A 140801-nucleotide genomic window follows, 5' to 3' on the forward strand; every position below is an offset into this window, starting at 1 on the left:
CAGTGTCCAACTTCCCTTCACCATTGCTCAGAAGTAGCTCTGGAGCAAAAATTCAGTAGAATCTTCTCACAAAATCTATAAGATTTCCTTCAATTCCCTGGAGCTTCTTAATAAGATCATCTACAGGTTCCTTTCTGGAGTTTTTGGAATACTGACTGTCTTGCCTAGAGACAGGAGAATGGCCCCAGTGACATTTTTTTTAATAGTATTTGCTAAACGCTTATTCACTAGGGTAGTTACAAGAGAATCAGGCTGGACAGTCCCTGTCCCACATGGTGCTCACTGTCTTAATCCCTATTTTACAGATGAGGAAATTAAGGCACAGAGAAGTGAAATGATTTGCCCTAGGTCACCCCGCAGACGAGTGGCGGAGCCGGGATTAGAACCCCGGTCTTTTGACTCCCAGGCCTGTGTTCTTTCCACTAGGCCATGTTGTTTCTCATCGTCATCACCACCACCACCACCATCATCCTCACCATAATCACCCAATCAGTGTGCTCTCGGTCTACCGTGAACCACTCAAGACATTTTGGAATTTACAAGATTGAGTTTGGGATAGAAGATTCAGTTTGAGGAGAGAGATACGGGCCTGGCCATCTTGCATTTCTGATTGTTTTAGTAGAACAGTTTCTCAGCGCTTAGAACACTGCCTGGCACATAGTAAGCGCTTAACAAATACGATTATTATTATGGTCAGTGGGAAACTTCAGGATTTCCCCTCTTCCGGGCTGGGAAGTGGAATGCAAATCAGAAATAGAAAATGGCTTCTAAGACCTTGCCTCCGTCTAATGCAGAGCCTTTGTCTAGCTTGACTCTCCTCCTCAGCCCAGCCTCGGGTCTGTGGGAAATGAGTTCTTGAACCTTTTATGGATAGGCCATAATACCTGTGGTATTCATGAAGAGCTTATTCTGGGTCTAGCACTGTAATAAGCACCTGGTCTGGCCTGAGTTACTGGAGAGAGTCAGGGATGGAAAGGGGAGAATCGAGGTGTTGGATGGTCCATGTTGGGTCACTGAGGGAGAGTCAGGGGTATTGGGTGGTCCTTGCTGGGTCACTGAGGGAGAGTCAGGGATGGAGAAGGAGAATAATCAAGGGTGTTGGGTGGTCCATGCTGGGTCACGGGAGAATCGGGAGGGCCGGTCCATCCCTAACTGTGAGGGATGTTAGAGGGCAAATATCACACGATTCCTTTGAGAAGCCCTTTACCATGGAGACCGAGTCCTAAGGTGGATGGACTAAAGGTCCAACCCAGAGTTGACGTTCATCATAGTTTGAGGTTCTCAAACACCTTGGCCTCCAGCCCCCTGTTTCCCAGCAGCCTCGGGGTGGTGCCTCCGCTCACCTCTCCACAAGGCTTTCCTACGGGGAAAATGCGAACCAAGCAGTGCCGGTGTGTGAAGTAGGATTAAAAAAGATGAAAAGATGAATCACTTCATCAAAAGAATAGATGAAAGTCAATATTTACATCCAGATAATAAGTTTCAGAGGCTAATGTGGTGCACCTTCTAAGCAGAATCCTGGTGAGAAATTGGCGTGGCCTAATAATAATAATAATGTTGGTATTTGTTAAGCGCTATGTGCAGAGCACTGTTCGAAGCGCTGGGGTAGATACAGGGCAATCAGGTTGTCCCTCGCGAGGCTCAAAGTCTTAATCCCCATTTTACAGATGAGGTAAATGAGGCACGGAGAAGTTAAGTGACTTGCCCACAGCCACACAGCTAATGGATAGAGCACAGGGCTGGGAGTCAGAGGACCTGAGTTCTCCCCCATTTGCCTGCTGGGTGATCTTGGGTAAGTCACTTCACTTCTCTGGGGATTCGTTATGCATTCTCCCTCTTAGAGACGCTTCTGCACTGCTCCCTCCCTCCCTGCCTCAAGATGCCTTGACTACAGACATTCAATCCATCATTAAATCCTGTGGGTTCGATCTTCAAAACATAACTAAAATCGGCCCTTTCCTCTCCATCCAAACGGCTACCACGTTAGTCCAAGCATTTACCCTATCCCGCCTTGAATACTGTATCAGTTTCCTTGCTGATCTCTGCCTCCCGTCTCTCTTCAATCCAATCCATACTTCACTTTGCTGCCAGGATTATTTTTCTACAAAAATGTTCAAACCGAGTTTCCCCACTCCTGAAGAACCTCCACTGATTGCCCCTCCACCTCCTCATCAAACTGAAACTCTTTACCATCAGTTCCAAAGCTTTCGATCACCTTGTCCCCTCCTACCTCACCTCGCTATTCTCCTACCTCAACCCAGCCCACACACTTCACTCCTCCAGTGCCAACCTACACAATGTACCTCTATAAATACCATTATTAATATTATTATCTCTCCTATCTCACCGCCGACCTCTCATCCAAGTCCTGCCTCTGGTCGGGATCTCCCTCCCTCCTCATATCTGACAGAAAATCACTCTCCCCACCTTCAAAGCGTTATGAAAACACATCTCCTCCAAGAGGCCTTCCCTGACTAAACCCTCATTTCCTCTTTTCTCACTCCCTTCTACGACACCCCAACTCGCTATCTCTATTAACCACGCACCGTCGCCTTTCAGCCCCACAGCACTTATGTACATATATATTACCCTATTATATTTTTATTACCCTATTCATTTTGTTAATGAGGTGTACATCCCCTTGCTTCTATTTATCATTATGAAGCTGTCTTGTTTTCGTCTGTCTGTCTCCCCTGATTATACTGTAAGCCCATCGGTGGGCAGGGATTGTCTCTATCTGTTGCCGAATTGTACATTCCAAGCGCTTAGTACAGTGCTCCGCACACAGCAACTGCTCAATAAATACTATCGAAGGAATGAGTGAATATCCATAATTCATTTATTTATATTGACATCCGTCTGCCCCTCTAGACTTTAAGCTCATTATGGGCAGGGAATATATCTGCTACACTGTTTTCTTCTCTCCCAAGCACTTAATACAGTGCCCTGCATACAATTGCTCAATAAATACAATTGATTGCTTGATCGAATACCACAACTATTACTATTCGTATGCTCTCCTCCAGCCCCAGATAATCAATCATCAATAGGTGAATACCAATAGAGGCTGTGTTTAAAAACCAATGCAGTATGGAGCATGGGTTCTAGTGGGTATGCATCTAAACCAACTTGGAGCTTGATTTAGTGGTCTGTTAGCAAGAAGAAAGGACAGCTGAGACCTGCCTAGTATTAAATAACCCCCTGAGGTTCCCTGGAGGTTTTGACGAAAGAATCACTGTGAAAAAGGAAGTGTCCCACAAGCTGCTTCAGGCTGGCAATAGCAGCACTTATGTCCATGTCCCTAATTAATTTACCTTAATGTCTGTCTCCCCCTCTAGACTGTCAGCTTGTCATGGACAGGGAATGTTTCTACCGATTGTTATACTGTACTCTCCCAAGCGCTTAGTACGGGAAGAGCTCAATAGATTCCATCGTTGGGTTGATTTGTTGACCCTTGACGTGAAAGGAAAAAAGCGGCTACGATGCGGTTGTTTTACTGCTTCTATTGCCTAGAAAAAAAGGAACAAAGACACGCAAAGCTTGGACTCTCTTTTCAGGGGGAGGCGTGTGACTGGAGGTGTGGGGGAACGGTGAGGGGAATGCAGATTAAAAGAGCGGGGAGCTTTACTGGAATTACAAAGTGACACTCTGAGAGGAGAGGGAGACAACAGAGGCAAAGATATTACACTTTATCCCCTCTAGAAGTCCCCCTTTCTAGCGGGCTCAGCGTAGCGGGAAGCGTAAATCACTCTTCCCGGAACGTTGCTGAGGAACTTGGGTTATTAGAAGAGGCTGGATTCAGTCCCAGTTTTTACCCCCCACCTGACCTTGCGTGACCCCCTGGGAGGTTGGAGATCCCAAACTAAGCCCCCCTTTTCCTCTGCTCCCCCTCCCCATCGCCCCGACTCACTCCCTTTGCTCTATCCTCCCACCCCTATAGCACTTGTGTATATATGTACGTATTTATTATTCTATTTACTTATATCAATGATGTGTATATATCTATAATTCTATTTATTTAAATCAAAGCTACTGATGCCTGTTTACTTGTTTTTGAGGTCTGTCTCCCTCTTCTAGACTGTGAGGCCATTGTGGGCAGGGATGGTCTCTACTTGTTGCTGAACTGTACTTGCCAAGCGCTTAGTTCAGTGCTCTGCACACGGTAAGCGCTCAATAAATACATCTGAGTGAATGAATCCTAGGAGAAAAGAAGTATAAGCTAGCAGAAATAGCATGGGCCTGGAAGACAGAGGAATCTCAGCTATGCCACTGGCTGCTGCGAGACCCTGGTCATTTCGCTTCTCTGTGCCTCTGTTTAGTCATCTGTAAAATGGGGATTAAGACTGTGAGCCCCACATGGGATAGGGATTGTGTCCAACCCGATTAGCTTTTATCTCCTCCAGCTCTTGGCTCATAATAAGGGCTAAACAAATAACATTGAAAAAGAAATATCAATCAATTGATCAAAAACAGGAATTCCCGGACACCCACTGGGAGCTGAGGAAAAAGGAACTGGGAGAGAAAATCCCTGCCCTCTCAGGAGCTCACAATCTAGCAGGGGAGATTGGCACTAAAATATTACAGAGCCCGGGCCAGAGAGTCAGAAGGTCATGGGTTCTAATCCCAGCTCTGTCAGTTGTCTGCTGGGTTTCCTTGGGCAAAGACACTTTACTTGTCTGTGCCTCAGTTCCCTCATCTGTAAAATAGGGATAGAGACTATGAGCCCCACGTGGGACAGGGACTGTTTCCAACCCCATTTGCTTGTATCTATCCCAGCGCTTAGTACAGCGCCTGGCATAAGTAAGCGCTTAATGAATGCCATAATAATAATGATTACTATTATTATTATTAAGGCACCTGTGAAATAGGGATTCATTCTTTCATTCACTTATTCAATGGTATTCATTGAGTGTTTACTGTGTTCTGAGCACTGTACTAAGCACTTGGGAAGTACAATACCTGTTCTCCCTCCCACTTAGACCACGAGCTACCTGTGGACAAGGAATGTCCACAAATCCACTCAGTATATCGCTTGGAACAGAGTAAGCACTCAATAAATGCTATAAACTCCTTGGGATGAAAGTGCAATAATAATAAGAAAAGCAATAATAACAGTGGTATTTGTTAAGCGCTTACTATAGGCCAGGTACTGTACTAAGTGCCGGGCTAGATACAAACCCCTTACCCACTCTCACCAGCCGTATCACTTGGACTTGAGGCTTTAGGGGAATCACTTATCAATAGATCCAGCTTTATGGCTGGTTATAGTTCTTGATTCCTTCAGCGTGTTTGATGGTACTTTCTAAACACTTACTATGCATCATACACTGTTCTAAGCACTGGGGTAGATATACAAGTCAGTTAGGTAGGACACAGTCCCCATCCCGCATGGAGCTCACAATCTTAAGTGGGAGGGAGAACAGGCTTTGAATCCCCATTTTACAGTTGAGGAAACTAAGATGCAGAGAAGTTAAGTGACTTACCCAAAGTCACACAGCTCCCATTTGGCCGAGGTGGGATTAGAAACCAGGTCCTTTGACTCCCAGCCCCGTGCTCTTTCCTTTGGGCAATGCTGCTTCCCTTCAGTACCCATTTTTCCCTTCTTTATGAGCTCCCTGATCTGGTCATCCAAGGGAAAATCTGTAATAGTAAATATAAAATCTTTATTAGTTCTGTTCTTCCTGCCACTTTCAAGGTGAACTTGGGATTTGTGCATCTTCTTTTTTGTCACCACCCCAACTCTCTCTCCCTTTCTCTCCCTTTCTCTCTCTCTCTCTCACTTTGGCTCTCACACACTCACTCATTCTCACTCTTCTTTTTTTTAATGGTATCTGTTAAGCACTCTTACTATGTGCCAGACATTGAACTAAGCGCTGGGGTAGTTACAGAATAATCAGGTTGGACACAGTCTATGTCCCACAGGGGGCTCCCAGGCCAGCCCAGGCCAGACTGAGCCAGATCCAGTCAAACCAGTGGCCTAGTGGGAGCCAGAAGTACTTGCGTTCTAATCCCGGTTCCACCACGAGTCTGCTGTGAGACCTTGGGCAAGTCACTTTGCTTCTCTGTACCTCACTTCCCTCCTCTGTAAAGCGGGGATCAAGACTGTGACCCCCCCATGTGGGACATGGACTGTGTCCAACTTTATTAGCCTGTATCTATCCCATTGCTTAGTACAGTATAATAATAGGAATAAAAATGATGGTATCTGTTAAGGGCTTACTATGTGCAAAGCACTGTTCTAACCGCCGGGGGGGGATACAAGGCGATCAGGTTGCCCCATGTGGGGCTCACAGTCTGAATCCCCATTCTACAGATGAGGTAACTGAGGCCCAGAGAAGTGAAGTGACTTGCGCCCAAAGTCACACAGCTGACAAGCGGCAGACCCGGGATTAGAACGCATGACCTCTGACTCCCAAGCCCGGGCTCTTTCCACTGAGCCACGCTGGCACAGAGTCGGTGTTTAACAAATACTGTAAAAAAATCAAATAAAACCAGGACAGATGGAGACAACCCAAGGCAGGCTAAGCTTGACCAGGCCAGGCCCGGCCGAACCAGACCGCCCGTGGATGGGACATCCTGAGTTGGACCGAGCCAGACCGAACCAGGCCTGCCCCGCAGCCTCAAGGGGGACGGGACGGCGGCTAAGGGAGTAGGGGGTGCCTCAGGGACCCCGGGAAGCAGCCCCCCACCAGGGAAAGAGGCCCCCCAGGACCACCCTGCCCTTCAGAGTAGCCCATGATGGAGTGGTGGGTCACTGCATCGCCAGGATGCAGACGCCATCCTGTGGCCTCACGTGGAAACCGTGCCCAGTGGGAAGTCCAGGTCATCGACACTGAGTTTTTTCCCCCCTTACAGATGATCATTCACTCATTCAATAGTATTTATTGAGCGCTTACTATGTGCAGAGCACTGGACTAAGCGTTTGGCATGTACCAGTCGGCAACAGAGACAATCCCTGCCCAAGAACGGGCTCACACACACACATACAAGCACACACAAATACACCCTAAAGATGCGGGAACAAACAGACCCTTGGAAGAGGAATTAAATCCAAACTTAAGTCTGGAATTTCTCCCTCGATTCCTTCCAACCCGTGAGACGAGGAGGGCGTTCAGATAGCCGGGATGCACGAAATGCCACCATGCTTACATAATCGATCGATCATATTTATTGTGTGCAGAGCACTTGTACTAAGCGCTTGGGAGAATACTATGTAACAGAGTCGATAGATACGTTCATTCATTCAGTCATATTTGCTGAGCGCTTACTGCGGGCAGAGCGCTGTACTAAGTGCTTTGGAGAATACATTTCCTTTCCACAGTGAACTTACATACAGATACGAACAGAAAAGTTTGGGGAGCTGAAGGTGGGGTGAATATCAAGTTTTTAAGCGGGGCATAGACAAGTTTCTGGACGCTACCGAAGGGAGGGTCAGTAGGGGAGATGGAGGACCTAGTAACACCAATATTCTGCCACTGGGCAACTGAGTGACCTAACAGTAATCATTTTAATATTTGTTAAGTGTTTACTATGTCCCAAGCACTTTTTTTAATGGTATTTGTGTGTATTATTGTATTACAATGTATTACTATACATTGTATAGTACAATACAATGTATACAATTGTATAGTACAATACAATAATACAATGTATTATTATAATACAATGTATTACTATGTGCCAGGCACTATTCTCAGTGCTGGGGTAATAATAATAATAAAGTTGGTATTTGTTAAGCACTTACTATATGCAGAGCAGTGTTCTAAGCGCTGGGGTAGATACAGGGTCATCAGGTCGTCCCACGTGAGGCTCACAGTTAATCCCCATTTTACAGATCAGGTAACCGAGGCACAGAGAAGTTAAGTGACTCGCCCACAGTCACACAGCTGACAAGCGGCAGAGCAGGGATTCAAACCCGTGACCTCTGACTCCCAAGCCCGGGCTTTTTCCACCGAGCCACGCTGCTTCTCCAGGTAGACACAGGGTAATCAGGTTGTCCCACGAGGGGCTCACAGTCTTAATCCCCATTTTGTAGACGAGGTCCCTGAGGCCCAGAGAAGTGAAGTGACTTCCCCAAGGCCACCCAGCAGACAAGTGGCAGAGTCAGGATCAGAACTCATGACCTTCTGACTCCCAAGCCTGTGCTCTACCCACTACGCCAGGCTGCTTCTCTTATAGACCGTAAGCTTGCCGTGAGCAAGGAATGTGCCTCTCAACTCATTTATATTGTACTCTCCCAAGCGCTTAGCACAGTGCTCTGCATATTCATTCATTCATTCAATCGTATGAAGAGCTTACAAGGTGCGGAGCACTGTACCAAGTGCTTGGGAGAGTACGATGCAACAATAAATAGTAAGCGCTCAATAAATAGCATTGATTGATCGATCGATTAGTATCCCATAATGGGTAACTGTGGAGCAGACAGGAGGAAGAGAAGACGTTATCCAATCAATGAATAGTTCATTTATTGAGCTCCTACTGTGTGCAGAGCACTGTACTAGGTGCTTGGGGGAGTACAGCAGAAATGAAGACATCTGTAACTTTCGAGAGTTTACAGAGTCTAATGGGGGACGCAGGCAGACATAAATTGTTTACCAACAGGGAAAGCAGCAGGAAGTACAAGGATCCAGCAACTAGCAACAAGACTTTGGAGAGAGAAATAGTTTAATAAATAATAAAAATACTGGGATTTGTGAAGTGCATCCTATGTGTCAAAACACTGAGCTAAACCCTGGGGCAGACACAAAATAACCTGTCCCACATGGGGCTCGCAATCCAAGAAGGAAGGGGAGCAGAGCTCTTACTCCTTATTTTGTAGATGAGGACAATCAGTGCGTGGCCCAGTAGAAAGGGCATGGGCTTTGGAATCAGAGGTCATGGGTTCGAATCCCAGCTCCGCCGCTCGTCAGCTGTGTGACTGTGGGCAAGTCACTTCACTTCTCGGTGCCTCAGTTACCTCGTCTGTAAAATGGGGATTAAGACTGTGAGCCCCACGTGGGACAACCTGATTCCCTGTGTCTACCCCAGCGCTTAGAACAGTGCTCTGCACATAGTAAGCGCTTAACAAATACCAACATTATTATTTATTGAGCCTTCACTATGCGCAGAGCACTGTACTAAGCACTTGGGAGAGGACAATTCAGCAGAATTAGCAGACACTTCGCTGCCCGTAATGAGTTTACTGTCTGGAGGCAACGCAGAGGCTCAGCGAGGTTAAGCGACCTGCTCAAAGTCACAGAGCAGGCCAGGGGTGAACCTGGGACTAGAATCCAGGTCTTCTGACTTGAACTAATAATTATGGTGTTTGTTAAGTACTGAAGCAGCATGGCTCAGTGGAAAGAGCCCGGGCTTGGGAGTCAGAGGTCGTGGGTTCGAATCCCAGCTCTGCCACTTGTCAGCTGTGTGACTGTGGGCAAGTCGCTTCACTTCTCTGTGCCTCAGTTGAGGGCATCTGTAAAATGGGGATTAAGACTGTGAGCCTCACATGGGGCAATCTGATGACCCTGTATCTCCCCCAGCGCTTAGAACAGTGCTCTGCACATAATAAGTGCTTAACAAATACCAACATTATTATTATTCTATGTCAAGCACTGTTCTACGTGCTGGGGTAGCTACAAGTTAATCGGGTCAGAGACAGTCCCCGTCCCACATAACCGTCTCAGCAGCAAGAAGAACAGGTACTGGATCCCCATTTTACAGATGAGGAAACCGAGGCCCAGAGAAGCTGTGACTTGTCCAAGGTCACACAGCAGGCAGGTGGCGGAGTCACGATTAGAACTCAGGTCCTCTGACTCCCAGGTCCGGGCTCTGTCCACTAGACCACCCTATCTGGAGTCTCGCTTAATGGGAAAAACTTACGTTTTGATGGATTCCGACAACATCTCTGAAACCTAGCCCTTAGAGTGGGTATAATTTCCTTTATAGTAGCAGTTTCCCTAAGAAAAACGAGAATGATATACCGCGGTGAGGATTAACTAGTATTTCGAGCATTTTTTCAGCTGGGAGATGACTAAATCCATCTCCCCGAACTGAGACACTTTAGAACTGCCTCGCAGGTTAATGAGAAAATCCATTCAAAGCTGGATATTTTGCTAACCGTTAACTTTCAAACGCCAATTTGAAACTCCAATAGAAAAGAGTGCTTCATGATGAGATTGAATATAGCGCAATAGTGGCCCATTACTGCTTCTGGCCAAAAGCAGAAACTCCTAACAAACCCATCTATCCCCAAACACGCTCTTGCTATCTTGCTAATGGTCATCACACTGGCTCCCCTTCTAGACGACATCCTCTGATTTTTTCGGTTGTTGTGTTTTCGTGGTTTTTGTTAAGCCCGGACTAGGGACCAGCACTGTTCTAAGCACTGGGGTAGACACAAGCTAATGAGGTTGGACCGATCCATGTCCCACGTGGGGCTCCCTGTCACGCACCGGGCATGATCCCGTCCGTTCTTGGGCAAACACTGGGCACGATCCTGCCCGCTACTGGAAAAACACCAGACACAATCCTGCCCATCACTGGACGAGCGCCGAGCACAATCCTGCCCACTATTAGATAAGCACCGGGCACGATCCTGCCTGCGATTATTGGTCAAACACAGGGCACAGTTCTGCGTGCTAATATCTGGATGAACACCAGGCATGATCTTGAGCTCTACTGGATAAGCAGCGGGCACCAAGATGGAACAGTGGAGCCGGGGATCTCTCCGCAGATCGGCCTTCTCCGCAAACCCGCCAGGAGAGGGTAACCGCCTCGTGTCCCAGAATGTTTTGCGGCGCATGTTGAACACGGATTGAGCCCGCTCCGGCCTGGAATTGCTTCCAGGACCGGGGGCCAGGGACCAGGTCAACCAGGATCGGGTCCAAAAATTCTAGAATTCCCCAGGAGGCTTCATGGAAAAGCAGCCGTGTCCTTCCGCCCCGGCTAAAATAGATCGCTCCGTGATTATTTCAATCTATCGATCATTCATCCCCTGTCTGGATTGGATAGGGCACTGGACGCTTTTATAGCCCAGATCTTTTTAAACCTGGCGCCCCACCTTGGCTTCTGCTGCCGACTTCCATGGTTTGGAAGCGTGGTTTGAGAAGCAGAGTGGCCTAGTTGATAGACCCTAGTTGGGAGTCAGAAGGAGCTGGGTTAATAATAATAATAACTATGGCATTAGTTAAGGACTTTCTATGTGCCAAGCACTGTACTAAGAGCTGGGGTGGATACAAGCAAATCAGTTTGGACACAGTCCCTGTTCCCCATGGGGCTCACAGTCTCAATCTCCATTTTAAAGATGAGGTAACTGAGGCCCAGAGAAGTGAAGCGACTTCCCCAACGTCACACAGCATTCGAGTGGCAGAGCCGGGATTAGTGATGGAATTTGTTAAGTGCTTACTATGTGCCGGGGACTGTACAGACCACCTGACCGCCAGGTCCGTGTTCTCTCCGCTATGCCTCCGCCACTTGTCCGCTGTGCGACCCTGGGCGAGTCACTTCACTTCTCTGGGCCTCAGTTTCCTCATCTGAAAAATGGGGAATAAGACTTTGAGCCCCGCATGGGAGATGGACTGCGTCTAACCTCGTTAGCTTGTATCTACTCCAGCACTTAGAACGGAGCCTGGCACTTAAGCGTTTAACAAATGCCATACAGAAAAGGGGTGTCCGTGTTCATGGGACCCCCAGAGGGAGATGCGTGGGTTTTGGAGCGGGGCAAGACATCAGGGGTACCCCCAAGGGGCACGTGCTATGCCCCTACGATGCCGTGACCTTACAGCCCTCTAACGTGTGTGATTAGCAGCCACCATGCTGCTCCAGCTAGCCTCGGACAAGTGGAGACTGGCAAAATCTCGCCGTGGGCAGGGAATTAATCTGTTTATTGTTCTACCGTAGTCTCCCAAGCGCTTAGGTCAGTGCTCTCCACACAGTGAGCGCTCAATACATACGGCTGAACGAATGATTGAATGAAAACTGGGCCCGCGGTGAACTGAGAGGCTAGCTGGAATGGCAGGGTGGCTAATCACGCACGTTAAAGCACCGGAAGGTCTGGGCTAAGTTTTATCAGAGACCCCGCTGCCGCGTACTAACACCCCACTACGTACACACACCCAAGACACCCCCCAGATACCAGTAGGCCCGCCAAAGTGGTCCTGTGGCAAACTGAGGGGCTAGCTGGAGTGGCAGAGTGGCTGCTTGTCACGTTCGTTGAAGCGCCGTAAGGTCTCGGCTAAATTTTATCAGAGATAAACTGGACGCCGCTGCCATATACTAACAACACCCCCAAACGCACACACCCCCCCCCAACGACCACGTCCAGACACCAGTTGCCTCACCAAACTGGTCCCTCGGCGAACAGAGGCTGTCGGCTGTCGTTGGGGGTGGGCGGGATTTAGCATGTGGCAACTCGGCCCGGTTTCGTCTCTGATCAGACTTAGCCCGAGAGGTATTTGCTGATGATTGTCAACAATCGGATGAATTATAGATGATGTTGGTAAACAAAACACTGCCTTGATGAATGACGACTCGGCTCCGCTATGACATGACTGCTAAGTCATTCAAAGCGCTGATTAAACCCATTACAGGAAAATAATCACCATCCATTACTTTTAATGTCGCGAACTGACAACCTAGTTAAGGCGGCTGATGGTGTCAGCAGAGTGATTTGTCGGCCCGCCTGTCCATTGACAATAAATCACTCCGATAAATCAATGAACAGTGGCAATAAAACAATATATTTTCATTTTTCTTGACATTCAATTACAGAGTGTGTGTATACCGACTTATTCTTAAACACTAACGTGCTATGGCAAGGTACCGTTTTCGCTGGAGACTAACTGTGCTGTTTTAGCCCCCCGGTTGGGAGGGGAGAGGGATGGTGGGAGAGAGGAAGAGGAAAGAGGAGGAAGAGAGGGGAGAGGGGAGGAGGGAGGAAAGAAGCAGTGCGGCTTAATGGCAAGAGCCCGGGCTCGGGAGTCAGAGGACGTGGGTTCTAATCCCGGCTCCGCCACTTGTCTGCCGTGTGACCTTGGGCCTCAAATTCTCTGGCCTCAGTGACCGCACCTGTGAAATGGGGATAAAGACCGTGAGCCCCATGTGGGACAACCTGATTACCTTGTATCTACCCCGGCGCTTAGAACGGTGCTTGGTACACTGTGAGTGCTTAACAAATACCACAATTATTATTATGAAGGAGGGAGGGAGGAGAGAGGGGAGGAGGGGGGTGGGAGGAAGGAAGGGAGAAGAGAAAGATGGAGGAAGGAGAGAAATAGAGGTAAAGGGGGGATGGAGAGGGTGATGGTGGGAAGGAAGGAGTGGGAGTGTGTGCCTGGATTTGGGGGGGGGGGTGTTTGCAAGCTCACACACACACACACACACACGCTTTTCTCCCCTTTAATTGCAGCAGCAGCTTTCATTCCCAAAGCTGTTGATCACTCAATCAATTATATTTATTGAGCATTTACTGTGTGCAGATCTCATGGATCTGCACTCAATAAGCGTTCAATAAATAGTATCGAATGAATGAATGAATGGATCGTGGGATTCTTGTCACTTTCCCGGATCGAACTCGGTCATCACTGAAGGAAGGTGGTATTTTGGCTTTTTCGGATTGAAAACATCCCTCCCGGGATTGGATATCTGAGTACCTGTGGGCAAACCCACTCTCAACGCCAGGATTCATCCACTCGTTCAATAATCCATCTTGGGGGCGGAGCACTATACTGAGTAGCTACTGTGTGCAGAGCACTGCACTGCTCACCTAGCAGAAGCGGCGTGGCTCAGTGGAAAGAGCCCAGACTTGGGAGTCAGAGGTCATGGGTTCCAATCCCGGCTCCGCTGCTTGTCAGCTGTGTGATCCCGGGCAAGTCACTTAACTTCTCTGGGCTTCAGTTACCTCGACTGTAAAATGGGGATGAAGACTGTGAGCCCTACGTGGGACAACCTGATTACCCTGTATCTACCCCAGAGCTTAGAACAGTGCTTGGCACATAGTAAGCGCTTAACAAATACCAACATTATTATTATTATTAATAATATTAACAATAATTACAGTATTTGTTAAGTGCTTACTGTGTGCCAGGCATTGTACGCATTAAGCGCTGGGGTGGACACAAGCAAATTGGGTTGGACACGGTCCATGTCCCACACGGGGCTTACAGTCTTAATCCCTATTTTACAGGTGAGGTAACTGAGGCACAGGGAAGTTAAGTGACTTGCCCAAGGCAACACAAGAGACAAGAGGTGGAGCTGGGATTAGAACCCATGACCTCCTGATCTCCAGGCCTGTGCTTTATCTACTAAGCCATGCCGCTAGAGTACTGAAAGCATACTCTAGAGAGGAAGTTTGCTGTGGACAGAGAACATATCTACCAATTCTGAAGCACTTAGTACAGCGGTCTGCACACAGAAAGAGCTAAATCAATCGATTAAATGTATTTTTGAGCATCCACTGTGCAGGGCACTGTACTAAAGTGTTTGAAAGACTACAATTCAACAACATAACAGACATACTTTCTGCCACAATGAGCTTACAGGCTAGAGGAGGAGAGAGGTATGAATAGAAATAAATAAATTATGGTTATGGGCATAAATGCTGTGGGGCTGGGGACGAGGTGGTGAAGAAAGGGAGCCAGTCAGGGGGACACAGAAGGGAGTGGAAGAAAAGGAAAAAAGGACTTAGGGAAGGCCTCTTGGAGGAGATGGGCCTTCAATAAGGCTCTGAAGGAGGGGAGAGTCATTGTCTGTGGGATATGAGGAGGGAGGGCGTTCCGGGCCAGAGGCAGGATGTGGGCGAGAGGTCGGCGGGGAGATAGGCGAGATGGAGGCACAGTGAGAGGGTTGGCATTAGAGAAGCGAAGGGTGCGGGCTGAGTTCTAGGAGGAAAGCAGCTAGGTGAGGTAGGAGGGGACAAGGGGGTTGAGGGCTTTAAAGCCAATGGTGTTAAGTGTGTGTGTGAGAGACTGTGAGCCCGTTGTTGGGCAGGGGATTGTCTCTATCTGTTACCGAATTGCATATTACAAGCGTTCAGTACAGTGCTCTGCACACAGTAAGCGCTCAATAAATACATCGATTCATTCAATTGTATATGTATGTATGTGTGTGTGTGCTTGAGAAGCAGTGTTGCCTATTGGAGAGAGAGAGCCCAGGGCCCAGGCATCAAAAACTGCCTGCTGATACTAGCTCTTTTACTCGCCTTCGGTGTAACAGTAATAATAATTACAATAAGAATTATAATAAGAACAAAACGAGAACAATAAGAGCGATAATATTTGTGAAGCATTGACTATTTGCCCAAGCACTGTATGAAGCTCACTATTTGCCCAAGCACTGTATGAAGCTCTAGGATAGCTATAATACAATCAGTTGAACACAGGGACCTTCATGGGACTCACTATCTAAGTAGGAAGGATTGAAGCCCCATTTGACAGATGAGGAAAGCAAGTCAAGGCTCGGACAAGCGAAACGACTTGTCCAAGGTCACACAGCAGGCTGGGGCTCACGGTCTAAAAAATGAGAGCAAATAGGTAGGGATTTTATCCTCATTTTTTAGGTGAGGAAACTGAGGCCCAGAGAGGTCTACCGTCTTGCCCGAGGTCACACAGAAGGCTGGGGCTCACGGTCTAAAACGTGACAGTGAAGAGGTAGGCATTTTATCCTCATTTTTCCGATGAGGAAACTGAGGCTCAGAGAGGTCTAGTGACTTGCTCATGGTCACCCAGCGGGCCGGGAGCCGAGCTAGGACTAGAACCCAGACCCCCCGGTTCACCGGCCGTGGATGACTTCCCCGCAAGAGGAAGACGGAGGAATCTTCAGGCCTCCTTAAAGTCCTGGGCCCGTCGGTCATTCCTGATGGGAAGCTCCATCACTGTGCTCAGCCCTCTGCTAAATGCTGGAGTACGATTCCACAACCTCAGGGCGGGTAGAGCATCTCAGCCGAGGTTCTGAGTCCTGTGTACGTGTGTATGTGCGCGCACGTGTCCGTCCGCACATGCGAGTGGGTGGCGAATTGGGGGCACACGCGTCTGCCTGTGATTCAGCCTTGACCAAGGAGGCGGCCCAGGGTCATCCTTGGAGAAAACCACCATCGCCCCCGCCTCTCCTGGAATCGCAACGTTGGCTCCCCAAGGCTAGTTTGTGTTTCAGAGTCACAGCCCCGAGGGGGAGGACCACGTCGCCTCCAGAGCCCGGCCCTCGTCCGGGCTGCCGGCGATCCATCAGTGGCATTTGCTGAGCGCTTACTGGGTGCGGGACACTGTACCGAGCGCTGCGAAGCAGCTTGACTGAAGCAGCGCGGCTCAGTGGATCGAGTCCGGGTCTGGGAGCCAGAAAGACCCGGATTCTAATCTCCTCTCTGTCACTTGGCTGCTGTATGTGACCTTGGGCTAATCTGGAAAAAGGGCGTTAAGACTGGAAGCCCCACGTGGGACCGGTACTGTATCCAACCCGAATAACTTGTATCTACCTCAGTGCTTAGAACAGTGCCTGGCACATAGCAAGCGCTTAACGAGTACCACAGTTATTATAACACTATAGAAGTGTGTCAGCGTTGGTGGACTCGTTATAATTTATGATTGCATATTTTATTATAATGATATAATAATAATCGAATGTTATTCATTTATTGAGCTCTTACTGTGTGCAAAGCACTGTACTAAGTTCCTGGAAGAGTTCAATATAACATCAGACACATTCCCTGCCCACAAGGAGCTGACGGCCTAGACAAGGAGACAGACGGGAATAGAAATAAATAGATTACGGATGTGGACATAGGTGCCGTGGAGCGGAATAAAGGGGACAAATCCACGGGCAAGGGCGACGCAGAAGGGAGTGGGAGAGGAGGAAATGAGAGCCTAATCGGGGCACTGGACCTGAGAGACCAGGCCGGGAGTCCCCAGACCGGACCTGGAATAATAGTAAATAATAATAATTATGGTACTTTTTAAGCGCTTACTGTGTGCCAAGCACTGTTGCAAGCACTGAGGTAGGTACAAGTTAATCAGGTTGGACACTGTCCCTGTCCCACACGGGGCTCACCTTCTTAATCCCCATTTTACAGATGGAGTAACCAAGGCATGGAGAAGGGAAATGACTTTCCCAAGGTCACACAGCCATCAAGTGGCAGAGCCGGGGGTAGAACCCTACGACTGAATGAATGAATGAAGCCTGAGAAGCAACGAGGCCTAGTGGCGAGCGCACGGGCTTGGGAGTCAGAGGACGGGGGTTCTAATCCCGGCTCTGCCACTTGTCTGCTGCGTGACCTCGGGCAAGACTGTGAGCGCCACGTGGGACAACTTGATGACCTCGTATCTACCGCAGCACTTAGAACAGTGCTTGGCACATAGTAAGGTTTAAGAAATACTATAATGATAATAACTCAGGTCCTTCTGACTCCCAGGCCCGGGCTCTATCCCCAAAGCCAAGCAGGTCAGAGGTTGGTTGGTCAGAGGCCTGGCGGGAAGCAGATCTGAGGGTGTCCCCCCTCCCCTCCCGTACTGGTGGGAGCTGCCCTGAGGGAGTTGTTGTGGCGGCGATGATGCGCCCTGTCCCGGGGAGGGGCCGTCTCGGGGAAACACGCCAACTATGCCAGGCATTCCCGCATCTCCCCCGGGCCGCGGCCTCGGGCTCTCGGGGTCCCCCGCCTTTCCCCCCGGGGCACGTGACCCACCCCGACCGACCTGCTCTTAAGGGCGCCGGGAGCCATCGAGGATCTGTGCCCAGAGGGACAGGGCAGGGCCGGGGGGCGGGCATGGGCATGGCTCTGCTTCTGGTCTCCTGGCTGGCGGTCCTGGGCACCGGGGCCAGCTACCACCACCGGCTCTGCCGCTGCTCCGGTGGCGTCTTCGTGTGCCAGGAGAGCCCGGTGACCGAGGTGCCCGCCGACATCCCCAGAGATGCCAACGAGCTGTGAGTCCGCAAGGGGCCTGGAAGCCAGGGTCCCTTGGCCCCGGGGGCAGAGAGACGGGGAGGAGGGAGGCTTCAGATACCACCCGTTCACTAGAGAAGCAGAGCGGCCTCACGGGTAGGGCACGGGCCTGGGAGTCAGAAGGACCTGAGTGCTTGGCACATGGTAAGCGCTTAAAAACTACAATCTTTATTATTATTATTATCCTAATCCCGTCGACCTGCTGTGTGACCTTGGGTAAGTCACTTCTGTGCCTTGATACCCTCATCTGTAAAATGTTCATCTGCTCTACACACAGTAAGCGCTTAATAAATACGATTGAACGAAAGAATGAAAATGGAGATTGAGAACGTGAGCCCTATGTGGGACGGGGACTGTGTCCAACCCGATTAGCTTGTATCTGCCCCAGCGATGGTGCCTGGCACATAGTAAGCGCTTAAAGAATACCATTAAAAAAAAGAAAGTCATCCAACAGGTGGGGTGGGGCCTCACTGGGGGATGGGGACCCTCTCAAGGCCCAAGCGAGAAAAAACAACGCAACTCTATTTCGGGACCAAACCAAAGTCTACGTTTTGAACGTTGCTACCATTCTCCCCTCCCCGTCAGCCCGTCCCCTTCCGCCTTCCAACCTCCCCTCGGTCCCCAAAGCACTAATTTCACTTCCACACCGTGGGACCACAAAGGGTTAAGCATCCAGGGGTGTCCCCAGGCCACGATAACAAGAATCGAACAATTAAAAAGTCAGTCCGTCCGTCGCCTTTACTGAGCGCTCACTGGGTGCTAGGAGCTGGGGAGAAGACAACACGGTAGTGTATCAGACACAGTCCCTGTCCACGAAGAGCTTCCAAGGTACCGTTTAAGCACTACCGTGCGTCAAGCACTGTGTCGAGGGCTGGGGTTGAGACAGGATGAGATCGGACACCGTCCCCGTCCCCCACGGGGCTCACAGTCTAAACAGGAGGAGGAGGAGGGAGCATCTCGCCATTTTATAGATGAGGAGACCGAGGCCCAGAAAGCCTAAGTGGCACCCCCGAAGTCACAGAACAGGCCAGGGGTAGAGCCGGGACTAGAACCCAGGTCTCCTGGCTTCCAGCACCATGTTCTTCCCACAAGGCCACACTGCCTCTTACCTGAAATTCGCCAACGTTGCCAACTTGGCTTCCTCTAGTCTGCCCTGAATCACTTTAGGGCACGGCCAGCCGGGGCTGTGGGTGCTGGTCCGGCCTGGCCAGTGAACGTCCTCGGGCCTGGGAGTCAACCCCACTCCTATCCGGGCCTCGGTTGCCCTCGTCCATAAAATGGAGAGGCTGAATCTTGTCTCTCCCTACCTCACAGGGATGATGTGGCGAAGGTGAAGTGAATTCACCGATGGTAAAGCGCTGTGGGAAAATGGTCGCCAGATGGGTTCAAGGTGGCGTCATGATAATGCGGCTCAGCTGCCCTGGTGACTGTTAGGACGCCCCTCCCCCTTTACAGACACTCTTAGTGCCTGCGTTTAATTAATTAACTGGGGTATTTGTTGAGCACATACTATGTGCCGGGCACCGTACTAAGCGCTGAGGTGGATACAAGTAAATGGGGCTGGGCGCGGTTCCTGTCCCGCGTGGGGCTCCCCGTCCTAATCCCCATTTTACTTAACTTCTCTGTGCCTCAGTTTCCTCAAGTGTAAAATGGGGGTACCTGTTCTCTCCCTCATCCTTGACCCATTCCTACATTTTGCTGCCGTTGGTGGGGGGTGCCACTAAAGGGGTGGTGGGCTGGGCAGGACTGTGGGGGGACGAGGGACAAAGGGGCTCTCATCTCAGCCCCTCCCAAACCCAGCTTGCTTAGAGGCTGGAGGAGGCCGAGGAGCTCACTGGGGAAGCAAAGGGAGAGAGAAAGCAGCCCCCACTTGGGGAAGCAACGTGGCCTAGTGGGTAGAGCCCGGGTCTGGGAGTCAGAAGAACCTGGGTTCTAGTTCCGGCTCCACCACTCGTCTGCTGATTGACCTCGGGCCAGTCACTTCACATCTCTGTGCCTCAGTTCCCTCATCCGTAAAATGGGGATTAAGACTGTGAGCCCCACGAGGGACATAGACGGTGTCCAACGTGATTGCCTTATATCTGCCCCGGTGCTTAGGTCAGTGCCTGGCCCTTATGTACATATCTGTACATATTTGTTTGTATTGATGTCTGTCTCCCACCTGCAAGACTGGAAACTCATTATGGGTGGTAAAAATCACTGTTTATTGTTATACTGTACTTTCCCAAGCACTTAATACAGTGCCCTGCACACAGTAAGCACTCAGTAAATATGACTGACTAACTGACCGACTGACTGAATGAATGACACATAATATAATAATAATGTTGGTATCTGTTAAGGGCTTACTATGTGCAAAGCACTGTTCTAAGCGCCGGGGGATACAAGGTGATCAGGTTGTCCTACATGGGGCTCACGGTTTTAATCCCCATTTTACAGGTAATTGAGGCACAGAGAAGGTAATAATAATAATAATGTTGGTATTAGTTAAGCGCTTACTATGTGCCGAGCACTGTTCTAAGCGCTGGGGTAGACATAGGGGAATCAGGTTGTCCCACGTGGGGCTCACAGTCTTAATCCCCATTTTACAGATGAGGGAACTGAGGCACAGAGAAGTTAAGTGACTTGCCCACAGTCACACAGCCGACAAGCGGCAGAGTGGGATTCGAACTCATGAGCCCTGACTCCAAAGCTCGTGCTCTTTCCACTGAGCCACGCTGCTTCTCATAGTATATGCAGCATGGCATAGTAGATAGAGCCCAGGCCTGGGAGTCAGAAGATCATGGGTTCTAATCCCGGCCCCGCCGCTTGTCTGCTGTGACCCTGGGCAAGCCACTTCCCTTCTCCGGCCCTCAGTTACTTTATCTGGAACATGAGGTTGAAGACTGTGAGGCCCGTGTGGGACAGGGACTACGTCCAACCCGATTTGCTTGTATCCACTCCAGCGCTTAGTTCAGTGGCTGGCACATAGTAAGCACTTAACAGATACCATAATTATCATTAATAATTATCATTTACTGTTATTAAGTGCTTAGAAATACCATAAAAAGCCTTGAATGTCCAGAAAAAGGCTGAGAAAAGTGTGTGTGTGTGAGTGCGTATATGCTCAAGCCTTCCTCTCCCCAAGCAGCGTGGCTCAGTGGAAATAGCCCGGGCTTCGGAGTCAGAGGTCATGGGTGGGAATCCCGTCTCTGCCACTTGTCAGCTGGGTGACTGTGGGCGAGTCACTTCACTTCTCTGGGCCTCAGTTACCTCATCTGTAAAATGGGGATTAAGTGTGAGCCTCAAGTGGGACAACCTGATTACCCTGTATCTACCCCAGCGCTTAGAACAGTGCTCGGCACGTAGTAAGCGCTTAACAAATACCAACATTATTATTATTATTATTATTATTATTATTCCCCCCCCTCCCCCGCCATCACTCCATCCGTGCCAAGCCGGGTGGGGAAAGCAGCAAGGGGCAGAGCCTGTAACATCTCAAGGTCGCCGGGGATATTTCGTGGGAGGGTTGACGCTCCGGCAGATTCCCACGGCTCCCCGAACCCCCGCCCGGCCCCCTCCCCGCCGGGCCTCCATGACCCCCCTCAACCCACCCAGGGGCAGTGACTTACCCACCCAAGGTCACACAGCAGGCCGAGGGCAGACCCGGGATTAGAACCCGGCCCAAAGCCCGGTGAGTCCCCAGAAGCCACTGTGCCCTCAGGGGGGTCCGTCACGAGCCAGAGACGGCCCGATGAAGCATTAGACGTAAGCCCCTCGAGGGCAGGGGATAATGGTATTTCTTAAGCTCTTACTATGTGCCAAGCACTGTTCTAAGCTCTAAGGGAGATACAAGGTGATCAGGTTGTCCCACGTGGGGCTCACAGTCTTAATCCCCATTTTACAGATGAGGTCACTGAGGCCCAGAGAAGTGAAGTGACTTGCCCACAGTCACCCAGCTGACAAGTGGCAGAGCCGGGATTCGAACCCATGACCTCTGACTCCCAAGCCCGGGTTCTTTCCACTGAGCCACGCTGCTTCCCACCGGGGATGAGTGTTTAAGTGCTAAACGCTTAGTACAGTGTTAAGCGCTTAGTCCAGTGCTCTGCACAAAGTAAGTGCTCAATAAATACGATCGAATGAATGAATGCCTTCCTACTGTCAACCAATCACTCACTCAGCGACGTTCACTGAGCTCTAACTGTGTGCAGAGCACTGAGTTAAGCGCTTGGGAGAGCACCTTAAAGTAAGTAGACAGGATCCCTGCCCTCGTGGAGCTGACAATCTCTCTCTCTCCCCAGCGCTTAGCACAGTGTGTTGCATACAGTGGACACTCAGTCAGTCCCACTGATGGTCAGATTGAAGCACGATGCCCAGCTCGGTCAGCCCTTCCACGGGGTGGCCCGGTTTCCACTCTGGACCGTGAGCTCGCTGTGGGCAGGGAATTTGTCTAGCAACTCTGTTGTAGTGTCCTCTCTCAAGCGCTTAGCACAGTTCTCCGCACACAATAAGCGCTCAGTAAATACCACTGATTGATTTCCTGGGTCTTTTTGCACTTACTATGTGCCAGGCACTGTACTAAGCACTGGGGTAGATTCAAGCTGGCCCGTGGGCCCCTGCAGATGACGGAATCGGTCATGGCCTCTCCTCCAAGAAGCCTTCCCTGACTGCGCCCTCCTTTCCTCTTCTCCCACTCCCCTCTGCGTCGCCCTGACTTGCTCCCTTTATTCATCCCCCTCTCCCAACCCCCCAGAATTCATGTCCATATCCCTAATTTATTGATTTCTATTAATGTCAATCTCCCCTCCAGACTACAGTGAGCTCACTGTGGGCAGGGAATGTGTCTATTATATTGTTCTAGCGTACTCTCCCAAGTTCTTAGTACAGTGCTCCGCACACAGTAGTGCTCAATAGATATGATTCAATGAATGCACCCGCTCGGCTTTTGGGGTCATTTAATGTTCTCATTTCCTTTAACTTCTGGAAAGGAAGGTTCTTTCCATGCAACCGTCTTCCCCAGGAGATGCCCGCCCAAAATAGAGGCCGGTGGGGTGTGGGTTGGGAGGGGGGTTGGGAGGGGGTACCTCTGCCCAATTTTCCATCCCCCTGCCTCCGTCTTCCCCCGCGGCCGCCTGACGGCGTCTCCTCTGTGATTTCAGGAGATTTGTGCTCACCAAGCTGAGGGTCATTCAGAGAGGAGCGTTCTCGGGACTGAACTCCCTGGTGAAAATGTATGTATTCCTTCCCACCCTGAGGGACATTTTGTGACTGACCCCTGCTCAGGACACAGCCCTGACCTGGTCACTTGGCCGTCTCTTGACCGCCAACAGGAAATGGCTCGTGTATTCATCGATGCTATTTTTTGTGAGAGGCACTTGTTTAAACGCTTATTACGTGCCAGGCACTGGGCTTTTTTAATGGTCTTTGTTAAGCCCTTACCATGTGACAGGCACTGAAAATAATCATAATGACAATAGTGATTAGGATAATAATTATGGCAATAATAATAAAAATAATCATTGTGGTATTTGTTAATCGCTTACCATGTGCCAGGCACTGTTCTAAGAGCTCGGGTGGAGACGAGCAAAGCGGGTTGGATACGATCCCTTGTCCCACCCGGGGCTCGCAGTCTTCAACCCCATTTTACAGATGAGGAAAATGAGGCACGGAGGAAGTGAAGTGTCGTGCCCAAGGTCACACAGCAGACAGGTGGCGGAGCCGGGATTAGAGCGTAGGCCCTTCTAACTCTCCCAGGCCCGTGCTCTGTACTGAGCGCCCCTGGGTGCAGTTGTGGGCAGGAAATGTCCCTTATTCTATTTCGTACTCTCCCAAGTGCTTAGTACGGCGGTCTGCACACATTAAGTGCTCATTAAATACCCTTGACTGTATCGAGCATCCCTGGCTGCCGTGCCCTGTACTGAGCACCCCTGGTTACGGTGCACTGTACTGGGCACCCCCCGGGTGCAGTGCGATGTACTGGGCATCTGAGGAAGGACCAAAGAAGCTCAAGACCCAGTCCCTGCCCACAGGGAGCTACCACTTGGGCGGGGAGCTGCCCCTGGTCCAGATCTGCCCTTTCCCCAGCTTGAGTTCTTGGGGTGGCTCGAGTGTGCGGGCTGGGGGCGGGTGGGGAGGGGCAGGGGCAGAGAGGGGCCTGGCCCGGCCTTCTCCCGTGGGCACTGCCGGCTCCAGCCTCTTGGCTCCTTTCTCCTCAGAGAGATCTCTCAGAACGACGCCCTGGAGACCATCGAAGCCAACGTCTTCTCCAACCTGCCCAGGCTGATGGAGATGTGAGTGACCGGATCCTGCCCCCTCTCCCCCTGCGAGGAGCTGGGCCAGGGTCTTAACACCGTCCCCCAGGCACGGAGGGGGTAAACACATTGCCCCAGTCCTCCAGGCACTGGGATGGGGGGTCTAGACACATTCCTCTGGTTCTCCAGGCCGGGGAGGAGAGGACAGTATAGACGCATTCCCCCGTCCTAATACGGGGAGGCGTAGATACATTTCCCCAGTTCTCCCAGTATGGGGTGGACGGGTAGGTACATTCCCCCATTCTCCCGGCGTGGGGGTGGGAGGGTTCATTCATTCAATAGCATTTATTGAGCGCTTACTATGTGCAGAGCACTGTACTAAGCGCTTGGAATGTACAATTGGGCAACAGATAGAGACAGTCCCCGCCCATGGACGGGTTTACAGTCTACTTGCGAGCCGGGCAGGAGTCGAACCTACAAGCTTCTGATCCTTGCTTCTATTTATTGCTATTGTTCTTGTCTGTCCGTCTCCCGGGATTAGACCGTAAGCCCGTCAAAGGGCAGGGACCGCCTCTATCTGTTACCCATTTGTCCATTCCAAGCGCTTAGTACAGTGCTCTGCACATAGTAAGCGCTCAATAAATACTATTGAATGAATGATTGCGATTGAGACCGTGAGCCCCACGTGGGACAGGGATTGCATCCAACCCAATTTGCTCGTATCCACCCCAGCGCTTAACACAGGGCCTGGCACATAGTAAGAGCTTAACAAATACCACATTTATTATTATTATTAGAAATGTTCTCCCAGTTCTCCCAGCCTGGAAGTTGGGCGGAAGATACAGTCCCCTGGTTCTCCCAGCACAGGGGGCGTCTAGACATGTTCCCCCAGTTCTCCCAGCATGAGGGGGGTGTAGATACGTTCCCCTGGCTCTCCTGGCATGGAAAGGGCTGTAAGCTCGTTGTGGGCAGGGAATGTCACTGTTTATTCTTTCATTCATTCAATCATATTTATTATTAATAATAATAATAACGTTGGTATTTGTTAAGTGCTTACTATGTGCAGAGCACTGTTCTAAGCGCTGGGGTAAACACAGGGGAATCAGGTCGTCCCACGTGGGGCTCACAGTATTAATCCCCATTTTCCAGATGAGGTAACTGAGGCACAGAGAAGTGAAGTGACTTGCCCACAGTCACACAGCTGACAAGTGGCAGAGCAGGGATTCGAACCCATGACCTCTGACTCCAAAGCCCGAGCTCTTTCCACTGAGCCACGCTGCTTCCCCGTGGAAGCATATTAAGTGCTTACCATGTACAGAGCACCATAATAAGTGCTTGGGAAAGTACAATACAGCACTAAACAGTGACTTTCCCTGCCCACAGTGAGTTCACAGTCTAGAAGGGAGAAAAAAAAATAATAGTACTTGTTAAGCACCTACTATGTGCCAAGCACTGTGCCAATCATGAGAAGCAGCGTGGCTCAGTGGAAAGAGCACGGGCTTTGGAGTCAGAGGTCATGGGTTCGAATCCCGGCTCTGCCCCTTGTCAGCTGTGTGACTGTGGGCAAGTCACTTCACTTCTCTGGGCCTCAGTGACCTCATCTGTAAAATGGGGATGAAGACTGTGAGCCCCACGTGGGACGACCTGATTCCCCTGTGTCTACCCCAGTGCTTAGAACAGTGCTCTGCACACAGTAAGCGCTTAACAAATACAACATTATTAAGCACTGTTCTATTCAATGCTGAGCAGTGTTCATTGTTGTGTTGTTCTTTCTTAAGGTGCTTAGTAAGTGCTCAGTAAATATGACCAAATGAATGATGGAATGAAAGGAGGGGTAGACATGTCCCCCCAGTTCTCCCAGTATGGGGGGTGTAATAATGATAGTAATAATAATAATAGCATTTAATAATTTATCTATTTTGCTGCTATTGATGCCCGTCTACTGGTTTCGTTTTGTTGTCTGTCTCCCCGCTTCTAGACTGTGAGCCCGTTGTTGTTGGGTAGGGATTGTCTCTATCTGTTGCCGAATTGGACTTTCCAAGCGCTTAGTACAGTGGTCTGCACACAGTAAGCGCTTAATAAATAGGATTGAATGAATGAATGAATGATGGTATTTATTAAGCGCTTACTAGGTGCCAAGCACTGTTCTAAGCACTGGGGTAGATACAAGCTAATGAGATTGTCCCCTGTGGGGCTCACAATCTTAATCCCCATTTTACAGAATGTGAGGTAACTGAGGCACAAAGAGGCTAAGTGCCCAAGGTCACACAGCAGACAAGTGACAGAGCCGGGATTAGAACCCACGTCCTCTGACTCCCAAGACCGTGCTCTTTCCACTAAGCCACGCTGCTTCTCACGCATTTGTTAAGTGTTTGCTATGCAATAATAATAATAATGTTGGTATTTGTTAAGCGCTTACTATGTGCCGAGCACCGTTCTAAGCGCTGGGGTAGACACAGGGGAATCAGGTTGTCCCACGTGGGGCTCACAGTCTTAATCCCCATTTTACAGATGAGGGAACTGAGGCACCGAGAAGTGAAGTGACTTGCCCAAAGTCACACAGCTGGCAAGTGGCAGAGCCGGGGTTTGAACCCATGACCTCTGACTCCAAAGCCCGTGCTCTTTCCAGTGAGCCACGCTGCTTCTCGTGAGCCACGCTGCTTCTCTATGCTTCTTCTATGTGCCAGCCACTGTACTAAGCGCTGGGGTGGACGCCAGCAAATCGGGTTGGACACAGTCCCTGTCCCACATGGGGCTCACAGTCTCAATCCCCTCTGACAGATGAGGTCCAGAGAAGTGAAGTGACTTACCCCAGGTCACACAGCAGACAAGCGGCGGAGCTGGGAGTAAAACCTATGACCTTCTGGGCTCCCAGGCCCGGGCTCATCACACCGTGCTGCTTCTCCCATTTCTCCCAGTTCTCCCAGTACGGGAGGTCTGTCGGCCTCTCCTCCCCCTTCCACCCCCTTCCAGCCCACAGTGAGGCAGCTGGTCCTTCCATCCCAGATCCGAGACCCTCCCCTCCTCTGCCCCTTCCCCACCTCCCTCCCCAAATTTGCCCCCTGAAACGTTGCCCCCTGGGAGGGAGTGGGTCGGAGGCCGGGTTGGAGACAGGGAACAAGAAATAATAATAATAATAATTGTGGTATTTGTTAAGCGCTCACTATGAGTCAAGCACTGTTCTAAGCCCTGATGTCGCTACAAGATAATCAGGTTGTCCCATGTGGGGCTCACCGTCTTAATCCCCATTTCACAGATGAGGTCACTGAGGCCCAGAGAAGTGAAATGACTTGCCCAAGGTCACCCAGCTGACACGTGGCGGAGCTGGGATGAGAACTCACGTCCTCTGACTCCCAAGCCCGGGCTCTTTCCGCCAGGCCACGCTGCTTGTCTAAGAAAGCGTGCCTCCTCCATCCCCCCAACAAACCCGGGCCGTTTTCCCTCCCTTGCAGAAGAATCGAGAAAGCCAACAAGCTCGTCCGCATCGACCCCAAGGCCTTCCAGACCCTCCCCAGCCTCCGCTACCTGTGAGTGACACTTCCAGACCCTTTGGGAGCTGGGCCCAAGGGAGGGGAGGGGCAGAACAGGGAGGAGTGAAAAGTCTGGAACTAATAATAATAATAATAATAATTGTGATATTTGTTAAGCACTTACTCTGTGCCAGGCACTGTACTAATCACCGGGGTGGATACAAGCAAACCAGGTTCATTCATTCATTCAATCAATCGTATTTATTGAGCGCTTATTGTGTGCAAAACACTGTACTAAGCGCTTGGCATAGTTGAACACAGTCCCTGTCCTACACGGGTCTCACGGTCTTAATCCGAACGGGGCTCCTGTTCTGTGTCAGGTGCTCTCTTGAGTGTCTACTAGGTGCCGGCTGTTTGCAGGGCGCTGTACTGGGCACCTACTGTGTGTAGAGCGCTGGACTGAGCCCCTGTGGTGGATAGATCACTTTAGTGGACACTTACTGTGTACAGATTGCTGTATTTATAATAATTATAATTGAGGTGTTTGTTAAGCACTTCCTATGTAATAATAAGAAGAATGATATTTGTTAAGGGCTTACTATGTGCCGGATCGGGGTAGATAGAAGATAGGTTGGACACAGTGTTGCTGTGTGAGCTGGGGTAAGTCGCCGCCCTCTCTGAGCCTCAGTCTCCCCATCCGTTCAGGAAGACCCAATAGAAGTGAGGAAAAGGGAGCGTGACATAGGTCTTCAGGGGTCTGGCGGCTCCTTCTTGCTCTGCCGGGAGATGGCCGATGATGGTGGCTGTAAGCCCGTCAAAGGGCAGGGACCGTCTCTATCTGCTACCGATTTGTCCATTCCAAGCGCTTAGTCCAGTGCTCTGCCCATAGTAAGCGCTCAATAAATACTATCGAATGAATGAATGAATGGTGGGGGTTTTTTGGATGGTATTTGTTAAGGGCCTACTATGTGCCAGGCACCGTACTAAGCACTGGGGTGGATTCAAGCTAATCAGGTTGGACACAGTCCCCGTCCCACAGGGGACTCGCGATCTTCATCCCCATTTTACAAATGAGGTCACCGAGGGCCAGAGGAGCGAAGCGTCTTGCCCAAGATCCCACAGCAGACAAGTGGCGGAGCCAGGATTAGAACCCAGGTCCTCTGACTCCCAGGCCCGGGGTCTAGCCACTAGGCCACGCTACTTCTCAGTCGTTCCTCGCTGGGGTCAAGGCCGCAAGAGAAACCGCCCCCCCCCCCCCCCCCCCCCCCCCCGGCTTCTGGCCGGCGATTAGAAGGAAAATGTTGAAACTCTCTCCAGCTGCCCGGGCTGTAATTTGGGGGAGGATGTCGTCATGGCAACGTGGGGGTTTGGGCACAATCGAGACGGCACAAATGCTTATTTTATAAGCAGCGCGTCCACTCAAGCTGACTCCCCTTCTATAGTCTGCCGGGTTCCAGAAGGGTTTCTCTCCGCCTTATGTAAGGCCCGGTAATGAGCGTCCTTGGGAAGACTTCGGTTTCTCAGCTCCAACAGAGCCAAATCCAGGCCCTTTGCTTTCCTGTGCTGGATCTAGGACGGGACTTTTCTGGCCTTTCCGGGAGATTTCTGGGAGTTTTCCAGGGATGGTACATTTCTGGGTGGAGGAAACGGCAGAAATGTCCAGATCAGACTTGCCTGAGAGGGGAAGACAAGGGATGAGAGAGGGTTTAATTGGAGTCTGCCGAACTCTGCCGGCGCAGGGGGAGCTTAGCAGGGTGAGGGAGCCATGGTGACGAAGCTCCAGGGATCTGCACACAGTAGGTGCTCAGTACAGGGCTCCGCACTCACTGAGTGTTCAGTACAGGGCTCTGCACTCAATAAGTGCTCAGTACAGGGCCCTGCACACAATGGGTGCTCAGTACAGGGTTCTGCACATAGTAAGTGTTAGGTATAGGGCTCTGCACACAGTAGGAGCTCAGTACAGGGTTCTGCACCCAATAAGTGCTCAGTACAGGGCCCTGCACACAATAGGTGCTCAGTACAGGGCTCTGCACATAGTAAGTGTTAGGTATAGGGCTCTGCACACAGTAGGAGCTCAGTACAGGGCTCTGCACACCGTAAGTGCTCAGTATAGGGCTCTACACACAGTAGGAGTTCAGTAAAGGGCTCTGCACACAGTAGGAGCTCAGTACAGGGCTCTGCACACAATAGGTGCTCAGAACAGGACTGGGCACAGAGTAGGCGCCCGGTACAGAGCTCTGCAGGGGCCTATAAACCAAAGCTTTACCCTGCCAGCAGAGCCGTATTGCCCGCTCCCCAGCCCCAGTCTTGGGGTGAGACACCTTAGCACTGAACACGGCTCTCTCTCTTCTTCCCCCCGCAACCCTGTCATCCCCTCTCCATCTAATAATAATAATAAGTACGGTATTTGTTAAGCGCTTACTATGTGCCAAGCACCGTTCTAAGCGCCGGGGTAGATACAGGGTGATCAGGTTGTCCCACGCGGGGCTCACACTTTTAGTCCCCATTTGACAGAGGCGGTAACTGAGGCCCAGAGAAGTGAGGTGACTTGCCCAAGATCACCCAGCAGACGAGTGACTCTATTTATTGCCATTGTTCTTGTCTGTCTTGACTCTATTTATCGCCATCGTTCTCGTCTGTCCGTCTCCCCCCATTAGACCGTAAGCCCGTCAAACGGCAGGGACCGTCTCTATCTGTTGCCGACTTCTTCATTCCAAGCGCTTAGTACAGTGCTCTGCACATAGTAAGCGCTCAATAAATACTACTGAATGAATGAGTGGCGGAGGCGGGATTAGAACCCACGACCTCTGACTCCAAGCCCCGTGTTCTTTCCACTAAGCCAGGCCGCTTCTCTTCTCCAGGTTAATATCCAACACGGGCCTCAGACTTCTGCCTGCAGTTCACAGGATCCAGTCCCCCCAGCCCGTGCTGCTGTAAGGTTTGCCTCGAGGCTCTTCCCGCCCCCACCAGCCCCCGGGGGTCTCTGGACCGTGAGGGTCCCCCTGGTCTGTCCAAGCCCCGGCCCCCCGCTCCGGGACTCAGCCTGACAGACAGGGCCCCTCTGGACCGTCCGCTCATTGTGGGCAAGAAAGGTGTCTGTTATATTGTTGAATTATCCTCTCCCACGTGCTCAGTACAGTGCCCTGCACATTGTAAGCGCTCCATAAATACCCTGGATCGACTCACTGATTGACCCCGCCGGCTTCGCCCCTGTTGTCCGTACGTCGGATAGACTGTTATTGGTACCGATGCCTGATTACTTGTTTGGTTTTGTTGTCTGTCTCCCCGTTTTAGACTGTGAGCCCATAGTGGGTCAGGGATTATCTCTATCTGTTGCCCGGTTGTCCATTCCAAGCGCTTAGTACAGTGCTCTGCACTCAGTAAGCGCTCAGTAAATATGATTGAATGAATGAACTAGCTAGGGCCCTCCTCTTCTTCCTCCTCTTACCTTTTCTGTGGGGAAGGAGCCAGAGTCTCACCCTGGTTCAGTTCGCTTCCCCTTCCGCCCGGTCCTGGACGTAGACCTCGGCAACGCCGACCTCTGGTCACGTTCTCGGGCCGTATCTGGTGCCGGGCTCCGGGGGCGGGAGGGGACCCGCCCCAAAATTGTGGTTCTTTCTGTTGCTTCTTTGAAGCCGCCCCCCACCAAGAAAAGACTCTTCCCCCTTTAGCCACAGGTGGGGAATGTCCCGGCTGACCCTGACCCCCACTGGGAGCAAATTTTCAAATTGATCTAGGCCTATCCCAGCATTCCACAGAGCCGGGGCCTCAAACCTTTCTGCATCCCCTCGATTTCCGGACACTCGGCTAGTTTTTCCCGCATCCCCTTCCCCGACCCCGGGACTGCCCTCTTGCCGAAGTGCCAGACTCTCCTCGCCCCCCCACCCTCCTCTCTGCTCTGCCTCTCCCAGGGACATCCAAGACAACCTGCATATCCGGACTGTGAGCAGGAACGCGTTCGCCGGGCTGAGTTCTGAGCACATTACCCTGTAAGTGACTGGTCACTGGGGTCTTTTCCCCTGCAGGTGGGCCCGGGGCTCCTCTCCTGCTGTGGGGAGGGTCTGTCCACGGGGTCTCCCCCATCCCCCCAACACTCGGAGCTGTAGGAGTCTGGGGTTCCGGAGGTGGGCACCAAGGATGGGTCCCGCTCCTCTAATGCCAACCTTCTCAATCTCGCCCACATCCTGCCTCTGGCCTGGAATGCCCTCTCTCTTCATATCCGACAATGACTCTACCCCTCTTTAAAGCCTTATTCATTCATTCAGTCGTATTTATTGAGCGCTTACAGTGTGCAAAGCACTGTACTAAGCACAGTTCCTGCCCACAACGGGCTCACAGTCAAATCTCCTCCGAGAGACCTTCCCTGACTATGCCCCCCTTTTCTTCTTCTCCCTCTCCCTTCTGCATCAACCTGACTTGCTCCCTTCATTCATCCCCCCTCTCAGCCCCACACCCCTTATGTCCATATCCATCCTTTACTTATCATTATTAATGTCTGTCTGCCCCTCTAAACTGTAAGCTCACTGTGGGCAGGGAATACATCCGTTTCTTAATACACGGTACTCTCCCAAGCGCTTAGTACAGTGTTCTCTATGCAGTAAGTGCTCAATAAATTCAACTGAATGAATGAAGTAGCGGTTTGTTGCTGAATCTGCAGCCTGCTAGGCCTGGTTTTTGGTTATTTTTATTGTATTTAAGTATTCGCTATAAATATGATTGAATGAATGAAGGAATATGACCAGTCACTGTACTAAGCATTGGGGTGGATACAAGTTAATCAGGTTGGACACAGTCTATATCCCGCACGGGGCTCCCAATCTTAACGCCCATTTTGAGGTAACTAAAGCCCAGAGAAGTGAAGTAACTGCCCAAGGTCATCCGCCAGACAAGTGACAGAGGCAGGATTAGAACTCAGGTCCTCCTGACTCCCAGGGCCTGTGCTCTAGCCACTAGGCAACACTGCTTCTCTGTCTGCTGGAGGGCACAACTGGACAATAGGGTGGGGAAAAATGGGGGGAGGGCATCGACCACCCTGAGGCGAGGGGGATGGGGAAGGGAGGGTCAGCGAGACCCTCTGACTACGCCGGGCCTCCGTGCTAGGAGGTCCACAGCAACCAGGACTAGAAACCTGCAGATTTGGCCACCAAGTAGCCGCCTGGGACGGGTAGCCACGCAGCTGAACGGCCGCTACCCCTGACTACTCAGTCCTGCTCGATTGACTGTCATCTCCTGTTCTCTTCTGTCTGTTGGAGATGGCGCGTCTCCTCCCCCTGGGCTTTTTTGTTTTTTTTATTAATGATCGAGGTATTGACTGAGCGCTCCCAGGTGTTACACCACTGTGCTAAGCACTGGGTTAGATGCAAGAGAGCCAGATCAGACCCAGGCCCTGTCCCACCTGGAGCTCACAGTCGAAGAGAGAGGGAGGGAGAGTGGGGATCCTTCTTTCCATTTTAAGGGTGAGAAAACTGAGGCCCAGGGAAGTGAAGTGGCTGGCCCCGAGTCACTCAGCAAGCCGGTGACAGGGCTGGGACTCGAACCCAGATCTCCTGACTCCCACCCGCACACGTTTTCCATGGGGCACACTACTCTTCCATCCCCTTTAGCTGCCTGCCTTCCCCCCAAGAGGGGGGGGTTCCTCTGGGCGGACCTAAAACATTTTCCTCCTCCCGCAGGTGGCTGAGGAGAAATGGAATTCGGGAAATCCAGAACTACGCTTTCAATGGAACCCAACTGGATGAACTGTGACTATCCCTCCTCCTCTCCTCCTCCTCCTCCTCCCCCTTCTTCCACCTCTCTTCCTCCTCCCCTCTTCCTCCTCCTCCTCATCCCCCTTCTTCCACCTCTCCTCCTCCTCCTCATCCCCCTTCTTCCACCTCTCTTCCTCCTCCCCTCTTCCTTCTCCTCCTCCCCCTTCTTCCACCTCTCTTCCTACTGCTCCTCCTTCCCCTCTTCTTCCTCCTCTTCTCCCTTCTTCCACCTCTCTTCCTCCTCCTCCTCCTCCTCCTCCTCTTCCCCCTTCTTCTACCTCTCTTCCTCCTCCTCTTCCTCCTTCTTCTCCCCCCCCCTTCCTCCTCTTCCTCTAGCCCCTCTCCTTCCTCTCCCCTTTCATCTTCCCCTTCTTCCTCCCCCTTCTCCTTCCTCCTTCTCCACTTCCACTCCTCCTCCCCCTTCTTCCTGTTCCTTCTCCTCTTCCTCCTCCCCTCCTCTCCCTCTCCCTTCTTCCTACTCCTCCTCCCTCCTCATCAGCAAGCTGTCAGCACCTGCTAAGTGCTAAGCACTTGGGGGTCGGTTTGGGGTCATCAGATCCGACACAGCCCCACCCTACGTGGGGCTCTCGGTGTGGTCTGAAGGGGTGAGAGAGCGGGAGTAGGATCCCCATTTTCCAGAAGAGGAAACTGAGGCCCAGAGAGGTTCAGTGACTCACCCGAGGTCACATAGTATTCAGGGGCAGAACTAATAATAACAGTAAAGGCTGTGGCATCTGGGGAAGGGTTACTACGTACCAAGCACTGTGCTAAGCCCTGGGGGGCCAAGCTGAGAGTAAAACCAGGGTCTCCCATCTCGAGGCTCTCTCCACTAGGACCCTCGGCCTCCCTGACTCTGTTGGTTTCTGGCCTTTCCTTCCTCGGGGAGGAGGGAGGAGACCCTCATAACTGCTGGAGAAGCAGAGTGATCTAGTGGGTAATAATAATAATAAAGTTGGTATTTGTTAAGCGCTTACTATGTGCAGAGCACTGTTCTAAGCGCTGGGGTAGATACTCTGTGCCTCAGCTACCTCATCTGTAAAATGGGGATTAATCGTGAGCCTCACGTGGGACGACCTGATTATCCTGTATCTCCCCCAGCGCTTAGAACAGTGCTCGGCACGTAGTAAGCGCTTAACAAATACCAACATTATTATTACAGGGTAATCAGGTTGCCCCACGTGGGGCTCGCAGTCTTCATCCCCATTTTCCAGATGAGGTCACTGAGGCACAGAGAAGTGAAGTGACTTGCCCACGGTCACACAGCTGACAGGTGGCAGATCCGGGTTTCAGACCCACGACCTCTGACTCCCAAGCCCGGGCTCTTTCCACGGAGCCACGCTGCTTCTCTACCTGGGTAGAGCCCAGGTCTGGGAGTCAGAAGGACCTGGGTTCTAATCCCGGCTGCACGACCTGTCCACATGTCTGCTGGGTGATCTTGGGCAAATCACTTTGCTTCTCCGGGCCTCAGTTCCCTCATCTTCGAAATGGGCTTAAGAGTGTGAGCCTCAAGTGGGACGGGGACTGTGTTCGACCTGATTAACTCGTACCCCAGCGCTTAGTACAGTGCCTGGTACATAGTAAGTGCTTAACAAGTACCATCCTTCTTCTTCTTATCATTATAACTGTGTTCTCACTCTGTGCTGCCCCCCGAATCCCTCTCCGCGTCCCCCCAGGAATCTGAGCGACAACCACCTCCTGGAAGAACTGCCAGACAAGGTCTTCCTGGGGGCCACTGGCCCCGTCGTTCTGTAAGTGCTCCCCCAATCCCATCTCCCTCCCCCCATCCTCGACAGCCACCGGCCCCGGTCGGGCCCCTAGTTCAGAGCACTGTACTGATCGCTTGGGAGAGGACAAGACGGTGGAAAGCGCCCGGGCTTCGGAGTCAGAGGTCATGAGTTCGACGCCCGGCTCCGCCACTTGCCAGCTGTGTGACTATGGGCGAGTCACTTCACTTCTCTGTGCCTCAGTTCCCTCATCTGGAAAATGGGGATTAAAAGTGTGTGAGCCCCACGTGGGACAACCTGATTCCCCCGTATCTCCCCCAGCGCTTAGAACGGCGCTCGGCACCTAGTAAGCGCTTAACGAATACCAACGTTATTATTATTATTATTATTCCCTGTCCACGATGAGCTTATCTACAGTCTAGAGGAGGAGATAGACATTAATAAAAATCAATAAACTAATAATAATTGTGGTATTTGTTAAGCTCTTACTATGTGCCGAGCACTCTACTAAACACCGGGGTGGTTTCAAGCAATCTGGACACAGTCCCTGTCTCTCGGGGGGCTCCCAGTCTCAATCCCCCTTTCACAGATGAGGTAACTGAGGCACAGAGAAGTACGGTGACTTGCCCAAGGCCGCCCCTCTGTCTCAACCCTCTGCCCAGTCCACTTCTCAACAGCTCTACCCCTCCTGGACACGTGGCCGGGTGGGTGAAGACCCTTGGAGCGGAGGCGGGCGCCGGGGGTCTCAGCCGGGTGGGATGGGCAGGGCCCAGACCCTCCGATGGTGGGAGAGTTGTCCTGGCTGGCAAGGGGGTCCTCAGTGGCTCCGCTAATACTGTCGTCCACCCTCTCGCCCCCCCCACCCCGCTGGGGCCCTGGGAGGGCCCGGTGCCCACCCCGCTTTATCTCTCTCCGCCTCCCCCCAGGGACGTTTCCGGCACCAGCGTCCGGGCCCTCCCGCGGGGCGGGCTGGAGGCCGTGAAGAAGCTCCGGGCCAGGTCGGCCTATCGGCTGAAGACCCTGCCCGGGCTGGACCGGCTCACCGCCCTGCTGGACGCCGACCTCACCTACCCCAGCCACTGCTGCGCCTTCATCCAAGGGCACCGCCACCCGTGAGTCCCCCACCACCGGGCCCCCGGACCCCAGGACCCCCCGCTCCGGCCTCTACGCCCACTCCTAGAACGACTGATTCGCCCACGGTCACACGGCAGATGGGTGGCGCAGCCGGGATTAGAACCCAGGTCCTTCTGACTCCCAGGCCCAGCCTCAAGCCGCTACGCCATGCTGCTTCTCTAAGACAAGTGACGTGACTTGCCCCGGGTCACACGGCAGACGAGTGGCAGAGTGGGGATTAGAACCCAGGTCCTTCTGACTCCCGGGCCCACGCTCGATCCACTAGGCCACGGTGCCTCCGCCCCCATCCCCGAGTCCCACGTCCAGTTCAGGCCGGCGCCCCGATCAGGCACCCAGTAGATAGCGACGACTGACCGGCCGCTTCTTGTCCGATTCCAGCTTGGAGCCGCATCCCATCTGCAACGCGTCCCTGCTGAGGCCGGAGGCGGGCGAGGGGAGAGGGTGGACCGGCCCCCCGGGCGGGGACGCCGGGGACCCGGATCTGGAAGCGGGGGGCGAGTGGGACTACGGGCTGTGCGGCGGCGGGAGAGGGGGTGCCGTGACCTGCGCCCCCGAGCCGGACGCCTTCAACCCGTGCGAGGACATCGTAGGCCCCGCCGGCCTACGCGTCCTGCTCTGGGCCGTGGGCCTCCTGGCCGTGGGCGGGAACGGCGTGGTCCTCTCGGTGCTGCTGAGCAGCCGGGCCAAGCTGACCGTGCCGCGCTTCCTCATGTGCCACCTGGCCTTCGCCGACCTCTGCACGGGCCTCTACCTGCTGCTCATCGCCGGGGCGGACGCCCGCACCCGCGGACGCTACCACGACCACGCCATCGACTGGCAGACCGGGCCGGGCTGCCGGGCCGCCGGCTTCCTCACCGTCTTCGCCAGCGAGCTCTCCGTCTACACGCTGACCGCCATCACCCTGGAGCGCCGGCACACCATCGCCCACGCCCTGAGGCGGGAGCGGCGCCCGCGTCTGCGCCACGCGGCCGCGGTCATGGCCGCCGGCTGGCTCCTGGCCGGGGCCGCCGCCGCCCTGCCCCTCTTGGGCGTCAGCGGCTACACCAAGGTCAGCATCTGCCTGCCCATGGACGTGGCCTCCGCGCCCGCCCGGGCCTACGTCCTCGTCCTCCTGGGCCTCAACGTGGCCGCCTTCGTCGCCGTCTGCGTCTGCTACGCCCGCATCTTCGCCGCCGTGAGGAGCCGCTCGACGGCGTCGGCCCCGGCCCCGGCCTCGGCCGGCGACGCCCAGGTGGCCAAGCGCATGGCGGTGCTCATCTTCACCGACTTCCTGTGCCTGGCGCCCATCTCCTTCTTCGCCCTGTCGGCCGCCCTGCACGCCCCCCTCATCACCCTGTCCCACTCCAAGCTGCTCCTGGTGGTCTTCTACCCCATCAACTCCTGCGCCAACCCCTTCCTGTACGCCATCTTCACCGAGGCCTTCCGCCGCGACTGCTTCCTGCTGCTGGCCCGCTGGGGCTGCTGCCGGGGCCGGGCCCGCCTCTACCGGGCCGACACCTCCTCCTCCGCCCCGCGGCCCCCCGGGTCGGCGGCGCCCCCCGAAGGGAGACCCCGCCTCCTCCGCCCCTGACGCCCCCTCTCTCCTCGCCGGCGTCGAGGGGGCTCCGGGCCGAGCGGCGGGGACGGGAACCCATCCGACGGGACGCGGGCCTCGTCCCGCGCGGGGCTCGCGGTGGGACGTTTCGCCGTCCCCCTTTCACGGAAGTGGAAACTGGGGCGCGGAGACGGCCCCGGGCCTCGGAGGCCGCCCGGCGGGCGAGCGGCCGGGCCGGGCCGGGCCGGGCCGGGCCGGGCGCCCAGGCTTCCTGGCTCCCGGTCTTCCCACTAGGCCTCACGGCTTCTCCTGCGGACGAGTCGGGGGGGTGGGCTCGGGAGGTGCAGGGAGGAGGAACGGTGGGGGCTGGGGGTCGGGGTGGGGGGCGCTGGCTGAGGAGGAGAGAGAGCCGGAGGCCAACGGTGAGGAGTCCCGGTGCCAAGGGAGGAGGACGGTCGGAGGGGAGCAAGGAGACGTGTGGGTCCGCTGTCCTCTCCCGAGCGCTTAGTCCAGTGCTCTGCACACGGTAAGCGCTCAATAAATACGACCGAATGAACGAATGAATGTGCGCCTGACATCTCAGGAGGGCGAGGGGGCTGCACCGAAGGGTAGGGGCTGAAGTGGAGGAAGAGAAGAAGAAGGTCGTGGGTTCTAACCCCGGCTCCGCCCCTTGTCTGCTGTTGTGGCTTCGCTTCTCTGAGCCTCAGTGACCTCATCTGGAAAACGGGGATGAAGCCTGCGAGCCCCACGGGGGACAACTACTTTGTACCCAACCCTGCGCTTAGAACAGGGCTTGTCACATAGTAGGCGCTTAACAAATACCATCTTTATCATTAAAATTATGAAGGAGGAGGAGAAGAAATAGGAGGAATGGTATTTATAATAATGTCGGTATTTGTTAAGCGCTTACTATGTGCGGAGCACTGTTCTAAGCGCTGGGGCAGACACAGGGGAATGAGGTTGTCCCACGGGAGGCTCGCAGTCTTCATCCCCGTTTTACACATGAGGGAACTGAGGCACAGAGAAATTCAGTGACTTGCTCACGGTCACACAGCTGACAAGTGGCGGATGTGGGATTCGAACCCATGACCTCTGACTCCCAAGCCACGAATGCACTTACCGCGTGCGGAGCCCTGTTCCAAGCACTAGGGAAAGATGCGTGGGTGGGCAGGATACGGTCCCTGGCCCTCGGGGGCTGTAGTGTGGCCTAGTGGGGAATGCCCTGGATGGGGAGTCAGGAAAACCACTGCCCTGCCAGGAGACCCTGGGCGAGTCATTTCACCTCTCCTGGCCTCAGTCACCTCCTCCGTTCAATGAATAAAATACCCGTTCTCTCTCCCTCTTAGATGGGAACCCCTTGTGGGACAGGAACCCGTGTCTCACCTCATCAGCTTGTATCTAACCCAGTGTTTAATACAGTGTTGGAACCTAAGACGTACTGTACGAATACTACAGTGACGATGATCCCGGTGGTGATGATCACACCGTTCACGTTTCCAACCTAGTCTCTTTCCAGGGAGGAGGAGGAGCAGCTGCAGCGGCATTTATTGGGTGCCCGCTGGATGCCAGGGACTGTACTAAGCTCCTGTGAAGTACCGAAGAAAGAAGCGACACGTTCCCCGCCGCAAGGAGTTTCCGTTCGAACGGGAGAAGACAGAGCCACGGCGTGATCCGAAATAAATAACAGTGCAAGACAGTAAACATATTTTCATAAATCGGTCCTTCTTATTTAACAAGCGCTTACTGTGTGCGGAGCACTGTAGTAAGCGCTTGGGAGAGTACAAAGTAGCAGAGTTGGTAGACACATTCCCTGCCCACAACGAGCTTGCAGCCTAGAGGTTACGAAGGCTGTAGAGAAGCAGCACGGTCTGGTGGATAGAGTCCGGGCCCGGGACTCAGAAGGACCTGGGTTCTAATCCCGGCCCTGTCACTTGTCTGGGGTGTGACTTCACTTCTCTGGGCCTCAGTTCCCTCGTGGCAAAATGGGAATTAAGACTGTAAGCCCCCACGTGGGGCAGGGACTGGGTCCAACCCGATCTGCTTGTGTTCACCCCTACACTTAGTACAGTGCCCGGCACTTAGTAAGCGCTTAACAAATGCCATTATTATTATTATTATTATTACTATTATTAGAGGGGGAGAAATAAATAGAAGCCGGGGTGGGTGGACACACCTTGGAGTGCTGGGAATGACACAGAGGAGGAGGGATTTCCGTGAGACTGTGAGGATAGGGAGAACTGAGCTGGGGTCTGTCCTACGGAGGGAGGGAGGGAGTCCAAAGCCACGGCGGGGCAACTGAGGCGGGATAGGAGATCGACAAAGTCTGGCCGGGAAGGACCGACTCTGTCTGGGGAGTTGGAGAGGAGGGCGGATTTGGGTTGGGGAGAAGGGGGTCCGCCCCATGGTGGAGGACCAGGAAGCCGGCGGTGAGGAAGGGGTTTTTTCTCGGCCCGGTGGGATGTGGGGATCCGGCGGCGTTCCCGGATAGGATCAGGACACGGCCAAGGGCACGGACATTCCAGCGAGATAAGGGCTGCGGGGTTATCTAGCCCCCAACCTCACAGGTGCCTGGGGTTTCACTGCTCTGGGTCAAGCCGCCGTGGGCCCGGGGCTACTGGCCCGGCCTGAGGGGGTAGGCGAGGGGCAGCTGCTTCAGCTTTCCGACTGCCGGCTGGGTGACTTTAGGCGAGTCACTTAACTCCCCTGTGCCTCAGTCACCTCATCTGCAAAATGGGGATTAAGAGTGTGAGCCCCATGTGGGACGGGGACTGTGTTCAACCTGATTAACTTGTAGCTACCCCAGCGCTTAAAACGGCGGTCGACACATAGCGCTTAGCAGGTACCATTGTCATTTCTACTATTATTATTAATTTTGCTGGGAGCGGGAGCCCCTGCCATCCGCTCCAGGGGCGGGGAGACGGAAGGACCCCGGGGTGAAGAGGCATGAGACCAGAGGGTGAAGGAGAGGATCGAGTGGCCAGGCCCCCAGCCTTTGCTGGGTGACCTCTGGAGAGCCTCTGAACTTCTCTGGGCCTCGGTTTCCTCCTCCGTACAACGGGGATCCAATTCCCGCTCTCCCTCCATCTCAGTCTGGGACCTGGGGTAGGGGCATCACCCTAAAGGGTGGGCAGTTCTTCGTCAGGTCTTTATGTGGCTGAAGGTTTCCGCGGGGTGTGGAGGGGCTTGAAGAAGGAGAGGGGGGCAGGATGCCCGTGGCTCATGAATCAGAAAGACCCCCCCAGCCCCGGTGGGAAACATGGAGCTCACGCTCTTAATCCACATTTTACATATAACTGGGCCCAGAGAAGTGAAGCAATTAACCCAAGGTCCCACAGCAAACGTGACAGAGCCGGAATTAGAACCCAGATCCTTCCGACTCCCACGCCTGACTCTATCCACTAAGCCACGTTGCTTCACCTCCATCAGTCGATCAATCGACAGTATTTATTGAGCGCTTACTATATGTAGAGCACTGTGTTAAGTGTTTGGAAGAGTAACAGTAATAATAATTGTAGTATTTCTTTAGCGCTTACTGTGTGCCAGGTACCGTACTAAGCACTGGGGTGGCTACAAGAAAATGGGGTTGGACACAGTCCCTGGCCCATGTGGGGCTCACAGTCTCAAACCTCATTTTACAGATGAGGTAACCGAGGCACAGAGAAGCGAAGTGGCTTACCCAAGCTCACCCTGCAGAGAAACAGCAGAGCCGGGATTAGAACCCACAGCCTTCTGACTCCCAGGCCCGTACTGCAGTATAAGAGATACGGTAAACACGTAGCCTGCCCAGACTAGAACTCGGGCCCCCAAAAGAAGAAGAGAAGAACTAGACAGAGCACCAAACTCACAGCGGCCTGCTCTCGACGCCGCCGCCGTCCTCCGAGGCGTCCACCCCACAGCGTGGCCTACTTGGGGAGGCAGCGTGGCCTTATGGCTAGAGCACGAGCCTGGGAATCAAAAGGATCTGGGTTCTAAACCCCCGGCTCCACCGCCTGTCTGCTGCGTGACCCTGGGTGAGTCACTTCACTTCTCTGGGCCTCAGTTCCCTCGTCTGTAAAATGGGGATTAAGACGGGGAGCCCCACGCGGGATAGGGACCGTGTCCAATCCGATTTGCTTGTATCCAGCCCAGCACTTAGTACAGCGCCTGGCATAGGGTAGGCGCTTAACAAATAGCACAGTTGCTATTATGAAGTACCGTTACAAATAAATAACAAGTTCCGAGTCCTGCGATTGTTATTCCAATCGGCCCGGGAGAGCCTTCAGGCTGTCTGACCCAGCATCGGGCATACATTCATTCGTTCAATATTTATTGGGTGCTTACTGTGCGCAGAGCACTGTACTAAGCACTTGGGGGAGTATAATAGAACAATAAACAGGTACATTCCCTGGCCACAACGAGCTTACCATTTAGAGGAGGAGACAGACATCAATAGAGTTAAATACATTACGGACGTGGACCTAAGCGGTGTGGGGCTGGAAGGAGGGATGAATAGAGGGAGCAAGTCAGGGTGACGCGGAAGAGATGGGAGGAGAGGAAAGGGGGGCTTAGTGAGGGTTGGGAGGGGAGGAGGCCGAGCCTCATCTTCGGTGCGATCAGCCGCCTGCATTCTCTGACCGGCGGCCGATAACGGCCCGTTCTCGGCCACGGGAGCAAGAAGGGCGGGGAGTGGGGATTAAGAGCCAGGCGTTCTGGCTCCCGGGCCCGTGCTCTCCCCCTGAACCCCTAAACCAGTACCTCGGGGAGAGGGGGTCTCCCCGCTCCCAGCCCGCCCACCTCAGGGTCGCACCAGGGCTAGGATCGGATGGACGGGAGCAGCCCGAGAGGATGACTGGTCCGAGGGGAAGCGTGTCGGCCTGAAACGTCATCAGGCCTCGGGTGCCTATTCCCAGCTCTGCTCCGGCCTGCTGCGGGACTCTGGGCAAGCCACTTCACCTCTCTGGGCCTCAGTTTCCTCCTTCGTAAGATGGGGAGAAGAGAGCTCTGCTCTCCCTCTCCCCCTGCTTATTGGTGTATTGTACTCTCCCAAGGGCTTAGTACTCATCTGTAAAATGGGGATTAAAGCTGTGAGCACCACGTGGGACAACCTGATCAACTTGTATCCCCCCAGAGCTTAGAACAGTGCTTTGCACGTAGTAAGCGCTTAACAAATGCCACCGTTATTATCAGCGTCTAGAGCAGTGCATGGCACATATTAAGCCCTGGACAAATACCGTTATTATTATTATTACTACAGTGCTTGGCACATGGTAAGCGCTTAAATACCATCATTATTATTACAGTGCCCTGCACACAGTAAGCGCTCAATAAATAGGATTGAGTGACTGAATGAATCCCTCTCAGAATGGGAGCCCTAAATGGGGCAGGGACCGGTATTAACGAATACCGTCGGCGGCGACCCCAGGACAGCCCCGTTGGAGCCCAAGCGGCCCCTCTTCCCTGCCGTTCATTGAAGGCCCATCTCCTCCAAGAAGCCTTCCCTGATTAAACCCTCTTTTCTTCTTCTCCCTCTCCCTTCTCAGTCGCCCTGACTTGCTCCCTTTATTCACCCCCCCCCCCATTCCAGTTCCGCAGCACTTATCTCCGTACCCGTCGTTTACTTCTTTCTATTAACGTTTGTCTCCCCCTCTAGACTGCAAGCTCACTGTGGGCAGGGAATGTGTCTTTTACATTGTACTCTCCCGAGCGCTTAGTACCGTGCTCTGCACACGCTAAGCGCTCACTAAATGAGATGTTCTTCCCCTTGACTCTATTTATTGCCATTGTTCTTGTCTGTCTCCCCCGATTAGACCGTAAGCCCGTCAGAGGGCAGGGACCGTCTCTATCTGTTGCCGATTTGTCCATTCCAAGCGCTTAGTACAGTGCTCTGCACATAGTAAGCGCTCAATAAATACTATTGAATGAATGAATGAATAAATACGATCTACTGACCGACCGACCGTTCTGGCTCTTGGGCACGAGGTCCGGGGCAATGTCCACTAACAGACCCGCTGGGACCTTCCGGTCAGAAACGCTTCTGGCAAAGCAGAAAGTACCTCCGACCTCAGTCACTGCCCATCCCGGTCCCCAAGCATTTTATAATGTTGGCATTTGTTGAGCGCTTACTATGTGCAAAGCACTGTTCTAAGCGCTGGGGGGATACAAGGTGATCAGGTTGTCCCTCATGGGGCTCACAGTCTTCATCCCCATTTTACAGATGAGGTCACTGAGGCCCAGAGAAGTGAAGTGACTTGCCCACAGTCACACAGCTGACAAGTGGCAGAGTATTTGGATACTCACCCCTCCCCAGCCCCTTCCACGACGTCCCCCCAACAATCTCCTTTTTTATGGTATCCGTTGAGCACGAGCCACTTTTGTACATGCTGGGGAGGATACAAGTTTAACAGGATGGACACCGCAGTCCCTGTCCCACAAGGGACTCACAGTCTAACTTGGAGGGAAGAGGATTTATTCCCCATTTTACAGATGAGGTAACTGAGGCACAAAGAAGCTAAATAATAATAATAATAATAATGTTGGTATTTGTTAAGCGCTTACTATGTGCAGAGCACTGTTCTAAGCGCTGGGGTAGATACAGGGTAATCGGGTTATCCCTCATGAGGCTCACAGTCCTAATCCTCATTTTACAGAGGTGGGAACTGAGGCCCAGAGAAATGAAGTGACTTGCCCACAGTCACACAACTGACAAGTGGCAGAGCCGGGCTTCGAACCCATGACCTCTGACTCCCAAGCCCGGGCTCTTTCCACTGAGCCACGCTGCTTCTCTGATTAGAGCCCGGGTCTTCCGTCTCCCAGGTCTGTGTTCTTTCTACTAGGCCATGCTGCTTCACTTATATCCGTATCCTGACAGACATTTCCCTCGTGAGAAACTTATTTTAATGTCACACTCCCCATCTAGATCGAAAGCTCCTTGTGGGCAGGCAATTTGTCTGCCAACCCTGTCGTATTGTCCTCTCCCAAGTGCTTAGTACAGTTCTCCCCATACAGTAAACTCTCAGTAAAGACCATCGATCAATTGTTTCCCACTTGAATTTAAACTCCTTGAGGACAGGGATCGTGACAAATTTTTTATGGGTTTTGTACTAAGCGCCGGGGTAGATACAAGCCAATCAGGTGGGACACAATCCCTGCCCCACACTGGGCTCACACTCTACGTAGGAGGGGAAAAGTTATTCAATCCCCGGTTTAAACCCTCTAGACCATAAGCCTGTTGTGGGCAGGGATTGTCTCTATTTCTGTATTGTACTTTCCAAGCGCTTAATACAGTGCTCTGCACACAGTAAGTGCTCAGTAAACAAGATCGAATGATTGAATGAATGGATTTTACAGACGAGGCAACTGAGGCACTGAGCAGTTGAGAAGCAGGAGTCCCTAGTGGGCAGAGCTCAGGCCTGGTTGTCAGAAGGATCTGGGTTCTAATCCCAGCTCCCTCACTTGTCTGCTGAGTGACCTTAGACGATTCACTTCACTTCTCTGTGTCTCGGTTCCCTCATCTATAAAATGGGGATTAAGACTGTGAGCCCCGTGTGGGACAAGGACTGTGTCCAACCTGATTAACTTGTATCTACCCCACCATTTAGTACAGTGCCTAGCAGCTAGTAAGCGCGTAACAAATGCCATAATTTTTTTTTTTTTAAGTGAAGTGACTTACCCAAGATCACACAGCAGGCAAATGGCAGAATGGAGACTAAAACTCGGGGCCTCTGACTCCCGGGCCTGATCTCTTTCAGCATGGCTCAGTGGAAAGAGCACGGGCTTGGGAGTCAGAGGTCATGTGTTCTAATCCCAGCTCCGCCACCGGTCAGCTGTGTGTCTTTGGGCAAATCACTTCACTTCTCTGTGCCTCAGTGACCTCATCTGTGAAAGGGGGATTCAGACCATGAGCCCCACGTGGGACAACTTGATTACCTTGTGTTTACCCCAGTGCTTAGAATAGCGCTTGGCACATCGTAAGTGCTTTAACAAATACTGTCACTATTTATTTATTATAACTGCGTCACCATGCTCAATGCCGCTTGAGAGCCAGGCCGTGGTGCCTCTCTTGCCCTTCCCACTAGGCTCCACTGCCCCCCGCCGCCCCCCGAGAGAGAAATTGGATTCTATTTATTGCTATTGTTTTTGTCTGTCCGTCTCCCCCGATTTAGACTGTAAGTCCGTCACTTGGGAAGGGACTGTATCTGTTGCCGATTTGTCCATTCCAAGCGCTTAGTACAGTGCTCTGCACATAGTAAGCGCTCAATAAATACTATTGAATGAATAAATGAATGAAATTGGATGACTGCGGGTTCACAGAGGAGAGTTGGGCTTCCCTGCCCCCCCCAGAGAGAAATTGGATGACTGCAGGTTCACAGAGGAGACCTGAACTTCCCTTCCTCACGCACGGCCATTCCCACCGGGAGAGAAAACCGGGCCTCCTCGGGGCCCAGACCTCCTCGGCCGATTCCTCCAAAATATTTGGGCCTCCACCCCCGCCCCCTCCACCTCCCCCGGGGTGGCCAAGGTCTCCGCGGGGCCGCTCGGCCCGAGTCCGACGGAGAGATAAATGGGTTCTCTGGCCTTCATCTCCCCCCCCGCCCGTAACTGTTTGTGCTCGGGGAAAAGATGATTTCTGGTTTATGGCCGAGTCAGCCGCCCCGCCAGATGGGGAAATGAAACAGGGAAAAGATGCAAAACAAATGTGACCAGCTCAGCTCTTTGGGAGTTTTTTCCAGAGTTCTTGCTGTGTTCATCCAGAATCCTAACTGTCCCTGGAACTGCGAGGTGGTGAAGCTTCCAAAGGGCAGGGAATCCATTCATTCATTCAGTCCTATTTACTGGGGACTGTGTGCAGGACACTGTACTCAGTGCTTAGGAGAGCATCATACAGCAATAGACACGTTCCCTGCCCAGAGCTAGCTTACAGCTTGGCGGGGGAGAGACAGACATTAATAGAAATAAATAAATTACAGAAATGGAGGTAAGTGCTGTGGGGCTGGGAGGGGGGAGCAAGTCAGGGAGAGGCAGAAGGGAGTGAGAGAAGAGGAAAGGGGGGCTTAATCAGGGAGGGCTTCCTGGAGGCGAGTCACAGGACTTCTCTGTGCCTCATTTACCTCATCTATAAAATGGAGATAGAGACTGTGAGCCCCACGTGGGACAGGGACTGGGTCCAACCCGATTGGCTCGTATCCACCCCGGCACCCAGCCAGGCACCTAGTAAGCGCTTAACAAATACCATCGATATTATTATTATTATTAGCCACCCTGTTCCTCAGTGAAGGGGCGGCCACTTGTGGCTCGGGTCACGCTATGATGGGGGAGACTTTCTAGGCTGTGGGGAGCAGGATGCTGGGGGTGCTGACCCCTCTCCGTTTCAGATCGCGCCCAGAGAGATCCATAAAGCAACAGACACCCCCAGTTCCCGCCCCATCTTTCCAGTAGCCCCCTCACCCTCACCGCCGGGCCTACCCGGCCCTGTTCCTGGGAAAGTCTGCCCGAGGGTCTGGCACCCCTGAGTCTGGGAAGGGAGGGATCCAGCCGGCTCTCTCCCCCCCTCCCTCTAAGGGCACCTCCTCCTTGAAGCCCTCCAAGACCCGTCACTCTTCCTCATCTCCCCGGCTTGCTCCCTTTGCCCTTCCCCCTCTCCTCCCCCCTCGGCACTTATGGCCATATCTGCCCTTTTATTTATTCCTATTAATGTCTGCTTATTAGCGTTGCTGTTTCTCTTCCCCCTCCTCTCTAGACTGTGAGCTGGTTGTGGACGGGGATTGTCCCTCTTTATTGCTATATTGGGCTTTCCCAAGCGCTCAGTACAGCGCTCTGCACACAGTGAGCCTTCAAAAAATGCCATCGAATGAATGAATGAGGAGGGGTTGAGGGCTTCTCTTTCTCACCTCCCATCTGGGGCAGGAGGTGGGAGGGGGTCCTAATCCCACCTCAGTCACTTAATAATAATGTTGGTATTTGTTAAGCGCTTACTATGTGCAGAGCACTGTTCTGAGTGCTGGGGTAGATACAGAGTAATCAGGTTGTCCCACATGAGGCTCACGGTTAATCCCCATTTTACAGATGAGGTCACTGAGGCCCAGAGAAGTGAGGTGACTTGCCCACGGTCACACAGCTGACAAGTGGCAGAGCAGGGATTCGAACCCGTGACTTCTGACTCCAAAGCCCAGCCTCTTTCCACTGAGCCACGCTGCACTTGTCTGCTGTGTGATCTTGGGTGAATCCCTTTATTTCTCTGGGCCTCGGTTCCCTCATCTGTCAAATGGGGATGGAGCCTGTGGAGCCCCACGTGGGACAGAAACTGTGTCCAATCCCATTTGCTTGGATAATAATTATGGTTTTTGTTACACGCTTAGTAGGTGCCAAGCACTACTCTAAACACTGGGGTAGATCCAAGGTAATCGGGTTGTCCCAAGTGGGGCTCACAGCCTTACTCCCCATTTTACAAATGAGGTCACCGAGGCACAGAGAAGTTAAGTGACTTGCTCAGGATAACGCAGTAGACAAGTGGTGGAGCTGGGATTGGAATCCACCCCAGCCCTTAGTCCAGTGCCTGGCACCCAGGAAGAGCTTAACAAGTAATAATAATAATGGTATTTGTTAAGGGCTTGTTATTCTTTCATTCATTCGATCATGTTTATTGAGCGCTTACTGTGTGCAGAGCACTGTACTGAGCACCTGGAGAGTACAGTTCGGCAACAGATCGAGACAATCCCTACCCAACAACGAGCTCACCAAGCACTCTTCTAAGCGCTGGGGGAGGTACAAGGTAGTCAGGGCGTCTCGTGTGGCGCTCACAGTCGGTGGCTCAGTGGAAAGAACCCGGGCTTGGGAGTCCGAGGTCATGGGTTCGACTCCCGACTCTGCCGCTCGTCAGCTCTGTGACTGTGGGCGAGTCACTTCACTTCTCTGCGCCCCAGTTACCGCATCTGTAAAATGGGGCTTAAGACGGTGAGCCTCATGTGGGACCACCCGATTACCCTGTATCTACCCCAGCGCTTAGAACGGTGCTCTGCTCAAAGTGAGCGCTTAACGGATACCAACATCATTGTTATCGTTATCCCCATCTTTCAGATGAGCTCACTGAGGCACAGAGAAGTGAAGTGACTTGCTGCTCAAGGTCACACAGCTGAGGAGTGGCGGAGCCGGGATTAGAATTTACCCCAGCCGGTGCCTGCCACCCGATAAGCCCTTGGCAAGTAATAATCGTGATAACAGCGGTGTTTGTTAAGTGCTACGTGCCGAGCACTGTGCTAAGCACTGGAGTAGCCACAAGGTAGTCAGGTTGTCTCACGCGGGGCTCACAGTCAGCATCCCCATTTTCCAGAGGCGGTCGCCGAGGCCCAGGGCAGGGAAGTGACTTCCCCCAAGTCACCCAGCAGACAAGCGGCTCAGTGGAAAGAGCGCGGGCTTGGAAGTCAGAGGTCATGAGTTCGAAGCCCGGCTCTGCCGCTCGTCGGCCGGGTGACTGTGGGCGAGTCACTTCACTTCTTCGCTTCACTTCACTCCCAGACGGTCGCCGAATTGCAGAGAAGCCGTGTGGCTCAGTGGAAAGGGCGTGGGCTTTGGAGGCAGAGGTCACGGGTTCGGATCCCCCGCTCGGCCGCTCGTCAGCTGGGTGACTTCGGGCGAGTCACTTCACTTCTCGGGGGCCTCAGTTCCCTCATCTGTAAAACGGGGATGAAGACCGGGAGCCCCACGTGGGACGACCCGATTCCCCCCCGCGTCTCCCCCAGCGCTTAGAACGGTGCTCGGCACCTAGTGAGCGCTTAACCGACACCAGCATCATCATCATCATTATTGTTGCTTTCCAAGCGCTGGGTCCAGCGTGCTGCACCCGGAGCTCCGGCAATCCGACCGGAGGAGTGAACGGGCGCATCCCGAGGCCCGGAGCAGGGAAGTGACTCGCTCGAGGTCACCCGGCAGACGAGCGTGGGAGGCGGGAGGAGAAGGCCGGTGCGGGTTCCGGAGGGGAGCGGGGGGGAGCGTTGAGGGCAGGGCCGACAGCTGGAGGAGGGGCGGAGGGGAAGCCAGGCCCGTCCCGGCCCGTCCCGGCCCATCCATCCGTCCCGGCCCATCCATCCATCCCGGCCCATCCATCCATCCATCCATCCATCCCGGGCCGGCCATGCGGCGCTCCGGGCCCCCGTGGTGGCCGTGGCCGCTGTGGCTGCTCTGCGTGTCGCGGAGCCCCCCGGCCCTGGGCGCCGTGCGCTGCCCCGACAGGTGTCTCTGCCACCCCGGGGGGTCCCTCCGCTGCACGCCCGGACCCGGACCCCCCACACTGTGAGTCACGGGGGAGGGGCGTCCCGGGGAGCCCCCTCCCCTTCCTTCCTCCCCCCGTCACCCGGGGGGGACCCCTCGGGTCTCCGTCCCGGCCCCCATCCCCTGGGGGCCCCCCTTTCCTTCCCTTCCCCCATCGTCCGGGGGACACCCCCTTCCTCGCCCCACCGTCCGGGGGACCCCTCGGGTCTCCGTCCCGGCCCCCATCATCCGGAGGACACCTTCCTCCCCTTCCCCCTTCATCCGGGGGACCCCTTCCTCCCCCTCCCCATCCTCCGGGGGACACCCCCTTCCTCCCCTTCCCCCATCCTCCGGGGCACACCCCCTTCCTCTTCATATGGGGGACCCCTCGGTTCTCCGTCCCAGCCCCCATGAGCCGGGGAACCCCTTCCTTCCCCCATCATCCGGGGGACACCCCACCTTTTGCCCCCCAGAGGGACCCCCGTCCCCCCCCCTCCCCCATCATCCGGGGCACCCCCTTGGTTCTCCGGCCCCCATGACCGGAGGGACCCTCCCCCCTTCCTGCCCGTCCTCGTCCTGCATCATCTGGGGGGGACCCCTTGGTTCTCTGCCCGGCCCCCAAGACCCAGGGACCTCCCCCGCCCCCCAGATTTCCTCTCCAGCCCAACTCACTTCACTTCTCTGGGCCTCAGTACCCTCATCGGGAAAATGGGGATTGAGACTGAGAGCCCCGCGTGGGAGAGCCCGGTTTGCTTGGATCACCCAGCGCTCGGTACAGGACTTGGCCCGTAGTGAGCGCTTCACAAATACCATCATTATTATTACTGTCGATTGACCTCCTCCGCGGGACCCTTAGAGTGGGGAATGGGTGAGTCAGAGGTGGATGAGAGTTGCTTTCCCAAACTCCCGTCCAACGGCGGGGGAAAGTCAGCTTGAGATCAAGCATCGGGGGTGGGGGACGAATTGCCACCTCCTCCTTGATGATGATGATGATGATGATGATGTTGATATTGGTTAAGCCTTTACTATGTGCCGAGCACTTTTCTAAACGCTGCGCTAGACACAAGGTTATCAGGTCGTCGCACGTGGGGCTCACAGTCTTCATCCCCATTTTGCAGATGGGGTGATCCCAGAGAAGTGAAGTGATTTGCCCAAAGTCACACAGGTGACAAGTGGCGGAGTGAGGATGAGAACCCACAGTCTCTGAGTCCCAAGCCCGGGCTCTTTCCACTAAGCCACACTGCTTCTCCTTCCTATCTCTTTTTCTTCCTCCTCCTCTTCCCTTCCCCCAAATTCCCAGCGTTTGCCCCCCACCCCCATCGTGTCTTTTGATTTGGGGAAAGGGGGGGTGGGAAGGGAGTCGTCATGGGAGGAATGTGATTCAAAGCCCCTGCCAGACCAAGGAAAAAAAATCTTTTCTGGCTCCTGAAATGAATTTAAGGTGAGGAGGTTTTCCCTCAACACCTTGCCGCCCTCATTAAATAAAAATGCTCTGGGAATGTTGCATTCCTCTCCTCCTCCAACTTTTCCGCTTTCCGAGGTGTTCAGGATTCATCGTTTGCACCTTCAGCCATTACTAATTGTCTGTGAAAGAGGGATGGAATCTTTGAGGCTTTCTTAGATCAATACTGTAGAGGGCTGCTGGGTTCAAAAAAAAAACAAACCAACCACAACCAATTTGGGGCTGGTGAATAAGAATGTTTTGCTTTTACAGTGGAACAGGAGAGTCTGTGGTACAGGTGGGGAAATAGGAATTAGGGCAGACGATCCCCTGTGAGGAGCCCGGAGAGAAGGGGATGGAAGATAAGGTGGTACGGGACTACCGATAGGTCTTCCATGGACGAGCTGTTGGCCCCAGGAAAATCGCTCATTCTCCCTGAGCCTCAGTTTCCTCACCTCTAAGGCCTGGGGAATTTGTTCATCCTCCTTGAGCCTCAGTTCCCTCACCTGTAAGGCCTGGGGAAATCGTTCATCCTCCTGAGACTCAGTTTCCTCTCCTGTAAGACCGGGGGAAATCACTCATCCTCCCTGAGCCTCAGTTTCCTCATCCGTAATATCTTCCCACAGAAAGCCCTGTCTTTTCCTTGGAGATCCCAAACTCCAAGAAAAGCGGTGTTGTCTAGCGGAAAGAGCCCGGGCCCGGGAATCAGAGGATCTGGGTTCTAATCCCAGCTCTGCTAATTGCTCGCTGTATGAATTTAGGCAAATCACTCAACTTCCCTGTGCCTCGGTTTCCTCAACTGTAAAATGAGGATTCGATCTCCACCTACTTAGACCGTGAGCCCCATGTGGGAAAGGGAGTGTGCCCAACTTCATAAACTTCTATCTGCCCCAGTGTTTAGAACAGTGCTTGACGTGTAGTAAGTGCTTACTAAATACAGAAAAAAAAAAAGATCCGCCGTAAATGGCCACCCAACAAGGAAAAAACGGGCCTGGGCGTCAAGATGATCTGGGTTCTAATCCCGGTTCTGCCGCTTGTCTGTTGTGTGACCTTGGGCAAGTCACTTCACTTCTCTGGGCCTCAGTTCCCTCCTCTGTAAAATGGGGATGAAGACTGTGAGCCCCACGGGGGACATGGACTGTGTCCAACCTGATTAGCTTGTATCTACCCCAATGCTTAGTACCGTGCCTGCATAGTAAGCACTTAAATACCATTTTTTTAAAAAAAAAAAAACCACTCCAGGTCACTCAATCATATTTATTGAGCTCTTACTGTTTACAGAACACTGTACTAAGCACTTAAGTAGTCTGTCAATATGACTGATCGATTTACAGTTCTCTTCCACCTGGGGATAACCGTCCAAAAGTAAAAGGGAAGAAGAAAGCTTCCGGGGCAGCTGTTGGGTTGGTGCGACTGAGATGCTGCAATCCAATGAGGGAGGGTTTCCTGGAGGAGGCGGTGGGATTTTAGAAGGGATCTGAAGATGGCGGGGGCCGAGGCCCGGTGGATTTGGAGCCAGACGCCCGAGTTCCAGGCCGTGGGAACGGCATTCCCCAGGGGATCTGGCTTGGACCCTGGGAAGTCCCAGAATCCGGAGCATTTGGACTCCCTCCTCTCTATCCCCCAAAACTCGCTCCTCCTCCAGACCCAACCCGGCCAGGAACTACTAACGCGTCCCTTCCACCTGCCTGGAAAAACAGCTTCGAAGGGATTTTATGAAGCCTTTATGGAAACACCCCTAAAAATCTGCCCCGGCCTGGGTGACAGCCAGCAATAGGAGACTGGAATCTGCTGGGGCTTGTGTCGGCTCGGCGGAGGAGAGAGCAGTGAAATTTTGTTTTTGATCTGCACGCCAAGCAGATGTGATTCGGAAGGAATAGAGGCAAACCCGCTCCAGCAGACGGCCTTCTTTTTCCAGACTCCTCTCCTCTTTCTCATTTTATTTTTTTAACTCAAGTGCTTACTAGGTGTCAGGCACTGTTCTAGGTGCTGGGGTAGATACAAGCTTCTCTGGTTGGACACATCCATGATTTCTCATGTGGGACTCAGAATCATCCCCATAACAGTAATAATAATAATGATGATGGTATTTATTCAGTGCATGGTTCTAAGCGCTGGGGTGGATACAAGCTAATCATGTTGGACACAGTCTATGTCTCTCATGAGGCTCACAGTCTTACTCCCCATTTTATAGATGCAGGAACTGAGTTCCAGAGAAGCAAAGCAACTTGTCCAAAGTCACACAGCAGACAAGTGGCAGAGCTAGGATTAGAACCCAGGTTCTTCTTACTCCCAGGAGTGGGAGAGGTCAGGGGGTAGCTCCAAATGGAAGGAAATAAGCAGGCTCAATCCCACACAGACTGGTGTGTTCCATGCTGGAGAGAATAGTAATAATAACAATAAATAATTAATAATACTACGTTTATCAATAGTAATAATAAGATGAGGTATTTGTTAAGCACTTACTACGTGCCAAGCACTGTACTAAGCACTGGGGTAGATTCAGTGCAACCAGATCAGAGACGCAAAGGGCTCTCAGTCCAAGGGGAAGGAAGAGCAGGTATTACTGTATTTTACAGAAGGGATAACTGAGGCACAGATAATAATAATGAGAAGAATGGTATTTGTTAAGCACATACTATGGGCCAGGTACTGTACTAAGCACTGGGGTGGATACAAGAAACTGGATTGGACATAGTTCCTTGTCTCACTCCCCCATTTTCAGATGAGGTAATTGAGGCCTAGAGAAGTGAAGTGACTTACCCAAGGTCACACAGCAGACAGGCAGCAGAGCCAGGATTAGAACCCATAACCCTTTGACTCCCAGGCCACGCTGCTTCAAGTCAAATGACTTACCCCAGGCTCCTCAGCAGGCCAGTGGTGGAATCGGCATAAGAACCCAGGTCCTCTGACTCCCAGACCCGGGTTCTTTTCTGGAGATTTTTCACCGGCCTTCTTTTCTCTTTCAGATCTTTCTCCTACCTCCCCTTCAAAGTCATCCCGTCACACACCTTCAGAGGATTCCACGACGTTTCCATAATGTAAGACGGGGCCGTTGTCGGAGCGGTCACCCGTGGCCTCGCGGTCGGTGTCCAAAACCTACGCAGTGGCAATTTCTCCAGCGGACAGAGCGTGCTGTTGAAATGAGGGGTTCTGGGGCCCGGAGGAGGCCATGGGGGAGGAAATTTATCTAAGAAATAAGCCCTATTTATTCTGAGGCCCTGGACACCGAGGGAGTCCTGAAGAGCGGGAACGATTTTCAAGCATCATTAAAATCCAGCTAATTAACCTCACGTCGAAGAAGCCCGGGCTCTTTGACAGTAAGGGGCAGCCGATAGAGAAGAAGCAGACTCCGGGCCCCCAAAACCTGCCTGGGGCAGAATGAGGCAGGGGCAGAAACCCTATCACCCATTCGAGCTTGTTCATTCATTCATTCGCATTAATTGAGAGCTTACTGTGTGCAGAGCTCTGTACTAAGCACTTGGGAGAGTGTGATACAACAATAAACAGTCACATTCCCTGCGCACAATCAGTCTTTTCAGTCTAGAGGGGGAGGGGGACATTCATATAAATTCATTACAGGTGTCGATGAAGGTATTTAGTACGGCATCTGTTAAACACTGCCTCTGTGTCAAGGGCCATCCCAAGCACTGGGGTAGATACAAGTTAATCATTCTGGACCCAATCCCTGTCCTACAAGAGGCTCAATTCCTAAGTAGGAGGGAGAACAGGTATTGACTCCCCATTTTGCTTTTGGCGAACCTGGGGCTCAGAGAAGCGAAGCGACTTGCCCGAGGTCCCACAGTTTGCAAGTGGCGGAGCCGGGATTAGAATCCAGGTCCCCTGACTCCCAAGCCCGGACTCTTTCCACTAGGTCACGTTGCTTTTCTCAAAGCCAAGGTGTCCCTCGGCAAATGTTGGGAAGACCAACATCTGAAAGCCTTGGATAAGGTCCTGCTAACCCTTTGGACAGCTTTGGGTCAGCCTGATCCTCCGGGAGACATCCAACACAGTGCTCTGCACAAGGCAGACACCCAATACAGTCCCCTAGACTGTAAGCTCGTTGTGGGCAGAGCATGTGCCTGTATATTGTTCTACTGTCCTCTCCCAAGCGAGGGAAGCAGGGTGGCTTAGTGGAAAGAGCCCGGGCTTGGGAGTCGGAGGTCGTGGGTTCTAATCCCGGCTCCGCCACTTGGCAGCCGTGTGACTTTGGCCAAGTCACTTCACTTCTCTGGGCCTCAGTGACCTGACCTGTAAAATGGGGATTCAGACTGTGAGCCCGTGTGGGACAACCTGATTACCTTGAATCTACCCCAGAGCTTAAAACAGTGCTCGGCATATAGTAAGCCCTTAACAGATACCATAATTATTATTATTACAGTGCTCTGCACACGTTGAGTGCTCAATAAATACAATTGAAAGAATAAATGCTCTGCTCAGAAAAACAGCTGAGGAGCCGGGGGGCAGAGGCGGGAGAATCAACAGTTTTTTTACAAGATGAGTCTGACCAAATAGGAGAACTGAGGAAAAGGGAGAGAAGGCGGGAGAGAACCGGGGAAGAGCAAATGGGAAGAACCAAAGGGCAGGAGTTAGTCCCAACTCTATGTGATGGGAGATGGTTTGTAGATTTTTTCATTTTTCCCCCCAGAGGGGACAAAAATTTTCCATTTCTCTAAAGCTCAGGACGCAGGACTCGGTTCACTCTCTCACCCTCCATTTCTCTCCCGTCCCCCCGGTGCTTTCTCTCCGTCTCTCCCTCCAGTGAGATCTCGCAGAGCGATTCCCTGGAACGGATCGAAACCCAAGCCTTCGACGGCCTCCTCAGTCTGTCTGAAATGTGAGCATCTCGCCGCCCCCATAAAATAAAACAAAAAATGACGGTACTTCTTGAGCGCTTACTATGTGCCAAGCACTGTTCTAAGCTCGGGGTAGAGACAGATGAATCAAGTTGGACACGGTCTCTGTCCCAAACTGGGCTCACACTCTTAACGCCCATTTTTTACCGATGAGGTAAAGTGAGGCCCAGAGGAAGGGAAGTGACTTGCCCAAGGTCACACAGCAGACAAGTGGAGGAGTCGGGATTAGAACCCCTGACCTTCTGACTCCCAAACCCGGGCTCTATCCACTAGACCACGCTGCTTCTCTATTTAAACACTTGTTAAGCACTTGTTAACGTGTTAACACTTGTTAATTTGTTGCTGAACTGTACTTTCCCAAGCGCTTTCTACAGTGCTCTGCACACAGTATGTGCTCAATAAATACGATTGAATTAATCAATTAATTAATTTAAACACTAATTCACAAACCTAACACCTTTTTCTGCTTCCTCCTGTCTGCCTCCCCCGCTAAACAGGAGGGACCGTGTCTTCTAATGCCATCGTTCTTTCCCAGGTCCTCAGTTCATTCAGTCAGTCAGTCCTACCTACTGAGCGCTTCCCGTGTGCAGAGCACTGTACTAAGCGCTTGGGAAAGTACAATACAACAATAAACGGTGACATTCCCTGTCCACAACGAGTTTACAGTCTAGAGACGAGCTCAGTCCTGTGTCTGCGGGCAAGTCACTTCACTTATCTGGGCCTCGGTTTCCTCATCACTAAAATGGGGATGAAACACCCATTCTCCCCCTGAATTGTAGGCCCCTTTGGGGACGGGAACTGTGGACGATCCTGTATTTACCCCAGCGCCTGGCACAGCGTTCAGCGTGCAGTAAGCACTTAACAAATACCGCAGGAAACTGCCGTTATTACCTGCCGACTCGTTCCGTCCCCCGTTCACCCTCGCTTAGTCCACTGCTCCCGTGCTGTGCTCCCAGCAGGCGCTCAATAAATTCATTCAATAGTATTTATTGAGCGCTTACTATGTGCAGAACACTGTACTAAGCGCTTGGAGTGAACAAGTCGGCAACGGATAGAGACGGTCCCTGCCCTTCGACGGGCTCACGGGCTGATCGGGGGAGACGGACGGACGAGAACGATGGCGATAAACAGAGCCGAGGGGAAGACCGTCTCGTAAAAACAACGGCGACTAAAATAGAATCGAGGCGACGTACATCTCATTAACAAAATAAATAGGGTAATGAAAACATATACGGTCGAGCGGACGAGTACGGTGCCGAGGGGGTGGGAAGGGAGAGGGGGAGGAGCGGAGGGAGATGGGGGGAAAAGAGGGTTAAGCTGCGGAGAGGTATCCCAACCGATCAATCAGTCGGATGTATTGGGTGCTTACTGTGTGCAGGGCACTGTACTAAGCGCTTGGGAGAGGATGATAGAGCAATAAACCACACATTCCCTGCCCACAACGGACTGACAGAAGGGGGGACCGCTCTAGGCCCGACGCGTCGTCGAACTCGGCCACGTGGCCTCGCTAGCCGAGTGAGCAAGGGGCCAGCGAGGGGCTCCCAACCCTATTTTCTCCTTCCAGCCTCATCCAGAATGCCAAACACCTACAGCACATCGAACCCGGAGCATTCGCCAACCTCTCCCGGCTCCGCTACTTGTAAGCGACACCTCTCTGCTCTCCCCCGAACGGCCCACTGAAAACCCGGGAGTCGAAAAGATTCCATTTGCACCCGGATTTTCGTTCGTTTCTTGGTTCTGTGGTACCGGTCGAGCGCTTACTCTGTGTCAGACGCCCTCCTAAGCTCTGTCGTTACGGGTACGGGTCATTTAAGTCGGACACGGTTGCCGTCCTCACGGTCTGAAGGGGGAGGGAGAACACATAGCGAATCCCCATTTTACGGTTGAGGATACTGGAGCACAGAGAAGTGAAGTGACTCGCCCAAGGTCACCCCGCAACGAGTGGCAGAGCCGGGATTAGAACCCAGATTCTTCTGACTTCCAGGCCGGGGCTCGATCCACTAAGCCACTAAGAGAAGCAGCGTGGCTCAGCGGAAAGAGCACGGGCTTTGGGGTCAGAGGTCATGGGTTCGAATGCCACTCGTCAGCTGTGTGACTTTGGGCGAGTCACTTCACTTCTCGGTGCCTCAGTTCTCTCATCTGTAAAAGGGGGACTGTGAGCCCCACGTGGGACAACCTGATTCCCCTGTGTCTACCCCAGCGTTTAGAACGGTGCTCGGCACATAGTGAGCGCCTAACGAATACCAACGTTTTATTAAGCCATGCTGCTTCTCTTTGTGGTATTTGTTGAGCGCTTACTACGTGTCAAACGCTGTTCTAAGCGCTGGGGTAGATGTAAGTGAATTAGGTTGGACCCAGTCCCCGTCCCAACTGGGGCTTACGGTCTTAGTAAGAGGGAGAAGCGAAGTCAGAGAAGCGAAGTCGGGCAGTCAATCGTATTTATTGAGCGCTTACTGTGTGCAGAACACTGTACTAAACACTTGGGAGAGCACAATACAAGAGTTGGTAGACCTCTAGACTGTAAATTCACTTTGGGCAGAGAACCTGCCCGTTACTTCGTTCTATCACCCTCTCCCGCATGCTTAGTACAGCGCCCTGCGCACAGTGAGCGCTCAATAAATACGGCTGACTGCCTAGACACATTCCCTGCCCTCGAGTTTATAGTCGAGGACTCTGCTGAGATTGAGACTGTGAGTCCCAGGTGGAACCTGTTAAATTTCTATCTATCCCTGCGCTTAGTACAGCACCCGGCCCACAGTGCGCGCTTAACAGATATCACAATTATTATTATTATTATTGGTTTCCAGGGGGAGAGAAGCAAGAGGCAGCGTGGCTCGGTGGAAAGAGCCCGGGCTTGGGAGTCAGAGGTCATGGGTTCAAATCCCATCGGCTGTGTGACTGTGGGCAAGTCACTTCACTTCTCTGGGCCTCAGTGACCTCATGTGTAAAATGGGGATTAGCTGTGAGCCTCACGTGGGACAACCCGATGACCCCGTATCTCCCCCAGCGCTTAAAACAGTGCTCTGCACATAGTAAGCGCTTAACAAATACCAACATTATTATTATTATTGTCATTATTTTTAAGAGGGAAGCATCTTCCCTTGGGTGGGTCTTTTCCTTCCCCTCCCCATGACCCCCAACCCCCCCCCCCGGCCCGGTCTTTCATTCATTCACTCATTCAATCACATTTATTGAGCACTTGCTGTGTGCAGAGCACTGTACTAAGCACTTGGGAAGTACAATTCAGCAAGAAGCAGAGACAATCCCTGCCTACAACAGGCTCTCCGTCTAGAAGCAGCATGGCCTAGTGGCTAGAGCCCGGGCCTGGGAGTCAGAGGGTCATGGGCTCGAATCCCGGCTCTGCCACTTGTCTGCTGTGTGTCCTTGGGCGAGTCACTTCACTGGGCTTTAGTTCCCTCATCTGTAAAATGGGGATTAAGACTGTGAGCTCTAAGTGGGACAGGGACTCTGTCCAAAATGATTACCTTGTATCTACCCCGGCGCTTACAACAGTGTCTGGCTCATAGTAAGCGCTTAACAAATAGCATAAGTATGCAGGGAGCGGCATGGCTTAGTGGAAAGAGCACGGGTTTGGGAGTCAGAGGTCATGGGTTCTAATCCCAGCTCTGCCACTTGTCTGCTGTGTCACCTTGGGCTAGTCACTTAACTTCTCTGCGCCTCAGCTGTGTGACTTTGGGCAAGTCACTTCACTTCTCTGTGCCTCAGTTACCTCATCTGTAAAATGGGGATTAAAACTGTGAGCCCCACGTGGGACATCCTGATCAGCTTGTATCTCCCCAGCACTTAGAACAGTGCTTTGCACATAGTAAGCGCTTAACAAATACCACCATCATTATTATTATTATTAAAATGGGGATTGAGACTGTGAGCCCCACGTGGGACAAGCTGATGACCTTGAATCTACCCCAATGTTTAGAACAGAGCTTGGCACATAGTAAGCACTGAACAAACACCATCATTATTATTATTATCATCAGAAGGGGGGAGACAGACATCGAAACCAGTAAACCAGCATCAATATACATAGAATTATGGAGATATATACATTAAAACCAGGAATCGGGCATCCGTAGCATCATTATAAATAAATAGAATTATAGATTCTTCATCTCCGTCCGCCTCCCGGTCGCAGGAGCATCTGTAACACGGGTCTGAGGCAGCTTCCGGACGTGACCAAGATCCTCTCCACCGAGTTCACCTTCATCCTGTGAGTGACCCCACTCCGCCACCCCCGTGCCCCCGCGTCTTCCGGGCCGGACCCCCAAAGACCAACCTTCCCGCCCCCCTTCTCGTCCCCCCCACCCCCGACCCCCAGGGAGATCTGCGACAACGTCCACATGACCACCATCCCCGGGAACGCCTTCCAGGGGGTGACCAATGAATCCTTGACGCTGTGAGTTCTCTCCCCGGGGGCCGGAGGGGACGTCCGCTACGTGCGGCGGGAGGAATTGGGAGCTCGGGGACCGAAGGCCACGGTCGGCGGTGATGGCACGAGGGGTCACCGGCAACCAAACCGGTCAGGCCGAAGAGCGAGATGCAGAACGGAGACCGGAGGGCCTGGTTGTTCATTCATCTATTCCATCGTATTTATTGAGGATGATGATGGTACTTGCTGAGTGCGTACTATGTGTCGAGCACTGTTCTAAGCCCTGGGGTAGATCCAAGCTAATCAGGTTGGATACAGTCCCTGCCCCAGGTGGGGCTCACCATCTTAATCCCCGTTTCACAGATGAAGTGACCGAGGCCCAGAGAAGCAAAGTGACTTGCCCGAGGTCGCTCGACAGACAACCGGGATTAGAACCCAGGTCCTCTGACCCCCCGAGGGTGGATTATTTCCAACCGGCCCCGCCGCTTCCCTCATCCCCATGGTGGTTAGACTCCGCGGCATCAGCAGCGGAGCCAGAGTCTATTTTCCAGCCGGTCGGTCGTATTTATTGAGCGCTTCCGGCGTGCGGAACACTGCACTAAGCACTTGGGAGAGGAGAGGAGAGCGATAGACACATTGCCTGTCCACAGTGAGCCTACGGTTTAGGTACAGGAGAGAAGCAGCGTGGCTATGTGGAAAGAGCCCAGACTTGGGAGTCGGAGGACGTGGGTTCTAATCCCGCCTCCGCCACTTGTCTGCTTTGTGACCTCGGGGAAGTCACTTCACTGGGCCTCGGTGACCTCATCTGAAAAATGGGGATTACGACTGTGAGCCCCACGTGGGACAACCTGAATACCTTGTACCTCCCCCCCAGCGCTTAGAACAGTGCTTGGCACATAGTAAGTGCTTAACAAATACCATAATTATTATTAGATCAAGGCAGAGATTGGGGGGTGGGAGGTCCCCGACTTCTAACTCCCTTTCCTTCACACTCCTGCTTGACCTCCCTCCCCCGGGCCCGCCCCGGGCCAGCAAGCTGTACAGGAACGGATTTGAAGACGTGCAAAGCCACGCGTTCAACGGGACGACGCTGAGCTCCCTGTGAGTATAGGCCGTCTCACCCCTTCCCCCCACTCCGGAGGACATGAGGACCCCCCCCCCAAAATAATGATGTTTGGAGTCAGAGGTCATGGGTTCGAATCCCGGCTCTGCCACCCGTCAGCTGTGTGACTGTGGGCAAGTCACTTAGCTTCTCTGTGCCTCAGTTACCTCATCTGTAAAATGGGGATTAACTGTGAGCCTCCCGTGGGACAACCTGATTACCCGTATCTACCCCAGCGCTTAGAACAGTGCTCTGCACATAGTAAGCGCTGAACAAATACCAACATTATTATTATTATCCCCACCCACCTCCCCAAATAATGAAAATAATAATGGCATTTGTTAAGCGCTTACTATGTGCCAGGCACTGTTCTAAGTGCTGGGGTGGACACAAGCAGATCGGGTTGGACACGGTCCCTGTCCCACGTGGGGCTCACAGTCTTCATCCCCATTTTACAGACGAGGGAACTGAGGCCCAGAGAAGCGAGGTGACTTCCCCAAGGTCACACAGCAGGTGGGATTAGAACCCATGACCTTCCGTCTCGGACGCGGAGCCCTGCCTTTGTCTAGTGGGTGGCTCGGGGAGGAAGGGATTAGCATCTGGGTTTGGGGAAGCCCCCGCCCCACAGCCCGCTGTGGGCTAAACTCATTGTGGGCAGGGGGAATGGGTCTATTGTCCTATTGTAATAATAATGATAATGATGGTATTTGTTAAGCGCTTACTATGTGCAGAGCACTGTTCTAAGCGCCGGGGTAGACACAGGGGAATCGGGTCGTCCCACGTGGGGCTCACAGTCTTCATCCCCATTTTACAGATGAGGTAACTGAGGCACAGAGAAGTGAAGCGACTTGCCCACAGTCACACAGCTGGCAAGTGGCAGAGCCGGGATTTGAACTCATGACCTCTGACTCCAAAGCCCGGGCTCTTTCCACTGAGCCACGCTGCTTCGCTTGTACACTCCCAAGCGCTTAGCACAGCGCTCTGCACACAGTAAGCACTCGATAAATACGATTGAACAAACCCTCGAGACCGAAGGCTCATTGTGGGCAGGGAACGTGTCCGTTATATTGTTCTGCCGTCCTCTTCCAAGCACTTAGTAGACAGTAGACTTAGTAGCGCTCATTACATAGGATTGACTGACCGAACCCCTCCCTGCCCCTCCCCAGGGACCTGAAGGGCAACAAGAACCTCCGAAAGATCGACGACGAGGCCTTGAGAGGCGCCACGGGACCTGACATCTTGTGAGTATGGTAGGCCCCTCCTCGAAGCTTATTCATTCATTCATTCAATAGTATTTATTGAGCGCTTACTATGTGCAGAGCACTGTACTAAGCGCTTGGAACGAACAAGTCGGCAACAGATAGAGACGGTCCCTGCCGTCTGACGGGCGCAAGGTCTGATCGGGGGAGACGGACAGACGAGAACGATGGCGATAAATAGAGTCGAGGGGAAGAACATCTCGTAAAAACAATGGCGACTAAATGGGAGCGGGGCCCTGCTTGGCGACAGAAGGTCGGCCTGCCGCTCTCTCGGCCCATCTCCTCGCGGCCTCCTCCCCCGGGAGGCCTTCCCCGACTGTCTCCGGCCCGTCCCCTCCCGACGGCCGCCTCAGCCTCCCCGCTGACGCGCGTCCCCTAAATCCAGGGACGTGTCCTCCACCGAGCTGGAAGCCCTGCCCCGCCACGGGCTGGCGGCCGTCCAAGTCCTCATCGCCGCCTCGGCCTTCGCCCTCAAGGAGCTGCCCCCGCGGGAGACTTTCACCAACCTGCTGGACGCCACCTTGACCTACCCGAGCCACTGCTGCATCTTCCAGAACCGGCCCCCGGACGAGTAGGTCACCTCCGCCCGGCCCGACGTCCGGGGCCGTCCCTGGGTCGGCCCTAATGATAATCGGAATACTTGTTAAGCGCTTACTCTGTGCCAAGCACTGTTCTAAGCACCGGGGCAGAGTCACGTTAATCCGATTGGACGCAATCCCTGTCCCGCATGGGGCTCCCGGGCTTAATCCTCGTTTCTAACAGATGAGGTAACTGAAGCCCAGAGAATAATAATAATAATAATGGTATTTCGTTAAGCGCTTACAATGTGCCAAGCACCGTCCTAAGCACTGGGGCAGAGACAGGTTAATCGGGTCGGACGCAGTCCCCGTCCCACCTGGGGCTCACTCTCTTAATCCCCATTTCTTACAGATGAAGTGACTGAGGCTCTGCCACTTGTCTGCTGTGTGGCCTTGGTCAGGTCACTTCACTCCTCTGGGCTTCAGTTCCCTCCTCTGGAAAATGGGGATCGAGACTGAGCCCCACGTGGTAGAGAGACTGTGGCTGACCTAATTGGCCGTATCCACCTCAGGGCTCAGTACGGTACCCGGCACATAGTAAGCGCTTAACAGATACCGTAATTATTATTATCGAGCACCGGGATAGATACAGGTAATCAGGTTGGATCCGGCCCCCGTTTCCTCACAGGACTCACTGTCCTGACCTCCATTTTACCAATTCTCCCTCCCCCTTAGCCGGTGAAAATGTGAGACGGGGACTGTGTCTGGTCTGATCGAATCAGCTCTATTTTAGCATTCAGCACCTAATAAGCACTTAAATATCACATTTATGACAATGTTTCCCTTTTAGATTGTGTAACCCTGTGTAGGGACGGTGCCTAACCTGATTAGCCTGTGGGTCCTCCGTGCTTAGCCCTTAATAGACCACTAATCAATCAATCAATCAACGGTATTTATTGAGTGCTGACTGTGTGCAGAGCACTCTACCAAAAGCTTGGGAGACTACCATACAGCAGTATATGGTGGTAATAATAATAATAATGTTGGTATTTGTTAAATGCTTACTATGTGCAGAGCACTGTTCTAAGCGCTGGGGTAGACACAGGGTCATCAGGTCGTCCCACGTGGGGCTCACAGCTTTCATCCCCATTTTACAGATGAGGTAACTGAGGCACAGAGAAGTGAAGTGACTTGTCCACAGTCACACAGGTGACTAGCGGCAGAGCCGGGACTCGAACCCATGACCTCTGGCTCCAAAGCCCGTGCTCTTTCCACTGAGCCACGCTGCTTCTCTAGACACATTCCCTGCCTCTAGATACATTCTCTAGACACATTCCCTGCCTACGACGAGCTGACGGCCTAGGCGGGGAGACAGACACGACTATAAATAATAAATTTCCGGTAGGGACATAAGTGCTGTGGGGGTGGGAGGGGGGAAGAGCAAAGGGAGGAAGTCGGGGTGACGCAGAAGGGAGCGGGAGAAGAGGAAATGAGGGCTCAGTCGGGGAAGGCCTCTTGGAGGAGGTGGGCCTTGGATACGTTCCTATCGGTACGGGGTACACCGGAGGGGAAAGGGACTCAGAGCCGACTACAGGGTCTTGCCCGACGCCAACCACCCCCACAGCCGCGGGAACCTCCGTGGCCTACTCACCGCTCGAACCCAACACCCGAACCCCCTCGGCTGAGGCTTCCAGGGGACGGGCCCGAATTAGCCCCGAACGGAACGTCCAGGCCGGCGGAGTCGGGCCCCTGACCCGCAGCTGGGTATCTGGAGGCCGGCTAACTGATAGCGGCTGGAAGCCGAGACCAATCCCTCGCCACAGGCTTAATAATGATAATGTTGGTATTTGTTAAGCGCTTACAACGTGCAGAGCGCTATTCTAAGCGCGGGGTAGATACAGGGTCATCAGGTTGTCCCACGTGAGGCTCGCAGTCTTAATCCCCGTTTTACAGATGAGGTCACTGAGGCACAGAGAAGTTGAGTGACTTGCCCACAGTCACACACTTGGCTCTCAGGCAACTCAAGAAGATAATAATAATGACGATGGTATTTGTTAAGCGCTTGCTATGTGCCAAGCACTGGGGTAGGTACAAAGAGATTAAAAATCGGCATAAAACCCGCGGGGACCTCCACTCCCTGACTCTTATTCTTAGTTTTAGAGCCCCATAGGGGCCAGGGACCCTGTCTAGCTCTCCCCTGGCTATTTTTTTTTTTTTTTTGCCGGCGCTCAGTACACTGTACTTTGGGGTCATAGTCATTCAATAGATGCTCTTACCGTTTACTACCCTACGCAGATCTTTCCAGCCAGGCTCCCACAGCCGGATGGGCTCTCGCCGTCCACAGCATCCTCACAGACGGAGGACGGCTAGCGACATTTCATTGCTTAGGGGACTGACTTGTTGGTTTTTTGTCAGTTTTCCTCGATTAACCCTCAAGAGTTGGGGGGACTAAAGAAAAAAAGAGTTTCCCCGAACTCTCCTTAGGAAGCAGCGTGGCCTAGCGTATAAAATCTCAGGCTTGGGAGTCAGAGGACCTCGATCCACCACTTGCCTGCTGTGTGACCTTGGGCAAGTCACCTAGCTTCTTTATGCCTCTGTTTTTCCTCAACTGCAAAATGGGGATTCAGTACTTCCTGAATTCTCCCTCCTACTTGACTGTGGGTCCCATTCAATCGCATTTATTGAGCTCTTACTGCGTGCACAGCACTCTACTAAGCACTTGGGAGAGTCCGATGCTACAAAAAACGGACACGTTCCCTGCCCGCAAGGAGCTGTCAGTCTAGAGGTGGGGAGACGGACGTCGATAGAAACAAATAAATGACAGATAGGGAACACAAGTGCTGTGGGGGTGGGAAGGGGGATGAACAGGGCGACGCAGAAGGGAGCGGGAGAAGAGGAAAGGGGGGCTTCATCAGGGAAGCCCTCTTGGAGGTGATGGGCCTTCGATAAGGCTTTGAAGCCGGGAGACAGTCATCGTCTGCCATTATTCATCTGAAAACCCGGCACCGGCTCCGTGAGGCCAGAAACCAGTCGAGCTTCGAACGGCGCAGATTCTCACCGCCCCTAACCCTTCCGCACCCAGCTCCGGGGTGGGTTTTTATGAGCAATCGAAGATCCGGCCCCGTACTGGAACAAATAAAAGATTTCCGTCCTCCCAGGCCACACCAAACGCTTAGCATTCGGGAGCGTTTCATCCAAGCTGGAGGCAGCAGACGAACGATTCCAAAGCCTTTTTCCCTCACCCCGGGAAGCATTTCGGTTCAGATAACGGTGCCGCAAGAGTAAAGTCTATGGATTGGGAAGCGAGTTTGTGTGAACAAAGCATAAATAGAGGGGACCCGCTTGAGTCGAGAGACTAAGTGCGCGACTCCTTTCTTCTCCCCGGCCAGGCAGAATCTTTCGCTCGCCATTTTTGAGAACTTTTCCGAACACTGCGGAGATGCGGAAAAGAGGTCGGACGGGGACACGCAGTGAGTACCAGGATGTCGGAAAACGCAGAAGCGACGACTTCTCTTCTTGTCTTTGGTAGCGACGGGCTCCTTCTGATGTAATAATAATAATGATGGTATTTGTTAAGCGCCTAATGTGTGCCAGGCACTGTACTGAGCGCCGGGGTGGATCCGAGCAAATCGGGTTGGACGCGGTCCCTGTCCCGCATGGGGTTCACAGTCTCATTCCCCATTTTCAGGTGAAGCAAGTGAGGCGCAGAGAAGCGAAGTGACTTTGCCCAAGGAAACCCAGCAGACAAGTGGCAGAGCCGGGATTAGAACCCACGACCTTCTGACTCCCAGGCCCGGCCGCTAGCCACCGCGTGATGCTGCTTCTCAGTCTTTTCTCAAGCTATCAGATCAGTCCGTCTTTTGGGCTCGTTCAGAAGACGTTCCGCCGGCTTTGATTCAAGAAGCGGTCTGGTCTAGCTCAGGCCGGGGAGTCAGAAGGACCTGGGTTCTCGTCCCGACTCTGCCACTTGCCTGCTGTGTGACCTTGGGCAAGTCCCTTCCCCGGGCCTCAGTGACATCTGTAAAATAGGGATTAAGACTGTGAGCCGCATGAGGGACAGGGACTGTATCCAGCCCGATTATCTTGTCCTTACCCCAGCACTTATTATGGCTCCTGGCACGTAGTAAGCGCCTAAAAGCCAGTATTATTATTATTATCGTCATTATTCTTGAATTTTTCCTTTCCAAGGATCCCTTTCTCCCCAACTCCAACAAACTCCACTCCGTCCTAATCCTCCTCGACCTCTCGGCTGACTCGGACGCCGTAGGCCTCTCCCTTCTCGCAGAAATGCCATCTGTAGCCTCGGTTCTTCTGACCAAGTCCTCGCCTCGTTCTCCAGGGCTTAGTTCGGTGCCCGGCACATAGTAAGCGCTTAACCAGTACCATCGTTATTGGTTCGTTCATTCATCTTTTCACTGGCCCAAGGCCACACGGCAGACAAGTGGCGGAGCCGGGATCGGAACCCAGGTCCTTCTGACTCCCGGGTCGGTGCTCTACCCGCTACGCCGGGCCACTTCCCCTTCGTCGCGGGCGGGGGTCTGCCGGCTCTGTCTTGTCGTGGGCGTATGCCCCTCGCGCTTAGTCCAGTGCTCCGCAGAGAGTAAGCGCTGGATCGACAGCATCGGGCGATCGATTCTTCCCGCAGGGCCTACCTCGCCCTCTTCTCGGGGGGTCTCCCGGACTACGAGGAGAGGTTCTGCGCCCCCCGGACGCTGCGCTGCGCCCCCGAGCCGGACGCCTTCAACCCGTGCGAGGACATCGTGGGCTTCCGCTTCCTGCGCCTCGCCATCTGGCTCATCAACGTCCTGGCCGTGGGCGGGAACGGCGTGGTCCTCTCGGTGCTGCTGAGCAGCCGGGCCAAGCTGACCGTGCCGCGCTTCCTCATGTGCCACCTGGCCTTCGCCGACCTCTGCACGGGCCTCTACCTGCTGCTCATCGCCGGGGCGGACGCCCGCACCCGCGGACGCTACCACGACCACGCCATCGACTGGCAGACCGGGCCGGGCTGCCGGGCCGCCGGCTTCCTCACCGTCTTCGCCAGCGAGCTCTCCGTCTACACGCTGACCGCCATCACCCTGGAGCGCCGGCACACCATCGCCCACGCCCTGAGGCGGGAGCGGCGCCCGCGTCTGCGCCACGCGGCCGCGGTCATGGCCGCCGGCTGGCTCCTGGCCGGGGCCGCCGCCGCCCTGCCCCTCTTGGGCGTCAGCGGCTACACCAAGGTCAGCATCTGCCTGCCCATGGACGTGGCCTCCGCGCCCGCCCGGGCCTACGTCCTCGTCCTCCTGGGCCTCAACGTGGCCGCCTTCGTCGCCGTCTGCGCCTGCTACGGGAAGATCTACCTGGCCGTGAGGAACCCGGGGGCGGTCGCCGCCCGCAAGGACGCCAGGCTCGCCAAGAAGATGGCCGTCCTGATCTTCACCGACTTCCTGTGCCTGGCGCCCATCTCCTTCTTCGCCCTGTCGGCCGCCCTGAAGGCGCCCCTCATCACCGTGACCCACTCCAAGATCTTGCTCGTCCTGTTCTACCCGGTCAACTCCTGCGCCAACCCCTTCCTGTACGCCATCTTCACCCGGGCCTTCCGGCGCGATCTCTTCCTGCTGCTGGGCCGGCTGGGCTGCTGCCGACGCCGAGCCGAGCGGCACCGGGTCAAGGGCTTCTCGGTCTGCTCCTCCTCCGCCGCCGCCGGGCGGGACGGCCCCCGGGCCCCCGGCGAAGCCCCCCGACCCGAGCTCGGCCCGTCCCCGCTCGGCTGCCGGGCCGCGGCCCCGAGCCGGGAGGCCGGCCGCGACGGCCGCCCGACGGCCCGGGCCTGAGGGCGGGACCATCCTTCCGTTCAATCCTATTTATTGAGCGCTTACTGTGTGCGGAGCACTGTATTAAGCACTTGGGAGAGGGCGACACCACAATAAACAGACACATTCCCCGCACACAACGAGCTCACGGTCTAGAGGGGGAGAAAGACATTAATATACTTAAATAAATAAATGACAGATTTAGACTTTGTGTTGAGGGCTGGGACTGTGGGGGACGAATGAAGGCAGCAAGTCAAGATGATGCAGAAGGAAAGTCGTACCCGGGCAACCACCACCCTGTGCCAACTTGGTTCCCCTCCCCTCCATGGTATTTATAATAATAATAATGGCATTCGTTAAGCGCTTACTATGTGCAAAGCACTGTTCTAAGCACTGCAGAGGATACGAGATGATCAGGTTGTCCCACGTGGGGCTCACATTCTTAATCCCCATTTTCCAGATGGGGTAACTGAGGCACAGAGAAGTGAAGTGACTTGCCCAAAGTCACAGAGCTGACAAGCGGCGGAGCCGGGCTTAGAACCCATGACCTCTGACTCCCAAGCCTGGGCTCTTTCCACTGAGCCACGACCCTCTGACTTACTATGTGCCAGGCACTGTACTAGGCGCTGGGGTAGATACAAGCACCGTGGTAGGGAAGCAGCATGACCTAATAGATAGAGCATGGACCTGTGAATCAGAAGGTCATGGGTTCTAATCCCGACTCTGCCACATGTCTGCTGTGTGACCTCACGCAAGTCACTTCACTTCTCTCTGCCTCAGTTATCTCATCTGTAAAACGGGGATTGAAACCGTGAGCCCCATGTGGGACAGGGACTGTGTCCAACCCGATCTCCTTACGTCCACCCTGGTGCTTAGTTCAGCTCCCGGCACCTAGTAAGCACTTAAATACCTCTATTATTAGTATTTTTGTTATTACAAGCTAATCGGGTTGGACGTCCTTGCCGTCCCATGGCCGGGGCTCACAGTCTTAATTCCCATTTTGCAGTTGAGAGAACTGAGGCCCAGAGAATAATAGTAATAATTGTGTTATCTGTTAAGTGCTTACTACGTTCCAGGCACTGTACTAAGCGCTGGGGTAGATAGAAGCAAACCGGGTTGGACACAGTCCCCGTCCGACATGGGGCTCACGGTCTTAAATCCCATTTTACAGATGAGGGAACTGAGGCACGGAGAAGTGAAGTGGTTTTGCCCGAGGTCACGCAGCAGACGTGGCCGAGCCGGGATGCGAACCCATGAACTCTGACTCCAGAGCCCGTGCTCTTTGCACTGAGCCACGCTGCTTCTCCACCTGTAAAATGGCCCCAAGTGAGCCCCAAGTGGGGGCTTTTTCAGACCTCTTTTCACTTCTGCCTTATAGATTTGTTTTCCAGAACCAGCTAAATGAGCAATAGATGTCTCGGCTAGGGCCAAGAGAAGGGAGAGAAACCATTTACATCAATGTGAAACGGCAAAAGGAAACCACGATCGGCCTCACCAACACCACAGAGGCACAGCACCCTACTTAAACGCTTGGAAACATAAAATATCCAGCATTGAATGAGCACTTTCTCCACCCTATGCCCTATGCAAAATGTCTAGAAGAGTATGTTCCCCGCCCTCAAGGATTTTTCAGTCTAATGAACTAGGAGAAGTAAAAAAATAATGAACGGCGTAAGAAACGGTCTTCTCCGACCTCACTGGGGAGGGGGTGGGGAAGGAAGACAATTTTCTACACGTACAATAACGAGAAGCACCGTGACCTAGTGGAAAAAAACACAGACCTGAAAACCCTACTCTTAGCTACAAACTCTTCTAGGCCTGAGATTGAGTCTACTATCTGGATATCGTATCCTCCCAAGGGCTTACTACAGTGCTCCCCTTCCAGTAGGCACTTAATACTGTTAATGGATCAGTTTTGCTCTCCGGTATTCTCCCAACAGCTCAATACGGTGTGCTGCGTACAACAGGCATAACGGATCAATCCTATTTGAGTGCCTACTGTGCGCAGAGCACTGTCCTACGCACTCTCGAGAGAGTAAAGCGTGAGCCGCACGGCGGACAGGGACTGCATCCAACCTGATTATCTTCTTACTCCACTGCTTGGCACATAGTAAGCGCCTAGCAAATACCATGATTACTGCAGTGAGCCCAATCTACCGCCTGCTGCTCAAGACCCCCAACCGCACATCCCCCCCAACAATAAAATCTTATTAACCGCCAAGGTTTCATTTGAACCCGCTCATCCCGTCTTGAGAATCCTCTCTTAAGCCTCCGCGATGTCACATTTTCTTTCTTCCTCCATTACGCCGGTCGACGGCGTTCCGCTTTCCGCGTTCCCGTCAAAGGAAGAGTCCGGCGTTTCCCCTTGGATCCCTTCGGTCGTTTTTTTTTTTTTTTTAAAAGTATTGTTCTAATGGACTTCACGCAAAGCACTTACGGTTACTCTGACCCTTCCAGCGGGCGGGTTATTTACCAGAGGAAGGCCTTCCTCGGCCTCCGGTGCTAATGGCTGACATTGTCACGGCGTCCAAAATGGGGGGCTCGGGGCCGGAGAAAGGTGGGGAGAAAATGGGTGGTCCGTGCTGCGGCCCCATTACCGCCGATATCGGAGCATCTCCGAAACCATTACTGGAGGGAAGAGACGAGAGGCCCATTAGCCGGGTACACCGAGTAAAATGGAAAAAGCTTCGGAAGGAGAATGGTATTTTGTGTGTTTTGTTTTTGGGGTTTTTTTTTTTTTTAATGGGGAGGTACAGTCTGATCTGCTTTCAAAGAGAAGCAGCGTGGCTTAGTGGATACAGCCCGGGCCTGGGAGTCATAAGGATGTGGGTTCTAGTCCCCGCTCCACCGCTGTCTGCTGTGTGATTTTGGACAAGTCCCTTAATTTCTCTGGGCCTCAGTTACCTTATCTGGAAAATGGGGATTAAAACTGTGAGCCCCGAGTAGGACAGGGACTGTGTCCAACTTCATTAGCTTGTGTAGAACAGTGCATGGCCTATAAGCACAAATATTATGAAATTATTAGATTGGGGGGATATCAACTCCAACACCCCATCAATCCACTGGGATGTCAATGTGTGTGCAGGGGGTGCCCTTTCCTTCCCACTCATCAATCACTGGCTACGGGAGATTGCGGGTGGGGGGCTTCCCTCCAACATCTTACCCTTCTCTTACCCACCTACCACTTGATGACAATACACGCAATTTACAAGAAAAGCTATTTTTTCGGGGTGGGGGGCGGTGGTTGCCGACCGCCAGCCCCGGAGACCCAAAAAGAGAACGTAGATTCCCTCCCTAAACTGCAAACTCCTAGGCGACAGAGACCGTGTTTACTATCGTTCTCTCCCAAGGGTCCGGTACAGTAATAGTAACAATAATGGTATTTGTTAAGCACTTACTATGCGCCAAGCACTGTTCTAAGCGCTGGGATAGATACGAGATGATCAGGTTGTCCCACGTGGGGCTCACAGTCTTAATCCCCATTTTAGAGATGAGGTAACTGAGACACAGAGAAGTCAAGTGACTTGCCCAAAGTCACCCAGTTGACAAGTGGTGGAGACGGGCTTAGTCTGCAAAGTCACTCAGTGAATACTCTTGATGGATTCAAATATCAGATGGCAAAAAAGGTTCCCAAATGATCGCTTGGTGGGCTTGTAGGACAGGGACGATTCTTCATCTGAAAGTCGGGAGAATCCCTGAGATGTATACACCCTAAAAATGGATCTTAGCCCAGTGGACCACAAACACGTTTTCCTAGCGGTTAATACAGTGCCCCGCCCAATAAGCGCTCAATAAATACAATTGAATTCACTCATTCAGTCGTATTTGAGCACTGACTGTGTGCAGAGCACCGTATTAAGTGCTTGTACAATTCGGCATCAGATAGAGACAATCCCTACCCAACGATGGGCTCACAGTCTAGAAATGAACGAGTGAATAATAATGATGATGATATTTGTAAGTGCTTACTATGTGCCAAGCACTGTTCTAAGCACTGGGGTAGATATATGGTAATCAGGTTGTCCCACAGACTTAATCTCCATTTTACAGATGAGGTAACTGAGGCTTATAGAAGTTAAGTGACTTGCCCAAAGTCACACAGCTGATAAGGGGGAAATTAGGGAAGCAGCGTGGCTCAGTGGAAAGAGCCCGGGCTTGGGAGTCAGAGGCCATGGGTTCGAATCATGGCTCTGCCCTTCTCAGCTGTGTGACTGTGGGCAAGTTACTTCACTTCTCTGTGCCTCAGTTACCTCATCTGTAAAATGGGGATCAACTGTGAGCCTCATGTGGGACAACGTGATGACCCTGTATCTACCCCAGCGCTTAGAACAGTGCCCTGCACATAGGAAGCGCTTAACAAATACCAACATTATTATTATTAAGTGGCAGAGTGGGATTAGAACCATGACCTCTGACTCCCAAGCCCAGCCTCTTTCCTAAGCCACACTGCTTTTCTAGTGAATAAATGAAGCATGGCCTAGTGGATGGAACCCGGGCCCGACGGCGAAAAATCAGAAGGACCTGGCTCCTAAACCCATCTCCACCTCTTGCCTGCTGTGTGACCGGAGACAAGTCACTTCATGTCACGGTGCCTCTGTTCCCACATCTGTAAAATGGGGATGAAGACTGTGAGCCCCAACTGGGACTGCATCCAACCTGATTTGCTTCTATCTACCCTAGCCCTCAGGACAGTGCCTGGCACATTTTAAACCCCTGTCCTGAAAGACACTTTGAATTACTCCTCAACTGGAAAAAGGAGATTTCTCACTATCAAAGGAGGGGAAGGAGATTTCTCACTATCAACCACGATGTGAGCTCAGGGGCTGGTCCCGGAGGAAGGAGGGTGCTGATAGGAGCCAAATTTCTCTTCCAGTACACAGCATCAATGACCTCGAATTCCCAGCTGGAGCCGATCTGACTCTGGGGAGAACAGACAGGTCTTCTGCAATCGTTTCTCTGGAGAAGCAGCGTGGCTTAGTGGCTAGATCCCGGCCCTGGGAGTCAGAAGGACCTGGGGTTCTAATTCTGTTTCTGCAGTGTGACCTTGGGCACGTCATTTTGCTGGGCCTCAGGTGCCTCATCTGTCAAACGCGGATTAAGAGCGTGAGCCCCATGGGGGACTGGGACTGTGTTCAACCCGTTTAACTTGTATTTACCCCAGTGGTTAGAAAAGTGCTTGGTGCTTAAGAAGTACCATTATTATTAGAAGTCGGCATTCTACTAGTCTCGGAAGTGGGAACCCCTCAGCCAGGACTAGAGGGGAGAATACGGGCCTGAGGGGTTTTAATCCCAGCTCTGCCATTTGTCTGCTGGGTGACCTTGGGCCACTCAATTTCTCTGTGCCTCAGTTACTTCACCTGTAAAATGGGGATTAAGACTGTGAGCTCCATGTGCAACATGGACTGTGTCCAACTTGATTAGCTTCATTCAATCATATTTACTGAGCGCTTACTGTGTGCAGAGCATTGTACTAATCTAACCCAGTGCTTACTACAGTGCCCGGGACACACAGTAAGCACTTAAATACCTTTTTTTTAAAAAAAAAAAAGTATAGAAGCCCTGAAGAGAGGTAGGCCACATGGTAGGATTTGAAAAACAAAAGGAAAAATCTTCTGCTGTACACAGTGCAGGCAGCTAATGAAGCTAATAGAATATTCCATTTACTTTAATATAGATTTACTAGGAGGAAAAATACCTAATTCAAGTATTCCTATTATTAAATTTACTTTAGCTTTTTTTTTTTTGGTTTATTTAATGGTACTCATTAAGCACTTACTTTGTGCCAGGCACTGTATTAGGCGCAGGGGTAACTACGAGATAATCAGGTTGGACACAGGCCGTGTCCCACCAGGGGCTCACAGTCTTCATCCCCATTTTCCCCATTTTACAGCCGAAGGAACCGAGAGCCAGAGAAATGAAGCGACTTCCCCAAGGTCCCATGAAAGAAGACTGGTGAAGCCGGGATTAGAACCCGGGGCCTTCCGACATCCAAGTCTGGGCTCTAACCACTAGACCTCTCTGCTTCTCGATCGCCTCATCAAAACAATTCTTGGATGGTCCCTGCTCCAGAAGCGACCAGGAGCTTCACAGCGGGGCCTCCAATGATTTTGCCACAGTGGAGGGGGAAGGAAAGAAAAAAGTAGTCGTCAAATCAGTGAGAAAGCAGAGAGGTCGACAGAGGAAATCCAGAACGGCACACTCTTATCATGTGTCGGCAAACGGAGTTCCATTTTCTAACCCCTAATTTCACACACAGTTGAACTGAAAACATTAGCGGCTTTGCACTCGGCTACTTTATTTAAAACCATCTGGGGGGATAGACTCCATCTAGGTTGCTCGATGAGCATCTTGGCTTTGGCTAAAGCCAGGGTCGAAGGCATGTGCGCACACAGGCACAGACACACACTTTACCACTCCGCATCTCCAGTGGCCCTCGCAAACACATAATCTTTGCCCCCAAAGCACATCACACCATCTTTCAAGTAGAATTTCCATTTGTTTTTGCTTCGATGGATCTAGGTGGAAAAAGGAGAGGGGAGGTGTGGGTGAGGAAAAAGAAACTAAAGAAGAGTCATAGAACGCTTATGAAAATACCTTGCATTTTAAATTACAGAGTGAAATTGAACAATTGCACAAATTAAGGGAACCTTTTAAAAAAAAAAAAAACCACCAAAAAATATCCTCCGTGTACAGAAGCAGCGCTTTACGGGTAAGAACAATCCGATGAGATGCGGAAGAGCTGTGGCGGGGGACTAAGTTGGTGTTTTCAAAAACTGAAGTTATTTGGAAATTAGATGGGCTGGGGTCCGGTGGAGCTTGATACGGGGATCTCCCGGGAAGGGCAGATGTCGGGGTGGAGAGGAGGGGGGCCCAAAAGGGAAGGTTTGGGATGAATCTGGGATCTAACGATCTGCACAAATGGCAGTAAATGAACATCGATCGACAAATCGTATTGAGCGCCTGAGCTTGGGAGAGGACGATATAATGGAGCTGATAGACATGTTTCCTGACCACAGGGAGCTTACAGTCTAGAGGGAACATGATAGATGTCGTTTTCAGGCCTGTCTTTCAGATTTTGAGATCCACAAGGGATAGGGACTGTGCTTAACTGTGCATTTTTTTCCAGCACTTAGTACAGTACTTTTTACACAGTAAGTGGCTAATGAATATTATTGTTATTATTGGATTATTATTGTATTTGTTTAGCGATTACTATGTTCCATGCACTGTTCTAAACACGGGGTAGATACAAATTAATCAGGCTGGGCACGATCCCTGCCTAATATGAGGCTCGCAGTCTAAGTAGTAATAATAATAGTAAGGGTATTTCTTAAGCACTTACTATGTGCCAAGCACTGTTCTAAGCACTGGGGTAGATACATGAGAAGCAGCGTGGCTTAGAGGAAAGAGCACAGGCTTGGGAGTCAGAGGTCCTGGGTTCTAATCCCGGCTCCGCCTCTTGTCAGCTGTGTGACTTTGGGCAAGTCACTTAACTTCTCTGTGCCTCAGTTACCTCATCTGTACCATGGGGATTAAAGGCTGAGCCCCACATGGGACAACCTGATTACCTTGTATCTACCTTGGCACATAGAACGGTGCTTGGCACACAGTAAGCACTTAAATACCGTAATTATTATTATACAAGGTTAACAGGTTGTCGCACGTGGGGCTCACAGTCTTGATCCCCATTTTACAGACGAGGGAACTGAGGCACAGACAAGTTAAATCACTTGCCCAGTCACACAGCTGGCAAGTGGCAGAGCCGGAATTAGAACCCACGACCTCTGACTCCCAAGCCCAGACTCTTTCTCCTAAGCCACGCGGCTTTTTAAGCAGCGGGGAGACTAGGCACTGAGTTCCCATTTTACAGATGAGGAAACGGAGGCAGAGCAGTGCCGTGACTTGCCCGAGGTCACGCCGGCAGGCGAGTGGCCCAGTCGATATCAGAACCCGGATCCTCCGACTCCCAGGCCAGCAGAGTTGGCTACCGGCAGTCAAGCACGGCACACATCTCCCTGGTTATTTCAGGTCCCTAGTTTGGCCATTTCTTGAGCACTTACTCTGGGCTAAGCGCTGAGGTAGATATGAGATTATGAGATTGAACACGGTCCCCGTCCCACGTGGGGCTCACGACCTATCTCATCCCCACGTCACAGATGAGGGACTGAAGCCCAGAAGTGAAGCGGAGAAGTGGCTTGCCCAAGAAACAGCATGGCCTAATGGAAATAAGGAGCTGGGGGACCCGGGTTCTAGTCCTGGCTCCACCCCTCGTCTGCCGAGCGACCTCGGGCAAGTCGCTTGGCTGTTCTGCGCCTCCACTTCCTCCTCTGTAAAATGGGGATTCGATACCTGTCTTCCCTCCTCCTCAGACCGTGAGGCCCGTGGGGGACAGGGATTGGGTCCGATCTGATTATCTTGTACGTGCCCCAGTGTTGAGTGCAATGCTCAGCATGCAGTACTCTCGACGCCGCAGTCATCATTGTTCTTTTCAAACCGGCTCCCTCTCGGAAATCCAACTCCCCGGGGCCCTGGGCTGGGGGAAGGCATCACACCTTGTCGTACTGACACACGATCACGTTGTCCGTCTCGAACAGGTCCGGCACGTCCTGTTCGCTGACGTCGTCCCCGGAGTTCAGCGGGTCCTGGGGAAGGAGGCGGGACCAGCCCAATCAGCTCACCAGCCAGTGCTATTTACTGAGCGCTTACTCTGTGCAGAGCACCGGACTAAAAGCTCGGGAGAGGACGGTATAACCGAGTTGGGAAACACATTCCCTGCCCACAACGGGCTTACCGTCAGCGGCGGGGGGAGGGGGGAAATGGACATTTATTTTATTTTTTGAATTTATCAGACAGCTGTGGGGCAAAGATCAAGCGCCCAAAGGGGACAGAACCAAACGCACGGGTGACACTGAAAGAAGAGGGGAGTCCAGCCTCTCATCAAGACTGATAGTCCTAATAATAATAATAATAATAGTATTTGTTAAGCGCTTACTTTTTGCCAGGCACCGTTCTAAGTGCTGATATTCGGGTTAGACGCAGTCCCTGTCCTACATTGGGCTCACGGTCTTAATCCCCATTTTACATTTGAGGGAACTGAGGCACAGAGAAGTGAAGTTAGTCGCCCAAGATCACACACCAGACAAGTGGTGGAGCCTGGACCCATGACCTCCTGACTCCCAGGCCTGTGCTCTATCCCCTAGGCCACGCCGCTCCTCGAGCCTGTAAACTCATCGAGGGCAGGGAACATGTCTGTTATATTGTATTCTCCCAAGCGCTCAGTACAGTGCTCTGCACAAAAGTAAGTACTCCAAAATACGATTGATGCGGCGTAGTTGGGGGGGCGTGGGGGAAGCCATTCCATTCTCCAGAACGGTTCACAAGATCAGTTTCACCTTGCCTACAGGCAAACAAGGGTGGCTTAGTGAAAAAAGGCGGGGCCCGGGAGTCCCAGCACCTGGGCTCTAATTAATCAAGGTCGGACAGGTTCCCTGTCCCACGTGGGCCTCAATCCATCACATTCTTCATTTTACGGATGAAGGAAATGGAGCCCAGAGAAGTGAATTGGCCGGCGTCACCCACACAAGTGGCAGAGCCGGAATTAGAACCCAGGGCCTTCCGCCCCCCAGGCCCGGACTCTAGCCATTAGGGGATGCTGAATCCGACCCCAGAAAGGTTAAGGGCCTTGCCCAGAGTCACGCAGCGGCCCAGCGGCAGAGCTGGGACCAGATCCCGGGCCTCGGGACGGACCCCGCCGCGCTCTTCCCACCAGGCCGCCGTGTTCGGAGGCTGGGGGGTCCCCTCTCCCCCGTCACCTCCTCCACGACGTCCAGCTGGGGGTCCTCTCGCTCGTCCCCGTCGCTACTGCTGTCGTCGCCGCTGGTGGAATCTCCGTTGGAGGCGGTGTCCCCTTCCTCGTCCAGGGCCTTCAGGTCCTCCGCGCCCATCATCCCCAGGAACTCGTTCTCGTCGGCCTCTCCCGCGCTGCCCTCGGCCCTACCGGACCAGGCGTCGCCCGCCCCGTCCAACTGGATGATGCCCGGCTCGCTGGGGGACGCCTGGGTGGTGGGTTCCCTCAGACGGGGACGTGCACGGGGAGGGAGACACAGAGAGAAAGAAAACATACACGAGAGCCAGACACACACACGCACAGAGACAACGAGAGACATGCACAGACGCAGAGAGCAAGACCCAGAGACCCAGAGTGAGACACAAAGAGAGATACCGAGGGAGACACACACACGCACAGACACGTGCACAGAGAGAGAGAAAAAGAGAGAGATGAAGTCAGAAGCGTTCTGAGAATATTCCAGGAAGGCAACTCTCCAATTAATACAGTAACCACATCCCCACAGCTGATCCATCAACCCCCTGGAATAGTGTGGCTGAGTGGAAAGAGTCAGGGCCTGAGGTTTAGAGGCCATGGGTTCTAATCCCAGCTCTGTCAATTGCTTGTAGCTACCCCAGCACCTAGTTCAGTGCCTGGTACATAGTAAGCGCTTAAATATCATCTAAAAAAAACAAACAGTAAGTCATTTAACTTCTCCGTACCTCAGTTTTCTCAACTGTAAAATAGGGATTAAATACCCGTTCTCCCTCCGACAGACTGTGAGCCCCATGTGGGATGGGGCTGGATCCACCCTAATTCACTGGTACCTACCCCAGCGCTTGAAGCTGTGTTTGACATACCATGTGCTTAAAAAGTACCACAAAAAAAAAAAAAATGAAAAACAAAAGCCACTCCCACTTATCGGCCATCTTCTTGTGCTCTTTGCCCCTCACTCTCAAATCTCCGGCCTCCAAACCTTTGCCCCTATCTTGCCCCCAGGCCTACCCTCTCTACCCCATAACTGTCATCAAACTGTGTCCCTTCCCCACCCTAAAGCCACCTCCTCCTGGGGAGGGTCGGGGGTCTTCCCAGCCTCGCCAACCACACACCCAAGATCTCATCTGCTTCTTAATAACAATAATCCCCTTAGCACGGTACCTGGCACATAGTAAGCGCTAAATACCAGAGTTATTATTAATAAATGATTGACTGACGGACCACGCCAGCTTCTTGGAAATCATGGACACCAAGGGAAGGTTTGCCAAGAGGTCCTTGGGGCTCGATCATTTCTTCGCTCCTGGTAAGTTTGGACAAGAGGAGGCTGAACCTTTCCCTCGGTTGGGAAGGGGGAGTGAGTCGGGGATAGGAGAGCCAATTTTTCCAAGGAACTCTTTGAAGTGGAACGCTCTCTCCAGCAGGGGAATGGACGAGGTGACTTTACTGACCCTTTCTACTCTTCGATTCGAACCCAAAATGGAGAAGAGAACACCGTCCGGCTTGTAGTAAGTGCTTAACAGATACTTAGAAAAAATTTAAAAATAGTGCCAAGTTTACCTAGGTGCCTTAGTAGGTTGTTCACATTTAGGTGACTAAAGTGTTTCTTCAGAAGGGTACAGTCCCTAACCTCCCACTTTCCTCATCTCCCACTCCCTTCTGCGTCGCCCTGACTTGTTCCCTTTTTCCTTGCTCCCTTTCAGTTCCACACTGCTTATGTCCGTGTCTGTCGTTTATTGATTTCTATTCATGTCTGTCTCACCGCCTCTAATAATAATTATAGTATTTAAGCGCCTACGATGTGCAAGGCACTGTTCTAAGCGCTGGGGTTGATACAAGGTAATCAGGTTGTCCCACGTGGGGCTCACCGTCTTCATCCCCATTTTACAGATGAGGTCACCGAGGCACAGAGAAGTGAAGTGACTTGCCCAAAGTCACACCGCTGATAAGTGGCGGAGCCGGGATTAGAACCCATGACCTCTGACTTCCAAGCCCGGGCTCTTTCCACTGAGCCACGCTGCCTCTAGACCGTAAGCTCGACCTAGACGGGGAATGTGTCTGTTTATTGTTGTAGTGTACTCTCCCAAGCGCTCAGTACAGTGAGCACTCGACATAGACGACTGAATCAAGTCACCTGGGATTTCCCCCAAGGCCCCGCACCCCTCCAAAACCACCCACTCCCCCCCCCGGCCTAGGCCTCAGTGCTATTCCCCACCATGAGCGAGACTTCATCGCCCGCCCGGATCCGGCCTTACCTCTTCCGAGCCCCCGGGGCCGCCGGACGCCATCCCAGGGGGCAGCAGCCACTCTCCTCGGGGGCTTTCGTCCCCACTCCGTCCAGGAGCCGGAAGCCAAACGCCATCGTCGGCCTCTCGGTGCGGCCCAGAGGCCTGTAGGCCTGCCACGGCCCAGGGGACCACCTGTGGAGTCCCCCGGGGCCCGGGCTCCACGGCGGGGGTCCCATCCTCCCCGACGCTGGGCGGCGGGGAAGCCCGGGCGTCGCCGGTGGCCCCTCCGGAGGCCTTCCCTTCTCCCAGCTCCCAGGGGGGCAGCCGGAACCCGGCGTCCGGGACCTGAGGCTCGGCCCCGACGGCCACCGGCGGCTGCCCGAGCCGCTGGAAAATCGTCTGGATCTGGTGCTGGAGGAGGCCACCCCCCTCCGGGGCCTGGGTCACCACGACGGGGATGTTCACCTTGTACAGCTGCCCTGCCAGACGGACATAAAAAAGCCACAGTAATAATTGTGGGGTTTGTTAAGCGCTTACTATGTGCCAGGAACTGGACTACGCGCCGGGGTGGATACACGTAAATGGGGTTGGGCACAGCCCCTGTCCCACCTGGGGCTCGCAGCCTCAACTGAGGAACTGCTGACAATAAGCAGAGAGGCGGTTGACGAGATGTTTTAACATCCCAGGACAGGGCAAGAGCTGAGAATTCTGTGAAGACGGGTGGTTAAACAACTCAATTTAGATTCTATAGCAATATCACTACCGATGCCCAGTATTGGAACTGAGGCCCAGTGAAGTGACTTGCCCAGGGTCACACAGCGGACAAGGGGCAGAACCAGAATTAGAACGCACGATCTCTTAACTCCCAGGCCGTGGGTCCTAATCCCGGCTCCGCCACACGTCTGCCGCGTGACCTTGGGTGAGTCGCTTCGCGGCTCTGGGCCTCAGTTACTTCATCTGTAAAATGGGGATTAAGAGCGTGAGTCCTGTGTGGGACAGGGACTGGGACCTGCCCGACTTGTATTTACCCCACCGCTTAAAACAGCGCTTGGCATACAGTAAGCGCCTAAAAAGTACCATAATCTTTAATCTAATCGGGCCTGCGCTCCATCCACTACGCCACGCTGCCGACGGGGGAGAGCCGAGATGCATCCGGAGGGGACCTCACCTGCCTCCACGGACACTTGCGAAGCCGTTTCCTTGCCCCAAGCCCCTCGAAGTCCGGGACCACGTGGCAAAACTGTGCACTTACACCGCTGTGTCACTTGCCAGCTAGGTGATCTCAGGCAATCGGGCAAGTCACTTAACCTTTCATTTTTGATTACTTTTTTTAATATCAGTTAAGCGCTGTGTGTCAAATACTGTTCTGTCAAATACCGTTCTAAGCACGGAGGTAGGTAATAATAATCATAAGGAAGGTATTTGTTAAGCTCTTTCTATGTGCCAAGAACTGTTCTAAGCGCTGGGGTAGATACAAAGTAATCAGGCCGGCCCACATGGGGCTCACACACTTAATCCCCATTTCACGGATGAGGTAACCGAGGCCCAGAGAAGTGAAGCGACTTGCCCCAAGTCACACAGCTGATAAGTGGCGGAGCCGGGATTAGAACCCACGACCCCCGACTCCCAAGCCCGGGCTCTTGCCACTAGGCGACACAGTCCCCTGTCCCACGTGGGGCTCACAGTCTAAGTAGGAAGGAGGAAGAACACGCACTGAATCTCCATTTTGCAGACGAGGGCCAGAGAAGGGGGACGGAACTGTGTCCGACCTGACTTGTTTGTAGCAATAATAATAACGATGGTATTTATTAAGTGCGATGTGCCAGTCACTGTTCTAAGCACTGTGGTACCTACAAGCTAAGCAGATTTGTCCCACATGGGGTTCACAGTCTTCATCCCCATTTTACAGACGAGGGAACCGGAGCACAGAGAAGTTAAGAAGTTGTATCCACCCCAGTGCTCAGTCCAGTGTCCGGCTCATAGTGAGCGCTTAACAAATACCATAATTACTATTATTAGAGGCAACGGTCTTCCAAACAGGTTATTCGGAGCTGGTCTTTTGGAAGCTAGAGACTTACTGACTGCCGCAGTTCCCGACGGAAAAGGGCGTCTGTCTTGGGGGGGGGGGGGCGGGGACACACCTCCTCTCCCACCTCGGAAGGACAGAAGCCGCCCGTCGCCCCCCGAGTTTCAGCTCACCGGATGCAGTCTGCAGCGTCACCCCTGCCGGGACGTGAATGGGATAACCGATCCCCGGAGGAAAAGTCGAGTTGGCGCTGTTGCTGGAGGTGCCCTGGATGTGGGAATTTTACAGCAGTCAGTCCATCGTATTTCGTGAGCGCTTACTGTGTGCCGAGCACTCTATTAAGCGCTTGAGAGAGTACAATATAACAGACACATTCCCTGCCTATGACAAACTTCCAGTTTAGAGGGGGAGACAGACACTGATAGAAATCGACCAATAATAATCGTGGTATTTGTGAAGAGCTTACCGTGTGCCAAGCACCGTACCGGGCACAAGCAAATTGGATCAGCCCTGGAGGGTAAAACAAGGCAGCCTCTGGCCTCACCCCTGGAGCCCCAAAGGGTGATGGGGCTTTTCCAACTCTCCTCAGAGCCCAGGGCCAGTCTGGCTGAAAAATGCATCAGAGCTAAGCTCTCAAACAAGTCTTGGCTAATATTATTAATAATAATAATGGCGGTATTTGTTAAGTACTTGCTATGCACCAAGAACTCTATTAAGTACTGGGGTAGATACAGGCAAATCGGGTTGGCCACAGTCTCTGTCCCAGCCAGGGCTCACAGTCTTAATCCCCATTATACAGATGAGGGAACTGAGGCACAGAAGTGATCTGCCCAGGGTCACACAGCAGAGAAGTGGTGGAGCCAGGATTACATATCAGGTCCTTCTGATTCCCAGCTCAGGCTCCATCCACTAGGCCACACATCCAGACTTTTCCCATGATACCTGAAGCCCCTCGGGTTCTGACGCTCCAAATCGGAAGCCTCACATCCCAACCTTTTGTCCCTTCCCAGTCTAAATAGGAGGGAAGACCCAGTGTTGAAATCCCATTTTACAAGGAGAAATTGAGGCAAGAGAAGTGACTTGCCCAAGGTCAGTCAACCAGCAGACGAGGGGGATTAAAACATAGGGCCTATAGGCCATCAGCTCACTGAGGGCAAGGAACTCTTATATTGTAAGAACAATTATTATAATAATGGTATTTGTTAAGCGCTTACTATGTGCCAATCACTGTTGTAAGCACTGGGGTAGAGACAGGGTTATCAGGTTGTCCCATGTGGGGCTCACAGTCTTCATCTCCATTTAACAGATGAGGGAACTGAGGCACAGAGAAGTGAAGCGATTTGCCTGAAGTCACACAGCTGACAAATGGCAGAGCCGGGATTTGAACCCCATGACCTCTGACTCCCTAGCCCGGCCTCTCTCCACTCGACCACGCTGCTTCCCAAGCAGCACTCTCCCAAGCACTTTGTTGAGTGCTCTGCCCACAATAAGCGCTCGATACATAGGATTGAGTAGAACCCCTGACGTATCCCCTAAGTTGTGTTGTTTCCCTCTTTTCCAGGCATGAATTGATGAGGAGGAGAAGGACGATGATGACAGTGAGGATGACAGAGCCTCCCATCAGGAAAGATGAGCGAGCCTCACTGCCAACGCTTCGAGACCAAGAATCGGTCTCGCTGGGGAACTGGTTTGAGAGCTGGTGGTCGCGCCGTCGGGGGGGGGGTCTCATCCCACCTTTCCTGTTCCCCCTGGGGGCACAGAATGCCATTAATCCATGGTATTTATTGAGCGCTTACCATGAGCGGAGCACTCTAAGCACTTGGGAGAGAGCGACCCAACGGAGCTGGTAGATACGTTCCCCGCCCATCACGAACTGATGGTCTAGAGGGGAACGGGTGCAGCAAGCCAGTCGGTGGGCTGGGGGAAGCGCTCAAAGCCAGATCGGAGAAACTAGACGGCTACAATTTTGTTCCCTAATTAAGACCCCCCCCCTCCTCTTCTCCCACTCCCTTCTGCGTCCCCCTGACTTGCTCCCTTCATTCATCCCCCCGCTCCCAGCCCCGCACCACTTATGCCCATATCCCTAATTTATTTCTATTCCTATCTGTCTCTCCCTCTAGACCGTAAGCTCGTTGTGGGCAGGGAATGTGTCTGCTTATTGTTCTATTGTCCTCTCCCAAGCGCTCAGTACGGCTCTTTACACACAGTAAAGCGCTCGACAAACACGATCGAATAATAACGTTATTTGTTAAACGCTTACTACGTGCAGAGCACTGTTCTAAGCGCTGGGGTAGACACAGGGGAATCGGGTTGTCCCACGTGGGGCTCACGGTCTTAATCCCCATTTTACAGACGAGGTAACTGAGGCGCAGAGAAGTGAAGTGACTCGCCCACAGTCACACAGCTGACAAGCGGCAGAGCTGGGATGAATCGGAGAAATTTCGGCTCCGCGTTCCCACCACCTCGGGGTATTTCGCCACGTACCAGTTCTCTGGTAAAACTGGAAACGCTTCTGCCGGCAGGGATGACCAAAGATGCTGCGGAGAAATAAAATGAAAATGACAAAGCCATCTTGGCACCCTGGCATATTTCCCGCGATCGTTACACACGGGTTCCTTCCAGCCTACGTCACAGCTACCCAACCCCTCATCTTCAGTGCATAAATAAACCTTCATTCATTCAGTTGTATTTATTAAGCACTTTACTACGCGCAGAGCCTTGTACTAAGCACTTGGAAAGTACAATCCAGCAACAAAGAGAGACAAGCCCTACCGAACAACGGGCTCACAGTTTAGAAGGGAGATGGGGGGGGGGAGGGGAGAAAAGCTCCCCGAATCTATCTGCTTCTTAATCCTGGGAAATGCTCTACAGGTGAACCTTTAAAAAGAAATAATGTGACAAAAGACAGGGGAAGGAAAACCTCTTCGGCCTTGTAGCCCCACTGAAATTATCTGCCGCACCTGATGCATAATTGTATGCTTTGTAGGACACTTCGGTGGCAGATCCACCGTGAAAAAGTGACATTTCTGACGCGTCTATTTCACACCTGCTATACCACCTGGGAAATGAATTTTGCTACGGAAGAGAGATTACTGAAACCCGGGGAACGCTGAATCAAATCGAGCAGTCGTATTTATTGAGCGCTCGTGGGCAGAGCGCTGTAACTAAGCACTTGGGGGAGGACAACAGGACAGAGTCGGTAGGCACGTTCCCTGCCCACAACGAGCTTACACAATCAAGAGGGTGAAGATGGACGTGGAGAGAAATAAGTTGATTACGGATATGGAGTCGGCACAGAGTAAGCGCTCGATGAGTACGACTGTTTGTACGATGAGTATGACTGTTGAAAATCTGGTTTAAAAAACACGAGTCGTTCCCGGATCTGAACGCCTGCACATGGGCCATTATGTATCCCCTTCAATTTTCTCCCCCACGGCTTCCCCTCCAAAAGACTGCAGAGACTCTCTTATTGAGGGTTGGCTGGACCTTAAATAATCAACCCCCCAAAAAATTCCCTTTTAAGATTAATTCCTTCATTCAATAGTATTTATTGAGCGCTTACTTTGTGCAGAACACTGTACTAAGCGCTTGGAATGGACAATTCGGCAACAGAGAGAGACAATCCCTGCCCAAAGACGGGCTCAGAGAAGCGTGGCCTAGTGGAAAGGGCCCGGCTCTGGGAGCCTGAGGACTTGGGTTCTAATCCCGGCTCCGCCACTTGTCTGTTGTGTGACCTTGTGAAAGTCACTTCCTCTTATCTAATAATAATTATTGTGCTGTTAAGTGCTCACTACATGCCAGGCACTGTACTAAGCGCTGGGGTAGATACAAGCCAGGTAAATGGCGGTCCAAACCCTGAGATCCTGCCCTCTCATCTGTAAACTAGGGATAGACTGTGAACCCCATGCGGGTTACGGATTGTGTCCAGCCTGATGATCTTGTATCTACCTCAGTGCTCAGTACAGTGCCTGGCACAGAGTAAGTGTTAAATACCGTAGAAAAAGGTTCCATGTGAGACACTTTAAGTAGGAGGGAAGATCCAGCATTAAATCCTCAGTTTACAGATGGGAGGGCAGGATCTCAAGGCTTTGACCGCCAGTTACGTCATGATTATCTAAAGATTTCTCACAAAGAACCCGAGCGCCTTAAGGAATTCTCCCACGTACTCGCTCGGAATTGCTGAAGCTTTTTTTTTTTTAATCCAACGTGTGTCGGCTAGAAATAGAACGAGACGTCGCTTTGCCAGAGTGACGAGGCCCCATAGAGTGGAGGATGAAGACGGGTTTCCACGCACCTCCGAGGCAGGCAGAATCTCACCCTGCTACCCTACTGATCCTCTAGCCCTCCCCGATAATAACCGCGGTATTTGTTAAGCGCTTACCATGTGCCCGACCCTGTACTAAGCGCTGGGGCAGATTACAAGATGATCATATGGGGCTCACCATTTAAGTTGAAGGGACCGTGAGTCCCACGTGGGACGGGGCTTTGCCTGAGCTGATCATCCTATACCTTATGAGAATCAGCATGGCGAGATGGATAGAGCACGGGCGTGGGAGTCAGGTCATGAGTTCTAATCCCAGCTCCTCCACTTGCCTGTGTGGCCTTGGACAAGTCACTTCTCTGGGCCTCAGTGACCTCATCCTGCCAAATGGGGATCGAGACTGTGAGCCCCTCATGGGACAGGGACCGTGTCCAACCCGACTTGCCTGTCTCCACCCCGGCGCTTAATACAGTGCCTGCAACATAGTAAGTGCTTAACAGATGTCATCCGTCTTGCTTTATGCTGTCGAGTCGACCCTGAGAGGGGTAACAAATACCATAATTATTATATCATCTACCCCAGTGATGGTGATAATAGTAATAATAAACCGCGGCATCGGCCGAGGGCTTACTACAAGCCAAGCTCTGCCACTTGGCAGCTGTGTGACTGTGGGCAAGTCACAACTTCTCTGTGCCTCAGTTACCTCATCTATAAAATGGGGATGAACTGTGAGCCTCACGTGGGACAACCCGATTACCCTGTATCTACCCCGGCGCTTAGAACGGTGCTGTGCACGTAGTAAGCGCTTAACAGATACCAACATCATTATTATTATTACCAAGCACTGGGGTAGATGCAAGATAATCAGGTCGCATTTGGCACGCAATAAAGCCCCTCACCCTTACCGCAATTATTATTAAAGGACGTGGCGGAGGATGCTCACAGAAAACGGAGAGGGATCTGAGTTTGGAAAGAACGGAGGGCAGGAAAGGTGTCACAACCGAGACCTCGCCAGTGAGCCGTGGCGGGGTGAGAAAAACACGGCAGAGGACACCGGGACCCCTCTCCGTGCCCACCTTCCGATTTTATGGGATGAGTCCATCGGGATCCCAATTGCCCCCCTCGGTTGAAACGATGCCAGCCGTCGAGCCTCACGACGCGCTCTCGCAGAGAGAGTCTAAATGCACCACCTGGCCAATTAATTTCAAAAGCCTTCCCTCCCTTAAAGGTCATTAGTTTTATTTCTCGGAAGGCACCTACCACCCCGAGGGGTGGGAGAAGAAAATGAGGAATGGAACGAAGACTGGGGTGGACCCTCTGTGCTGTCGCCGGAGTGCTTTGTTGCGATCCGAATCGCTGCTAACATTACCATCTTGTGGTAAACGCAAAGAGTTGCAGTTTTCACAGGGGCTGGAGGAGAATTTCCAAAAGCCGCTTCGATTTTTTGGTAAATCGTTATTTGTTTAAGCGCTTACTATATCGCCAGGCACCCTTCTAAGCGCTGGGGTAGATACAAGCTAATCAGGTGGGGCAGTGTCCATGTCCCACATGGGGCTCAGTCTTCATCCTCATTTTCCAGTTGAGGGAACCGAGGCCCAGAAAAGTGAAATGACTTGCCCAAGGTCACACAGCAGACAAGGGGCGGAACCGGGACTAAAAGTCAGGTCCTTCTCCCGGCCTGGTGCTCTATCCACTAGGCCACACTGCTTCCCTCTGTTATACTGTACTTTCCCGAGCGCTTAGTAGAGTGCTCTGCTCTCAGTAAGTGCTCAATTAATTGATTGGGGGAGAGGAGGGAAACTTTTTCTTCCCTCTAGACTGTGAGCCCATGGTTCAGTAGACATTGTCTGTATCTGTTGCTGAATTGTACTTAGCACAATGCTCTGCATAGTAAGCGCTCAATAAATACCATTGAATGAGTTGTACTTTCCACGCACTTAGTACAGTGCTGTGCACACAGTAAGCGCTCAGTAAATATGAATGAATGAATGCAGACCGTGAAAAAGAACAGGATCTGAAGCGGAGGAGAAGAAAAGTAATTCTCACCAAATCGTTTCTCTCCTTGGCCAGACAAAACACATATCCCCTAGACCGTAAACCCATTTGGAGTAGGGAGTTTGTCTACCAACTCTGTTATACTGTACTCTCCCAAGTGCTTAGTACAGTGCTCTGCACGCAGGAAGCACTCGATACATATGCTGGATTAAGACCTTAATTTCCACGTTGACAGACGACAGGGAGGAATGGATTCACATGAACTGTGGAGTCCCGAATCGATGCTTTTTATTGAGTGCTTATGACGTGCACAGCACTGTAATAATAATAAGGATGGTATTTGTGAAGCACTTACTGTGTGCACAGCACTGTTCTAAGAGTTCGGGAGAGTACGGTATAACAGAGTTGGGAAACGTGTTCCCCCACCCGGAACAAACCCTCATCTCAAACTGTTTCTGCAGTTTGGGGAAATATTCATGTTTTGACTACATTATGGTGGAAAGGGAAGCTGCGGGGGAGGGAGGTGGAAGAGAGGAATCGGGGAGCGGGGGGGAAGACAAGCAGAGATTACACGAAACAGACACTGAAAGTAAGGAAGACAAATGAGGGCATCTCTCCTTGAACAAAAGCAGCAACATTTACCGCTATCTTTTATCAGCCAGCCAACACAGAGTTTAAGCAGATAGGAAATCATTTTTTTTTTAAAAAAAAAAAAAAGGTATTTGTTAAGCACTTACTATGTGCCAGGCACTGTACTAAGCAATAGGTTGGGGGTGGGAGGGGGGAGAAGAAATACAAGCTAATCAGAGCGGACACAGTCTACAAGGGGCTCACGGTATTAAATCCCCCATTTTGCGGATGAGGGATAACCAGAGAAGTGAAGCGACATGCCCAAGGTCACCCAGCAGACAAGGGATGGAGCTGGATATTAGAACCCAGGTCCTTCTAACTCCCAGACCCACGCTCTAGCCACTGAGCTGTGCTGCCTCCAGCTGTCTCAGGTTACAGTTCATTCCCAAGGACACAAGCCCCAAACCGATGATAACAGATTTTCTTGTCAATCCTGACAGCAACTGGGCCATGGAGAACCAAAGTTGTCCTTTTGCCCTTCCCAGCAGTCAATCGATCGATCGATGGCATTGACCACTTACTATGTGCAGTGCTAAACTATGACAAAAGGACGCGACGACCTCCGAAAGCCTTTGTCTAAACCCAGGAGACAGTGTGGCCTAGTGGATAGAGCCCGGACCTGGGAGTTAGAAGAACCTGGGTTCTAATCCTGGCTCCGCCACTTGTCTCCTGGGTGACAAATCTCTTGGGCAAATCACTTTGCTTCTCTGGGCCTCAGTTACCTCACTTGTAAATATGAGGATTAAGACCGTGAGCCCTCTGTGGGACAAGGATTTTGTCCGACTTGATCACCTCATATCTACCCCAGCGCTTAGTACACTGCCTGGCACATAGTAAGCACTTAAATACTACAAAAAAAATTCCTCACTTCCAGTGTGAAGAAAAAAAAATTTTGACCGTAAAGAAGCTATTGGGGGTATGTTCAGCTAGCTTTCTGAAATGAATTTTGCATAAAAGAAAACACATTAAAATCAGCCCTTTCCACTGGATCTATGACATTGAGCAGTTGATATCTACCCCTTCCTCAGCCCCAAAGCACTACATATCTTTAAATTCTATAATAATATTCTATATTAGTTATATTCATATCTGTGTCCCCCTCTAGACTGTAAGCTCATTGTAGGCAGGGAACCAGTCTGCCAACGGTTAGATTGTCCTCTCCCAAGTGTTCAGTACAGTGCTCAACACATAGTAAGTGCTCAATATATGCAATCGATGACACTGATGATGCCATTTCAGCACTTCCGTGCCATCCGAACACTCTTAACCAAGCAAGGGCACTTCCATCCGTAACTTTTATACCCGGCTACCTCTGAGGGGCCCCTCTCGGGATCGCGGCCGGGGAGTTTCCAGTCCTCTCCCAGTCTCGGCTATGGGACGGAGAGTCAAGCAGAGGCCTGTCCATTCCATTCCGACTTTGGCCAGTGGCTAGCGAGTAGAAGGTCATCTGCCACAAGTCGAAACCCTCCCATGCTGGGCAGCGGTGCCATGCGAGAGTCGAGGGCGGAGACTCAAGTTTACCGCGCAGATGGTAAAACGCTTCCAGATTTTTACCAAGATGGATCCACTACCAGATCGATGGCAGATGGAGGTGGGGCATTCGGGGAGAGATGTGTCCATGGAGTCGCTATGGGTCAGAGATGACTCAACAGCGTAAGACAAGGTCTCTGAGGGAAGAATTTGCTTCTCCTAAGTTTATCGTACCTCCCGAGCGCTTAGTCCAGTCCCCTGCAAACAGTAGGTGCTCAGTATATACTATTAATTTTATTTTTAAACAGCATTTAAGCGCTCCCTATGGGGATAGGCATTGTCTTAGATACAAAATCAGGTTGTACACATTCCATGTCTCACATGGGTCACAGTCTTAATGCCCAATTTTTTTTTTAAACAGATGAGGGAAATGAGGCATAGAAAAGTGAAGTGACTTGCTCAAGTTCACACTTCAGACAAGGGGCAGAGCTGGGACTAGAACCCAGGTCCTTCTGACTCCCAGGCTTGTACTCTACCCACTAGGCCACGCTGGCTAGACGCTTATTGACATCACTCACGTCAATGGAAAGGGTTGGGCTTTATTTTTAATGGTACTTTTTAAGCGACAGGCACTGTACTAAGCTCTGAGTAGATCTACGCTAATCAGGTTGGACACACTCCACGTCCCACATGGGGCTCACAGTCTTAAATCCCCACTTTGCAGGTGAGGGAACTGAGGTACAGAGAAGGTCGCCTCACCCAAGGTCATGCAGTGGAGAAGCGTCAGAGCCGGGTGCAGATTGAGCTCCCACACAAACTCTCCCCATCCGGGACTGGTGTTTTTTGTTTCGTTTAATGGCATTTGAGAAACCGTTGCTATGTCGTTACAGGGAGTTAAAGATTCACGCTTCCAGACTTCTTTGGTTCCGAATAAATAGCACCGTGGCTTAGTGGAAAGAGCCCGGGCTTGGGAGCCAGAGGACATGGGGTTCTAATCCCAGCTCTGCCACTTGTCTGCTGTGTGATCTTGGGCAAGTCACTTCACTTCTCTGTGCCTCATTTCCCTCATCTGTAAAATGGGGATTAAGACTGTGAGCCCCAGATGGGACAACCTGATGACCCAGGTTGTCTACCCCAGCGCTTAGAACAGTGCTTGGCACATAGTAAGCACTTAAATATCACCATTATTATACACCCTCCTCCTCCCAACACACACACACTCCAACCTGTTGATGTGTGCAGGGTCTGATGCATGTTGGACGGCAACTTCAGTGTCAACAGAGGCATATGCAGGGTGTTCTTGAAAAATCCTTCCGTTGCTTTGGACTGCACAACTTTGGTTTCCCAAAGCTGTGAAAAAAAAGATTTTAAGAGGGTTTTAAACACACACACACACACACCCCAAAACAAAAAAAACCTGGAGATTATTTGTTCGGCACAATTGGGATAGCTCTCAAATAAAAAAAGATTGGCTATTTCGGTACAGATTGTCAACCCTGAGCACAGTGAATGGCTCCATCTGGGCAATAATCAAATAGAAAGCAATAATTAAGAAGCGGGGCAGGGAATTGGCTGGTGTCAGACTGTGGACTCTGAAAGAGAAAGAAATAATGAAATGCATAAGGAAGCCACACCACCTTCCATCGCCAACGAACCTGCTTCAAGTCGTTCAGAACCTGCTCGTCGACCCCTTCTTCGGCAAAAAGCTCTCGCATCCCCTCAATGACGTCCTCGATGACAGATCTGTAGAGAATGGGCTGCACGAAGACAGTGGATCAAGCTTTCAAGGGCTCACGTCTGGGGAAAAAGTGGCTCTGCCACTTGTTTGAGTGATCTTGAGCGAGACACTTGACTTTTCTGGGTCTCAGTTCCCTCATCCGTAAAACGGGGATTAAGACTGTGAGCCCCCAGTAGAACAGGGACTGTGTCTAAACTGATTAGCTTCTATCTACCCCAGGGCTTAGAACAGTGCTTCACTCATAGTAAGCCCTTAAATACTATCATGCTTACTATTATTCTGTGCCTCAGTTTCCTCAACTAGAAAATGGGGATTTGATATCTATTCTTCCTCCCCCTTAGACTGTGAGCCTCATATGTCATACAGGTGCTACAGAAGCAGTGTGGCTCAGTGGAAAGAGCCCGGGCTTGGGAGTCAGGGGTCATGGGTTCGAATCCCAGCTCCGCCACTTGTCAGCTGTGTGACTGTGGGCAAGTCACTTCACTTCTCTGTGCCTCAGTTACCTCCTCTGTAAAATGGGGATGAACTGTGAGCCCCACGGGGGACAACCTAATTACCCTGTATCCACCCCAGCACTTAGAATAGTGCTCTGCACATAGTAAGCGCTTAACAAATACCAACGTTATTATTACGTTAGCATTTAGTAAAGTACAAGTACATGGAAAGAAAACACACCTACCCACTCTGTTACATCACTCTCCCAAGCGCTCGGTAGTCAGTAAGCGCTCAGTAAATACCATATATTGTTGGAAAGTCCTTAACAAAAAGGCTAATTATTACAGATGGGTAGACCCACCTCCAATCAAACCACATAGACCCAGAGATCACCCTTCATTGTGCCGTGTCCAGCAGCTGTCTCTGTTTCCCCTTTGATTACAAGCAACTCAAAGGCAGGGTTCCCCCCAGATGCCTACTCAGTAAATTCCACTAAACTGACTCACACATATTCTTAAGGTCATTTCTCAAACCCACATTCTGTGCTGTTGGAATTTGGCCTGGATTTAGCGGTGGCTCTCCGCCTGGCTGCATTTCATGCATTTTAGAGTGGCATTTCTCAAACCTGGGCCCAGCTGATTTCGCTTAAACCGAGGCTAAAAACTATCCACTAAGGGTAAATCTTCACTGTATAAGAAACGAATTTCACCTGAACACAGTCATCCCACTCCCAAATGCACTCAGATTTAGCATAGCCTCAGCTGGAAAAAGCACAGACCTAGGATTCAGAAGATCTGATTCTAATCCTAGCTCTGCCTCTTGGCTGCTGTGTGCCACTTACCTTCTCTGTGCCTTAATTCCCTCATCTGCAAAACAGGGATTAAGACTGAGCCCCACATGGGCCAGGGACCCTGTCCAACCTGATTACCTCATATTTACCCCAGCGCTTAGAACAATCCCAAATGCAGGATAAGTGTTTAACAAATGTTTAAAATACCCACAGAGATACACAATAATCGGGATATTTGTTAAGCACTTACTACATTATAGGCACTATACTAAGTGCTGGGGTGGATACAAGCACACTGGCTTGGACACAGTCCCTGTCCCACATGGGGCTCACAGCCTTAATCCCTATTTTACACCTGAGGTAACTGAGGTACAGAGAAGTGACTTGCCCAAGGTCACCCAGCAGCTGAGTAGAACTCTACCTCCCAGGCCCATTTTCCTACTTTTAACTTCTAATTCCCACTAGACTATGCTATTTCCCTTATATATCTAGATATTTTGGGGGGGGGGGTAGGTGTCTGCCTATTAAACAAGATTATAAACTCACTGTAGGCAGGAATTGTGTCTACCAGCTCTATTGTATTATATTCTCCCAAGCACTTAGCCCAGCGTGCCACGCTCCCAATAGACGTTAGATATAGACCCCGATGGACTGACTGAACGAAGCGGTATTCATTCATTCAATAGTATTTGAGCGCTTACTATGTGCAGAGCACTGTACTAAGCGTTTGGCATGTACAAATCGGTAACAGATATGGGACTGGCCAGCCAGGAGCTCAGGGGGCTGCACCCGGGACCACAGGCAAGAAGCCGCAGGCACTTTGCCAAGGAGTGGCAGGACGCCCTCCCACCATCTGCTCTCCCCCCAAACCGTGTCCAGGCCTCTATGGTGGCCCGGGTCAGAGACTAGGAAAAAGTTTCTGGACAGTGGGGGCTTATCCCCAGACCTGGATTGTGGGAGGGAGGAAAAGGGAGAGGCCCGGGGAGCAAAAAGGAGAGGATGGCAGGGGGCAACGTTAGGGCAAGAGAGGGGAAAGGAGAGAAGGCGGGGGGCAAGAGAGGGGAAAGGAGAGAAGGCGGGGGGCAAGAGAGGGGAAAGGAGAGAAGGCGGGGGGCAAGAGAGGGGAAAGGAGAGAAGGCGGGGGGCAAGAGAGGGGAAAGGAGAGAAGGCGGGGGGCAAGAGAAGGGAAAGGAGAGAAGCCGGGGGGGGCAAGAGAAAGGAAAGGAAGAAGATGGGGGGCAAGAGAGGAAAGGAAGAAGATGGGGGGGGCGAGAGGAAAGGAAGAGGATGGGAGCATGGGGAGAGAAAGAGGAAGGAAAGAAAATCTGTGGGGGGCATTTGGGAAAGGAGATACGGTTGGGGCAACCGAGACCTGGGGAACCGCCTGGCCAAGGCCTCGGTACCTAGGACAGGGGTCTATCTCCTCTCTCTCCCCCAAATTCCCTCCCCAAAGTGAGGGCAAGCTCGTCCTTACCACGGGGTTGGCGCAGGCCATGGGTGCGGATCCGGCTGAGACCTCCCCCCTCCCAGCCCTCTCCCCCCGGGCCGGAGGCGCGCGCCGCTGGGGTTATAACGCCCCCGGGCCACGCGCAGCGACCTCAACCCCGCCCCCAGCCTCCCCTTGCAACCCCCATCCCGGAGACCCCTCCCACCTTGCTCACCCCTCCCTTCGGGAAGTGGGAAAACTGTACTGGGAGGAGGAGGAGGAGGAGGAAGGGATTAACGATTTGGGAGGGTGGGGTAGGAAGGCCTTTCCCGAGTTAATTGAGGGTGGGGAGGAGTAACTGTCATGGGGAGGAGGGAAGGGGTTGAGGGTGGGGGCAGGAACCCGTTTGTTGTTCTGTGGTACTCTCCCAAGCGCTTAGTACAGTGTTTTGCACCCAGTAAGTGCTCAATAAATACACTTGAACGGAGGGGTGAGGCAGGGGCAGAGAAGAGGGAGGAAGGCTACAGGCAGGGCACCGCCCCTCCAACCAACAGGGCCCAAACCACACCACCAGACTCCAGATGTCTCTACCGGGGCCTCAGTCTCACCACCAGACCCCAGATATCACTGCCGGGACCCACGGCTCTCCTCTGGGCCCCCAGATCTCACCCCCAGACTCCAAACCTCTCCGCCGGACCCCAGATCTCACCCCCGGACCCCAAACCCCCCCACTGGGCCCCAGATCTCACCCCCGGACTCCAAACCACCCCCTCCGGGCCCCAGACCGCAGGCCTGGGGGCGAATAAAGGAAACTGCCGCCCTTCAAATCCATCCCGGCCACCCGCTTGACTGTCTTCCATCCCCGGCACTGGTCCGATAACTGCCCGTGGTCATCCTGTCTTCCCAAGATCTCTCCTCCAGGCAGGGGGGATCAGTGATATTTATCGAGTACTTACTTTGCGCAGAGCGCCGGACTAAGCACTTCGGCGACCATGGTTCAACAGAGTCGATAGACACGGTCCCTGCCCGCAATAAGATCACGCAGCAACCAAGTGGCGGGGCCAGGATTAGAACTCGGGTCTTCCGACTTCCAGTTTGGGCTCTTTCTACTACTACTAATAAGGTCGGTATTTGTTAAGCGCTTACTTTGTGCAGAGCACCGTTCTAAGGGCTGGGGTAGATACAGGATAATCAGGTTGTCCCACGTGAGGCTCCCAGTGTTCATCCCCATTTTCCAGATGAGGTCACTGAGGCGCAGAGAAGTGAAGTGACTTGCCCAGAGTCACACAACTGACAAGTGGGGGGGGGGATTCGAACCCATGACCTTTGACTCCCAAGCCCGTGCTCTTTCCCCTGAGCCACAGCTGCTTCGCTAGACCACCGAAGGCTCCCTGCAGGACTCACCTGTGATGAATGTTTAGCATTAACACCGGGCTGCTTAGTTCCATTCCGGCAGCTCAGCTTTTGATATTGGAACCGATGTTCTCTAATTTTCCCCACCTATTCTGGCCAAGATATCTTATAAAAACACACTCAGGCACACTTGAGAGTGGGGCTCAATCAAACAGTGTTATTTTATGGTATTTATTAAGCAGTATCAAACACCGTTCCAAGCGCTGGGGGAGGTACAGGTTCATTAGCTCGGACACAGTCACTGTCCCACCTGAGACTCACAATCTAAATAGGAGGGACAACGGGTATCGAATTCCCATTTTACAGTCGAGGAGACTGAGGCACAGAGAAGAAGAGTCATTTGCCCAATGTCACACAGAAATAATAATAATAATGATGATGGTACTTGTTTAGCATTTACTAAGTGCCCAGCACTTTTCTAAGCTCCGGGGTAGATACAAGGTAATCAGGTGGTCCCACGTGGGGCTCCCAGTCTTAACCCCCATTTTACAGATGAGGGAACTGAGGCACAGAGAAGTGAAGTGACTCGCCCCAGGTACCACAGCAGACAAGTAGCAGAGCCGGGATTAGAACCCACATCCTCCGACTCCCAAGGCCCCGATCTTGCCACCGGGCCGTGCTGCTTAATGTCCAGAAGACAAGCAAGTTGACCTGGTTTTCTATGTGGGCCATGATGAGGATTAGAACCCAGGTCCTCGGACTCCCAGGCCCGTGCTCTTTCTACTAGGCGGCTCTGCTTCCCTAAAGAAGAGTCCTTAAAGACCTCTTGGGAGAGAGAATGGCCCAGTCTTTCACAGAGGGGTTAGAAATCAGTCATTTGTATTTATTGAACTCTTACTGCGTGCAGAGCACTGTACTAGGCGCTTTGGAGAGGACCATACGACATGTACATAGCTGTAATTTTATTTATTTCATTTCATTTATTTTGACGCCTGTTTACTTGTATCGATGTCTGCCTTCCCCCCCCATCTAGACTGTGAGCCCGTTGCGGATGGGGATTGTCTCTCTTTAGTGCTGTATTGTACTTTCCCAAGCGTTTAGTACAGTGCTCTGCCCGGAGTAAACGCTCAATAATTACGATTGAATGAATGAATGAACAGACACATTCCCTGCCCACCATAGGGAGGGAGTAAATAGGGTGGGTCCACAAGGCGCCTCCGTTGCCTCCTCCGCATCGTTATTGAAAATGTTAAGCACCTGCCTGGGACCACCTGCTGAATTCGGTGCAGGGTGAGGAAATGGTTAGATCGATTCATCAGTCAATCTGTCAGGGGTATTTGCTGAGCATCCGCTGAGATTAGGGCACTGTACTAAGGATTGGGGGGAATACCACAGTGATGATCATAATCGTGATATTTGTTAAGTGCTTAGTGGAAAGAACCTGGGCTTGAGAGTCAGAGGATGTGAGTTCTAATCCAACCTCCTCCATGTGTCTGCTGGGCAAGCCACTTCCCTTCTCTGGGCCTCAGTGATCTCATCTGGGATTAAGACTGTGAGTCCCACGTGGGAAAAACTGATTACCCTGTATCTACTCCAGCGCTTAGAACAGTGCTTGGCACATAGTAAACCCTTAACAGATCACATTATTATTATTACCTTCCCTGCCCACAGTGAGCTTACACTCTACTGAGGGTGGGGGAGGCAGACATCAATACAAAGAAGCAGCGTGGGACAACCTGATGACCCTGTATCTCCCCCAGCGCTTAGAACAGTGCTCTGCACATAGTAAGCGCTTAACAAATACCAACATTATTATTATTATTAATGAAATTACAGATATGCGCAGAAGTGATTTGGGGCTGGGAGGAGGGATAAGTAAAAGGGATAAATAAATTTTTGTGTGCTTTTTTAATGGTATTTGTTTAGCACTTACTTTGCGTCAGGTACTGTACTAAGCGCTGGGGGAGATACAAGCAAATCAGGTTGGACACAGTAATAATAATAATGTTGGTATGTGCAGAGCACTGTTCTAAGCGCTGGGGGAGACACAGGGGAATCAGGTTGTCCCACGTGGGGCTCACAATCTTAATCCCCATTTTACAGATGAGGCAACTGAGGCACGGAGAAGTTAAGTGACTTGCCCACGGTCACACAGCTGACAAATGGCAGAGCTGGGATTCGAACTCATGACCTCTGACTCCAAAGCCGGTGCTCTTTCCACTGAGCCATGCTGCTTCCCTAACTGTAACGGTCTAACTGCAAGCTCACCGTGGGCAGGGAAGTGCTCAATAAATACGGTCGAACGAAAGAATACTTATTGTTAGAGCGCCCTCTCCCAAGTGCCAAGTACAGTGCTCTGCACACAGTAAGCGCTCAGTAAATACAACTGAATTAATATGAATGAACGAATGGGGTTGACAGTCTTAATCCCCCTTTCTCCAGAGGAGGAAACTGAGGCCCAGAGAAGTGAAGTGACTCACGCAAGGTCACCTAGCAAGCTGGGAATTAGAACCCAGGTCCTTCTGAGTCCGGGGCCCGGTCTCCGTCCACAAGGCCATGCTGCTTCTCCAGTCAATCTCTGATCTGATCTTTAATCCGTCGGTTCAGCCGATGGTCTTCGTGGGTCCCAAGAAAGTCTGCATGGTCAGACAGCTCTTCTTTTTCTTGCACCGAACTTCATTTCATCTTTAAAAAAATGTCTCAGCCCAGGGAGTCACCCGGCAAAAATAAACGTGATTTCTCAAGAAGACGAGCAAACAAACACCCTCCGGAATACAGTTTTGATCACCAACCCGTTTTTCCCCAGCTTCAAAAGTCAATATGCCACCTACAAAATATTCTGTTACAAGATCATCAGCTCGCTCAGCCTTACGCTTCTATCGACGGAACAGAAATTGGTCATTTGAGAAAAGCACCGAGACACTCAGTCGTCGGTATTTAAAAGAGATCAGGGGCCTGTTGGTCTCGGGCAGGGAGGTCATTAAAATACTCAGCCCAAAACGTAAGCCGCGCCTCCCAAACTCTTTCTCCGTAGAAAATCCTAGTCGTTTTTAGCGTTTTGGACTGCGCAGACGAAGGCGGGAAGAGGTTTGGACGGCTGCTGACCGAATTTAGGGTATTTCTGAGGCTCATATGCGGTGCCAAGCCTGGGAAAGCTAGAGATTAGCGGATCGGCCACGGCTTCTGCCCCTTCCCGGGTTCCCCTGCCTGAGAGGGAGGGAATCGGTCAGTCAAGGTATTTATCGGGCGCCTGCTGCGCGCAGAGCTCTGTACTAAGCGCTCGGGAGGGTACGATACGACAGGATTGGTAGACACGCTCCCTGCCCACGACGGGTTTTCGGTCTAGAGGGAGCTGCGGGTCTCTTCTCCCCGCTTTCCAATCAATCAATCAATCGGTGGGATTTACTGAGCACTGACTGTGCGCAGAGCACTGTACTAAGCACCTGGGAAAGGACACTGTAATAGAATTGGTAAGCACGATCCCTGCCCATAACAAGCTTTCAGTCCAGAGGGGGAGACCAGATGGTTATTATCCCAGCCGTGCCACGGGCCTGCTGTTTGACCTTGGGCAAGTCACTTAACTTCTCCGTGCCTCAGTTTCCTCCTCCGTAAAACGGGAATGTGATACTTGTTCCCCCCTCCTGCCTGGACTGGGGACAAGAAATGTATCCGGACTGCTTATCCGCTTAATACAGCGGAGCAGCAGTGTGGCTTCGTGGATAGAGCACGGGCCCATCAGAAGGACCTGGGTTCTAGTCCCGGCCTCCGCCACATGTTTGCTGTGTGACCTTGGGCAGGTCACTTCACGTCTCCGCTTAGAGAAGCAGCGCGGCTCGGTGGAAAGAGCCCGGGCTTTGGGGTCCGAGGTCATGGGTTCGAATCCCGGCTCCGCCACTTGTCAGCCGGGTGACTGTGGGCGAGTCACTTAACCTCTCTGGGCCTCACGAGGGACAGGGACCGCGTCCGACCCGATTTGCTTGGATCCGCCCCCGCACTTGTCCAGGGGTGTCCGGCACACGGGAAGCGCTTAACGAATACCACGATATCTATTATTTCCTCGGCGCGGGGAGGGGTCCCGGTCATCACCCCCACCACAGCCAGGATTGGCTTCTCCGTCTACTGTGTAGCGCAGTCGTCGGCTCTGCCCGGGTGTTCTCCGTCTGCCGCGATCCTTTTCTTTTCGATTTCGACCTAGGCATTGAGAGAGGGTTTGTTACGCCGTTGATGTCTCCTCTAGACCGTAAGCTCGCTGCGGGCAGGGGATGTGTCTGTCATATTGTCGCGTTGTCCTCTCCCAAGCGCTTAGTACAGTGCTCCGCCCACAGGAAACGCTCAATAAATAGGATCGATCGACTGATTAGTCGACAGGGTACGTCAAGCACTGTGCTGAGCCCTGGGGTAGGCACGGCATCAATACGTCGGTCAGATGGGGATGAAGACTGTGAGCCCCATGTGGGACGGGGACTGGGTCCAACCTCATTCACTTGTATCTACCCCAGAGCTCAGTACAGTGCCCGACGTATAGTAAGCGTTTAACAAATCCGTTAAAAACAACAAAAAAACAAAACCCAACCGACCTAGTCCCTGTCCTACATTGAATCCCCATTTCACAGATGAGGAAACTGCGGCCCAGAGGAGTGACTTGCCTCGGCGTCACCCGACGGGCAGGTGGCCGAGCCGGAACTGAAGCCAAGCGACTTGCCCGGGGTCACCCGGGGGACGAGTGGCGGAGCCGGGATTAGAATCCAGGTCCTCGGACTTCCAAGCCCAGGCTCTTTCCACTAGGCCGCACGGCTTCTGGCGGCCCAACACTGCCCTAAACACTGTATTCACAGGGCCTGGAAGTCAGAAGGACCCGGGTTCTGATCCCAGCTCTGCCACTTGTCTGCTGCGTGACCCCGGGCGAGTCACTTCACTTCTCTGGGCCTCAGTCCCCTCACCTGAAAAACGGGGATTAAGATTGCGAGTCCCATGAGGGACGGCGACTGTGCCCATCCTGATTATCTTGTATCTACCTCAGCGCTTGGAACAGTGCTTGGCATACATTAAGCGCTTAACGAGTACCGTAATTATCACTTCATTTCTCCGTGCCACGGTCACCTCATCTGTAAAATGGGGATTAAGATTGCAAACCCCACGTGGGACAGGGCCCGGGTCCGACCTGATTCTCTCGTCTCCACCCCAGCGCTCAGAACGGGGAGTAAGTGCTTAAACAGATGCCATCGTTATTAAATTATTATTACTAAGAGCTGGTCTCTTCCCTCCGGAAGAAGCTTACACCCAGAACAGGCAATGACAAGCGAGTAGGAACCCAAGATAATAAGCGTGGCTCAGTGGAAAGAGCACGGGCTTTGGAGTCAGGGCTCATGAGTTCGAATCCCAGCTCTGCCACTTGTCGGCTGTGTGACTGTGGGCGAGTCACTTCACTTCTCTGTGCCTCAGTTCCCTCATCTGTAAAATGGGGATGAAGACTGTGAGCCCCACGTGGGACAACCTGATTCCCCTGTGTCTACCCCAGCGCTTAGAACAGTGCTCGGCACATAGTAAGCGCTTAACAAATACCAACATTATGGAGAAGCAGCGTGGCTCAGTGGAAAGAGCACGGGCTTGAGAGTCGGAGGTCATGGGTTTGAATCCCGGCTCGGCCACTTGTCGGCTGTGTGACTGTGGGCGAGTCACTTAACTTCTCTGTGCCTCAGTTCCCTCATCTGTAAAATGGGGATGAAGACTGTGAGCCCCACGTGGGACAACCTGATTCCCCTATGTCTACCCCAGCGCTTAGAACAGTGCTCGGCACATAGTAAGCGCTTAACAAATACCAACATTATTATTATTATTATAATGATGATAATGGTATTTGTTAAGAGCTTACTATGTGCCAAGCACTGTTCTTAGCGCCGGGGGAGATACGAGGTGATCAGGTCGTTCCCCCGTGGGGCTCACAGTCTCGATCCCCATTTTTCAGATGAGGCAACTGAGGCCCAGAGCAGCGAAGTGACTCGCCCAAAGACACACAGCTGACAAGTGGCGGATCCGGGATTCGAACCCCCGCTCTCACCCGGGCTCTCTGCACCGAGCCACGCTGCTTCTGTAATAATAGCGATGGTGTTACTAATAGAGAAGCAGCGTGGCTCGGTGGAAAGAGCCCGGGCTTGGGAGTCAGAGGACCTGGGTTCGAATCCCGGCTCGGCCACTTGTCGGCTGGGTGACTGCGGGCGAGTCACTTCGCTTCTCTGGGCCTCAGTTCCCTCATCTGTAAAATGGGGATTAACTGTGAGCCTCACGTGGGACGACCCGATGACCCCGTATCTACCCCAGCTCTTAGAACGGTGCTCTGCACATAGTAAGCGCTTAACAAACACCAACATTAGTATTATTATTTGTTAAGCGCTTACTATGTGCCAGGCACTGTTCTAAGCGCTGGGTAGCTAGAAGGTAGTCAGGTTGGACACAGTCCCTGTCCTCCGCTGGGTTCACAATCTCAATCCCCCTTTGACCGATGAGGTAACCGAGGCCCAGAGAAGTGAAGCGACCTGCCCAAGGTCACCCAGCGGACAGGCGGCAGAGGCGGGATTAGAACCCACGACCTCCTGACTCCCAGGCCCGCGCGCTGGCCACTAGGCCACGCCGCCCTTCCTCCCAAAGCGGACCCAGCCCGCGCGGTACCTGGAGATGGTAGCGCGTGTTCCGGACCACGTGTTTCTGGGGCTGGAGGTCGCCGTCGGTGCCCAGGGCCCGCACCTCCGTGCCCGAGGCGCACACGTCGGGGGTGACGAACTGCACGTCGGCGAACGGGGCCCAGTCTTCCGGGAGGTCCTGATCGGAACCGAGCTCCAGCTTGCACAGCAGGCTGTGGGGGTGGTCCGGGGCTGCCGGCCGGAGCCGAGGGGAGGAGAAGGCCGCGGTCAGGGCGACCCCTGGTTTCTCTGTGCCGCCCGCCTGCCCCTCCGTCGCCGGCGGGGCCGGGCCCGATCGGAGGGGAGAACACCCGAGCGGCGGCGAGGCCCGGCCAGCCGGGACTCCGTCTCCGGGGCGATGGGATGCCGGGCGTAGCTAAGGGACGGTCGTCTTCCCGGACCCCGACTTCAGCGGGTGGAATGGCCCACCCCACATCCCTGCCTCTCCCGCAGGGACCCAGCACGGACCATCCAACACCCCTGATTCGCCCCTCGCCGCCCCAACTCTCCCTCGGTGACCCAGCACGGATGATCCCGCACCTCTGACTCTTCCCTCTCCATCCCCGACTCTCCCCCGGTGACCCAGCACGGACGATCCCAAACCCCTGACTCTTCCCTCTCCATCCCCGACTCTCCCCCAGCGACGCAGCACGGACCATCCCACGTCCCAACTCTCCCGGCGACCCAGCACGGGCCACCCCGCGCCCCGACCCTCCCCCGGTGACCCAGCACGGACCATCCCGCGCCCCTGACTCTTCCCTCTCCACCCCTGCCTCTCCGGTGCCTCTGGCTGGTCCACCCGGGCACGCGCCCACGGCGACGAAAGCTGGGGGAAAAGGGGGCCGAAAGCGGAGAGACCCTCCCCGGCCCCCGGTCCCACCGCGCGGGGCCAGGCCCTTACCCGAGTTCTTGTCCGGGAGACGCTCGATCCTCCAGACGACGGCCCGGTAGGCCCCCTCGTACCGGGCGGTGCCCACGCTCACCCGGACCGTGGGTTCCGGGTCCGGGTCCCGCCCGGCCCCCAGGCGGGCCCCGCGGTTCATCCTGGCCCTCAGGGAGCCGGGCCGGCGGGGCCCGGGGTTGCCCGGGGCCGGGTCCCAGCGGGCGGGGACGGGGAAGCGGACGGCCACGTGGCGGCAGGCCGGCGGGGAACCGGCGCGGACGAAGGCCCTCAGCTCGACGCGGGCCCCCCGCACGGCCACCTGGGCCCGCAGCGTCAGCGGCGGGGCCGCCCCGTCCGGGGCCGTCCTGAAGCGCATGAGCTCGAAGCGGCAGGCGTCCGGCGGGGAGAAGCGGACGGCCGGCGGGCCGGCGGGGTCCGCGGCCCGGGCGCACGGGTGGACGTGGAGGTCGCCCGGCCCGGGCGCCGGCCGGGGCCCGTCCAGGGTGAGGAAGCACCCGTCCCCGTCGTTCAGGAAGCAGAGGCAGCTCACCCGCGTGACCACGGCCGCCTCGGCCACTCCGCCGTCCCTCCGGACCGCGGCCCAGACGCGGTCGTCCAGCTCCAGGAACATCTCCCGCTCCCCGTCCGGCCTGGCGGGGCGGGGGCCGGCGGGGGCCGGCGGCAGCTTGACCAGCTCCTCTTCCACGGCGCCCAGGAAGTCCAGGAAGTCCCCGTGGTCGGGGCTGGCCACCTTGAGCAGCTGGTCGGCGTGGACGGCGCGGGCGGCCTGGGCCCCGGCCCGGCCCCGACGCCTCTCGGCGTAGGTCACGTGCTCGAGCTTGACCGCGTGGACCGGGCCGGAGGCCCCGCCGCGCTCCACCGTGGGCTCGGACAGACGGCAGCGGGGCCCGAGCCGTACCTCCCGGAAGGGCCGCTCCAGGCCCGGGGCGTAGAACAGCTGCAGGACGCCCCCGGCCGCCACCCGCAGGAAGACGGGCCCCCACTGGCGCGACGACATCACGCTCTTCTTCTCGGGGATGCGCAGCAGCAGGGCCCAGCCGGATCTCCCGCGGGGGTGGAAGAGCGAGCGGGGGACGAAGGCCGGGCCGGGGGCCTCGGACGAGGCCCGGAGCCGCTCCAGCCTCTCGCACACGTACGAGAACGAACCCGGGGTCAGGCCCGGGCCCCGCCGTTCGGGCCCCGTTTCCCGGCCCCGGGCCGGGCCGGCCGGGGGACGGTCGGAGTCGGGCGGGAGTTGACCGGACGAGGCGGCGGGGCCCGTGTGGGGCGGGCCCGGCGGGCCCGGGCTCGGAGGCCACTCCGGGATGGGGGAGAGGGCGAGGGCCCCCGGCGGGGGGGAGCCGGGGGCGTCCCGGGTCGGGGTGGGCAGCGGGGAGTTCCGGGGGGGCCCCGGGCTCAGGTAGAGGTCCGGCGGGGGGCTGCCCGGGGGCGGGGGGCCTCCGCGGGGGGCATCCGTGGCCTGCCGGGGGGCACGGAGCACCGGTTCGTCATCGAAGGTGACCCAGGTCCCCGACATCCCGCCGGGGCCGCCGCCGGCCGACCGCCACCTGGCCCCTGGGGACGGAAGGGACACGCTCTGGTTAATAATAATAACAACGTCGGTATTTGTTAAGCGCTCACTACGTGCAGAGCACCGTCCTAAGCGCCGGGGGAGATACGGGGTCATCGGGTCGTCCCACGGGAGGCTCGCAGGTAATCCCCGTTTTACAGATGAGGTCACTGAGGCCCAGAGACGTGAAGCGACTCGCCCACGGTCACACAGCCGACGAGTGGGCGGGCCGGGAATCGAACCCATGACCTCCGACGCCCAAGCCCGGGCTCTTTCCGCCGGGCCACGCTGCTTCTCTATCAGAGGGACAGTGGACGTTTTACAGATGAGGTAACTGAGGCACAGCGACGTGAGGCCACTCGTCCTGGGTCGCACAGCAGATCGGAGGTGGAGTCGGGATTAGCGCCCCGGTCCTCTGACTCCAGGCCTGGGCCCTTTCCACTAGGACACGCTGTTGAAAAATCGATCGGTGGTATTTACTGAGCGCTTATGGTGTGCAGAGCACTATACTGAGCGCTCTGGAGAGGACAACAGAACAATAAACGGACGCATTCCCCGCCCACAACGAGCTCACAGTCTAGAGGGCGAGACGGACACGAAAGCGTGGCTTAGTGGAGAGAGCCCGGGCCTGTGAGTCTGAGGTCGTGGGTTCTAATCTTGCCTCCGCCACTTGTCGGCTGTGTGCCTTCGGGCAAGTCACTTCAGTTCTCTGCGCCTCGGCGACCCCCTCCGTAAAATGGGGACTGAGACCGTGAACCCCACGTGGGACCACCCGATGACCTCGTATCCACCCCAGCGCTTAGAACAGTGCTTGGCATCTAGTAAGCGTTTAACTTCTAGTAATAATTATCATTATCATTAGCTGCGGAACTAAGCGCTGCGGGGCCGGGGCGGGGGATGAATAAAGGAATAAAGCGCAGGGCTCTGCGCACGGTGGGTGCTTAGTAAATACCACCGATTGGTTCAGGGCCGGGAAGAGTCCTAAAGCGAAGAAGGGAAGAGTTCCCTGCCCGACAGGAACTTCCACTCTAACTCGGGGCCCGGAGCGAGGAGCAGAGACCGGAGCGGTTTTCCAGGCCGGAGGCCCAGAGCTGCCATCCCGGGCTCCGGGACCGAATAATAATAATAATAATGTTGGTATCTGTTAAGCGCTTACTACGTGCAGAGCACCGTTCTAAGCGCCGGGGTAGACACAGGGGAATCGGGTCGTCCCACGTGGGGCTCCCGGTCTTCATCCCCATTTTCCAGATGAGGTCACTGAGGCCCAGAGAAGCGAAGTGACTCGCCCACAGTCACACAGCCGACGCGTGGCAGAGCTGGGATTCCAACTCATGACCTCTGACTCCAAAGCCCGGGCTCTTTCCACTGAGCCACGCTTGGAAGAGACCCAAGGAAGCGCCCCCGCTCCTCCGTCCGTCCGGAACGCTTCGTCGCCGACCCGCGATGGCCGGAAATGCCATTTGGAGGAGATCGGAGACCGCGCCGGGGGGGGGGGGGCGGGGAGGGGGGGGAGAAACAGCCTCCCTCTGTCCTCGAGAGAGCCGGGATCACAGCCGGGGGAGGAAAAGAGGGAGGGAATGCGAGTGTGTGTCTGCGTCTCTGTGCGAGAGAGACAGAGAGAAAGAGAGAGAATGGGGCCGCGTGGCCGCGGGAATGTGTGTATTTGTCGAGCGCTTACTACGTGCCAAGCGCTGGGGTAGATCCAAGGTCATCAGGGTGTCCCACGTGGGGCTCACATTCATCATCCCCTTTTTCCAGAGGAGGTCACTGAGGCCCAGAGAATAATAATAGTAACGTCGGTATCTGTTAAGCGCTTACTATGTGCCGAGCACCGTTCTAAGCGCCGGGGGAGATGCGGGGTCATCGGGTTGCCCCACGCGAGGCTCACGGTCTTAATCCCCATGTTCCAGATGAGGTCACTGAGGCCCAGAGAAGTGAAGTGGCTTGCCCAAAGTCACACAGCTGAGACGAAACTCACAGGCATTACATAAAACACCTCATAGACACACACCCGACTCACAGGCTGGAGTGCAGTGCAGACTCAACCACGCACAGACACAAACACCACACAACTCAGAGACACACATCTAATTCACAGAGGCACACGCAACTCACTCAACTCACAGGCGCACACACGACTCGCACTCACCCAGTCTGGACTCACGAACACACACGATCTAACTCACAGGCGCAGCTCAACACGGACTCCTACGCCCACGTTCTCACACAACCACAAAGATTCACGTACGCCCACAAATACGTACCGAGACTCACGCCCATATACCACATACGCGCACTCATACGTCGCAATACACAACGCTTAGAGACATCTTCCACGCTAACAAAAAGAGCTCTCGCACCCACATCTAGACACACGTCTCACCCATGTGCCTTCCACAGCGCGGCCTAAAGGATAGAGCCCGGGACCTGGGTTCTAATCCCGGCTCCGCCACTGGTCCGCCGTGGGATCTCGGACCAGTCGCTTCGCTTCTCTGGGCCTCAGTTACCTCATCTGTGAAACGGACACCCGGAACCCTACATGGGACCACCTGATTCCCTTGTATCTACCCCAGCGCTTAGAACGGTGCTTGGCACAGAGTAAGCGCTTAACAAATACTGTCAAAGTCATCGTCGTCGACCCCCGGCGCTTAGTACAGTGCCCGGCACATAGTAAGCGCTTAACCAATACCACGAAGAAACGAAAAACGAAACTCCGACAGCGAGCGGGGGAGCGGGTGCCCATCTCTCCTCGCCCTCCGCCCCAGATGCCGAGACCCCTGGGGTGCCCCCCTTGGCTTCTCGGACTTGTGGGGGGGCCCTGTCTGTGGGGGTGGGGGTTGGGGGGCGAGGGGAGGGAAAGGGGGAGAAGGAGGGGGGCCCCCCACAAACGGAGGATCAGACCCGGGCCAAAGTCAACCCGAGCCAGGGGCAGGGGACGGGGCAGGAAAGGGGCGGGGGTGGCATAGGGGTAGGGAGAGAGGCAGAGGGGAGGGGTGAGCCAAGGGCAGGGAAGGGAGCAGGAGAAGGGCGAGGGTGGCACAGGGGTAGGGAGAGGTGAGCCAGGGGCAGGGAGAGGGGCAGGAGAAAGGGCGGGGAGAAGGGCGAGGGTGGCACAGGGGTAGGGAGAGGGGCAGAGGGGAGGGGCGAGCCAGGGGCAGGGAGAGGGGCGGGAGAAGGGCGAGGGTGGCACAGGGGTAGGGAGAGGGGCAGAGGGGGACGGGTGAGCCAGGGGCAGGGAGAGGGGCAGGAGAAGGGCGAGGGTGGCAAAGAGGTAGGGAGAGGGGCAGAGGGGGACGGGCGAGCCAGGGGCAGGGAGAGGGGCGGGAGAAGGGGAGGGAGAAAGGCAAGGGTGGCAGAGGGGTAGGGAGAGGGGCAGAGGGGAGGGGCGAGCCAGGGGCAGGGAGAGGGACAGGAGAAGGGCGAGGGTGGCCCAGGGGTAGGGAGAGGGGCAGAGGGGAGAGGTGAGCCGGGGCAGGGAGAGGGGCGGGAGAAGGGGAGGGAGAAGGGCGAGGGTGGCCCAGGGGTAGGGAGACGGGGAGAGGGGAAAAGTGAGCCAGGGGCAGGGAGAGGGGCAGGGAGAAGGGCAGGGGTGGCAAAGGGGTAGGGAGAGGGGCAGAGGGGAGGGGTGGCCCGGAACCAGGGTAGGAGGGGCAGGGGCAGGGGGGGAGACACTCACGTAGCTCAACAGGTCCGGGTGGGTTGGCGGCCACCGTGGGGGGAAGGCCGGGGAGCGGACCGGACGCCGGACAGACGGCCGCCACGCTCCTCCTCCTCCTCCTCCTCCTCCTCCTCCTCCTCTTTCCCTTCCCTTTTCCCTCCCCTTCCTCCTCCTCCTCCTTCTCCTCCCCTTCCCCTCTGCCGCCGGGGTCGCCCCCCGCCCCCCACCTTCCCTCCGTCCGTCAATCGACCGATCGTACCCGCCGAGCGCTTCCTGACGGGCAGGGCGCTGTGCTAAGCGTTTGGGGGAGGACCATCCCGCACGGTTGGGAGACGCGGTCCCTCCCTTCCAGGTGGGCCCGGGGATGTCGGGGGACCCCTCGATCGGGAAGGGGGGTGACCCTCTCACAAGGGGGAGGGGAGGTGACCGGTCCCCCCCCACTTTGAGCCCCCACCCCTGCTTTGGCAGACCCCCCCCCCCGGCCCACTTCGTCTCTCCTCCCCTAAAGGTGACATCCCGGTATCTCCCCCGGCGCTCGGAACGGGGCTCGGCACGTAATAAGCGCTTAATGATAATGATAATTTGGGTTTGGGGCGCTCACTGGGTGCCGAGCCCCGTTCCGAGCGCCGGGGGAGATACGGGGTCATCGGGTGGTCCCACGTGAGGCTCCCGGTCTTCATCCCCGTTTGACAGATGAGGGAACTGAGGCCCAGAGAAGCGAAGTGGCCCGCGGTCACCCAGCTGACGAGTGGCAGAGTCGGGATTCGAACCCGTGACCTCCGACCCCCGAGCCCGGGGTCCTTCCGCTGAGCCGCGCTGCTCAACAGATACCCTCGCCATCATCATTGATCATTAAGTCACTTCACTTCTCTATGCCTCGGTTGTCTCGTCTGCGAAGTGGGGGTGAAGACTGTGAGCCCCACAAGGGACAGGGACCGTGTCCCACCTGATCATTAGCGTTATTATTGTGCTCGTTAAGCACTCACTAAGTGCCAGGCACTGTTCTAAGCGCTGGGGTAGGTACAAGTCGATCAGGTTCGACACGGTCCCTGTCTCACGTGGGGCTCCCGGTCTTCATCCCCATTTTCCAGATGAGGGAACCGAGGCCCAGAGAAGTGAAGCGACCTGCCTCGGGTCACCCAGCAGACAAGTGGCAGAGTGGGGATTGATTAGAACCCGGGTCCTCCCGACGCATGGCTCGGTGGAAAGAGCCCGGGCTTGGGAGTCGGAGGTCACGGGTTCGAATCCCCGCTCCGCCGCCTGTCAGCTGTGTGACTTTGGGCCAGTCACTTCACTCCTCGGTGCCTCGGCGACCTCATCTGGAAAATGGGGATCGAGACCGTGAGCCTCACGTGGGACAATCTGATGACTCTGTATCTCCTCCAGTGCTTAGAACAGTGCCCGGCACCTAGTAAGCGCTTAACAAATACCAACATCATCATTATTATTATCATCATTACCTAACCCAGCGCTTAGTCCGGCGCCTGGCTAATAGTAAGCGACGCTCAGGATAGGATGATTCTCGCTGGACTCGACGACCAGGCCCGCGTCCGATCTGGTCAGCCCGGGGTGATTCATTCATTCATTCAACTCATTCAATAGCATTTATTGAGCGCTCACTATGTGCAGAGCACTGTACTAAGCGCTTGGAATGTACAGATCGGTAACAGATAGAGACAGTCCCCGCCCTTGGACGGGCGCACAGTCTATTGCCACGGAAACAGTGCGGTGGGCCGGGTCGCGGGGGGCGGGGGTGGTGGAGGCGGCCGAACCGACGCCGAGGACCCCCCGGACTCGGTGGCGGCGTTTTCTGGGGGTCCCGGGCTCAGCTGCGCGATCGTCGGCCCCCCCATCCCGGTCTTCTCCGACGCGTCTCGGTCTCCGACTCTGGCATTTTTGATATCCGCCCCCACCCCGCCCCATTTTCGTACATCTGACGGATTCTAAATGGCTTATTCTGTCACGTCTGTCTCCCCCTCGAGACTCTGAGTTCGGTAAGGGCAGGGAACGCGTCCGCTAATCCTGTTGTTCATTCATTCATTCATTCAATAGTACTTATTGAGCGCTTACTAGGTGCAGAGCAACACTACTAAGCGCTTGGAATGTACAAATCGGTAACAGAGACGGTCCCTGCCCTCTGACGGGCCCACGGTCTAATCGGGGGAGACGGACAGACGAGAACGACGGCAATAAATAGGATCAAGGAGCGTTGTCCTCTCCCCGGGCGCCTCGTACAGGGCTCAGCGCGCCGTAGGGACTCCGATACCATTGCTTGATGGTGACGAGTAGCTCGTTTTGTCGATGGATTGAGAGGGGGCTCCGGGTGCCTATGACGGGCGCTGTACTGAGCGCCTGGGTCATTTCTCTTTGGGCTCCCATCTCCATTCCCTCCAAACTGGACGCCTCCCTCCCCCTTGGGCTAGCAGCAGCCCTCCCTCGGGCCAGCGGGCTCCTAATTTGCCTAATGGATAGAGCCCAGGTCCGGGAGTCAGAACTGGGTTCCGATCCCGGCTCCGCCGCGTGTCTGCCGTGTGACCTTGGACAAGTCATTTCCCTCCTCTGGGCCTCAGTTCCCTCACCTATAAAATGGGGATAATAATAATAATGGTATTTGTTAAGCGCTACGTGCCGAGCACTGAGCACCGTTCAAAGCGCTGGTGAGCCCACGTGGGGCAGGGACCTCGTAGCTACACCGGGGCTCAGTCCAGGGACCGACACACGGTAGGCGCTTAACAAATACCACAGTTATCGTCGTCACCGTTTAGACGGAAAGGGAAGCCAACGGCCGGTGACCTGGTTCCGCCCGTCCCTTGGTGCCGGGGTCCCGGCGGGGCGCCCGGAGCGGAAACGGACGGTCCCGGAGCCAGGGGGCCGGGCCGCGGCCTCTGTCCGCGAAGATCCCGAGGATCGGGAGGGATCGGAAGCCCGGCCCCGTGGTCGGCGGAGGGGGCAGCAGGTGACGCTTCCAGGGATGGAACCAGTTTTCCTTCAACGGAAGCAGCGTGGCCCAGTGGCTACAGCCCGGGCCTGGGAGTCACGAAGTCACGGGTTTCGATCCCGGCTCCGCCTCTCGGCTGCCGGAGACCTCGGGCGGGTCCGTTTACCTTCTCTGTCCCTCAGTTCTCCCGTCCGCCCTCCTATTTGGACCGTGAGCCCCGTGCGGGACGGGGACTTTGTCCAACCCCATCATCCTGTGTTTACCCCGGCCCTTAGGACGGCGCCTGGCACCCGGCCCTTAACAAATACCACGACTACTATTAAGTGTGAATTTATTGACGCCGGTTTCCCGGGACCGGTGGCCGGCGGGGCCGGAGGTCGGGAGACGAGAACGGACTCTGACCGGACGAGGAGGGGGAGGAAGAGGGAGGGAGGGGGGAGTCACCCGAGAGGAGCTCGGCGGGCAACGCGACCGCCGTCGTCCCGGGACGCACGTCGACGGCCCGGACGGCGGACCCGCGACCGCCTGAGCGAGCCGGGCCGTCGACGAGCGTCCTCGGCCGGTTCTCCCGCCCGGAAAACGGAAGCCCCGTCTCGCGGGGTCCCCGGCGAGGCCGCCTCGGGGACGAGGCCCGGGTCGCCCCGGGCGGGCCCGAGCCTCGGCTCCGTGCCCGCTCGGGAGCCCGGCTCGGTGCGACCGTCGCGAGCTGAGCGTCTCTCCGCGCCGCGGGTTGGCCGTCGGGGTTGGGGCGGACGGCGGTTCGGACGACGGTGGCGGCGGCGACGTCCGTAAACTATCGACTCTTGTTCTTTTTGGAATTTCCCTGGCGAGGACAAACACGGGCGTCAGTCAAAACCGCCCACCCCCGGGTACGGACAGGGTACGGGGGTGAGCGAGGGCGGCTTCCGCCGGCTGCCTCGGCTAATTTTAGGGGCCGAGGCGGGAGATGACCACGTGTCTCCCCAACGGAGTCCCCAACTCCGAGTCCCCGAGTACCCTCCCCCTCTAGACTGGAACCTCGGCTGTGGGCAGGGAACGTGTCGGCCGACTCTACCGTACCGGACTCTCCCAAGCGTGTATTCCCAGTGAGGGAGAGGCAGCACGGCCTGCGGACAGAACCCGGGCCCGGGAGTCAAAAGGTCCCGATTCTAATCCCGGCTCCGTCGCCTGTCTGCTGTGTGACCTTGGACAAGTCACTTCGCTTCCCTGGACCTCAGTTACCTCATCTGCAAAAGGGGGATTAAGACTGTGAGCTCCAGGTGGGACACGGACTGTGTCTAACCTGATTTAGCTCAAATCTACCCCAGCGCGTAGTAGAGTACCCGGCCAGTAATAAACGCTCAACGGATACCATTAAACACATCGAAAAAGTGCTTAGTACAGGGCTCCGCACACAGTAAGCGCTCAATAAATACAAATACGACCGACTGACTGCCACCGGTCCCAAGTTAAAGGTCTGACCGGATGCCCGGGGGCAGGCGGCGGCGGGTCTACCGACGGACTCGTCCTCTCCCGAGGGTTCAGTTCAGGGCTCCGCACCTCGCGAGCGCTCAATAAATACCGCTGCTCGGTTCACCCGGACGGAACTTTCCGGCCAAATGCGCTTCTCAGAGGCGGCGGCCTCGTATGGCGGTGCAGGGGGTCGGCCTTAAACCGCAGGATGGACGAGGCGGTGTGGTCTAAGGCCAAGGGCCAGCTAGATGACCCATTTTGGATGGGGCCTCAGTTTCCCCACCTGAGGAGAACGATCTCGGCCCCGCCCGAGTGGGGAGGAGAAGGGAGAGGAGAAGGAGGAGGCCCTCGGGAGGGAAAAGACCACGAACTTCTTCTCCAGGGACCATCGGGCTGCTGTTCTCCCCCAGAAGCCCTGAGCCTGGATCCTGGCGACGGCCCCGCGCACTGACACGGCCCGGAGTCGTGGGACGGACAGATGGTCCTCCCGGAGGCCGGAGCTCAAACCGGAGACCCCTTTGAGACCAGCCGCCCCGCCCAGGCAGACCCGGAGGGGCTGCTGTGCCGTGAAAAAAACGGGCCCTCGGAAGGATGCAGAATCCAGCCGTCGGCGTGCTATTTACCGAGCGGTCACCGAGTAAGCGAGCACCGTGATGAGCGCCCGGTGGAGGGTGACCGAAGCCAGGCCCGCGTTCCTTGGCCTCTGGGAGCTCCCCGAGTGCCCTGGGACCCTTAAAAACTGGCCGGCAAGGAGCCGGGCCGTCCCCGAGGGCAGTCACCGGTGCCCGCTGCCCGGCCGTCGGCAGGCGGACGGGTGCGACCCGAGCTCCCCGGCCTTACCTTGCCGGCTATCTTGAGCGTGTCGATTTCTTCTCTCTGCTTCGACAGGGTCTCGTTCATGCTGCAGAGGTGGTCGCTCATCATGCTCAGCTGGCCCTCGTAGCTCCTCTTGGTGGTGGTCAGCTCATCCTATGGGGAGGGGACGGAGGGAGGGAGAGAAAGGGGAATGGGAAGAGGGAAAGAGAGAAGGAGGGAAAGTGGGAGGGAAAGAGGGAGGAAGGGAAGGAGAAGAGAGAGGGAAGAGAGGAGGGAGGAAAGGAGAAAGAAAAGGAAGGAAGGGGAGGGAAGCAAAGAGGGGAGGGAGGAAGGAAGGGAACCACGGAAGAGAGGGAGCCGAGGGGACTATTCTTCAGCGGCATCTGCTCTATCTGGCAGCAAGATGGACCCGGGCGGGGGGGGGGGGTCTCTTCCAAGCCTCTGACCGGGCCAGGGAAGATGATTCGGGGACCAGAAGCAGAAGGCCAAACTGTCCTCCGTCTTCCTGGCTTTCCAAACCCGGCGGAGTTCCTCTCCGCTCTGGGGGGTTGGGTGGGCTCGGGGGGGGCGTTAATCCCTCCCACACCCAGAGTACGGACCCGGGCCCGCGGCTTGGAGACCCCACTTGAGGACCGGACGGACTCCGGGAAATCAGGTCCCGGGGGAGACGGCGGTCGGAGCCCGCGGCGGCGAGGCAGGAGGAGGGTGGGGCTGACTGGACGGGCAACTCTGGGGCAGAAGGCCAGCCCGGGGTCACCTCTCTTCAAACCCCCCCGGTGGTCGCCCACCCTTAAACTGCTCCGCTCTGCTCCGGGGCGACTGGGTGTGGGGAGCTCGGGGACAACGGGTTTTGGACATCCGGCGCTACCCAGAGGCACCGGGGCAACGGCTGGCCCCACCCCCGGGGACCCACCTGCAGCCGGCTGACGTTCTGGGTGGCGGACTTCACCTCTTCGGCCAAGGACTCCTTAGACTTCTCCGCCAAGAACAGTCTCTTGGCGAGAGCGCGGCACTGTCGAATCGGAAAAGAACCGGTCAGGCCCGGGCCCCCCGCGGCGGGCGGCCGACTCTGCCCCGCGGGGACGACGGCTTCGCTAAAACGGGGTGGGGGAGAAGGGGGGTCAGTCGGTCAAATCAATTGTATCTATTGAGCGCTGACTGTGTGCAGAGCACTGTGTTAAGCAGTTGGGAGAGTACAGTAAAACAATATAACAGATATATTCCCTGCCCTCAGTGAGCTTACGGTGCAGATGGGGACGACGGTCTGGGGGGGAGGAGTAGAAAAGGGGAGGAGGAGGAGAAGGGGGAGGAAGAGGGGAAGGAGGAAGAGGAGAAGGGCAAGGAAGGAGAGGAGAGGGAGGGGAAGGAGGAGGAGAATGAGAAGGGAAGAGGAGGGGAAGGAACAGGAGGGGGGGAAGGAAGGGGGTGGAGGAGGAAGAGATGGAAAAGGAGGGGAAGGAGAAGAAGGAAGGGGGGAGGAGGAGGAGGAGGAGATGGGCCGCTAGTATTTAGGTCCTCAGCGGAAAGAGCCACAGGCTTCTTCCCGGGTCCCTTGGGCTACTGGAAAAAAACCCTTACTCCCCCCCAGACCCACTTTCCTCTCCCCGATTACCCCCCCTTTTCCCCGGCTCGCTCTCCCTTCTGCGTCACCTACGCTCTTGGATCTGCAACCTACGGACGTTTGATCTTCGCCCCACCCTCAACCCCACGGCACTCGTAACATACCTTCAGATGATACATTACAATTATTTATTCACATTAACGTCTTCCCCCCACCCCAAGACTGTACGCTCATTACGGGCAGGGGACGGCGGCTGCTAAGTCTGCTGTACCGTCCTCTTTCTAGCGCTCAGAACGGTGCTCCGCACATAGTAAGCGTTCGGTATATACCATTCATCCATCGATTGATTCTGGAGACGGTCTGCATCAACGCGGCCCAGAGCGAAGAGCCGGGCTCCCGGCCCGGCCGTCGGGTCCGGAGCCGTGGGGCCGGAGGAGGGGACGGGCGGTCTTCCCGGAAACCGGGACTCAAAGAGGTGATTCCTTTGAGACCGGCCGCCCTGCCCAGCCAGACCCCGGACGACTGAGGATTCAACCCACCGGCTCGACGCTACCAAGCGGCACTTACTGGACACCCGGGCAGGCAGCTCTGTACTGAGCTCTTGGGGAAGTACGACTGAAGCCAGAACCCCCGTTTCCCACCCACGGGGAGCTTCCGTTCCAACGGGCGAGTCGGACGGGCCCGGGGGACGGCGGGCCGACGCGCCGTGGGGTCTGGGCGGGAGCGGCTCGGGCCCCGCCGGGCCCCCCCGCCCCCGGCCCCTCACCTCGGCGTGGAAGTGCACGGACTTGCTGTCGGCCAGTTGCAGCTGGGACGTGAGGTCCACGATCCTGGCCAGGTAGTGGGCCCTGATCAGACCTTCTCGCGCCTCGGCGGCGGCCGACACCTGAGCGGCGAGAGAGAGCTCTGGGCGCCGCCCTCCCGGCCCGGAAACCCGTGGTGCCCGCGGAAAGCTCCCGGTCGAGCCTCCGGTGGCTTATCCGGGGACACCGCCGACGCGTCGTCCCCTCGTTGCAGAACTAATTCCGGTTCCCGGCCCGGGCGGTGACCCCCCCCACCCCCTCGAAGGGTCAGGACGCAGCAGAAAGCCCGGGGGACGGAGCGGACGAGGCCGGCCCCCGACCGCCTTTCCCGGGGTTCTGAAAAGGCCCACGGGCCAGGGACGGTCCGAACAGTCAGCGGTACCTCAGAGTCCGACGTCACGGCCAACGTCCCGACCTGCAAAGCGAGAGGACTTCCGGCTAGCCGAGGGAAGGACGGGGGACGACCGGCCGAGGCCCGGCTGCGACGGGGCTTCCGTGCCGGGAGCGGGACCCCGGTTGGAAGGAGTCCGGTTTGGAAGTCAGGACGCCGGGGGTTTTTATGGTATCCGTTAAGCTCCGCGTCAGATGCTAAGGGCTGCTGCAGATACCGGGGTGGACCCAGTCCCCGCCCCACGTGGGGCTCACGGTCTTCATCCCCGGTTTAATAATAATAATAATAATGTTGGTATTTGTTAAGCGCTTACTATGTGCCGAGCACTGTTCTAAGCGCTGGGGTAAACACAGGGGAATCAGGTTGTCCCACGTGGGGCTCACACTTAATCCCCATTTTACAGATGAGGGAACTGAGGCACAGAGAAGTTAAGTGACTTGCCCACAGTCACAAAGCTGACAAGTGGCAGAGCTGGGATTCGAACTCATGAGCCCTGACTCCAAAGCCCGTGCTCTTTCCACTGCGCCACGCTGCTTCGGTTTACAGGTGAGGAAACCGAGGCCCAGAGAAGTAAAGTAATTCGCCCAAGGACACACAGCGGACAAGTGGCGGAGCCGGGATTAAAAGCAGAGAAGGCGCCCGGCCTAGCGGATAGAGCACGGGCCCGGAAGTTAGAAGGTCACGGTTCTAATCCTGGCTCCGCCACTTGTCTGCTGTGTGAGGGCGGGCTTCTCCGTGCCTCAGTTACCTCATCCGTAAAGATGGGGTTAAGACTCTAAGCCCTGTGGGTCCGATTTTCTTCTATCTACCCCAGCGCTTAGTACAGTGCCTGGCACATAGTAAGCGCTTAACAAATACCACGGTTATTATCCCTGTGAACCCAGGTCCTCCGCCCCCGAAGCCCCGCTGCTCCTCGGCTCGGGGTGCGGAAATCCAAGCGCCTACCGGGCCGGAGGTCTTCCCGGGCTCTGGCAGAGAGCGGTCGGGGGCGTCGTCTCCGTCCGGGGCCGCCGGTCCCGCGGGGGAGACGGCGGCAGCGAGGTCCTGGACGCTCTTCAGCCGCTCGGCCTTGACTTTGGCCAACTGGGCCTCCAGCATCCAGTGCTCCTTCTCCTGCTCCAGCTTCGCAATCTTCTCCAGACTCTGTTGGACCTGGACAAGAGGAAGCCGGGGGGTCGTCAGGAGACGGGACGCTCCTCCTCTACCGCCCCGGTCCCCTCATCTATAAAATGGGGGTGACGACCGCGAGCCCCGCGCGGGACTCGGACCGCGTCCGATCCGATAACCTCGCATCTCCCCCAGCGCTAAGTACCGTGCTTGGCACAAAGTAACTAATGACACTAAATAATAATGATAATTTTAAAAAAAGGCCTCTTGGAGGAGACGTGCCTTCGATAAGGCTAAGTGGCTCTGAAACCAGACCTGAGCTCCACGCGCAAAGGCCCGCGACGGTTGCGGAAACCCGCGCAAACGGCCGGTGGAATGAGGTGAACTCATTCGCTCTCACGGCTTTGACTACCATCTCTACGCAGATGACACGCAGATCTACATCTCCGCCCCGTCCTCTCCCCCTCCCTTCGGGCTCGCATCTCCTCCCGCCTCCGGGACGTCTCCGCCCGGATGTCGGCCCGCCGCCTAAAACTCAACGTGAGCGAGACCGAGCTCCTCATCTTCCCTCCCGAACCCGGTCCTCTCCCGGACTTCTCTATCGCCGTGGATGGCACGACCGTCCTTCCCGTCTCTCGGGCCCGCGATCTCGGTGTCGTCCTTGACTCGTCCCTCTCGTTCGCCCCACGCGTCCTATCCGTTACCGAGACCTGCCGGTTTCACCTCTACGATATCGCCGAGATCCGCCCTCTCCTCTCCACCCAGACGGCTACCTTACTATTACGGGCTCTCGTTATATCCCGGCTAGACTACCGTGTCGGCCTTCTCTCTGACCTCCCTTCCTCCTCTCTCGCCCCGCTCCGGTCTATTCTTCACTCCGCCGCCCGGCTCATCTTCCCGCAGAAACGATCTGGGCGTGTCACTCCCCTTCTTAAACAACTCCAGTGGTTGCCCATCGACCTCCGCTCCGAACAAAAACTCCTCACTCTAGGCTTCGAGGCTCTCCGTCACCTCGCCCCTTCCTACCTCTCCTCCCTTCTCTCTTTCTACCGCCCGCCCCGCACGCTCCGCTCCTCCGCCGCCCACCTCCTCGCCGTCCCTCGGTCTCGCCCGTCCCGCCGTCGACCCCCGGGTCACGTCCTCCCGCGGTCCCGGAACGCCCTCCCTCCTCACCTCCGCCAAACCGATTCTCTTTCCCTCTTCGAAACCCTACTTAAAAATCACCTCCTCCAAGAGGCCTTCCCAGACCGAGCTCCTCTTCCCCCTCTACTCCCTCCGCCATCCCCCCTTTACCTCTCCGCGGCTAAAGCCTCATTTTCCCCTTTTCCCTCTGCTCCTCCACCTCTCCCTTCCCATCCCCGCGGCACCGTACTCGTCCGCTCGACTGTCTATATTTTCGTCACCCTATTTATTTTGTGAATGAATTGTACATCGCCTCGATTCTATTTAGTCGCCATCGGTTTTTACGAGACGTTCTTCCCCTCGACGCTGTTTATCGCCATCGTTCTCGTCTGTCCGTCTCCCCCGATCAGACCGTAAGCCCGTCAAACGGCAGGGACCGTCTCTATCTGTTGCCGACCTGTTCATCCCAAGCGCTTAGTACAGTGCTCTGCACATAGTAAGCGCTCAATAAATACTATTGAATGAATGAATGAACGAAAGGGTCGATTCGCAGCCTCCGCTGACGTCGTGCCGTTCGAGGGCCCGGCTGGACGGGGGCGGGGGGGTGAACTCAAGCGCTTTTCCTCTGCCAAGCGTGCTTAGAGACGACCCGCGACCCCCCCCCCCGGGACCCGGCCCCCTCACTCTCCGCCGCCCACGGGCTCGGACCCCTCAGACCGGGCCGCGGAGGCGCGGGTCGTGGGCGGAGTGGTCCCCGACCGTCGGGAAGTCTTGCGCTGGGGGGCTGGGTTGGGGGTAGAGGGGACAGAACGGGGGAGGGTCCGGGGGCGGGGGGGGGGGTCCGTACCTGCTGGGAAAGGGCTTCTCGGCTCTCGGTGGAGCTCAGGAGAACGCGGCGGTTGGCCAGGGCCTCTTCGTAAGGCACCGAGTCCCCGCTGGGCTGCAACGAAACCACCGCGAGGGGTGACGATCACACCCCGTCGTCGCTCACGTGCGCGCGCGGAAACAGACACACGGGGGCCCGTGGACACACACACGCTCGCTCGCAATTCGGACCCCCAGGGACGATATCTCCACTAAACGATAACCCGAACCATCGCCGTGTGCACTGTACGCTTTCCCTTTCCCTCTAGGTCACCTTCACTAAACGATACGGATCACGTGCGGGTCCAGAGAGCAATACTACTACCGACGGTATCTGTTAAGCGCCCACTATGTGCCCGGCACTGTTCTGAAAAGGGGTTCGGGTTGGCCCGGGTGGGGCTCACGGTCTCAATCCCCATCTTCCCGATGAGGGAACTGAGGCACCGAGACGCGAAGTGGCTCGCCCAGGCGGAGCCGGGAGGAGAACCCGGGTCGCCGTCTTCTCGGCCCCTGTGGGATGCCCTCCCGCACGGCCTCCCCTGGGCGTGCCCGTTCCCCGCGGGGCCCCTGACCTTTTTGAGGGACTTCACGTAGGCGGCGGCTTTCTTCTTGTACTGCAGCATGCAGGCGGCCGACGCCGGGCTGACGAACCCGGTCGCGGACTTGGGCCCGTAGCTCAGCGAGGCGATGAAGTAGTGCACGTTGTTGCTGAAGAAGGCCGCCAGCTACCCGAAACCGGGAGGGACGGGGTTGGCCCTCCGGAGGGGGGGCGGGGGGGTCCGCGAAGAAGGGCCGGGGAGACGCGACCAGGGCAGAGGTTTGGTTTCTTTCCACGGTACTTAAGTGCCTATTAATAGCTGCGGTATCTGTTGAGCGGCCACTACGTACCAGACACCGTTCTAAGCGCTGCGGTGGATACGGGTGAAGGGGGTGGGCCCCGGTCCCTGTCCCACGTGGGGAGCGCCATCCTCACTCCCCATTTTACAGGCGAGGGAACCGAGGCCCGGAGGAGGGAAGTGACTCGCCCGAGGTCCCGCCGCCGCCGAGAGGCAGAGCGGGACCAGAACCCAGGTCCCGCGGACTCCCGGGCCCGTGCTCGATCCGCTCCGCCACGCTGCTTCTCCACGGGGCGGCGGACGGACCGCCAGCGTTTGGGGAGCGGTGTGGCCTGGCGGGAGAGCACGGGCCCCGGCGTCAGAGGACCCGGGTTCTAAACCCGGCTCCGCCACCCGTCTGCCGCGTGACCTGGGGCAAGTCACTTCGCTTCTCTGGCCCTCGGCGACCTCGTCCGTAAAACGGGGGGATTAAGACCGGGAGCCCCACGTGGGACAGGGACGGCGTCCAAGCTGATCGCCCCCAGCACTTAGTACGGTGCCTGGCACGTAGTACGCGCCTAACAAATACCGTGGGGAAAAAAAGTAAACTTAAGGCGGGGTCTGGCCAAAGTGTAATATTAGCGACCGTCTTTGACGCTTATTATTCCGAGCCTCCCGGCAGGGGACTAAATGAGCCCGGATAGCTATATCTAACGATAACGATAACGACGACGGTATCTGTTAAGGGTTTATTATACGCCGAGCACTGTTCTAAGCGCTGGGGTAGACACAAGGTAATGGGCTGACGGTCTTAATCCCCATTTTACAGATGAGGTAACTGAGGCACAGAGAAGTTAAGTGACTAGCCCAGAGTCACACAGCTGACGAGTGGCGGGGCCGGGGTTAGGACCCACGACCTCTGACTCCCGAGCCCGGGCTCTTTCCGCTAAGCCGGGCAATCCACGGATACAGCTATCCGGACCTAGATGTAATACTAACGTTGGTATTTGTTGAGCGCTTACTATGGGCCGAGCACTCTTCTAAGCGCTGGGGGAGGTACAGGGTAATGAGGTTGCCCCCCGTGAGGCTCACAGTCTCCATCCCCATTTTGCAGATGAGGTCGCCGAGGCCCAGAGAAGTGAAGTGACTCGCCCCCGGTCACCCAGCTGCCAAGTGGCAGAGCCGGGATTCGAACAGCGTGGCTCGGTGGAAAGAGCACGGGCTTTGGAGTCGGCGGTCATGGGTTCGGATCCCGGCTCGGCCACTTGTCAGCTGGTGACTTTGGGCAAGTCACTTCGCTTCTCGGTGCCTCGGTGACCTCATCTGTAAAATGGGGATTAAGACTGTGAGCCCCACGTGGGACGGCCCGATTCCCCCGTGTCTATCCCGGCGCTTAAAACGGTGCACAGTAAGCGCTTAACAAATACCAACGTTATCATTATTATTATTATGACCTCTGACTCCCAAGCCCGGGCTCTTTCCGCTGAGCCCCGCTGCTTCTCTGTGACGTCTCTCTCTCTCCCTCCACCCCTCTCTTTCCCCCCCTTTCTCCTTCTCTCTCCCTCTCGTGTTCAGCTCAGGGCCCACCCCCCGGAGCGGGCCTGCCGTCCCCCCGGCCTGGCTGGCCGAGCCGGGTTACCTTGCCCGCCCCGTTGGCCAGCGCCACCACGGACGACAGGAAGCAGTCGTTGGTCGTTATCAGCTTCTGAGTGGCCGTGGGCAGCTCCCGCTCTATCGTGGCTTTCTGGCCGTAATGCTTGGAGATCTCTGCGGAGACAGCCCCGAGAGACCCCGGGTCAGAGCGGGCTCGCGGAGAACGGGGACGCTCCCCTCCGGCCGCCCAACCGGTCAGTCCGTCGTAGCGATCGAGCGCTTACGGGGTGCAGAGCACTGGACTGAGCCCTTGGGTGAGGATGATAGAACGATAAAGAGACACGTTTCCCGCCCGCAAAAAGCGAGTTTCCAGTCTAGAGGACACATCAGTTGGTCGGTGATAACGATCGGGCGCCCGCTTGATCGGGGCCGGGGGCGTCTCATCCCCGTGCTGCCTCCCACCCACCCTCCCCAAGTCCCCCTCTAGACTGTCAGCTTATTTCGGGCACGGACCGTGTCGACTCATTTTCCCGTACTATCTTCTCCTGAGCGCCTAACACTCTGCATCCAGTAAGCGCTCGGCAGGTACCATTATTAATAACGATCCCAACTGTGGCATTTGTTAAGCACTTTCTACGGGCCAGGCGCTCAACTACGTGCTGGGGTGGATACAGGCAAATCGGGTTGGAGCCAGTCCCTGTCCCACACGGGGCTCATGGTCTCAATCCCCATCTTCCAGATGAGGGAACTGAGGCCCAGGGAAGTGAAGCGACCTCCCCAAGGTCGCGCAGTGGACAGGTGACGGGAACCCAGGTCCTCCCGACTCCCAGCCTCTGGTTCTATCCACTGGGTGATGCTTATTGATCGACTGGCTCTGGAGAGAAAGCGAGAGGGAGGGAGGGAGGGAGGGCGGCAGATGGAAGAGAAGGCTGGAGAGACTCCTCCAAGAAGCCTCCCCTGACTGCGCCCTCCTTTCCTCTTCTCCCACTCCCTTCTGCGTCCCCCGGACTCGTTCCCTTCTGCGTCCCCCGGACTCGTTCCCTTCGTTCATCCTCCCTCCCAGGCCCACACCACCTAGGTCCCTGTCTGTCATTTCTTTACTCATCTACGTACAGCGCCGTCTGTCGCCCTCCCCCTCTCGACTGTGAGCTCGCTGTGGGCAGGGAACGCGTCGGTTGTTGCCCTGTCCTCGCCCAAGTGATCGGTACGGTCGTCTGCACACCGTAAGCGCTCAATGAGTACAGCTGAATGAATGGCAATTATCACGGTATCCGTCAGGCGCTTACTATGTGCCAAGCACGGTTCTAAGCGCTGGGGTAGACACGAGGTAATCAGGTCGTCCCGCCTGAACGACAGCGAGGTGCGCGTGCGGGAGCCCGGAAGACCGAGACGGCGGCCGGTCCGGTCCGCCGGCTGAGGGGCCGAGGGCGGCCCGCGGGGGCTCACCTTTCGTGACGTCGTGGAAGGCGTGGAGGGCGGCCGCCAGGTGGGCTAGCACCGCGCTGTAGTTGGCTCGGAGGAGTCCGTCCGTCTTCGTGCCTACGGCGGGGGGGGGGGAGAGGACGAGGTCCCGAAAGACGCTCCCGCTTGGCTTTTTCCTATCATCTTGGACGCCCGGGGAAGGGAGACCCACTGCCTCGTAATGACGGCAACAATACCACCACCTCTATCGTTATATTAGCGGCGTGCCTAGTAGTGGTAATAATAATAATTGTGGGATTTGTTACTGTGTGCCAGGCACTGTACTAAGTGCTGGGGTGGGCACGAGCAAATGGGATTGGACACGGTCCCCGTCCCCCACGGGGCTCCCAGTCTCGATCCCCCTTTTACGGATGAGGTCTCCGAGGCCCAGAGAAGCCAAGTGACTTGCCCAGGGTCACATAATAATGTAACACTAATAATGTTGGTATTTGTTAAGCGCTTACTGTGTGCAGAGCCCCGTTCTAAGCGCTGGGGTAGATACAGGGCAATCAGGTTGTCCCACACGAGGCTCACAACCTTCATCACCATTTCACAGCTGAGGGAACTGAGGCCCAGAGAAGTGAAGTGACTCGCCCACAGTCACACAGCTGACGAGCGGCAGAGCCGGGATTCGAACCCATGATCTCGGACTCCAAAGCCCGTGCTCTTTCCACTGAGCCACGCTGCTTCGCTAGTATAGTGCCTGGAATGTGGTGAGTGCTCAAGAAATACCACAGTAATAATTATGGCGCTTGATAAGCACTTACTACATGCTACCGTCCTGTTCTAAGCACTGGGGTAGACACGAGTTAATCAGGTCGGACCCAATCCCTGTCCCACATGGGGCTCAGAGTCTGTACTCCCATTTTACAGATGAGGGAACTGAGGCACCGAGAAGTGACTTCCCCAACGTCACAGAGCAGACACGTGGCGGAGCTGGGATTCGCATCCAGGTCCTTCGGACTCCCGGGCCCGTGCTCTGTCCACTAAGGCGCGCTGCTTCCCAATTAATTATTATTGTTACTCTCCAAAGCGGTGCTGTACGCACAGGAAGTGCGCAACAAGTAGCACGGATGCAGCGAGGACCCCACTCCGCCTTCATTCATTCGATGGCATTTATCGAGCGCTTACTACGTGCAGAGCACTGTACTAAGCCCTTGGAACGTACAGATCGGTAACGGATCGTCACGGGGCGTACTTGGCGACGCCGGGCGACTCCCGCTAGCCCCGCCGGACGACCGCGGGTCAGGTGTCCGCCACCGAGGGCACCCCCCCCGCCCCTCCTTCCCACCCTCCCCGCCGCCGAGATCTCCCCCCGTGCCCGCCCCCTCCCCTCCGGCCCTCCCCGAGGCGGGGGCGGCCCAGAAACCGGGCCGGGCGCGTACTCGGCAGGGCGAGGAGCGCGACGTAGGTCCGGAGCTTCTCGAAGACCGCCGTCATCCTCCTCGTGTCCCTCTGCAGGTCGACGTTCCGGGCCCTCAGCGGAGGGGTGCACAGAGGGGACTCCCCTTCTTCCTCCAGACTGGGGGCAGGAAAGACCGCGGCCTGAGCGCCCCGCAATCCTTCCGCCTGAATCCTCCCTCCTCCGTGGACTGCGCGGCGGGGTCCGCTCCCCTCAAGCCCCGGAGGCCTTCCCCGGGCTCTGGGAGGAAGTACCTCTTCAGCTGATAAGGAAGGATCTTCCTCAGGAAAGCCAGGTAGGTCGTCAGATGCTCGGAAAACGTTTTCAGTTTCACGGTTGTCTCCTGCAAGAGAGAGCCCGCCCCCGGTCAACGGGGCCGTGCGAGACGCACCGCGGAGAGACGTCACTCTCCGGAGATGAGAGATGCAGACTGGGGGGGAGAGACGGGGGCAGGGGGAAGGGAGGCGGGGCGGGGGGGGGGGGGAGACTGGCAGAGAAGGAGAGAGGGGCAGAGAAGGGGAGAGACGGGCAGAGCGGGGGAGAGACGGGCAGAGCGGGGGAGAGAGACATTACCAGCACTGTGACGGTGTCCTCGGTGACGCTCTCGAAGAGGTGTAGCATCCCTTCTTCGAGGGGGCGGACGTAGGCCGCGTTCTCATGGAGGTACTGAGAGAACTGAGGAAGGAGACGGGGCGAGATTGGGGGCGGGGGGGGACCGGGCCACCCCGGCCCCCAGCCCGCCCGCAGTCGCCAACCACGTCCCCACCTACTCCCGGTGGAAGAGGCGGGCGCGGACACACGCTTAGCGCGGTGTCCCCCACGGCCCCCGTCGACGACTTCCCGGGGGCCGCCGCGTTCGAGGGGGGCTGTCCGGCCGCTGCGGACCCGGGGTCGGGGGTCTCCGGGGTTCCGAGACGGGCCGGACGAGCACCCTCCGGCTGGGACTCCGCCCGCCCCCCCACCCCCGGGCCCTACATCCCCCCCGGTGTTGAGGCGGGGCTACGGACTTGCAGGAGCCAAATCTAGAACCGGGCCCCGGTCAGGCGCGAAGGCTCCGTCCCCCAAAATAACTCTGCTCCCCCGAAGGACAGTAACACTATCTGTGGAATTCGTTAAGTGCTCACTGTTTGGGGTGGACAGAGGCCAATCAGGTTGGACACCGGCCGGGCCCCACGTGGGGCTCACGCTCCTAATCCCCATTTTACCGCTGAGGCAACCGAGGCCCAGAGAAGTGAAGCGACAAGGTCACCCGGCGGACAGGTGGTGGAGCTGGGATTAGAATCCAGGCCCTTCTGACTCCCGGGCTCTAGCCATTAGGCCACGCTGCTTCGAGCCCCTTTTCTCCAAACCCCTCCTTAAATGTCAGACCGAGAACAGGAGAGAACTGAAGCCAAAAGTGAGTGCAAACTAACGCGCTCTCTCTCTCTCTCCCCCTTCCCCCGGCCCCTCCCCACCACCCCCTGGCGAATTTCAGATTTAGGAGGCCAGAGGGGCGGGTGAAGAAACGGCCCGAAACCCCGTCTGAGAAAGATCAAGAAGTCCCCTGGCGCGTCTCGAGAGACGGGATGAGTTGGGTTAGGTTTTTTTACCTTCTGATTTACGGGGGAGATGACATCGATGGCCGAGTCGACGGGGAAAATCTGGACCCTCTGTTCCGTGTAGGTGTGAAAGTTGAGAAGTGCCATCACCAGGTCTTGAACAAAGGCCAGGGCCTGCCCGGTCAGATCCCGCATCTTCAGCTTCGGGGCGACAGACACGGAACGACAAATGCCGCGTTAGCCGACCGGCGGCCGCGCTATCCCCGCGGGCTACGTCTCCGACGCGACCACGCCTAAAGACGGCCGAGCCGTTGCTTCCGGAATCGAATGAGTTCCACGTGGACGGGGATCGTATCGCACCTTTTTGTTTTCAGTGGTACGGGTTAAGCATTTACTTTGCGCCGGGCAGCGTACTAAGCGCTGAGGTCACGGGCTAATGAGGTTGGACACAGCCGATGCCCCCCCCCCCCCCCCCCCCGCCGGTGGGGCCCACGGTCTCGGTCCCCACTCTCCGGATGAGGGAGCCGAGACCCAGAGAAGCGAAGCGACTTGCCCGAGGCCACGCGGCAGACGAGCGGCGGGGCCGGGACGGATTCTGGACCACGGGAGGGGGAGATCGCCGGAAGGCACGAGACCCACGGGGGTCTGGACGAGGAGTCCCCTCTTCCCAGCGGGCCTGATTTGGGGGGAGTGGGAGTTTGCCACTCTTCCCTCCCCCGACCCGGCCCCTCCGGCTCACCTGATGTCTCCTGTCGTGCGGTGGGACGTTCAGGGCATTGTACTGACCGAACCCTACAAAATTAAGGGGGTTTTCTGTGACGCTCCGAGGGCCGACTTTTTGACGTGGTAAAAACCGGCGGGGAGGGGGGTTCCGGCTCTGGAGGAAAGGGACCACCGTTAGGAGTTAAAGGGGGCGCGCTCGGAAAGATATCGGGGTGCCCCACGTACACGGAATAGCGACGTTGGTATTCGTTAAGCGCTTACTGTGTGCAGAGCACCGTTCTAAGCGCCGGGGGAGATACAGGGTCATCAGGTCGTCCCACGTGAGGCTCACGGTCCTGATCCCCGTTTTGCAGATGAGCGAACTGAGGCCCAGAGAAGTGAAACGACTTGCCCACAGTCAGCTGACAAGTGGCAGAGCCGGCATTCGAACCCATGACCTCCGGCTCCCAAGCCCGGGCTCTTTCCACCGAGCCACGCTGCTTCCCTAGGCCTCCTCTCAGCTGCTGCCGCGGGACGAAACTCCGGCCGCCCGTTTCAACTTGTCCGGGGCTTCCCCGGGCCCCAGCCGACACGCCGGGACTCGATGCCCACGCGCCGGCTGGCTGCGTCGGCGACTCCGGGTCCCCCCTCTCCGCTCAAAACACGGCCCGCGTGAGGCGAGTAATACTAACGATAACGTCGGTATTCATTAAGCGCTTACTACGTGCAGAGCACCGTTCGAAGCGCTGGGGTAGATGGGGGGTCATCAGATTGGCCCACGTGAGGCTCACGGCCTTCATCCCCATTTGACAGAGGAGGGAACTGAGGCCCAGAGAAGTGACTCGCCCCCGGTCGCCCAGCTGAGAAGTGGCAGAGCCGGCATTCGAACCCACGGCCTCTGCCTCCAAACCCGGGCTCCTTCCACCGAGCCACGCCGCTTCTCGGCGTGTACGAGCGGCTTCGCTCGGCAGGCCGGCTGAAGGCAAGAGAGGACGGCGCTGCCTCGCGGCCGGGGCTCGGCCTCCCGTCTCAGAGACGGAGGTCCGCGGACGGACCGGGATCCGATTTTCACCCGCCGGGCCCAAGGCGTCTTCCCAGGCGCCGCTGGCCGCGGGCCGCGCTGCCCGGCCCCAAGCCGCCGGCTCTAGGACCGTCCGGCGGCCGCCCCCCCCCCCCCCCGCCCTCCTCGTCGTCGCGACGGAGGAAGCGGGCGGTACTCACGGGTGTCGTTGAAAGGGACTTTTTCACTGATGATCGCTAAGGACTCGTCCAATCGATCGGCCAGATCCTCGTGGAGATTCTTTAACTGCCGCTGGCTGGGGAACGGGAGACGTCTCACCTCACCGAGAGGCCCCCGCAGGGCGAACCTCTTCCTTCTCGTCGCTCCTTCTTTTATTTTAGGGTATTTGCTGAGCGCTTTCTGTGCGCCAGGCGGCCGGCGCGGACACGGGGCGATCGGTTTGGACGCGGTCCCTGTCCCACGTGGCCTCAATCCCCATTTTGCGGATGAGGCCCAGGGAAGCGAAGTGACTTGCCCAAAGCCTCGCAGCAGAGCCAGGATTAGAACCCAGATCCTCCCGACTCTCAGGCCCGGGCTCTATCCGCTACGGCATGCTGCTTCTCCATTTTGGGGCCTCGCTTTCCAGGTTGGAAAGTGGTTGGACTGTGTCCTCCATCTACCCCGGCGCTTAGTAATAATAAGAAGAAGAATTCAATCCAGAATCTTTATGGAGCGCTCACTATGTGCAGAGCACCGTACTAAGCGCTTGGAATGGACAGATCGGCAACAGATGGAGACGGTCCCCGCCCCCTGCCGGGCTCACAGTAACGACGGCAATGTGTTAAGCGCTTACGATGGGCTACGCGCCGCTCTCCCCCTCAGCGCCGGGGGTGGTGATCGGCCCCCTTGGGGCTCACGCTTTGAATCCCCATTTTGCGGATGAGGTCACTGAGGCGCGGAGAAGTTCAGCGACCGGCCCGAGGCCGCCCAGCCGACGAGCGGCGGAGGCGGGATTAGAATCCACGTCCTCCGACTCCCGAGCCCGGGCTCTTTCCCCTAAGCCCCCCGCCCCGCTCTTGAGCTCCATATCTGATCGAGGGAAGAACTGACGTCACAACGTCGGTCTCCGACACTAGATTGAGGGCGGGGGTCCGCGCCCGCTCGCTCTACCGTCCTCTCCTCGGTGCGGCGTTCTGGACGGTGGGCGGGGGGGGGGGGGGCGTGGGAGGCGTTCGGTAAATAGGACGGATTGACCGACCGGAGAGGCACGTACCACTCTTCTGTGCGCAGTCGACAGTCCTTGGCCTCCCTCTCCAGGGTCTGCGATTTCACCTGAGGGGAGAGGGGAGATTTCCCCCCTCAAAAAACGGAGACCGTTCCGGGTGGACCGGGGCGGGCTCGGGCCCCTCGGTCGATCCTGCCGAGCGCTTACGCCGTGCAGAGGGCCGCGGGCAGGGCACGTATCTGTCTACGGCCGTGCCGTACTCTCCCGGGCGCCCGGTACGGCGCCCCGCACGCAGCGGGGGCTCAGTAAACGCGACCGGATGAACCGAGCGGATGCGGCGCGCCGTACTAAGCGCCCGGGAGGGGACGGGATGACGAGACACGTCCCCCGCGGGGCCCTCACCTCCAGTTTGGCCTTGTCATTCTGCAGCTTCTCGATGGCGTCCATGTACTTGCGGGTCAGGGCGTCCACCACGGCCCGGTGCTGGGCGGCCTCCTTCTCCAGGCCCTCCAGCCGGCCCCTCAGCTCCGCCTCCAGGTGCCTGTGCTGCTCGTCGGCTTCGAAAAACTGAGGCGGGGGGGCGGGGCGGGTCCGTCAGCCCCCGCCGGGGTGGGCCCGAGGGGCCGCCTCCCCCCGCGGGGCTCCCGGAGCCGACGGCCTGGCGGGGCCCCGACCCTACTGAGCGCTCACGGCGTGCAGACCGTTGAGGGCGGGGAGCGATAACGTCGGTATCTGTTGAGCGCTCACTACGGGCGGAGCACTGTTCTAAGCGTTGTCCCACGTGAGGCTCACGGTCGATCCCCATTGGACAGACGAGGGAACCGAGGCCCAGCGAAGTGACTCGCCCACAGTCACCCAGCTGACGAGGGGCGGAGCCGGCATTCGAACCCGTGACCTCTGACTCCCCAGCCCGGGCTGTTGCCCCTGAGCCACGCTGGACCGTACCTGTTTAGCGCTGTACTGTCCTCTCCCGGGCGCTCAGTACGGTGCTGAGCACCCAGCGAGGGCTCAATAAATACGGCTGAATGAACTGAATGAACGCAGGGCACTGCACTGAGCGCTTGGGAGGGGACGAGAGAACATAAGAGACACGTTCCCTGCCCGCGACGAGCTCGCAGAAGCAGCGCGGCTCAGTGGAACGGGCCCGGGCTCGGGAGTCGGAGGTCACGGGTTCGAATGCCGGCTCCGCCGCTCGTCAGCTGGGTGACCGCGGGCGAGCCGCTTCGCTTCTCCGGGCCTCGGTTCCCTCACCTGTCAAATGGGGATGAAGACCGGGAGCCTCACGTGGGACCACCCGATGACCCTCCATCCCCCCCGGCGCTTAGAACGGTGCCCGGCACACAGTCGGCGCTTAACAGATACCAATACTATTACGGGAAAGCAGCGCGGCTCAGTGGAAAGAGCCCGGGCTTCGGAGTCAGGGGTCACGGGTTCGACTCCCGGCTCCGCCGCTCGTCAGCTGGGTGACCCCGGGCGAGTCACTTCGCTTCTCTGGGCCTCAGTCACCTCATCTGGAAAACGGGGATTAACTGTGGGCCTCTCGTAGGACAACCTGATTACCCTGCATCTCCCCCAGCGCTTAGAGCAGTGCTCGGAACATAGTAAGCGCTTACCAGATACCAACATTATTACTATCATTGCAGCCCAGAGGGGGAGCTTACAGGGGCTCGGTCGTCAGCTGCGTGTGACCTCGGGCGAGTCACTTCCCTTCTCTGGGCCTCGGTTACCTCATCTGTAAAATGGGGATTAAGCCCGCGAGCCTTCAAGAGTACCATCGTTATCGCCAGGGAGACGGGGATTCGGTTGCCACCGCTGCTGTCGGCTTCAGGAGGAGAAGAGGCGGAGCGGGCGGGCCTCGGTCTCCCCGGGGCCCCCCGGGTGCGAGGGGCGGGTCTCCCACCTCCCACCCGGGACCCCGTGCCAGGTCTCGTCCCCGTCTGTCCGTCTCCCCCGATGGGACCGTAAGCCCATCAAAGGGCAGGGACCGTCTCTATCCGTCGCCGGCTTGTTCATTCCGAGCGCTCAGTCCAGTGCTCTGCACCTAGTAAGCGCTCCACAAGTACTTCTGAACGAACGAAGGAGAGGGCGCCATCGGTCCTCTGGCCGCGGCGTTCCCCGCAGCCCCCCGGCCCCCGGGGCCGGGCCCGCCGCCGCAGCAGAGAAGCGCTCACCTGGATGTGCAGTCGTTCGTTCTCCTCGATCTTCTTCTGCAGGTCTTCGTCGAAGACGCTCTTCTGCTCTTGGCTCAGCTGAGCGGAAGACTCCCCGCTTTTCTGCAGGGACTCAACCAACGGTATTTATTGAGCGCTCTCTGCGGGCGGCGCGCCGCCCGCTCGACTCGAGACCGCAAGCCCGGCGTGGGCAGGGGATGCGTCCGTTTACCGTTCTGTCCTCTCCCAAGCGCTTAGGAGTAATGATAACGTCGGTATCTGTTAAGCGCTCACCGTGCGCCGAGCACCGTTCCGAGCGCTGGGGGAGAGACGGGGGAATCGGGTCGTCCCACGTGAGGCCCGCAGCCCATCCCCCCTTTTACGGACGAGGTCACCGAGGCACGGTGACCCGCCCAGAGTCACACAGCCGACAAGTGGCGGGGCGGGGATTCGAACCCGTGACCGCGGACTCTCAAGCCCGGGCTCTTTCCGCCGAGCCACGCTGCTCCCGCACCGGAAGCGCTCAATGAATTCGACCGAATGAGGCTGCGGGCCGAGAATAATTCCATGCATTCTACTGTACTGTCCTCTCGGTACAGAGTCCCGCACGTAGTAAGCGCTCGATGAATACCACCGATTGATACGTCAGCAGCTCTGAGTCATAGATGGATTACCTCTATTAATGTCGGTCTCCCCCTCTAGAGCGGGAGCTCGCTGTGGACAGAGACTGGGTCTACGGTTATTTTATACTCCCCCAAGTGCTCAATACGGGATTCTGCACACTGTAGGCGCTCGATAAATGCAACTGAACGAAGAACACGTCTACCAACTTTGTCGTACCCACCCAAGCGCTCAATTATAATGATAATGGCATTTGTTGAGCGCCGGGAGGGAGAGGCGGCGTGGCTCAGTGGCAAGAGCCCGGGCTTTGGAGTCGGAGGTCATGAGTTCGAATCCCGGCTCCGCCACCTGCCCGCTGGGTGACCGCGGGCGAGTCACTTCGCTTCTCCGGGCCTCGGTGACCTCATCTGTCAAATGGGGAGGAAGACCACCGTGAGCCCCCCGTGGGACAACGTGGAGAAGCAGCGTGGCTCAGTGGAAGGAGCACGGGCTCTGGAGTCAGGGCTCATGGGTTCGACTCCCGGCTCCGCCACTCGTCGGCTGGGTGACCGTGGGCGAGTCACTTCACTTCTCCGGGCCTCGGTTCCCTCATCTGGAAAATGGGGATGAAGACCGTGAGCCCCCCGTGGGACAACCTGATTCCCCCACGTCTCCCCCGGCGCTCGGAACAGCGCTCGGCACACAGTAAGCGCTTAACAAATACCAACGTCATTATTATCATTACAACCCGACTCCCCTGCGTCTCCCCCGGCGCTCAGAACGGTGCTCGGCACATAGTAAGCGCTTACCAAATGCCAACATTATCATCATTATTACAAAGTGATCAGATGGCCACAGTCTTCATCCCCATTTGCCAGATGAGGTCACCGAGGCCCGGAGAAGTGAAGCGACTTGCCCGAAGTCACCCAGCTGACGGGCGGTGGAGCCGGGATTCGAACCCGCGACCCCCGACTCCCAAGCCCGGGCTCTTTCCCCTGAGCCGCGCCGCTCCCCCTCCCCGCTTCCCCGCTTAGCACAGCGCCGCGCACGCAGCTGCGCGCTCGGTCGATGCCATCGGCTGATTTCAGAGCCGGCTTAACGGGTACGACGCCGACGGTGACGCCGACGCCATTACCGGCGGGGCGGGAAGGGGGCGAGAGGGCTGCTGATCCCGGTGGCGGAGTCCGTCGGGCCGCAGGCGGTCCGACCGGATAACAGCCCGGAGACCCCAGCGGGTGCCCGTCGGGCCCTCCCCCGGCAGCCGGCCTTCAAATCGAAGGGCTTCGGCCGGACCTGATGCGTTCTTCTCTCCCGGCTCCGGCCCCGGAGGCTAATTCGGCCACCGCCACCGAACGATGACCCCCGTGTTCCCGGCTCGCTCTCTCCCTCCTCGCCTCCCTCTCTCCCTCCTCTCTCCCCCTCCCCGGCGGTTTCCGGCGGTCGGGGCAAATCCGGGAGAGGGGGATCGGACGCCGTCGGACGCGAAGGTCCCCGCCTCTCCGAACCCCGGCGTCCGGGCCGGTTAGGTTGCCTCGTTCCTCCCGAGGGGGGGGCCGTACTCGGGGTGGGAGGGACGGAAGGGACGGGCGGAGACGGGAGGGGGAGGAGAACGGGCCGGGAAGCGGCGGAGCCGGGATTTGGGACCCGCGGCCTCGGCCCCCCCCCCCCCCCCGGGCCCGGGACTCCTTCCGCCACGCTGCCTCTCGGCGCGGAACGGCGCTCGGCTTCTCGGGACAGTGCTCCGCACGCAGCGAGCGCTCCGGCAATCCGTCGGTGCCTATCCGAGTGCCGCCCGGCGGCTCGCGGGGGACGGAAGCCGGGCCGAGATTCTCCGCAAGGTTCAATTAAGCCTCCGGCCCCTACCCCGGGCCCCCACCTTGTTTCTCTTGCCCCGGGGTTCGCTCAGGGCCAGTTCCTCTTGGAGAAGCTCGACCCTCTTGGCGAGCTGTAGGTTACGGAAGTTCAGGCTGTCCATCTCCTGCTGCAGTTTTCTCAGCGACTGGTCCTTCATTTTCACTTGTTCCTGGGAGGGAGGAACGAGGTCGGAGGACGGAGGGAGGACGGAGGGGGGTTTCGCACGGGGCCGCGCGCGGCGGACGGAGCGCGGCGGGGGGACCGGCGGGGCGCTGGTTTCCGGCAGGCTCTCGGGAGACCCCGGCCCCCCCGGACATCCGACCACGCGATGCCGAGGGGACTCCCGGAAAACTGGCGGACGCCTCGGGATGCGGGACTCAAGAGGACCTGGGTTCCGTTCCCGGTTCCGCCGCCGGCCCCCGCTGTTGGACCTCGGGATCGTCGCTTCGTTTCTCCGGGCCTCGGTTTCCTCGTCCGTGAAACGGAGGTCCGGTACCCTCCCCGTGACCCCGGGATCGTCACCTCGCTTCTCCGGGCCTCGGTTTCCTCGTCCGTGAAACGGAGATCCAATACCCTCTCCCTCAGACTGTGCGCTCCGTGTAGGTCGGGGGTCGTTTTTTAATTAATTTTTTCTCTTTCCACGATATCCGCTTAGGACTCGCCACGTGCCAGGCACCGGACTAAGCCCTGGGGTAGATACGGGCCGATCGGGTCCAACACAGTCCCTGTCCTACACGGGGCTCACGGTCTTAATCCCCATCTTCCGGATGAGGGAACTGAGGCCCAGAGAAGTGAAGTGTCTTGCCCAAAGTCACGCAGCTAAGCGGCGGAGCCGGGATTAGAACCCACGACCTCCGTCTCCCAGGCCTGGACTCCTTCCACTGAGCCCCGCCGCTTCTCTCATCTGACGATCCCGGACCCGCTTCGGCGCACAGAGAGCAGTGAATAAAGACGGCCGTTATCATCCCGACGGATTATTTTCTCCAAGCGTCGGGCGCCGCGGGCTTCTGAGATCCCCGTCGGGGTGAATCTGGCCTTCCGTGCCTCCGATCCCAAAGCGCCAGGGGGACGGGGTGGAGAGGGGAGAGGCGGGGGGGGGGGGGGGGGGGCGTTGGATGGACACCGCGCCGGGTCGCCGGGGGAGATCGGGGGATGGAGAGGGGAGAGTCGGGGGGGCGGATGGTCCGTGCCGGGTCCCCGGGGACGGCGAGAGACCGACAGTCGGACGGCGCCCCGGAGGCTTCACGGAGCTCGGGGCGAATCCCGGCTGAGCCCCGCTGCCCACGCCATCTTCTCCGGCGGCCCCCGTGGCCGCCCGGGGGACCGTGACGGACTTCACCCGGCGGAAGACGCCGGAGGGCAGGCGGGGGCCCGCCGGGGGCCTCGTTAACGATCGCCTTCCCGACGCCCGGGGTTAGGGGCGGCCGGGGGCGGGGGAGATCCGGGAGGCCCAGGCCTCCCGCCGACCTCTCTCCCTTCAGGGACGGGAAGAAGAAGGCTGTCCCGGAGGACCGAAGTCCAGACCACCCCAGGGCCGGCCGACAGGGCGAGGCGTGGGCCGCGGTAAGCGCTCGATAAATACAATGGAACGAATGAAAGTTAGCGAAGGCTCCCCCCCCAGAGCCCCCCCCCCCCCAGTCTTCGCCTGGACGGATCGGGTCCGGAACCCGGATCCCGACCCCGGCTCCTACCTTTAAAACGGCAGAATTGGCTTGCTCATCCACGACGCCTTTCTTTAACACCTGGTTCTGAGCTCGGAGCTGGAAATAGACGGGGCGGACGTGAGTCGGCCTCGCAGAGGAAGAGGCGTCGGGGCCCTTGGGCCGCTCTTCTCTACGTACTTTTAAGAGGAGCGCTATTTACCACCCTTTCTCCGGACAAGCCATCGGCGGTATTTACCGAGCGCTCACCGTGGGCACGGCGCCGGGGTAAGGGCTCGGGAGAGTCCGCTGCAGAGAAGCAGCGCGGCTCAGTGGAGAGAGCCCGGGCTCGGGAGTCGGAGGTCGTGGGTTCGAATCCCAGCTCGGCCACCTGTCAGCTGTGTGACCGCGGGCGAGTCACTTCACTTCTCCGGGCCTCCTCTGTAAAACGGGGATAATAATAATAACGTTGGTATTTGTTAGGCGCTTACTGTGTGCCCAGCACTGTTCTAAGCGCTGGGGGAGATACGGGGCTCATCAGGTCGTCCCCCGTGAGGCTCACAGTTGACCCCCATTTTACAGACGAGGGAACTGAGGCCCGGGGAAGGGAAGTGACTCGCCCACGGTCACACGGCTGACGAGTGGTGGGGCCGGGATTCGAACCCACGAGCTCTGACTCCCGAGCCCGGGCTCCTGCCGCTGAGCCGCGCTGCTTCTCTGAGCACGGATTAAGACCGTGAGTCCCACGTGGGACAATCTGATCACCCCAGCGCTTAGAACGGTGCTCCGCACATAGTAAGCGCTTCACCAATACCAACGTTATTATTATTATTCCAACGATAAACAGGCACATTCCCTGCCCTGACGGTCTAACTTCTCTGGGCCTCAGTTACCTCATCCGTCAAATGGGGACCGGGAGCCCCACGTGGGACCGCCCGACTCCCCCGTGTCTACCCCAGCGCTTAGAACAGCGCTCGGCCCATAGTAAGCGCTTCACGAATACCAACATTACTAGAAGGGGAGACGGACGTGAAGAGAAGATCGGTAAATGAGAGACGCGGACGTAAGCAGGCCGGGAGCGAATCGGGGCGACGCAGAAGGGAGCGGGAGACGGGGAAAAGCGAGGCTCAATCTGGGAAGGCCCCTTGGAGGAGATGGGCCTTCGGTGAAGCTTTCAAGGTGGGGAGAGTCCACATCTCTGCCCCCTCAAACCACGACGGGCGGCCGGTCCTCAGTTTCCCCACAGCGCGGGCGCTCTAAGGGCAGGGACCGTCTCTATCTGTCGCCGACTCGTTCATTCCAAGCGCTCAGTCCAGTGCTCTGCACATAGTAAGCGCTCGATAAATACCATCGAATGAATGAATGAATGGACCCTCCGCCCGCCCCGTTCACAGGAAAATCTTGCTCCGGGCCAACCCTCCCAGGCGCTCACTCCAGAGCCGGGCGCTCCGTCCACGTCACCGACGCGGCCGCCCTAATCCTCGCCAGACGGTACTTACGAACAGTGGTATCTGTTAAGCGCTTACTACGTGCCAAGCACCGTTCTAAGCGCTGGGCGATCAGGTAGCCCCACGCGGGGCTCACGGTTTTAATCCCCATTTTACAGATGAGGGAACTGAGGCACAGAGAGGTCAAGTGACCGGCCCAAAGTCCCCCAGCTGGCAAGCGGCGGAGCGGGGATTCGAACCCAGGACCCCGGACTCCCAAGCCCGGGTCCTCCCCACTGAGCCGCGCTGCCGCTCCGATCGAGCGCTCGGCGTGGGCGGAGCGCTGTGCTCCGCGCCCCGGAGAGGACGACGCAAGAGAGTCGGCAGCGGGAGTCCGCCGAGCCTCCCGCCCGTTTCCTGCCCCCGCGGCCGCCGGGCAGACCAACGGGAGGGGGTCGACGAGGAAGGGGAAGAGGGGGAGGACGCGGGAAATCCGCAGGAAATGTTGCGCCGGGGTTGAAACCGGCGGCTTTCCGGACCGCGGGCTCCCGGCGGAGGCGGAACGGAGGGACGTCGCCCTTCCCGGGTGGCACCCGACCGGACCGCCGTCTAAGGTGGCTAATGATAATAATAATAATAATATTGGTATTTGAACGTGCAGAGCACTGTTCTAAGCGCTGTAGGTACAGGGTCCTCAGGTGGTCCCCCGTGAGGCTCACGGTCTTCAACCCCATTTTACAGATGAGGGACCTGAGGCCCGGAGAAGTGACTTGCCCACGGTCACCCGGCTGACAAGGGGCGGAGCCGGGATTCGAACCCATGACCTCTGACTCCCAAGGCCGGGCTCTTTCCACTGAACGGTGGTATTAGGCGAACCCAGGTCCCCCGATTCCCAGCTCGCTGCACCCTAGCCGCTACTCCTGAGGGGAGGAAGATATATTCTTCTTCTCTCTCTTTCTCCCACCCACCGACGGACTCCTCACATCCCAGGCTTCAGCCCCCCGGGGAATCGAGGGGGTGGGGAGGGGAAGTGGAGGAAGGGAAGAAAGGGACAAATAATAATAATAATAATAATAATGTTGGTATTCGTTAAGCGCTTACTATGTGCAGAGCACCGTTCTAAGCGCTGGGGGAGAGACGGGAGGCTCACAGTTAATCCCCATTTTACAGATGAGGTCACTGAGGCACAGAGAGGTGAAGTGACTTGCCCACGGTCACACAGCTGATGTACATCCCCCTGATTCTATTTATTGCTATTGTTTTTGTCTGTCCGTCTCCCCCACGCCCGATTAGACCGTAAGCCCGTCAGAGGGCGGGGACCGTCTCTATCTGTTACCCATTTGTCCATTCCAAGCGCTTAGTCCAGTGCTCTGCACAGAGTAAGCGCTCAATAAATACCATTGAATGAAGGAATGAGAGAAGCAGCTTGGCTCAGTGGAAAGAGCTCGGGTTTGGGAGTCGGAGGTCATGGGTTCGAATCCCCGCTCTGCCCCTTGTCAGCTGTGTGACTGTGGGCGAGTCACTTCACTTCTCTGTGCTTCAGCTGCCTCATCTGTAAAACGGGGATGAAGACTGTGAGCCTCACGTGGGACGACCTGATTCCCTTGTGTCTCCCCCAGCGCTTAGAACAGTGCTCGGCACACTGTAAGCGCTTAACAGATTCCAACATTATTATTATTACCCCAGCGCTTAGAACGGTGCTCTGCACATACTAAGCGCTTAACAGACACCAACAATATTATTACCCCCGCGCTTAGAACGGTGCTCTGCACATACTAAGCGCTTAACAGATGCCAACATTATTATTATTACCCCCGCGCTTAGAACGGTGCTCGGCACGTAGTAAGCGCTTAACAGATACCAACATTATTATTATTACCCCCGCGCTTAAAACGGTGCTCTGCACGTAGTAAGCGCTCAACAGATACCAACATTATTATTATTACCCCCGCGCTTAGAACGGTGCTCTGCACGTACTGAGCGCTTAACAGATACCAGCAATATTATTATTACCCCCACGCTTAGAACGGTGCTCTGCACGTACTGAGCGCTCAAC

The 140801-nt window shown here is 55.3% G+C and overlaps 4 protein-coding genes across 11 annotated transcripts in view; 2 read left to right on the plus strand and 2 right to left on the minus strand.

Annotated features, from left to right (window-relative positions):
- Positions 1 to 17676: 17676 nt before the first annotated feature.
- On the plus strand, positions 17677 to 37974 carry LOC114814166 (follicle-stimulating hormone receptor-like). Of its 4 annotated transcripts, XM_029071582.2 has the most exons (10): positions 17678 to 17886; positions 23044 to 23115; positions 24100 to 24174; positions 27588 to 27662; positions 30467 to 30538; positions 31517 to 31594; positions 33278 to 33346; positions 35026 to 35100; positions 36003 to 36188; positions 36589 to 37974. In XM_029071582.2, exons 1-10 carry the CDS (start codon positions 17729 to 17731, stop codon positions 37778 to 37780), a joined length of 2052 nt encoding a protein of 683 aa, XP_028927415.1. In that variant the 5' UTR covers positions 17678 to 17728; the 3' UTR covers positions 37781 to 37974. The 4 variants fall into 4 exon arrangements, with proteins under 4 accessions (XP_028927417.1, XP_028927418.1, XP_028927416.1 ...); XM_029071584.2 differs by lacking the exon at positions 30467 to 30538 and having other exon boundaries at positions 17677 to 17886; XM_029071585.2 differs by lacking the exon at positions 27588 to 27662 and having other exon boundaries at positions 17677 to 17886.
- Positions 37975 to 49778: 11804 nt separating this feature from the next.
- On the plus strand, positions 49779 to 69437 carry LHCGR (luteinizing hormone/choriogonadotropin receptor). Of its 5 annotated transcripts, XM_029072513.2 has the most exons (11): positions 49785 to 50008; positions 54377 to 54448; positions 56170 to 56244; positions 57828 to 57902; positions 60417 to 60491; positions 60600 to 60677; positions 61683 to 61751; positions 62919 to 62993; positions 63397 to 63582; positions 66919 to 66999; positions 68175 to 69437. In XM_029072513.2, the coding sequence occupies exons 1-11, from the start codon at positions 49851 to 49853 to the stop codon at positions 69343 to 69345; spliced, it is 2115 nt and encodes a 704-aa protein (XP_028928346.1). In that variant the 5' UTR covers positions 49785 to 49850; the 3' UTR covers positions 69346 to 69437. The 5 variants fall into 5 exon arrangements, with proteins under 5 accessions (XP_028928352.1, XP_039769050.1, XP_028928350.1 ...); XM_029072517.2 differs by lacking the exon at positions 60600 to 60677 and having other exon boundaries at positions 49782 to 50008; XM_029072516.2 differs by lacking the exon at positions 57828 to 57902 and having other exon boundaries at positions 49783 to 50008.
- A 6160-nt stretch (positions 69438 to 75597) lies between these two features.
- On the minus strand, positions 75598 to 106290 carry LOC100083158 (stonin-1; the record flags this gene model as incomplete). Its single annotated transcript, XM_029071669.2, has 10 exons — positions 75598 to 75839; positions 77877 to 77966; positions 79137 to 79379; positions 81400 to 81851; positions 83572 to 83665; positions 85883 to 85935; positions 92981 to 93104; positions 93410 to 93511; positions 104163 to 104365; positions 105075 to 106290. Coding segments are annotated over 10 exons (2685 nt in total), but the record flags the coding sequence as incomplete, so codon positions are not given.
- A 7246-nt stretch (positions 106291 to 113536) lies between these two features.
- The window catches only part of PPP1R21 (protein phosphatase 1 regulatory subunit 21), a 27850-nt gene continuing 585 nt past the window's right edge, over positions 113537 to 140801 (minus strand). The window contains exons 2-22 of the mRNA XM_029072378.2: positions 137370 to 137438; positions 135701 to 135847; positions 133246 to 133347; positions 131477 to 131641; positions 131123 to 131181; positions 130071 to 130165; positions 128887 to 128939; positions 128199 to 128348; positions 127183 to 127284; positions 126864 to 126952; positions 126593 to 126729; positions 125193 to 125285; positions 123793 to 123920; positions 121911 to 122063; positions 121322 to 121414; positions 119191 to 119397; positions 118237 to 118269; positions 117818 to 117937; positions 116404 to 116502; positions 115515 to 115643; positions 113537 to 114045 (exon numbers count right to left, since the gene is read on the minus strand). Of these exons, the coding sequence (XP_028928211.1) occupies positions 114016 to 114045; positions 115515 to 115643; positions 116404 to 116502; positions 117818 to 117937; positions 118237 to 118269; positions 119191 to 119397; positions 121322 to 121414; positions 121911 to 122063; positions 123793 to 123920; positions 125193 to 125285; positions 126593 to 126729; positions 126864 to 126952; positions 127183 to 127284; positions 128199 to 128348; positions 128887 to 128939; positions 130071 to 130165; positions 131123 to 131181; positions 131477 to 131641; positions 133246 to 133347; positions 135701 to 135847; positions 137370 to 137438 (2253 nt within the window). The 3' untranslated portion in view covers positions 113537 to 114015. The remainder of the gene's footprint in view (positions 114046 to 115514; positions 115644 to 116403; positions 116503 to 117817; positions 117938 to 118236; positions 118270 to 119190; positions 119398 to 121321; positions 121415 to 121910; positions 122064 to 123792; positions 123921 to 125192; positions 125286 to 126592; positions 126730 to 126863; positions 126953 to 127182; positions 127285 to 128198; positions 128349 to 128886; positions 128940 to 130070; positions 130166 to 131122; positions 131182 to 131476; positions 131642 to 133245; positions 133348 to 135700; positions 135848 to 137369; positions 137439 to 140801) is intronic.

Source organism: Ornithorhynchus anatinus, chromosome 9, assembly GCF_004115215.2.
Source record: "Ornithorhynchus anatinus isolate Pmale09 chromosome 9, mOrnAna1.pri.v4, whole genome shotgun sequence".
Taxonomy (NCBI): Eukaryota; Metazoa; Chordata; class Mammalia; order Monotremata; family Ornithorhynchidae; genus Ornithorhynchus; species Ornithorhynchus anatinus.

Bases quoted from the DNA above. Each gene is read 5' to 3' on its own strand.
- LHCGR (XM_029072513.2), top strand. From the start codon at position 49,851: ATGCGGCGCTCCGGGCCCCCGTGGTGGCCGTGGCCGCTGTGGCTGCTC. The intron at 56,245-57,827 runs GTGAGCATCTCG...TTCTCCTTCCAG, and splicing joins CTCCTCAGTCTGTCTGAAAT to CCTCATCCAGAATGCCAAAC. The intron at 63,583-66,918 runs GTAGGTCACCTC...CTCCCCGGCCAG, and splicing joins CAGAACCGGCCCCCGGACGA to GCAGAATCTTTCGCTCGCCA.
- LOC114814166 (XM_029071582.2), top strand. From the start codon at position 17,729: ATGGGCATGGCTCTGCTTCTGGTCTCCTGGCTGGCGGTCCTGGGCACC. The intron at 27,663-30,466 runs GTGAGTGACACT...TCTCTTCTCCAG, and splicing joins CTCCCCAGCCTCCGCTACCT to GTTAATATCCAACACGGGCC. The intron at 30,539-31,516 runs GTAAGGTTTGCC...TGCCTCTCCCAG, and splicing joins TCCCCCCAGCCCGTGCTGCT to GGACATCCAAGACAACCTGC.